The sequence below is a fragment of the Rhodamnia argentea genome, chromosome 5 (genome assembly GCF_020921035.1).
Source record: "Rhodamnia argentea isolate NSW1041297 chromosome 5, ASM2092103v1, whole genome shotgun sequence".
NCBI classification, from domain to species: domain Eukaryota; kingdom Viridiplantae; phylum Streptophyta; class Magnoliopsida; order Myrtales; family Myrtaceae; genus Rhodamnia; species Rhodamnia argentea.
Window position 1 is genome coordinate 37794 of NC_063154.1, and position 121896 is coordinate 159689.

The window sequence follows — 121896 nt, forward strand, 5'->3', positions numbered from 1 at the left end:
TCGGAAATCACCTATGTGAGTGTGAAGTGAGGGCCACTTCGGTGAGAATTGAAAATGCCAAATTCTCTATAACACTCATGAAACCAGGCGGTGTTCATGGCCAAAACGAACACAACAGTGAGAACTAACCTTGTTCGAGAGAGAGTTATGTGATTTCTATTGTCTAGGCTTACACGAAAGGTCGACAGTTCAAAGACATCAAGTCTGCTGATTGACCGAGTAAATCCGATAGGTCTCACTAGGGAAAGTTCAAAATCTCGGACTACTTATCATGATGTAACGATTTCTCATGGAATAATCGCACATGCATTTCATGCACATACGAAGAGTCATGATGTCCGAACATCTCATTCATGTGAGAGATTGTTGGGAATGTTATCCCTTAAGTCCTTTTAAGTGTGAATGAGAAGTGTGGGAGTCCCACATAGGATAAGAGATAGATGGGAGATGAGTTTATATATTGGAACTTTGCAAATGGGTTTGGGCCCCAAGGGGCACCCCGCTTTTGTGGACGGGAGAGGACCTACACAAAGCTAGGTTGGGCCGCGCGCGCACGCGCGCGCACGCCGCCCGCCTGCTCCGCTCTGCCCGGGTTTGGGCCTGGGCTTGGGCTTCTAATGTTCCATTTTCTTTATTTTATTTTTTGTCCATCGGTCTTTTATTTTTTGCTGAACAGACACATAGCTGAACAGTCTTGTTTGGAAATTTCTGGACATTCATCCGCGAAAGAATAGTTGCAATTGTTCGGAAAGGAAAAAAAAATTCGTTTAAAGAATAACGAACAAATGCAATTGTTCATAACCTTACCAAAAAAAAACAAATGCAATTGTTCATAAGGAGTTAGTCGGTTATGTAAACTACCGCCCGAATTCAAGCTTCGTGACTCTTCGTGGCTTTTTGTTTTTCCAAGATAAATAGTCCTCGAATAGTCCATTTCGGGACACGTTTTTTACTAAGCATACACTTTCGATTTCTTCCATAACTTGCATACATGTTTTTCCCTCATACATTACGTGCGATAATCCCGCAAAGTTACGTTCGTTGGAGTCCTTTGAAGAAGTACCGCTTCAGAAGAACGCGATTCGTTCTATCCTGGGAGACAATTGTCCAACGTCCTCGGGTACGAAATTGAGGGGACAAATTTGTCTTAAGGACACGGCGACATTCGTTGGGCTCGGATCAACTTTCTGCATACTCGATTTACATTGGCTAAAGGTTAGTCTTTCAATCTTATTTATGTTTAAACGAACTTAGCCAACAACAGACTTGGATTTGACTCCTTGTGTTCGTGAGATTGTTAAAGGCATCACTAGCTCTGTCTGCAAGGGCTCGGGATTGCACAGATGCGACAACATTGACAAACACATTATCCTTTGAGAAAAATATAACATGAGATTGTTACCTATTCAAGCATTTTCATATCAATTGGTAATGGCTGACAAGATAGCATATCACAAAACTCAAACTAGAAAAGGAAAGTGATGAATTCATCAACATTGTAATTATAAATTCGAATTATGAAAAATAAAAAATAATAATAATTTATTAGTGCCAAATATGATGCACGTGCTCGCAATCGTACAAATTACAAGTGTGCCTAATAATCGCACTAGAATCGTGCAATTATTTTGGAAATATTCATATTCGTAATTTAAAATAAAATCAAGAATTGACTAAGAAAAGAAGTCAAGTTTGATTCAAATTAATCACGCAATAAAAATTTTTCTTTATGTGGCAGTACAAATGTATGTTCGAACGTATGCAACGTTTCAAAAGTTGTACGAGCGCCTAATAACTATTAGGCAAAAACAAAACAAATTCAAAATTCATTAGTACAAAAAAATAACTATACATATGTTGTGAACAATGACACTGTTTTAATAGGACACCATAGTTATTTATAATTATAAAATGAATTATAATAAATAATAACCGTTGATTAGTGCCAAATCTAGTCCACTTCCGTGCAAGCATGCAAAGTACGCTTAGTAATCGCACCAAAACCCGCACAATTATTTGAGAAAATATTTTCGAACAGATGCAGCCTTTAAAAGATTGTAAGAGTGCCTAATAATTGTTATGCAAAATAATGACACTCGAAATTAATTGATAAAATTGTAACTATGTTGTGAGTAGTCTAGCTGTTTCAATAGAACATGATATTTATTTTATAATTACAAATGGGAATTCTAATAATTAAAAATAACAGTCGTTGGTTAATGCCAAATCTAGTCTCCACGTGCGCGCAGGAGTTCAAAGTGCTCAGTTTGCCTAACAATTGCACCAAAATCTTGTGAAGTTATTGAAAAACCCAAAAATTCAAAAAAGAGCATAAACCATGTATACTCCAACTTTATTGGAACGGTACTCAATCAATTTCTTATAACCTGCTTTGTCGAAATGAGAATGATAATAATTTTCTCTTATTATCAATCTGCACGAAACCAAGTTGAAACTATCCACCTTATCATTTGCATGCCATACGTTATATGTATAATACTCACATAAATAAAGTAATCAGAAGATAAAAAATTATTTAAATTTAATATGAAGTGGAATATCCTCGCACCTTTAAGATGAGTGTTAAGAGAAAAATGTTTTCTATAATCATAAAAAGATGGGACAATAAAGTGTTGTTTATTCTGTAAGACCTTCGCAACATAAAGTGTTAATAGATTGACGTATTGTTCCTATAAATTAAATTTATGTTCTTAGAGCTTACAATGTACATATTGATATGTTATAATGTTAATACGCAAAAGTCGTTATTTTTTCGTCACTACTCATTGTCCTATAGAATTTCACAATCAAATAAGCTTAAAATATAGGGTTAGTACAACGAAAAACCCAAACCTGGTACGCTCGTAACAAATTTATCCAAACTATTTTTTTACTACAAAAAATATCAAACTAGTACATATATGATATATCTCAAATTGGTACACTTATGACAAATTTACCTTATGTTATTTTTTAAAAAAATTTACTATCAAATTGTTGATTTGGATGACATGCGATAGTTGATGGGTATATCGGTTTGAGGTTTTTACCCTATGTTTATCATAGATGTATCAATTTTAGATTTTTCGTGATATTAACACGAATCAACAAAAACTAACGAATGGTAAATTAGTCAAATGTGTACTAGTTTTAGGGTTTTTTATGATAAAAAAAATTAGTTTGAGATAAATTTATCACATGTGTACCGGTTTGAGATTTTTTATAGTACAAAATTTAGTTTGAGATAAATTTGTCCAGGGTGTACCGGTTTGGAGATTTTTGTAGTCAAAAAATAGTTTTGGGTAAATTTATCATATGTGTATCGGTTTGGGGTTTATTATGGTCAACAAAATAGTTTAGGATAAATTGTTCAAAAGTATATCGATCCGGGATTTTTTGTGGTAAAAAAAAAAGTTTGGGATAAAATTATCACGGGTGTACCAATTTGGAATTTTTCGTGGTATTAACCCTAAAATATATGCATTTTAGATATGAATACTATATAATTGATAAAAAAAAAATTATCACCATTTTTCCACTCCTTTTTTGGCGACCACACTTTTTGAATTGGTGTTTTGACAACAATATCTCTTGTAGGTCCCACCTTTTAGCATATTATACTCATTTAACAGATCATTAAATTTTTGACAAAAAAACAGATTGTTAAATTCAAACATGGACCCCATTTTGTGTTTACATTTTTTTTCTTTTTCTTTTTCTTTTTCTTTTTTCCTTTTCATCCCTATCTCTGTATTCTCTCTCTTTGCTCCTCGCCGCCTTCTTCTCGTAGTCCTCCATTGCGCCCCCAACCCTAAGGCTCCATTGGCTGCATTGTTTGCTCACTTCTCCATCTTCAACTCTTCGTGTTTTCAACTTGCTGTCATCGAGACCTTCTTGACCATCGTTTACTCCACCACGAAGGGACATAAGATTGGCGAGGCGTAGCTTGACCCGACGATTCTCTTAGGCTGCATTTGGTAGACTGGATATAATTCCGGATAGGATAACTTATATCCTATCCAGTATTTGGCGGAACACGAAATCCAGATTTGTTCGTATATAATCCGAATATAGCCCGGATAAAAAAATCCCACCTAGAGGGTGGGATACATCTGCATAGAATAAAAATTAAAGAAAATATATAAAAAACAGAAAAGAAACTTGTGAGAAAAAATAGGAGGATAACCCATTTGGAGGAAAGACTGCTTGACCTCCATTGAAACACCACCGTAGAAGACTAACACACGAGCTCCACCGTCACTAGACATCGCAGCACCAGCTAGCCATCATCCCCTTTGTCTCATGCTCTTTCTCTATCTATCTAGACCTGTCAAGCCTATCAGATTGATGTCCGACACTCTAAACCTTGGATCTGAGGCTCGCGACCTCAGATCTGAGCTTGCCGGCCTCAGGGGACCCTAGATGTGAGGTCGCTTGAGATTTGTTTTTTTTTTTTTTGTTTGCCCTTTCCATCCGGTGTCAATTCTTCCAATTTTTGAAGAATCTAAATCCCCTTTCTATTCTCTTTTGAGCCTTATTTCGTCTTTGGTACGGTGAAGTTGAGCGAGGACTAGGGCTTGAAGATTGGATTGGCGAAACAATGAAGAAGACGAATAAGAGGGATGGTGAGATCTGGGTATCGCGGGAGATTGCGTTGAGCAAGTGAGATTTTCAAAAAATTTAACCCTATCATGAATTGCACCAAACACATTATTGGATGTTCTACAATCCGAAAGATATTTGGAGGATTTCTAATCCCACCTTCTCATATTCTTTCCTAATTCAAATTCGGATGATCAAACGCAGCCTTAAGGTAAAAACGTCGCCCCCTCATGGTAAAGTAGATGATAGTCGAGAAGGTCTCGATGACGACAGGTCGAGGCGGCAAGGTGGAGAAGTGAATGAATGGCATGGCCAATGGAGCCTTTGGGTTCGGAGGTGCAGTGGAGGGCGTACATGACAAACACCCAAAGAGAGAGAAGAGAGAGATAGGAAAGAAAAAGAAAAAAAGTGAACACAAATGGGATCCACGTTTGAATTTAATGATATGCTAAATGGATAATATGACATGCTAAAAGGTGGGACTTACAAGGGATATTGTTGTCAAAACGCTAATTCAAGGAGTGTGGTAGTAAAAAAAAAAGGAGTGGAAAAAGCGCGATCCTAAAAAAAAAATGATATTATGGAAATATGCATCAATCTCATGTGTCTCCTAAAAATTATTTCTCATACTCATAGATTATTGGGGCAACTGTCTATGCCAAATTGCAAATGAGTTGGATTGACGAGAAACTCACAGCTCTATATATCGGACACATATGAAAACAATAAAAAGTAACAAATCATTATGATTAACGAAACAATAATGAACAAAGTATAGTAAAAAAGTAATCGAGAGTTGAATCTACTCATGAATATGCAAATTCATGTATTAAATAGATATAGATCAGTTTTAAATATACTAAATTTCTCCATGTCAAGTTGATTGTTGGGAAATTTTTCCATTTAGATTTCAGGCAACTCAAGAGAATTCTTGGAATTATAATGGCGACAACAACAAATCCATATCAAGTTGATTGTTGGGACGTGTCTGTTACGTAAGGAGGTTACCCGTGTGAAGTGGCAATATCAATTCTTTTACTATAGCATAGCTGTTAATATTAACTGTAAAGACTTGCATAATCGTACGTCATGTATCGAGAGCATTGTCCATCCTACGTGGCACGGTCGGGCTAACATGAATTAAACGGTGTGGTTTTGCAATTTTTGTTTTGATTTCCGTTGTTTTTTTTTTCTGGTGCTTCTCTTTTTAGCGGTCATCTTCTTCCTCCACCGGTCATCGAAGCCTTTGTGAAGCCGAGGACAAGTGAGGGTCATGGCACTGCCGAGTAGAATAGGGAAAAAAAATGAAAGAAAATAAAATAAAAAAAATAAAAAAATTGTAAAACGACATCATTTCTTTTATGTGAGTCACTAGTCTTAGGATGATCGACGTTGATTAGACCGTTACATAATCTTTTTTCAGCCTAAATTGATTGGCTGTAAAAAGGTTTAGAGTTACTATGGCTAAATTAAAAAGGTTTATGGTCAAAATTGGCAGCCTACAATAAATTTAAGGATTTTTTTGCACGATTTTGCCATCCGCGGGTGAAGGAATCGATTGATACGCACTGGCGTGGAAAAGAAGAGCAAAGAGAAGCAAGCTGTCCAGTCCAGGGTGGGTCCGCGCGCACGCCCGGAAAAGGCGAACTTTAATTTTTTGGCCTTTTAGAAGAATAATAGTCAAAGGTGTAATTGGGGGTGGAGCATCTCTCTCGCTCGTAGTCGTAGGTGGCGAAGGAGGAGCAAACGGAGCAGAGAGATCGAGAAGGAAGGTGAAAAAAACGGAAAAAGGTCGGAGATTGCGGTTTGTCCTCTTTGACCAGGTTGGGGTCTGCTGCTGCTACTACTACACGAGCCTCCTCCTCTTCCTTCTTCTCTCCTTTGTCCGCGTGGATCCATCATCGCGTCGCCCTGTCTCCCCCGAGATTGTTCATTTGTTCTATCTCTCATTACTGGATTGGATTAGGGGCATTTGGCGATTCTAAGCGGCCGAGCTCTACGCCATGGTGTTCTTTCGAGCCTTGTCTGCTCTCTCCACACTGCGCTCTCGCTCTCGCTCTGTAAGTTCCATCCTCCTTGACTTCATCAACGATAGAAGGAAAGCCGCAGTCTGGTGATTCCTTGGATTCTCTCATCTTGCAGGCGCAGCAATCTAGTCTCGGAACTTCGGTCAGATGGCTGCAGATGGAGACCTCTTCCGATCTTGTACTCTCTCTCCCCCGATCTTCTGTTCGGATTCCTCTTTATTTTTTGGTGGCCTTTTGATCGTGTACGCTCTTTCGCACCACCTAATCTTATATAGTGAATTCTCAGTTGACTCTCCCTGATGTTGGTCCAAATCCCCGCAAACATTCCTCTTTCTTTCTCTAATATGTTAGGTCTAAGCAGAATTCCTGTTGGTGACAGCTTTTTTTTCAATAAGTAAGATTAGTTTGAGGTGGAATTTTGATCTACAGTTAGTTCTGTGGTTAAAGATCTGCAAGTTTCTTTGCTTCTGCTTGTTGTGCGCCATCTACATGTATTCCGAGCTCAAACTTTTGGGACAGTTTAGAAAGGAACTCATGATCATGGACTTACATGAGATTTCATTAGGAAGTTGTACAACTAATCTGAGTTTGCTTGGTTGAATGGACTAGAGAAACGAAGTTAACCAATGCAAACTCAGATTAGTAGAAGTGGGTACGGGCACTAGGTGGACGGTCTATCCGCCCTTAAGTGGTATTACCAGCCATTCTAGAGGAGCAGTTGATTCAGCAATTTCTAGTCTTCATCTATCTGGTGTTTCATCCATTTTAGGTTCTATCAATTTTATAACAACTCTCTCCAACTGGCATGACTATGCATAGATCACCCCTATTTGTGTGGTCCGTTTCAGTGACAGCATTCCCACTTTTATTATCACTTCCGGTACTGGCAGGGGCAATTACCATGTTATTAACCGATCGAAATTTTGCTATATTACCACTTGATTTGCTTACACAATATCTTCTTCCTTCAGGATCTTCACGGTCAGTTGAAGGAGATGATTCCTGAACAACAGGTTTTGTTCTACTTTTGACTTTTCTTTGATGCTCACCTATATTGTGATGTCAGATGCGGCGGTACCTTTAACATCATTTCTCTTTTCTTTCCATAGGGATTAATAAATAAATTTTGCAGTGATCCTAGTGTTGAAATTTGGAGTAATGGCAATCAGACTTAACAGTGTATTGGTTTGCATTAGAAATTGGTAAACACTTTAGGGCAGTCTCTGTTCAATTCCCATCATGGGCCTCTAGGAATTTTCAAGTCTCCTGACTGACTGCAACACGGCGACATCCTAAAACAAAGAAAATTGATGTTTGACACTTGGAAAATTTCAACAGGAGCGACTGAAGAAACTGAAAGCAGAACACGGAAAGGTTCAATTGGGGAATTTCACAACGGATATGGTACATATATTGATATGGTCATATCAGCTCTTGTTGCAAAAGTGCATGTGCATTTAGTTTTCTGATTTTATTTATGGAAGAACCCGTGTTCTTCCAAAAGGTGGTTTCTTTTTTCTTGATTCTTACTTGCATATCTTGTGTGAAAACTGCAAAGGTGCTTGGTGGCATGAGAGGAATGATTGGGTTACTGTGGGAGACCTCATTACTTGACCCAGATGAGGTATGTTGTCATTAAGTGTTGCTTATGCACTAGATTCTATTGATAAGATGATTTCTTGAGGTAGTTCTGGTCTGTAGTTTATGATTATAATGTCTGGCTTTCCTTTATTTGTTCTTTTCTGAATTTTGATGGTGGCTCTTGGATTTCCAGGGCATTCGCTTCAGGGGTCTTTCGATTCCTGAATGTCAAAAGGTGCTACCAGCTGCAAAACCTGGGGGAGAGCCGCTTCCAGAGGGCCTTCTCTGGCTCCTTTTGACTGGAAAGGTCGGTTATGTTTGTGTTTGAGATTTTAATCATCCTAAAATGTCGATGGCACAGTGGCTTATGATGTCTAGTGCTATAGCTATGCATGATAGTTTCGCAAGTTCAATTGGTTTGATGACAAGATACTCACGATCTAATTGTTCACTCGGCACATAAATTTGTGATTGAAGGTGCACCATGGGGCAATTGTTGAGTGTGTGTATGTGTTTTTTTTTTTTTTTTTTTTTGTGCGTGTGAGAGAGAGAGAGAGAGAGAGAAATGAAAAGTGTGGGTGGACCGAGGAACTACTAATCAGAACTATTTTTGTCTGATCTCTGGGATAAACTTCTAAGTAGCATTTCAATATGAACATATAGAGTTTTCCGTAAGAAGTAATGCATGGAAATTCATGGATAAAGTAAGGATTTGTAGACAGTGGATATTTCCAGTATGTGGAACAAACATAAGAATGAGGAAGAAGATATTTGTATACAGTTTTACATATGACAATGGCAAATACACAAAAGTGGTGGTCAAATAGAAAGGTTCAAATGGGCTCGGGACTAGCCTAGTGAAATCCTGCGCCCATATATTGTCTTGATGGGCTGGTTGGGAGATCAGGCCTAAAAGTCCATGCTCAAGTCCTTCCACAGTTTATAAATTTAACAATGTATTGGAAGTGCTGTGTAAGTCAGGCTGCTCCTCTTAGAGGAGCCAATGGTGCTATCTGATCTATGTCAAGAAATCTTGTGATTTGGCAAGGCCAATCCTGATAAGCCGAAAACTCTATGTCCAGGTCCACATGAGGCATGAGTGCGCGCGCGCACGTGCGTGTACGAGGAGGAGGGGGGGGGTTTTGTCCTTGTTGGCTTGTCAAGCCCATTTAGATGTCTTACCATTAATTCCAATATTGTGGATGCTAAGAGAGCTGTGTTCCATGCTTGTCGGTATCGAAGAAATATTTTTTTTTAAGTATGTCCCCTGAAGCTATATTTGAACCATTAAGAATGTTAGTTTTTGTTTTCTCAATTTGCTGGGGAATTATGAGAGAGGATGCATTTCCAAGTCTCATTATGAGATTGACAACCAATCGAGGGTGAACTTTGTAAACCGATAGTATACCTTTGTTTTTTGGGTGATTAGGAAGAAAGTATTTATTGGGTGCTTCCCGTCATTCAGCATCTGATTTGAAGGTGTTGAGGTGAGTACAGAACAGCAGCATTTAAGCTAAGAACTTTTTAACAGCTGTCTTTTGAAAAGTCCTGAAATTTCAATTCTTGAGAAGGAGTAAAATATCTTGTAGGCTTTTATGTAATGGAAAATTAAAAGGTGCTTGTTCTTTTTTTGTAAAACTTATAGCGCGTTTCTTCTCCTATTCTGGTTCAGGTTCCCAACAAGTCGCAGGTAGATGCTCTATCTGCCGAATTGCGAGACCGTGCTCAAGTTCCAGGTTTTGCTCTCTCTCTCTCTCTCTCTCTCTCTCTCCACACCAACAATACTATGCGTATGTTTATAGCATGTGCTTCTGCTGCAACTCTTTTAATTAAAAGAGAAAATGAATGTCAAAGCCATGAAGCCTTAGATGGAAAAGAGATTGAGGGAATGGACTCTAGTCGGGTGGTTTATGTGGATTCTCTTAGAGGATTGCTATCTTTCTGGTACTATTTGGTGATTTGTTGATGTCTTACACTAAATGGGTAATTTGAGTCTGACTTTTTAACTTAGTGTTTTGGGAGATTTTAAAGGTTTTTAAGCGTTAGGCTTAAGAACCTTTCAAGCTAGGGTTATTGGCTATTTATTCAGAATTCTAATGGCTGTAAAAAGACTAAATCTATCTGAATATTCAATGGCTGCACATAGTTCTCTGATGTCCATTTTAACATTATTGAAGTGGTCCGTCTTTGAGAAGATACGGTAATTATTTGGTGTCGATGCCATGGTCTATAGTGCTCGTGATGTTTTCCTTTTTATGTACTTATAACCCTAATATTTTGGCATTTGACAATCACTACCCCTTTCTAAAATTTGCTTGCAGAAAAGTTGTACAAGTTCATTGATGGTCTGGATGTAACAGCTCACCCAATGACCCAATTATCAGCTGGGGTTATGTACCTTCAGGTTCATAGATGGACTATTATATTTGTAAATTGTGCTTGTCTATTAGACAACTCTGGAGCTTTACACTCATTGCTGCAACTTTAGCCATCCAATAGTCTCTTGTTCTTATGAGGTTTCCTCATGTGGAAATTAAAGACTAGTTATCTCTTTTCAGTGCCATTGAATGTATTGAGTTCGCAACTTGAAATATATCTTAGTGTCGATTGATTGCTGTAAGGTCTTATTTTAGTGAAGTTCAAATTGGATTACTGGTTTGATGGATGGTTAATTAAGTGCTACTTTCTATGTGAATTGATGGGGTTGTAAATTGAAAACAATTGCCTTAGTGTGAGCTTTGCTGATTGCATGGAGTGACATAGAGAGGTGCCCATTAGCTTTTTATTTTCATAGGTGAACTTTCTTGACAATGTCAACTACAAAACCAGTGTGAACGAATCAGCTATTAAGTGGAAGAGGGACTTGCTGGAACAAAAGACACGAGATGAGTTCTAAATATGTCAATCCTAGAGGCTTCCCAGAGCACAAGGAAATGTTTGAAGGGTCATCATTGAGCAGAAAAGCACCACATGGCTTAAATGAATTCCACATGGAAAATAGTTTGTGTCCAGCTTTGAAATTTTAAGGGGGTTAACCGTCATTTCCACCTTGAAAGAATTTTTATAGCATAACCCCATGATAATTGCTGAGGCAGATGCTTTATCAATGTCTCTGAAGTTTGAAGTGTATCTTATAGTTTAACTTGTTGATATTCCTTTTCAGGTTCAAAGTGAATTTCAGAAGGCATACTCAGAAGGAATTCATAAATCAAAGTTAGTAAATTTTGAATGCTTGTGCTATAACACTGGCCTTCTATTGTTTAGTGATGCCACTTGCTAAAATGATTTTCAGATACTGGGAAACAACATATGAGGACTCTCTTAATTTGATTGCTCGTCTTCCAGCACTTGCTGCTTACATTTATCGGAGGTTAGTAGATTACATGATTGATTTTGCATACAAATTCTTGAATACAATCTACTGGAGCTCCAATTAGGTTGAATAGCTATGCAGTGATAAGATCTCTTGCATTTAAGGTAATACCAAGACTCTTTTTTGGCATATGTTTTAGAATTATATTGGAGTTAGCATAGAATTTATTACTATATCTACCTCTTTATATGTTTGGTTCTCTCGAGTCAAAACCTGACACAAGCCCTATTTCTTAAGGTTATACAAGGAAGGTCAGTTCATACCCATGCATGATTCTTTGGATTATGGAGGGAATTTTGCACACATGCTAGGATTTGATAATCCCAAAATGCAGGAGCTTATGAGGCTCTATCTCACAATTCACAGGTACATTGTATGGCAAGAATTCCATGTCCTTGATGTCGTGATCGTTATTTGTGTTAGCATGTGACAATTGAAAATCTCATATAACTTGTTTTTCATTTCATAACTTCACTGCAGTGATCATGAAGGTGGAAATGTCAGTGCTCACACTGCCCACCTTGTAAGTGCCATGCATCCTGGTCATGTTATCTGATGTTTCTCTTATAGGTTTCTAACTTCTGTAATTGAAAGAATGTGATGTAACCAATTATGGTCTAGTGGATCACATATTTGCATTGTAATCCCCATCCAGGGAGATCGTTTGTTAAATGTTGATGCTATTGACAAATTTTGATGGAAGTCTGTTTTACTCAGGTTGGCAGTGCACTTTCAGATCCGTATCTTTCATTTGCAGCTGCATTAAATGGTTTAGCTGGGCCACTCCATGGATTGGCTAATCAGGTTCTGTTACTCATAACTACATAAACTCATTAGTATCACTATTACTAATGCGATTGTTAAAGCAGTTTATGTCATAGCATACTTTAATTAATTGAATACTGCATGCAGCTGAAGATAAATGAGCATTGTATTTGGTCAGGATGGTGGAACCACTTTAGAAGCTTTAATTATGGGATAGAGATCTTGTTAATTGTTTAGGCACTTTTTACACACTCTCATGTGTTAGAATGACATCTAATCAAAGCGATGTTCATTATACCCAAAGGGGTGAAGCTGGATAGTGTAAATCAATTTAGGTGGGATGAAGAATAGGGTCACAAAGATTTCAGCACAGGATTGCCAATTCATTCAGTGCTCGTTAAGAATTTTGTTTGTATTTGTGGAAGTAATTGCTCTCTATTGGTTCTCCTTGAACCCAACCAAAAAAAGGAAGGGAAAGAAAAATAGGGAGGTGGTGATACATATATTTTTCACTTTCCTGCTGATACCAATCAACAGCCTCGCTAAGTGACTGTTTTTAATTACTTGTGCTTTCGGATGAAAACTTTTATCCTTGCTTGGATCTTCAAGCTGAATTTCATACAGAATCAGGCACAGTGGTGTAAAACTAATCATATAGGCCCCCCCACACAATTGGATGATTATTTTATTTTATTTCTTTTTGGTGTGTTGGGAAAGGATGAGGTTGCTGGTGGGGGGATATATTTTTCACTTTGAAGAAATAGGTTTTCATTTATGAAACAATCTAATGTTTTTAACGTATTCTTCATCATATTTTAGCAATAGTTATAATTAAATGGCTTGAAACTAAAGAAGGAATTTGCATTAATACGACAAAGCAATGACTGAAATTGATTTCTTGGTTCAGACCATCATCTGTTTTTGTCAATATTTCCCGCAGATGTGTCACTTGTCTAGCTAGGAACACACTTTATTTCTGTTGGTTGTTTATGGCTATATGGTTATTAATCACCTTTGGATAACATTCTATGAGATGTAGTTCATATCCTTGCATGTTAGTATTAATTGTTTTTCTTTTCATCTCTTTTTTCTTGTTTCGATATTTGAAATTTACTGGTCGCAGTTCTGGTGATCCTCATGCACTTCCATCTCTTACTGTCACTATATTCTGCTGCAGGAAGTTTTGCTTTGGATCAAGTCAGTTGTAGATGAGTGTGGAGAGAACGTCAGTACAGAACAGTTAAAAGAATATATCTGGAAGACTCTGAAGAGTGGCAAGGTGCATTCGTCTGTTTCATAAATAATGTTTTTGGTAAACATTACTGTTACTCACCATTTGGGAGACAGTCCTCAAGATTTAGTCTTGGTGATTCCCCGCAAGAAAAATACAGTCTGATGAAACTCTTTGTTTGAGTCTCGCATGTTATCAAGTTTTTTGCGTACCCTTTTGGCTTTGCCTTTATAAAGTGTTTGCATATCAAACCAAGCAGTGATAAACAAAATGCCAATCCGAGTATGGGGTAGGGGAGGCGTGAAAATAAAAGTACTACACAAAATTTCTGTCTATTGGACAAAATATACCGAGGCACCTTATGGCCAAGGAGACGATGGCCCTTGCGAGTCCCCTCAAGTGTGCTGCTGATCCTAAGAGCTCGAGCTTAAATTTAAATATGCACTACATCTTGTTTTTGTAAGTCTTGTATAGAGTACTTCTCTACTTTGAGACATCAGATTTACAAGCCAACGTGAGACATTTATTGGGACAACCTCAGTTAATTTCTGAACACTGTTGAAACTAGAGTGGCAGGCAATTTGTTGCCCCCTGTTTCTGTTTCTTGGATTACTGCCTTAGACTGGGTGGTTGTATTACGCCCCTTCAAGTAATATGTTGGTTCCATCATGGAATCATAGAGTGGCACTTACTATAATTGGTTTAGTTCGCACTCATCCATTTTTTGGACCTCTCTTCTTTACATTGCTATCTAATTGAGAGAAACTGTCAAAAGCTGGTCTATTGCAGCTTGTGTCTATTAGGATACATTGAGAAATCCATAAACTCTCGGTGATGCTAATAATTGAGTCGGTGGGATTTGATTTTCCATACATTAATGTCAATTTGGGAATGCTGATTCCCTCTTTGTTCAATGTTGTCATGATACTATGTTGCTTCTTATTGACATTTACTGGATTCTTGTCATGTGCTTCATTGGGAATAGATGTTGCTGTGAGGGAGAGGTCATTGAAGTGATATTATTATTGTTTTTTATGGCACTTCGTAAATTTTTCCGTGTCTCATTGTATCGTCCTTGAACTTGGAAGGCTCAAGCCCGACTAAAATTCTGAGAAGGATTTTGCTGATTGTTCGTCCATTATGTTCTGTTCTCCTTCTGATTATGCAGGTCGTTCCTGGGTATGGCCACGGAGTGCTCCGACAAACAGATCCCAGATATACATGTCAGAGGGAGTTTGCTCTGAAGCATTTACCTGATGATCCACTATTCCAACTGGTTGGTGTTTGAGCCCTCATTATGTACAAATTTTAGCTTGGTGTGAGTATTTAAGTTATGTAATCAACTTATCGTTGGCTGACCATCTACTTCAATTTGATCGACTAGGTTTCAAAGCTTTATGAAGTGGTACCTCCTATACTGACCGAGTTAGGAAAGGTATTGTGTTAATTTAAATACTCTTCACTATGACTGTTAGTGAATATCAAATCCATGATTTACCTTCATAGTATTATGCTTTTGCTGTATGCAATGTGGAATGCAATCATGTTTTTAGATAATACTTTGTTCTTTTTTTATCAGAATTCTGTGTTGTACATTCAGTATTTTGTCAAATTCGTCGTCAAAAAAGAAAATCATGAAATTTGTCAAGATTTGACAATTTAACTAACGCTAAAGCAGTGTGCTGTCTGATGGGCTCTTTTCTTGTGATTTCTCGTGATATTTGCTGGACAGTAATGACTGAATTTTTCCTCTCGGAGTGGTGGCCTTTTAGATTACAGTAGTTTTTTCGGCATCTTATTTGATTGTGTAAAACAAGAAAATTTGAAGATCAAACTCTAGAAGAGTACAGACTCACACAAAAATAGTAACTAGTCACAGTCCCCTTCGGTCTTGATGAAATTTATGGGCAAAAAGAAGAAAAGTAGTACATCTTGAATTAGATGAATTGTTTTTCGCCCTTACGTAGTCCTTTTTAGGTTTCTTTCTTTTCGGTCTTGGGATAACCTAGAACCAGGAGAAATAGAGTTGACAGAGATGATAACTAAGAACAGCAGGTACCTAATAAATTTACTGTGGTTTTCCTCCTCGTTTTTTCTACGACTTCCTTTCCTTCATCTTTTCGTTGGATTTTCTTATTTACTTAGACAAGGGCACTTTCTATCAATGTGATACGTTGTTCCGAAATTGTCACAATTATCTAAGTCAAGGTCAATTCCTAGAGGAGGGAAAACCATGAAAGAGAGAATGACCAGACTTGCATGATGATAAAACATTTCAATCTTTCAGTCTATTGGACTAAATTACTACGCACTGATAAAGTTTTGCATGAGAGAATGATTTAGCATACGTCTGAATTCTATCAAAGTAATGTAGGTTTTCCGAATCATCTAGTTGTTTATTCATTGGCCTATATAATTCCATAGAATCACCAGAAAAAGAAGGATGTATAGCTAGCGCACATGCATGCATGAACTAGGCCACACTTCCTGCAGCATTCTTCTAAGCTCTAGTGTTGTATCCCATGAAATTTTTACGATGCTGTATATGTGGGCGTGTGGTTGGGGATTCTTGTAGGTCAAAAACCCATGGCCTAATGTGGATGCTCACAGTGGAGTTTTGCTGAATCATTTTGGTTTGACGGAAGCAAGGTGATGTTTCTTATTGTTGCTTACAATCTGTTTTTGCTGTGTGGGCATGCTTTCTTTTCTTTATTTATTTATTTTTTGTGGGGGCGGGTGGGGTTTGTAGTGTGATGGGAGTTTAGACGATGGAGTCTAATTTCTTTTGAAACTATGCAACAGATACTATACCGTTCTTTTTGGCGTATCAAGGAGCATTGGAATATGCTCACAGGTACTCCTCTATTGTTCATCCACTGGTATTGATTTTTCAGTCTTAAGAGTTAATAGAGGGGTCTTTGCTCTTCTTCAGCTGATATGGGACAGGGCGCTTGGGTTGCCTCTAGAGAGGCCCAAAAGTGTTACCATGGAATGGCTTGAAAATTACTGCAGAAAAGCAGCCACCTCCTAAATGTCAACAGTGGAGCCGCTAATGTTTGTTCCGTGATATTTTCTTGGAAGTCCTGATTTTTCTACCGATAGGCCCCGGCAATCCTGAATTATGATGTTGTCTAGCTGTGAGAGGTTTAGAACTCTTCACCTGTTTCCTTTCTGAGGAAGTTTTGAATTCTACTTGTTTTATGGTGGCTCGTCAATTATTGACCTGGTAGCTGTGTGAGATACAAATAATGGGCTTCAATGGGAATAATGGTTAACTACCACTTACCCTAGCACTGAGCCTCATGCATTGTCCGGCATTTACTCCAGATGGCCTCAGGTTGCTCCTTCTCCACATCACATTTCACTTTCTGGGACCGTATGGAGAGTTGCTAATCTTGCCTCGCAAAAGATTACAACTACTAAGTGGAGCTATTGAAGGGGAAAAACAAGTAGTGGCTAGTGCTTTCTTCTTCTACAGTAAGTGGTGGTTTGTTCGTGATGCCAACAACTTTAATATTAGTTTGAGAGCAGAGTCAGAATAAGTATTCCTCGTAGGTTTCCCATTCCCATTTAACTTGAGTACCTTCCTTGGATGGGATCCTTCTCGGAATAACTATCCCACCCTAAATGGGAATAAGCTTGTACCCAAAATTTAGATCATGATGCCCAAATCCCAATTAATCACCAGTGGCTTCATGTTTGGTGATGATTGTCACTCGTCTGGTGAGCTCTCTGTCCTGCTGCGGTCATTGACAATAGTTTTTGGCAGTTGAGTGTTTGGTGAACTTGTGCCTTGCATATGCAAGGCGAATCCGAACGGTTCTCCATTTGCTTAAATGATTTAGCGAGAGCTTGGCTGGTGTATTGTTGGATGATGATGCGAGCGGTTAAAAAGTGGCCTCTTCAAAATTGACACCACGTGTTTAGTAGTAGTTTTGTGTTAGACACCTAAATTTTGATTTTTCTAAAATCATTCATTTCAAGCATAAAATGAGAACTGGTCATAGTTTTCACCAAAAATAAATTTCTCATGTATTGCATATTTACTTTTCGTCGATCGTGCGTATCATTGTATTCGGGCCGGAGAAAGTAATTGAGCTTAAATTGACAAGCAAACAGACTAGGCATCACATCAAAAATTTGGCTAAGCATGGGGAGATTGCCGAAAATTATAAGAGGGTTTGAACCTATTTTCATATTTAATTCAGCACATTTATGCTCATTTAAATGTTAAAGGATCTTAATTAATTATTCATTTAATTAATTAAAGCCCAATTTGAGCCCGAGAGTGCGATCAAGCCCGCAAGAGGATGAAATTCGGATAGCCCACGATAGTCCAGTTTGTGAGGAATTTTAATGGGATCGGACTCTCGAAGATCGGAAATTTAATCCTACGGTTATTAACGAGTCATATTAGTTTATAAATACCTCGTTATGGCTTAGGGTTAAAGGGAGGCCAATCAATTGTCACACACGGCCAAAGAGAGAAGTCTTCTCTTCGTTTTTAGGTTCAGAGAGCGCAACATCGAATTCACGGCCATTGAGGGTGCTCATATTCTGACCTCCACAAGACAGTTCACGACAAAAGAAGAGAGAGCTCTCTCGCTGCTTTTAATCCTCAATCCAAGAGTTGCAAGAAAAGAAGAGACGCCATAAAAGATAAAAGCACGAGGGGGGTCTTCACGTTCTGCACATCAAAAGAAGCCTGGAGGTTATCCAAAAGGAGGTGGGTTTCATTTTTATTCTTTTATCACATCCTACTGACTGAAGTTGCAGAGTGGAATTAGGGAAAGCCATGCCTACGTGATTTGTGGTCTTGAGCAATAAACTCCAAAGAAGGAAAAGACAACAGAAGGAAAGTGCAAATCCAAGACGTCGGTGGCCTCGAGCAACATCTATAAGTCAAAGAAATCCACAAGGAATTCGATATCACTTATTATGGTCGGTCTTCTTGCGTTCGATGAGCCTTGCATCGACAAGTCATGGAGTCGCTCTTTTCCTTGTTTATGCAGATTTTTTTTTTCCCTTTTTTTTTAAACCTTTGACGAGCAACCAATCGAAGTTTCACTGCAATATTCTGATCTTCACCACCAGTAACACGAATTCTAGTGTGCACCCAAGCATACTCACAGCTATATACACTGTCCAGCCATAAACCGCCTCTGTCCAGCCCCATAAGAAGGTCGATTGGTCACTGTTTTGCTATAATTTGATGATCTAATCTTGTCTTTATTTGTGCTAGATCGTTTGGGAGTTGTCTTTGGCGAATTGAGCTAAAAAAGGGACTACTTTTGGGTGAAATTTCTAGATTGTGCGTGTGCTGGAAATTGCTTTGAAAAGGTATGAATTTCTTGTCTCTTGGTTGCAATCCATGCTTTGTTAATTTGGTAACATGCCTATGTCCTTGCATCTCAATGAACATAAAGGATTTGCAATCAAAACTAGAAAATTTAAGCTTTTCCATCCAACTTTTTCTTGAGCTGAAAATTGGAGCTCTTGATGCAAATTCTGATTTGTTTAATAATCTACTTTGATTGATGAATTCAACCGAACCCTATGACTGCTCTTGAGAATTTATTGAATTGTACTTGGAAAATTAACTTTTCTCAAAGTCATGATTGTTCGTTTTTTTAATGATCAAATTGGATAGATTTGAAAAGGTAAGAACTTTGGATCAATTTTCAATATACACCTCTCTTGGCCGAAATTTGCATGTCATGGATTAGCGTTGTTTTGATTTTTATCTCAATTGGTTGAGTTGATGTTATCCCGTTGGTTGTTCAATCTTATCTCATGTGAATTGGATAACAATCATGTGCATAAGCTTTATCTAATCTATGGGAATTTTCGAATTGGATAACATTTAACTTGTGAATAATCTTTTGCTTCGGATAGTTATCTCACATTCATTCCATTGGTTATATTGCCTTATCTTTTATGGGTGCTCATGTCATGGATTCGTTTTGTGTTTAATTGGATGTTATTTGGTCGTTGTGGATAGACTTTTGATTCCAATGATTATCTTTAACATGTGAATCGGTTGGGATGATTATTTGACCTTATCTATGGTAAATTTTCTGAAAGCATTTGATTAGAGATAATATTTGCGTTCGACTGGATAATTATCCCATTTTTTGAGAATTATCTGAAATTAAATTTTCAAATCCCAAAGATAATTTCTCAAATTAAAAGTGGATCAATTTTTTTGGATGAGGGAATGTGGACTCCAATGCCATATTTTTGGCTACCCCTCTCATATTTTCAAAATATCCAAAATAAATTGACTCATTTTTATTTTATTTTTGTCGTGCTATCTATTTTTGATTTGTTATAAAATTTGCACATCTTTAAACAAACATGCCCATAATATATGCTCCCCTATGTGCCTAGACCCGTCGGAAAAATAAATCACACGCCTTGTCCATGATCTTATGGAATGGGATGGTGATTTAGTGTAGAAATTTGTATTTTGCCCTTCGGCAAAAAGGATGTTTTTCTATACACATATCCGCATACCGGTTCGAATCCTCGAGGATGTAGTGGATAAAATCTCGCTTTAACCCGGATCTTTGGGAATGAGAGGATTTCAGAAAAATCAGAAATCAAAAGTATATTATGGGCATTTTTGTTTAATTTTGTTCAGATTTTTTATCGCTTTTGAATGTTTTCTTTCATTACTGAAAATACCAAAAAAATCATCCTCCGGAGCATAATATATGGTCTCATATTACATTTTTTTTTCAAAAAAATCAAAATCATTCAAATCATATCAATCAATCAAAAAGGGATTTTTCATGAAATTGGTACCGAAAGGGTATTAATTTTTCCAATTAATGTAACCAAGTCCCCGAATCCATTTTTTTCTGGTGCGCAGAAATAAAATAGTTCTCCATCTATTTTATTAAGGTTTCTAATCAACCTTCCGTAAATAATTAGTGGCGGCTCCAATTGAATGTTTTTTTTTCATGAATAAACCTAAGTTGCGATTCGGTAGGACTTGAGAGGGTCCGAATGAGGTTAGTTGATTCAATTGACCCGATAATCCGTTAGCCTAAATTTTAGGTCGCGACATTCTGAAACAAATGCCAGCTTGTGTTGAGGCATGACTCGAAGATACGAGGGCCTCTTTATCTCATGTACCGCAATTTCTAGTTTCGGCATGTCGCTCTTCCTCAATTTAGAAGATTCGCGAGCAATTATTTTTACATGGCCTGATTCCGAAAGATCGCAGCTAGAGGAATCCAATTTGAGACTGTATGCTTCTTCAGGCTTTTACAAAACTCGCTTTGGGGGTCGTGATATTTTCGCATTCCATTGAAATGCACGGAAGAGAAGAATCTGTTCTTCTCTTCTGGTCAGGATTGTTTCTATATCAACAAGTTATATATTTTCCTATGCCTTGTTATTTAAAACCTTTATTGTAATTTCGCAAGCTCTTTCACTATTTAGTTAACATTAGGAGTATAATTTATCCGGCTTCTTTTGTATGATTTGTAAATAAAAAAAATTAAAAAGCTAAAATCACTCCAAATAGATAATAGAGTGATGTCATGTTTCTTATTTATGACCAAGAAAAACTTTACCGAAGCTTTTTCATCAAAATAAAGTTCATAAATCGCTGGCTTTTTCTAATTTTTATTACCTTTCCTTTCGCTCTATTAAGAAAATCCATGAAAAAGGAAATTACTAACCTCATGAAATCTATTCTTAGTTAATACACACAATTAGCATGAACTTCAGAATTTTAGTGTGATCGATTTAAACAATTACATCTGTTATTACCAATATATTTTGACAGAAGTTTTTCTTTTTTTCATGAAAAAGTTAATCATCTTCTAGCAAAGTGCTAGCGAGAGTAGTTGGCAAGTTAACTTGCTGCTTTGCCTGGGATGTTGATGCACGCACTTGAGTTCATGCATCATTTTACAAGTGGTTTAACCCTATTCTTCGTTCTTCATTATCTTGGCTGAAAGGTTAAAGCACCAATTACATTCCAAAAATTTGGACACATCTGCAGTCAACAATTAAAAATATAGGAGCATTAACTTCTACTCTGACATACAGAACTATAGGGTCCCTGTACTCCAACACCATGTATTTCTACATATTCTGAAGCACTGACTACAAAAGTCGTATCATAAAGCAGAACGTTTCCTTATTGATTACCGCCCCATAGTACACTCAATAACAAAATGGCCATCCGTGGATTAACTCTAATAAGTTTGGAAGTGAAGAAGGCGCGAGGTTTTGAAATGTCAAATTGGTTTCTGCAAGTCTGAGAACAAGTTTTTGGTCGTGCATACAACTATATTGAATTTTTTCCGGCTTCCAAATAGCCGACATGATTTTACAAGTACAAGAACTACATAGGAGCCTTCTCACTTTCTCTGGCATCACCTTCTCCCGTAGGCCCAGCAAAGTTACGTCTCTCATCAGCACTCGCTGTAATCACTGGCATCCATATATCAGCTGTACCACTCAAGAGCGATTGCACGTGCGGATCTGAAGCTATGGCTGAAGATATCATCTCATCCACATCATCCAACTTCGTTGACAGCTTGTCCAACTCTTTGGCTATTTCCAGCTAAATTGAACAGCAACATCGAAGAAAAATCCATCATATGAAGCAGTTATAGTAATCCAAGCATCAGATGAAATCTTGGGTGCTCAAAAGAACCTCTTAACGATTGAAACAAGATTGCTAGATAACCATGAAACAAGTACCTCATCCAGATGCCGCGTTGAGCTTGAAGGAACTTTTGTCACCTCTAATCCAAGTGCTTTTATCTTGGAACGCAATTCAACTTCCTCATCGTTGGTCAATGCTTCCACCTAATGGATAAAATCCTCAAGAAAGCATCAGCAGATAGCTGCCTAAGGAATCCAATTCCAGTACCCAATACATACACATCTCCAGCGTAAAATACCACCTTTCACCCTATGCTATAAAGGAGAGACATTCACACGAAAGATGTATGCACTCCATCATACATACAAAGCATGCATGTGAGCATAGACACATGCAGACACATGCAGTCACCAGACACAATCACATGGCACAGAAACACACTGCATGTTTCTTGCTAAACATGCCAGAGAAAATCAAAGAGACTCGTTATATGATTGTCCAGAGTCCATCCTCTTGGCACGTATAAGGAAAAAGGGCAGGCAATATGAGAAGCTGAGTCAACTTATCATCTATCTATGTTCTTTTTTGACAATTCTCATCGAAAACGCATGTACTAAGAATGTTAGAAAGTATTTTCAAACAAAACATGAGAAACAGATATGCCCAGGTTGATGACTAAGAACAGTAAAAGGAAAGATGCTTGCTGGGAAATGACGCAGGAGCGAGAATCATACAGCAACTCCTGATGCTCTAAAGACAGAAACCATTTTAATTACCTCCAGAGTTTCTTTCCTAAGATATAATAATTAATTAGTCAATTTTGACGGAGTGTCCATTACATGCCTTTTAAATTTGACAGACCCTAGAATCATATTCCCTTTTCCTCTTAAGATGGCACTCCTAGTCTTGGTCGGACCGAACAATAGATTCCTTTTGTCGATTCCAAGATGACGAACCGAACAGGGGATAGAGACAAAGAGGGAGATGAACATTCTTTCAAAGCGGTTAAAGCAAGAAGAAGAAGAAGAGAAGAAGAAGAAGCAGGAAAAACAGTATATAGGGGATGCATGGAATCCTTGAGGACACTGTGCCGATCAGACGCGCCAATTGCAATCGTCGCCTCCTCGACTTTGTGGTAAATAAATTGGAACTCAGAAACAGCAGAGTCCGAAACGTGCGAGCCCTAGGGTGCGGCCATGGCCTTGCAAGCTAAAAAAGGACGAGGGAAGTGTCGTCTTTTCAGCTCCAAGAAAGCAAATTTTGCACAATTTTCCTCAGAGAGACAACGGCTCAATACCATAATACCTTTGCGGGGGTCGCACAAGTCACAATAGCCAGCGGACAAGAAAGGGAATTCGATAGTTGGGAATGAAATCGTCAAGGCGAATTGGAGGATCGAATAGGAATAACCTGGTGAAGAAGGCAAGAGAGGAGCTGGAAAAGCTGAGCATCAGGCGCGGCGGTTTGCATTGGGTTGGGTTGAGGTGCCTGGCTTCCATTCCCGGATTTTGTCTCCTCCTCCTCCTTCATCATTCCGCCGTCCTCCCTCCGAACTGGTGAAAGTTGAGTTGGCGATGGCCTCAGAAACCCAAGTGGAGAGGAGAGTCCGGACGGATCCAACCTTTCGACCAACCCCGAGGGTGGGCCCTTGTCGCCACGTGTAGAGCCAGCCATTCAAGAAAAGTTTCAAAATTAGGACTTTGAACCGGCCCAAAATGATAGAAATGATTCCTCAAAGTTTGTTTTGATTCAATGTTATTGTCCACCCTCAATTTCTAAAAATATGATCCTTTTAACTGTTAGCAAATATTCAATCTAGTTCCTAAAATTATATAAAAATATTCAGTCTCATTTTTTTAATTAATTAATTCGACTTAACCGAATCTACTAATTGTGACTTCTGCTTCATTAAGACCATGTAAGATATTCACATGAGGTTAGATTAACGTCCTAATTTTTTTTTTTTTTTGGTGAACTCCAACTTAACTTATAATAATTCACTTCATTAAATAACATCTAATTTGTCGTTTGAGCAAACGAAAAGACTACATTGAACATTTACACATAGTTCGATAACCATACTGAACAAATTAAAAGTCCATGGACGGCATTACACATCAGGCCAAAATTTATGGACCGCTTATATTGTTTTCTTCAAAATGAACTTTCTCTCGGATAAAGGCTTGAATTGGCCAATTTAATCTCCATTAAAATCAGAGCTTGGCCAAATCTTCCTCGACATACTTATTCCGACAATTAAAATAAGGGCAGCTTTATCCAAAAGAAAAGAAAAGAAAAAGTTCTGCTTTGTCCCATCCCATGATCTTTGGACTTTTGAATTAAGTGGTTACATATGTCGAGCATTGCAGTGATTCAGATGAAAGCAGTGTCATTTGCAGTCATTCTGGCAATGGAAATCAAGGACGTAGTCATTGCATTTCGTATGTTTGGACAATGGTGAGAGCCTAGAGGGGTCAAGTTGACCTCGGTAACCGCGCAATTATGGAGGGAGTTGATAATATTTCTTTGCTTTATAAGATTGCACATCTATTCATTCATTAGAGACATGGCTTATGAAGTTGACTTTTGGAGAGGAGAAACTTTCGGTATTGTATTAGAATTGAGTAGCAGGAAAACTGAGGTGGTGCTAATTTTTCTTTATTCTCAAAAGGAAATAATGCTTATCATGCAGTGACTGATCCTCAATCATTTCATTTCATTTCATACAACTCATGCAGAACCAATCCCCATGTTCGCCGAATGCTGACCGGTCAATACCTGAAATTAGAATCGAGGGTTGACTTGACTTTGTTGCGGGGGGAGGCGTATTAGATGAAAGAAGACAACAACGAGAGAGAGGTGGATGAAAAAATAGGAGGAATGGCTCAACCAGAACCAGAAGCATGCATCGTCCATTTCAGCCACCTTCATCCTCTGACTCTCCACCATCGACCTCAACCCCAGCAATCCTGCTCAGGGTGCAAGCTCAAGGCTGTGGGATGGACGTACGGTTGCCCCTCACCCTGCAGCTACTTCCTCCACCTTTCATGCGCCAAAATGCCCCCTCAAATCCACCACCCCTTTGACCAACACAACCACATCCTCACCCTCCTTCCATCCCCGGTTTGCCCACCCGGCGTCTTCACATGCACTGCTTGTGCCAAGCAAGGCAGCGGCTTCTCTTACCACTGCTCCGCTGCTTCGTGCAACTTCCATCTCCATATCACCTGCGCATCCATGCCCTTGACTCGAACTCATCCCTCCCACCATCACCTCCTCCACCTCACTTTCTCCCCTCCTTACCCCAACCGGAGTTTCTCTTGCGATATCTGCGGGAATTTGGGCTCCAACCAGTGGCTCTACCGTTGCCACTCCTGTGAATTCGATGCTCACTTATCTTGCGCCCTGAAGAAGCCAGTTGCTCCAGTTTCAACTCCGCTTCAACAACCCCTGATGCAAAGTTACTCCACTTTGCCCGCTCAATCCCCTCAGGCTCAAAATTACCGGCCTCCTCCTCAACTTCCACAAGCTCGACCTTATTACCCAGATCAAACTCGCACAACGCGGCATTACCAAACAGATACAATGGCTTCTGCCACCACCCATTTTCAAGGGTTGCCCTGCATCTTCCAGAGTCCTACTCCTACCATCCCTTGCACCAATGGAGTCGGGCAGCCTGTGGGCATTCAAAGAAATGGGCAGGCCAACGCTCTGAACCTAGTTGTCCAGGGTCTCTTCGGTGGCAGACAGAATTTCGGTCAGACAGTCCTCCAAGGATTACTGGGTGGTGGTGGTGGTAATGCAGACGGTGGAGGTGGAGGAGGAAATGACTTTGGTGGCGGAACGGCCGACTTTGGAGGAGACAGTGGGACTGGATATGGAAACTTCTTCTCAGTGGGTAATGACAACTTTGATGGAATGGGCGGAAGTTTTGGCTATGAAAATATTGGAGCTGGTCTTGGAGATTTGGGTTAAGCTACATACGTACGTACCACACTTCTCTCAGATTAAATTTCACATCATCTTCCCCAAAAATCTCAAACTGGTCCTAAAATTTATCATGGGTATTACCGATTTTGAATTTTTTATACGATAAATATGGCATGAGTGTTTCAATTTGAGAGCCTAGGACGTGGCAATGTAAACTTTTGATATTACTGAATTGTTTTGCTGTATGTTTCGCTAACATTTCACTGGGATCCGCGCAAGCAGGCAAATCCTTAGGAATTTGGCCATGGGCCTGGAAGCCCGAAGAAGTATGCAAATGAGGTCCCAACCTCGCATTCCAACCGCTGTCATGTATTGTTCCTTTTATTTGGCTTACTAAGCAGAATGCGTTTTTAGACCGTCATACTAAAATGTTCCAAGAATTCAATTGTCGAAGACTGAACATACTCGCTTCATCTGATCTCCTATCTACCTTGATATTTTCATTTCCTCTGTCTTCCAACTTCTACCAAGGGTTGAGAAGCCACTCAATTTGGTTTTCTTGCGACCCTACAATCCCACGAGCGATAGATGTTTCGATTTCAGGTACTAGAAATACTCTAATCCCCCCTTAGCAGCGTCCCCGCTGTGCCCTCAGCGGCACCAGCGAGCGGCTGTTATCGAAAGCAAATACACCACCAATCGTCTAGGTCAACAAGCTTACAATCATTTTTCATTCCTATTGAGTACTGCCATATCAACATCTCAAAAAAATTGTTTCTGTAACTACTTGATGGTGGATGGTTTGAGATTAAGTGCCAGTGAACATTGAAGCGATAATTATGATTAGAAGACCTTAATACTACATCACCTCCAAACAACCCTTAAAAGAAGAAAATACAACCACTTCGAGTTGAGACATATCCAATAAATAACAGAAAATGCGAAGAAATGGGGAAAAAAAAAGGAGAGAGTATCTTATGTTGGCCAGATACTTCTTAAATAATAGTAATCGGTCTCACCTCACCTCAGCAACTCAACCCTCTCAGTCAAGGCCACAAACTCTGCTCGAGGCAGAAAGTGAGAGTGTAGGATGGCATGGAGGCGACATCTCATAACAAATACTCAAACCCTACCTATTAGAATCTACAAAAAGAACTATCATGCAAGTGTGTTCCAAGAATGCTAATCACAAAGACAAACCATCGACCACACATTTACTCAACCTCGACAAATGCTCGAATAGGAATAGAAACCGACTTAACAACAAATTCAGTTTGCTTCAACTACTTTTGCATGGACCCAACAGATTCCTCATTATGGAAGGTGCAGCTTGTCAAAGAGGGTCAAGTTTAAGCAACTGAATCACTTTTAAATTGCTCCACCTGAAGAGGCAGGAGAAGGGCGAGCCTACTTTTATACCTTGCAATCCGTTGCGATCGCTCTTCTCTTAATCTATACAAGAAAAGGAAAAAGCATGTCATTCATTTGACTCCGGAAAATATGTGATTTCACTTCTCATGGGCAAAAATTTCATCGAGGCTTATATTAACCAAGAGATGAGCACAATGGAAGTTCTATTGTAATCGGACTATATCTAACTAGATACACGAGCTAATTCTTTTTTTCTTTCTTGACAGAAACAACACCGGTCAACAAAAATCGTTATAAAGTAATATAAAAGTGCAGCCAACAGAAGCGAAATTAAATCTACCAACAATATCATCAAATAACCACTTCTTAAAACAGAAATCATTAAAAGATGAGAGATTACCTTGACCGAACCCTCTTAGCACGCTTGACATGTCTTTTCAGCAAATCACTAGTACTCAACTCCTCAGCATCCTTCTCGTCCTAAGAGAAGAAAAAGAAGTAAGCAACTGCTTGATCCAGACAAATCAAATATGAGAACTATCAATAGAAGAATTCCAGATCTAGCACGTATGAAATGCCAAATTGCAATCTTAACAAGCCACTGCTCTTTTGTTTCCTTTTGTCAGTAATTACATACTGTTGTAAAAAATATCGTGTTTTCTTCCATGATGTGTTCAAAATCGAAAGTGACAGAGTGAAGATTCTTTTCCTTGACCTGCTAAGTTCTTTTTTAGTTAAAATCTACTGAAGATGTTTACCGAGTATAAAATAGGAGAAGTTCAATAAAATTTCCATTAGAAGTTCTTGAAGTCCTTAAATCAAGATGTGCCTTCAAACTGCTATGAACCACCCGTACAGATGTATCGTCAAAATGAATTTTTAACAAGCAATTAACAGAAATATGTTCACTGGAAATGATTCATGCTTTGAGCATTTAGCTTAATTGCGAGAAAACAAGTCATCCAGTCATTTAAGCTGCAGGGAATAAATATGAGTTAAATACTATCAGTCATTATCATCCCTAATGCAAGAAACTAGCATCTGTACTTATCTAAGAATATATAACGTTTAAATGGACTTAAGAGACTCGCTCATGATAATTTCAACGTTATTAGAACAGTTTTTACAGGCATCCACCAAGCTTGTAGTTCAATAAACACAAGTCCGTGACCCATAACCATTCTACATAAAGGTAATTGTTTTCATGGTTATGCAGAAGTGCCATCCCAATAGACATGCAGAAGTGCCATCCCAATAGACATGACACAAACTGGAGCTTAAATTGCCTCATCGTGCAAATCCAAAAGAATTAGCATCACTATACTTCGAAACTATCGAGAGACACAGGAAAATGATGACGTTAGTTCTTGTCCTTTGGATTTTAAGAAGCACTTGTCTGCCTAAGTGACAGACAACGCACAGCCACTATATTGACAGGATGGAAATGTAGATATCTTATACATGTTCTTATCCTAACACTATACCATCAGTACCTTGTGAGTTGCAATTAAATTTTCTTTAACTTATCAAAAAGCCAAAAGGATGATAACAATTGCGAACCAAACCTCGTTGTCATCTTCAGCTTCTTTCTTTACTATCCTGTAACTCTCGACAGGAGGCAGGGGTCTTGGAAGGGATTTAACACCAACGCCATATTGGGGCTGAAAAAAATAAATGGTGAAATGGTAGAATTTCTTTAAGACAAATGATTGAATGAATGAAGAAAAGGATAGATCCTACAGTCAGGTCTTAGATGGATCTTGTACTTGTCAGGAAAACTGGCCCCTTTATTGACCCCAATTACTAGATCCAGAAAGTGAATTACATTTGAGACTAACCTATTACAAAATTAAAGCAGAAGGTAAAGATTGAAAGAGATAATAAAAAAAATATATAGTGCAAGAAACTTTAGGAGGTTTTTTTATCACAACTAATCAAATGCCTGATAATATATTTGACACCGCACAAGAAAAGACTGCATTAGAACATCAGAATTTAATGATCCACTTTGTATAGGACAGAAACAACATGACAACAAAAAGTTTTAGAGAAGTAATTCTCTAATTACCCCTCGGTGTGTGTACTCTCCTAGAGTTTACTAATAAGAAATAGCTTGCTGTGGTCACCTTTCATTAGTACCATAACATTTAAAAACCTAACTGTGATAGTAGTATAAAGACAAAATCTACAATCGAAGGCCACATTAATATTTGATATAAACAAGAGAAAAAAGCATAAAGTGGGACACTCTTGAAGAGGTAGCCGTGCCATCCAGTACTACTATTATACAGAAATTATCATCAAAACACACTTTCCTTCAAGTTCACCCATGGAGTACATGCACTGTCATCAGTATTTAGTGAAGAAAGAACTAAACTTCAAACCTGTGATTCTTCAGGGAAACCATTCCTTAACCATGATCTGCAAAGCGCATAAAGTGAATCCCCATCTGACAATCGGACCTACAGATACAGAATCATAATCAAGTAAGGACCATGGCTATAAGCACCAGGCCAACACTACGAGAACCAAAATTGAGCCATGGAAAACAAGGATTCTCATCTCAATGGAATTCAAGTTGGCAGCCGAGGAATTGACAGCAACAATACAGCCCCTAAATACCAACTTGTACTAAGGGATTGCTCATGAGTCAGCAAAAGTCATAGATTCCAGATCTTGTATTTCAAAGTAAGATCTTGATACCCTTATATGCACGCTCGATCTTTGGACTGCTTTATACGATTCTAAGAACCTCTGTCAACATCAATTTTAAATGAGTAAAGAAGACTCCAATACCAAGTACCGTATTGGAGAAACCCCCGGTGGCAGGGCTTATAATCTATGCTCTGACAATTAATGTTGACACATGAAACATAAACCAATTACTCATGATCGTCCAGCATCATCCCCTTGAAGGCATGCTCAAGAAAAGCCCAACATATAAATACGACAACATGATTACTTCCTCAGTAAATTAGACAGGAAATTAAGGAACATAATCACTACATTAAGTCAGTTTAGGACTTACGATGGGATAGTACAGGGTGTCACACAATTCAACAAACAAGATCGAAGTTGAAGTCATGCCTTGGTATCACAGGGCATCCTAATTGGTCTCCCACTAAAGTGAACTTCCATCGATGGACAGTAATGAAGGAAAAGGTAAAGACTTACTTTTCTGTCTCGAACGACAGTAGCTGCGTCCTCTCTGGCTCGATCCCTACAGAAACCATGCCCCCGCGAGAATGAAGAGAAGAGAAGAGAAGAGGAGGAGGGAATAGTTAGTAAGAGAGAGAGAGAGAGAGAGAGAGAGAGAGAGACTGAAGGAGGATGCAGGAATTTGAAAAAGAAAAAGGAAGAACCTGAGCTCTTTACAGCCATTGCAATCGGGAAGAGGAAGGGAAGGGGAAAAGCATTGTTTGGGATGAGAAGGGACCAAAACCCTAGCGGATACGGGGACGGGATGACGCACCGCCGCGGGGTCCAACTGATTTGGGGATTTAGGGATGAAACCGCGGCCGGAGGAGGCGACTGGGTATACGACTCCTTGCCTGACTAAAGTCGTCTGCGACGGGAATTGGCCTGACTTTTGTTGATTGGTTGGGATGGCCGGCGAAGAATTGGGGGTGGGGCGGGCGTCGGCTGGAGAATTCATGGTCGGTGGCGGGGGGATTGAGAACAATTCAAATACGGAAAACAAAGAGTCGCCGCGATCGATGTTAGTGGCGAACCGTAGAGAAAAAGCAAAGCCCAGGATCAGGCCCAGGTTCAGGCCCAGGCCCAACGAAGAAAAGGACGAAAGGGGTGGTGGAGACGAAACGATATCATTCGATCCGACCACCTAAATAGGAACGAAGTCCACTATTTCTCTCTCTCTCTCTCTCTAGACCTATATATATATTGCACAGCCCCATCAATCATCAAAGAGAGAGTATAAAGAGGGGGTTCCACTTCCAATTGGCGTTCCTTTTTGAAAAACCATAGGCACTCGAAAAAGGGAACAAATCGAAAACCCTAAGGACTGACCGACTGACTCTGCGAGAGAGAGAGAGAGAGAGAGAGAGAGAGAGGGAGCTGTTTCGGTCGTGTTTAATGGTGGTGAGGGTGTACGTAACACCGCACCCTATAAGTCGTCAGTCTTAGAGGAGGATTTTACATCGATTCAAAATACATCGCATATATTTGAAATGGAGGAAGAGAGGGAGTGAGGAAGGAGGAAGGATACAGATTACAGACACAACATACAATACACAACACCACAAGCAAGTTAGAAGAGAAGGAGAGATTTAGATCAGATATATATATACACACACAGACACAAGAGAAGAGAGATTATTAGATGTTGCGTCTCTGACTCCGCGCAAATCCCATTTCTCCATGGGCAGCGACGAAGAGGAGAGTCATACCAAAGAATCAGATCAATCCTGGGGGACGTGGGACGACCTCCTCCTCGCCTCCGCCGTTAAACGCCACGGCTTCCTCGCCTGGGACTCCGTTTCCCTGGAAGTCCAATCCCGGACCTCCCTTCCCCACCCCCTCACCACCCCCGACAACTGTCGTCTCAGGTACCTACACCTCAAACGCCGCTTCTCTCACCATCCTTCCCCCGACGCCGCCGCCGCCTCCGCCTCCGCCTCCGACGAAGCCGTCCATATCCCCTGGCTTGAAGAGCTCCGGAAGCTTCGCGTCGCCGAGCTCCAGCAGGAGGTCCAACGCTACGACGTATCCATCCTGTAAATCTCTTCTTTCCATCTCCCTCTCTACACTATTTCCTTTTCTCCATGAACCCCAAAAAGAACCCAAAGAGAAAACCAAAAAAAACAAAAAAATTAAAATTAAAATTAAAAATAGGGAAATGAAAACCCGAATCTGAGAAGAAAAAAGGTTCCTTCTTTTCGTTTATTTTCTTGTTTCGCTCAAAGGTCCTTGCAGTTGAAAGTGAAGAAATTGGAAGAAGAAAGGGAAGACAGCTTGAGAGAGAGGCATCAGAAACCAGATCTGGCCGAGGACTCCAAAGGCGACGGATCGGTTAAAGACAAAAGGGACGCCGATGGAGAACCCGAGCCCTCAGCCGCCGACAGAGTCGCCACGAAATCGGCCGCCGGGGAGGACTCGGACCGCGAGAACCGGTCCGTTAACGAATCCAACTCTACTGGAGTGAAGAGCGAGCGGGACAAGAACGGTGATGAGGTCGAGGAGGGGCGAGGGGGAGGTAGGCAGAGAGAGGGGGGAAACGAACCGGTCCGGGCGGGAACCGGGTCGGGGAGGACGGATCGGGCATCGGAGGGGACGAAACCGGAGGGGGTCGACTCGTACAACGGGAGCTCGGAGCCGAACCGGGAGCGGAGGGGAGAGGAGGGGGAAGGGGAAGGGGAAGGGGAAGGGGAGGAGGAGGAGGAGGAGGAGGAGCGGCCGGAGTCGGTGGCGCAGTCGAAGGAGAACAGCAGCGACGTGCAGAGCTCGGCCAGCTTGACTCAGAAGAGCAAGAGCAAGAGGAAGAGGAAGGGGCGGCGGCTGGTGGAGATATCCGGCGGAGAGGAACAACAGGGGACGGAGGACGCATCCCCGGCCGTGGATTTGGGTGGGAAGAAGGAATCGCAGCCGTTGGTGGATATGCTGAAGATGATCCGGGCACACAAGCACGCCTCCGTGTTCGAGCGACGGCTTCCCCTTCAGGTAATTTTTTTTTTTTATTTCTCTTTTTTTTCGGGTATTTTACAATTTTTTTTTTCGACTAATTTGAGGATAGAGATAAAAATAATTAATGGTAATAAAATTATCAATTCGCATTCGAATTCGAATTGGGAGGAGGAGGTCGTTTTGTTTTTGTTTTTTGTTATTTAAGGTAAAGGGGGAGACGAGGTTTGGGGGTGTGTGTTAGGTGCATAAGAAATGTCTCATTGGGCTTCTTCGTTACCACCTACACGTAACGTTGAAGGAGTGGGGTTTGATTAAGAATGAGCTGGCTCTCTCTCTCTCTCTCTCTCTCTCTCTCTCTCTCTCTCTCTGAAATTTAGTGCAATGGGAAATGTTTTGCCACTTCATTTTTCTCAGAATGATTTCTTTTTTAGCGAGAGCGAGAGCGAGAGAGAGAGAGAGAAAATCATTCAAACAGAGAGTTAAATTTGTTGCCGGTTGTTGTTTTAACTGTTGAGAGTGGACATTCGATAGGAGGATGTACAGAATATATTGAGCGAGGGCTTGCAAATTTGATTTTCAAAATTGAATTTATTCTAATTTCGTCCGTCCGTCTGTCCGTCCATCAATCACAGGCGACGCATCAAAATTCTTTTCCTGGGTTTTTCTGCGTTAGGAATAGGATTAAGATCGCAAATTTGTTTTTGCCGTAATGGTGGTTGTGATGAACTTGAGGAATGATTTTGATTCTTGGCATGGGATGGGCAGGAGAGCGAGAAATACAGGGGGATGGTGAGGCAGCACATGGACCTGGATGGGATAGAGTCGAGGTTGGAGAGAGGCTTCTACTCTTCCTCCCCCTCCTCCCTACTTTTCTACCGAGACCTCCTCCTCCTCTTCAACAACGCCCTCGTCTTCTACCCAAAGTCCTCCATTGAGTCCCTCGCCGCCCTCGATCTCCTACGCCTCGTCTCCTCCCACTTCCGGAAAAACCCCCCCCCCGCCTCCCATTCCCTTTCCCACTCTCAGATATCTTCCTCCACTCCCGATGCCCCCGAGAGGTCCGATCCCTTGCTCCCCAAGCACAAGTCCTCCTCTGCCACCGCTGCTGCTGCTGCTGCTGCTCCCATCATCGTCTGCCGCAAGCGCAGCTCCATGTCCACCCAGCAGCAGCCCGTCAACAGCGATAAGAAGCCCGCCCTTGACTCCTCCAAGCCCTCGCACGAACAGGGCTTGGTCAAGATGAACGCCACCAAAGAGAGGTCCGTGACGGGGACGAGGAGCTTGAGGAGGAGCAGCAACAAGATCATCAAGAACAGTTCCCCCACTCCCAACCCAACCAAGAAGCAAGCCCCCACCTCCACCTCGATTGAAAAGGCTGAGAATTCCAACTCCAAAGCCGAAGGCATGATGGCGGCCTCCACCAAAAAGAGAAGTGCTGCCGATTTCTTGAAGAGGATAAAGCGGAATTCTCCCGCGGGAGGGAAGTCCAAGAATTCCGGGAGTGAATCTTCCAATAACAACAACGCCGCTAGTAATAACAAGAAGGCAAACAGCAAGAATAACAAGAATTCTAAGAAGAGTGAGAAAGGTGGCGAGGAGAGGAAGGAAGAGGGCAGCCCGTCCAAGCCAAGGACCGTCGGGAGGCCTCCAAAGAAGGGAGGAACCCCTGAATATTCCAATGTGAAGCGAGGCAGAGAAGTTGGAGGCAAGGACTCTGCATCCGCATCCGCATCCACACTGAAGCGGCCAAGAAAGCGAGCTAGGAGGTAGATAGAACAGGCAAAGCACATCCGCTCTTTTTTTTCTTTTTCCAGATGGGAGTGGGAGGGCGATTGAATGTGATTTTGTATAACGACGGTCAGGGATTTGGCTTTCTTTCATTTCTCCTTTTTTTTGGGTCGTTGGGTAGTTTGTGGCTTTTGTGTCTTATTTGTTGTTAACTGCTGTTGTTGACTTTTTGACAGTTGACCCCCTTGATCCGTGTACTGTAACAATACAACTTCAGGACTTTGGCATTTCGCTTTTGCTCCTGTGTTAATTCACCTGCCAATACCATCACAGCACCTTCTACTTTCGCTTCTAAACTCAAGCAGCTCCTCTTGTGACCCAAGGAAGGAGTTTCACTTCTCTAGTCCAACGTAATAGAGCCATTGAAGCCTTTGCTATTTTCTCATCAAGTCTTTAATCTCAAATTTGTGCTAGACTGCTGTGAAAAACATTAACATCCATGGACAGTGCTGGATTAAAATGACAGGCATTTCAAGTGCACACTCAGGAGCCAAAAAGTCCCTAAAACCCAATAACGGCTACTGAAGACTGTCGTATCACTCTTATTTTCGTGGAGCATTCTTTAAAACTATCTATTGACCATGACAAGAGCAAGAATAATAGTCATCATTCCGGTTGAGCCCCAGTATAGTCCAAGCAATTCATTTACATTTTCACATAATGCTCTTCAACTTCCTTCCACCCATTCACTTTCATGGAAATCCTACCCGAATAAAAAAACCAAAAAGCACAAAAAGAAAAGAAGAGGGAGTAGAAACATTTCTCCTCCCCCCCTCCCCCAACCAAAACAAAAAAATTTCTCTTGCCCCAAAGACAAACCCAAGACAGCATCGTTTAACCAAATTTGGGCGACACAATACCACACTGCCTCAGTTCACTTACTGATTGAGTTAAACTAACCTCTTGCTTTCTAAGTTACAACTCTTGCTCTAAACAAAGTTAACATTCATCACTATAATCATCCTACGACTTGTCCAATCTTACAAGATTACGCTCTCTTTATATTCTGTAAGTATGAGCAGAGTATGGCAGCATTGCACCTGCAATCTTCCTTCAACAGCCACTAGCTGGTTTCACCATCTACAATGTTGCCATCATCTCCCCAAGTCATTTTATCACCAACTTCTTCAAGCAACAAGTAAACCTTTGTGAACCATCGGACCCGACAGTTATCTATCCACTGGACGTCCACGCAGAAACTGATCCCCTTGCTTATCTGGTTTTAACGAAACAGTAAATTGTAAAAATAAAATCTATTCACTGAAATGATGTAACAAGATGAAATAAGTAACCGATACAAATAAAAGCTTCATGACCAACTGATGGTGTTTCTAGCATGTAAAACGGAGGCGAAATAAGTACTGCATATTCATACCTCGTTCACCATCTGAGATATCTGCTAGTCTAGCAATTGCATCCACAAGTGCTCGTTCATGCTCCTGCAATTGACAGGGGACAACTAATTGAGAGCACTGAAGAATTGAACATCAAGAAACCACTCACAGATTTTCGCTTCTTTTTTCAATCAAGTGATTTGGCTCAATAATGCCCTTATTTGCCACCATGTCTCGTGCAAGATCCGCAAGCTACTCCTTAGTCTTACCCTTAATACTTTCTTTGCTTCTTCCATCTCAAGAGGATCAGGACGACCAGCGCTGAAGACCCTCTCCACCTGTCCATATTGACAGAAAAAGAATCAAAGTAAAATTCATGTGCTTACTATTACAAGCAACAGATAGCAGCCTGCTTTCACCAACCTCCTTTAGTAGGGTTCCCGTGTTACGTATGTGTATGTCTGGCCCTTTCTTTCCTAACCCATTTTGAATTGGGCGATGCTCCTTTTTGGATTGATTCTTTACGGCCCCTCTCCCTTTTCCTCCACCTGAAACATTATCTCGATTGATAGGTCTATTCATCCCAGAACCTGAAACGGCATGATTCCCCCGATGAGAGACTCCAGGGTCCTCGCCCATCCATTGTATGTCCTCGTGGGAGATCTGCGCTATCATAAACTTGTCAGTGTTCTGAAAAGTACCATCTGACAATCAGGGCAAAAAGTCTGTTTAGAAAGACGCATCAACATGTCCTTGGTCAGCGATAATAGAATGCATCTACTTTCATGTTAAGAAACTGCCCTTAACCACTCCAAAGCCCCATTCATGTTTGCACAAGTACAGCCACATGTTCATTCAAAGGGGTTAAATAAAGCATTATATGGTCACAAGCAAAGTGATGCGTGATAAGTGGAGATACTTCCTTCATGAGCAGGATCAACTACAGCTTATAATACGTGACAAACATTTACTGGCAATAATCAGAGTCTGCAATGGCACTATTGATGTTAGTACAAATAGCATCATTGCCAACCACAACAACCCATCGATATCAGGATGAAATGGAGCAAGTAGAAGCAAATAAAAGGGGGAAAAGCGACATTTGAGAAGAGAGAGTGAAAAGGAGATCTGCATCAGATAACAGACTTGATACAAGAACAGCAATACATGGTCCCAGAGAAGTGCTCCCAAGCCTCTGACAAGTCAAGAGCCTGGTTTGACATGGCATTGATTAGAGGATCCAGTACTTAAACTATCTGTTGAATTAGGAGAACTTTATACATGACCTTTCCCATCCCTTTTTCCTCCCGCAGTTTCTGACAATCGGTGCAGTGATCTGATGCAAAAACATCATGAATAGTTGTCTTTCACCCATTTATTGGTCCAACACACAAGCAACAGTTTTGGTTTTTCTTTGTACGAGTGAACAAATGACGCAGTTATCTGGACATCTATATCTGTTGTCATCAACTCCCTTATGAACTGCTAGACAATCATCTGTCACCCCCAAAACCAACTTTCTATGCTTTCTGCACATGCTGCATGACCTAGAGTTCTCAACTTATCTGCTGTCAAATATTTGACAATTTTTAACACATAAAGAACACTCAACATTTTACTTGACCCTTGAAAAGTTCACAGAGAACACGTAATTAGAAAAAACTAAATGTGGATCGATTTTTGTCTACAAGACTAAGAACATGGAATATTAAAACAAATTCCATAACTAGGATAGAATCTTCACTTTTGGTTACTTTGATGGTTGCTTGCTTTGACTGCAAGATCACCTTAAGTCATATTCCTAATTTTGCTTCTGACAGATTATACAGCAGGCAGCAACAGTTATGCCAAATTTATCTGCACATTGAATGCATCAAGCAAAAACCTGGTCCACGACTACCTCCAATCATTTTTTTATACAAATGTGACTGTGCTAGGACCAAAATGCCTATCCTCAAAATACAAAATGATTGCTCCATACTTTATACTCTACATTTTGTAGAACTAGAAGTGACTTAAACATGTAACCAAAGAAAGAGTCACTTGATCATATTCGTACAGTTGAATGAGGGCCGTGACTCCATATGTGACTTCTAGAGTTTTTCTTCCCCAAAAGAATGGACTTTTTCCGCATCCAATTGATCATGTAGACAAACAAATTAAATTGCACAATCTTCTGTCTGTGTGTATATCTCTCTTTAAGTGCAAGTTTTACCCAGCAATTTAATTTTCACGATCACTTTTCTAAACTCCAATCCTAACAAATTTCTAATTTTTATGCATATTTAGGTGATAAATCTCTAATCAATGTACAAGAAATAGTAGACTGATGCATATTCTGGCAATAAAATCCTCAATAATAACTCATTAAGCGATGTACAGGAATAATAGAGTTATGAATATTTTGGTGACAAACATTTAAAAATAATCTTGTATATATAAATTCTAAGATGACAAATAAAATTCTATTTTGTGTCCAAATCTCCTTTTTCCGAATTCCAGTCACATTACAAGAAAATTCTCATCGCTTAAGTGAGAACAAAGTGCTACGTAGAGGTTTTACTACACAATAATTCTTATCACTATTGATAAGGCTCATCGTATAGTACTGCAATTAATTACGAAAAAAATCTATATGAATGAAGTTGCATTGCTTATTGCTGTTGAATAAGGACTAAGATAAGTTTTCACCCAACAATTTGTCACAATTACAAAAAGTTCATAAAAGATAAAAGTACAAGTTAATATACTTCCTTATTGCAGATATCTCAAAACAAATGTTAAAAATATAATCTTTACAGCGATTGAATTTGGGAATATGATAAATTCTTAAGTGAGAAATTTTAATCCTTCCAAAATGCTAATCAAAGAAAATATAAATGTCTAGACCGTGCATATTTAGAAAATACTAGTTCAAAAGTAATTTTCTATAGGTATTAATTTTAGGATTATGATAAGTCCTTCAGTGAGAATTTTAATCATTTCAAATATTGCATAAAAGAAAAAAGCAGGTTTATAAATTTGTATTACCTGAACGCACATATTTCAAAAATAAATCTTCAAGCATAATTGTTTATGCAATCAGTTGTAATATATTTAGTAAATTTTTCTGTAATGATTTGACTTTCAAATTTAAAATCCAAAGTTTCTAAATATGTTCGATGATGCATTGACAGTAAAAGTTTCAAATTTAATGTCGCAAAACATGTCATTGTAAATATGATATCACTTTGTGAGGGTACAGTCGTAAAATATAGATACTTAAAATGTCAAACATAAGATTTGGTTCATAGGTTTGATCTACAAGAAAATATAACTAAATGCTAATTAGAGATAATTCTCATCAAGTTTGCTAAATGGTAGCAAAAATATTTAGCATAAAAGTTTTAAAATTTTGAATTTTGATGGAGTAACTGAATTTTTGAAAGATGAATATTCCAATTGAATGTTGGAAAGACATTGACTCTATAGTAAAATTTTGATAATCATCAACATTGGTGAAGTCATCACAACATTAACATAATTTACCCAATCAAAAAAAAAAAAGAAAAAACTTACGCACTTGCATTACAAGAAAAGGAATTTTGCTCACAAATCATAAGAACAAACGTGCAAACATGAGGAGATTTTTGGTACCCCCTCAATGATCAAAGCACATTCCATAATGAAAAAAATTGCTATTAAACAATTATTAATTTTTGGAACTCTTCGTTTAGTTATTGATTTCTGTAAAGCAGTACACTGCAGCAATTATAGCTTTTTGCTTGTGGTCCAGAATATTTCGGGTAGGTTAATTGGCAAAGGACTAAAAGAGATTGTACGTCCATGTAAGAATCAATCTGTGTTCTCTGTATAATTCAAAAGCACAATCATATGCTATATCAGAGAAGTAAACAGGTAAACTAACAAGAAATCATCAAATTCTCAAATCTGATGAAAATGTATTATAAACCAAGTTAATTCCTCCTTTTCCCCTACTAGGATCATAAAGCAAGTTCATTCTCCTTAGATGAAAATGTCCTCATTCTTTGGCAGGAACCATACATATTTGCATATGTACACGCCACCGCAACTACACAGGACCCTACTAACATCACACATTCTGTTAGAAAGTTCAATCCAAAACCTTAAGCTAATAGATGAAGGGAGACCACGTAAATGTAAAAAGCATTTAGAACCCGTTGTCAAGCAATGTGAGACATACTTCAACACTCCCACTCACATGCAAGCTGGATTACGAGCGGCACATAACATTTTGGAAGATTGGCACATTCACATGGATTTTTTGAGGAATTTTTTACCGCGCACATTCGCAAAAGGGATAACATTGGCTACGATACCATGTTAAGAGAAAAAAACTGAATTGAATGCTTGGTTAGGTCAATGTGTCCCTAAGCTATCTATTTATAATAAAGCCAAAAGGCCAAAAATTGGATAGAAGTCCTCTGGTAGTAGGCTGAAGTTGTCCTCCAAAAAACAGCCAAATCAGATCAAGGGAAGGCAAAAGTCGATTTTTCCAGGGTTTTGAAAACCTCAAAAAAATCCGATAATTCTGATTTTTCCCAAAGAATCTGAAAAAATAAATATGGAGGTCCACGAACTGCAGTACTTTGGTCTTCACACACACAAGAGGATAGGCCAGCAGCAAGGCAGAAACAATCTCAAACAAGAAGATCCAAAAAATCGCAGAAGGGATTGAACCACTTATTGCAAACTGCAAAGAAGCTTTAATTTATCTCATAGAGGTGAGGTTTAGGGCAGATACTAAATTCAAAGAATCATCTCATTAGTGCTGCCCTATGCTATAAAAGAGAGCAAAGAAGAAGGCGAGAAGGAACTGCGATGGGGAGAGGAGAGAGAGAGAGAGAGAAAAGAACGATTGCGCATAGAAGAAACTAGGGTTAGGGTTTCAGTTCAGCCCTTGCTCTAATACCATATTAGAAAGTCTAACCCAAAAACTTAAGCTAATAGGTAGAGGGAGACAAAATGAATGTAAAGAGCATTTAAAACCCATTGTCATGCAATGTGGGAGATACTTCAACACAATCCAATCTTAGTTGCTGAAGCAAAGTTTTTAAAAGAATGATTGTGGTAAGGCAGACAATTCAAAATCTTGAAGACAGAACCTCCACCTACTAATCTTGTCCAAAATGCAATTCACACGATATTCATTGGAAAAATCAGAGCAAGGAGGCATAAGAAGTGACTCACCTCTGAAAGATTTACCCATTCCCATGTCTCATTTGGAGTGCCTTTATCATACACTAGAGCATGCAGCCCCTAAAAGAGATAAGCAACCAAGTTAACCAACCAATTGATTGCAAGCTAAAGCAGCTTTTTAGATTGCAGTATCATGGTAAAAAAACCCTTGTCATTGTCCTTCTCAATTACATTCTGCAGCTGGATAAAACTAAGAAACTCCTACTTCGAAGAAAATAAAGTTGCCAACAAACCAGTGATACAAGACATGTAAGAATAAACAATGAATCGACCTTTCTAATCATTTGTTTCTATATGCTAAGGGCTACTTTTAGCAAATGCATAAGGCCAGTCACCATTCCCATCAATGCTAGCAAAATAAACCCTTGTTACTGTACAACCCACAACCCTAGCCATGCTCATGGGTGGTGATGATCAACCTCACAATTAGCTCCCAACTTCGATTTTTCATGCAGCTTTTTGCATAATACTGGCACCTTCCCTAGACCTGACAATTATGATCGACATAACCTGAGAATATCCATAAACAGGCTGCTTATCATGACAGAGAGAACAATAATTCCTTGATACATGATAACTTCGCATCTCCTATAGATAATGTGGTCTCTAGGATGAATAGAAACAAAAGCATATTGCGCGGAAACCCAAATTTACCTCAGCTGGGTTGTAATCATATATGACAGCTTCATAGAAGTTATTGTCATCAGGCCATCGAGTTCGCACTTTCTGTCCAATCAATCGATCAACATTTGCTGTTTCAGCAGGTTCACTCAGATGGGCACCGGAGGACGTCCTGCTAACTGGTCCCCTACCACTTGCACCTGAGGCAGGATAAGGTGCGGACTTGGTGGAAGAAGAAACAGGCAACGCTTGACCCTATGTGATAAGATACACAAAGTTTTGAAAGGAAAAGGAAAAATGAAACTTCTTGGGAATGTATAGAGCGATTCTTCACTCACAACATTATGTTTCCGGCTCTTGGTGCCTCCAATAGGCCCTCGCTTTGCAGCCGATGAAGATGGCTGATGGGGTGCAGGCTTGGGTTGTGGGGGATAGGATGAAGGTGGCCCAGCAAGGGGCTGAGATGAACCCGATGGAAGCGGCTGCGTAATCTTCTGCTTCTTACGGGATACTGAGACAGAAGGACTAGGCATTGGATCATGATGGCCTTGACCAGTACTGGGATTGCCTTGTTGAGGTTTGGCAGCCTTTCGCCACTCCCTAATTGCATTAGCTAACACGACTCATCACTACTCAAATAGAGACAGAGAAACAAGATCGGCAACAAAGTCTCAAGCTTGAGGCAATAAATTTCTTGAAATATCAGACCTGATTCTCCTTAGGACATCATCTGCATTAACCTGGCTTAAAAGCTCCCTATGTTCCTCGTTGGATAACCTCAGTTCTTTCCGAAGTTCAGTGATCAAACTTTCCTTCTCCTGAAGAAGACAATATTCATGTAGCAGTCATTAAACCTGAACAAACACAGTCAATGGACGTAAGTTTCATACAATTAATCGCGCAACATACCCAAGTAATGGCATCAGACTGAGCTTTAAAGGCTCTCAGGACTGCGCTGTATGCTTCTCTCTCAAGTTGGTGAATTTGAGTTTCCATATCTGTCTCAGCATACATTCTCTGATAAGATAGAGATCCTCCAAACCCAGCTCTCCCATTCCCAGAAAGACGACCTCTGGGAATTCTATTTTGATGTGACGGAGGAAGATCGTCATCAGTCCCTGCACTCCTTTTCAAAGGAAGTAAATATGGATGGCATTCTGATACTAAGGAAGCAACTAGGAATTACACTGCAGGGACCATTATCGACTAGAATGGTTGCTTACATGTGCAGTTGCTACAGAGCTACCATAAATGTACCCTTTCAAATCCAGTGAGCCTATAGACTATGGTAGATTAGAGATGATGCATTCAAAAGTATTTATTTGGCTAAGAAGGAAATATTTCATTGTATCTGTACAAAAAAGCAGTCCCCCAATGGTGGAATTAATGATTGGAGACGAAAATTGCCTTCATCAAAGATTGGCAGGCATGGAAAGGGGAGTCTACCTTGCTATGAAACCCAACTAGTGGAGGGAAACAGGAGTGCTCACATACTCCCACAGATTCGTAAATTGATAGATTATTTTGGGGAACATACAATTAAGTATATCCCATCTATCAAAATTAACAGCCAAGAAGCTCAGAGAATAGGATCTTCACTCACTTCCACACGGACCAATTGAGAGTTCACAATATATCAGCAATAGCTAGACCCATGTCTTAAGCAGAAATTATCTAATTCAAATTGCAATCTAACATTTGTCAGATTCTTCAGTCATGGAACTTTGAGTGTGAAGGCACAAAGTTTTTTCATTATTCTACATTTACAAGATGCCATTAAATAAGAAACAGAAGTAACTTACAAGTTAATTGCCAGTATAAACAGTTCCCAATTACTTTAGAAATTTGAAAGATTAACTAGATGAAATGATGCTCACAATTTTTGCACATCAGACAACTTCTCTCTTCTAGAATCTCTAGGTCAGCCATTTCTATACTCCAGTTTTTTTCTATTTCATATTGCCGGCAATTAAGTCTGGAAATAAACATGGGGGGAGGGATTCTGTTATCTAAGGTTCAATACGTCTATGCACAAGTTGTATTGTGTTCCATATAGCGTAATGTGCTCTTGAGAACATAAAGGGCAGTTTTTATCTCTTGTGATTTGTTCAGTGAGCTTGTCACATTGGTAAAAATCAGCTCTTCAGAATCCAACCAAGGGCCTTATAACTATAAGGGATGGCATGTGTTGGCAGCTTTGAGAAAGAAAGTTGGAAGCTTTAGAAAGACAACTGCACTGGATGCTACCTTGAGTGGCATAGAATCCACATTGAGCTGACTAGCAGCTCCAGTCACTAGATGGAAGCCATCAATATATACCTATAACAACCGGCAAAGAAAAGAATTTCACAGGCAAAACAAAGTCTACGAGTAACTGAGGGCTAAAGAATGAATCACAAGATGAAATCGGAAAAAGCAATCCCGGTAGTGAATTGATCTTCCTTCTAAAATGAACAAATTACTAGTGAAAGTAGTACCAGGAGGACAATCAAACGATGGCCCGTGGCCGCCCACCAAACAAACTGCACACCATTCATGCAGAACAAAGAAAGGCTCAAACAAAATGCAGAATGCACATACAAAGCGGAACAAGTAACACTAGAACCCTGACGTCAGAAAGACCGAGAGAATCAACGACTCAAGCAATAAATCCGACAGGAGGCACTTAAAGATCAGTTCAGGAAACCTAAAATAGCAAGGGAAGGGAGGCTCGTTTCTTCTTCCTTTTTTGTAAGAAAAAGAAAAGAACTCACCGCTGCTGTCGTATGGCTCGTAGTCCATAGCCACTTCTGAAACAAGCAGAGAAATTGCAAAATTTGAAGAAAAAGAAGAAGTGCCGGAGACCCACCAAGGGGCTTGCAGTGCACAGTCAAACTCGAGTTAAAGCAAGCGAGGACCTGATCTGCCCCAGTCCCGGATGCACTTAATCCGTGTTCTCCTCCTCTTCTTCTTCTTCTTCTTCCTCTTGGAAGACGTGCATTCATCGATTTCGATTATTTCCAATCAAAGACCATAACTTTATTGCATTCATCTGCTGGTCTGCAGGTTTTGCTCCTCACTTCTGTCTCAGAGAATTCGCTTGCAGGGGAGTCAATGAGTAAGATCGGTTTGCACATTTCTGATTTCACACCCAAATTAAAACCGCAGACCGGATGAAGATGGACCGGACCGGATCGGATGTTTCAATCACCGTTTCCAACCGGATGCGTTGCTTTGCGCGTGTCTACTGTCTACTATCTGGTCCAGCTTTTCTGGATTTCTTACTGTTAACAGTCTCTTCACATGTGTTTTATAACTCCCTAGGATCATTACAAGGCACATCCATTCTCAAATGTAATTTTTTTTCTTCAAAAAATAATCCATTTCCCACTGTACATATTTTATCCACGGTGGAGCATAAAAATTTCAACACTAATGTACCGTGAAATTACATTTGTTTTCTAAAATTAGATCCCATATACGTGGAAATTGGCCAATATGGTCAATGCCTAACAGCAAAGTGCACTTAAAAAAAGTGTAACAGGGTTTGGTTCATCAAGAGATTTTTCTCGAGATTATTTTTTAGGCTTTAGCGAGTAATTCATGAAGTATTAAGATATGAGGGCTATTAGGGAAAATTTCAAAAAAAAAGGCTTGAAGTCTTTTCATTTTCTCAAATAAAGGTCACAAGTCAACTTTACTTCAAATAAAAGGCTAAAGTGCTCTCATTTTTTCAAATAAGGATTTGCAGTGAACGTTGTTTCAAATAAGGGCCGAAGCGGCCATGAAATATCAAAAAAGGATATGATTTCAAGGACATTTTAGTCTTTTTTATATTTGATTTTTTTCTTTTTTATTAAATTTTTCTTTTTTTTTTGTTTCTTTAAAATTTAACAAAAAATTATTTTAAAAAAAAACATAGTGAGCCGAGAGGTCGCCTCCTACCTTTGGCCACTACCCCCACCGTCGAGGGGCCGAGGGGCGGCGAAGGTTGGCTCCTCGGCGAGGGCCCGCAACCTCATAGACCGGAGGTGAGGGCCGGCTAGCCCTCACCAAAACAGGGAGAAGGTCGGGCCCTCTCCCGGATTTGGGCGAGGGGTCATCGACCCCTACCCCCGACCGGGAGAGGGGCAACAACCCCTCCCAGTCCCGAGCGGGGGCCATCAATCCTCTCCTAGATTAGAGAGAGAGCCAAAGGCCCTCGCCTCGGGTCGGTAGGGTCATCGGCCTTTACGGAGGCATTGGCGACCCCGACGGCCTTTGCCTCCCTCGCGGACGCCCCCACTAGTGGTGGGCAAACTGCCATAGGGGGAGGGGTAGCCCTCCCCTTGTGTGGCTTTTTTTTCATTTTTTAAAATTTTTTTTCATTTTTAAAAATAAAAAAAAGAGAAAAAATAAACAAAAAAATCAAAATGACAAATGACAAAAATGCCTTTTAAGCCATGTCCTTTTTTGAAATTTTATGGCCACTTTATAACTTTATTTGAAATAAAATTCACTTAGGGCTCTTATTTGAGAAAATGAGGAGAGTTCGAACTTTTTTTGGAATTTTAACCGATTATTATGAAGAAAAAATCTTAAATGTTATTTTACAAATTTTTTTCCCTCTCTTTTCTGCCGTGAAACGGGGAAGAAAAGACAACAAAATTCGATATCGTGGGTCAGAGCTGCCACTTCATTAGGGGAGACCCGGCGCCACAACGGGGGATTTGGAGAAGGTCCAATTTTGACAGCTGACCCGCTGACTGGTCGTTGTCGTCCGGGAGGGCGTGCTCGAAAAAGTCGATGTATACAGGAAATCAGGTTGTTGGAGATTAGAGAAGACGCAACAATGGAGGAGGAGGAGGAGGAGGAGGAGGAGGGGGTGAACTTGGAATGGTCACTGCCGGTGCCGAGCGTGCAAGAGCTGGTGAGACAAGGAAAGCCGGATGCTTTGCCCCCCAGGTACGTCCGGGATGACTTGGCACCCGCCGATCATCGGCCAGAGCCATCCCTGGGCTTGCCGTGCATCGACCTGGGGAAGCTGATGGACCCTTCTTCCCGATCCCCCGAGCTCCACAGCCTTCGCTCTGCCTGCCACCAATGGGGTCTCTTCCTGGTCGGTTTCTACTCCATCATTACCTTCATTACCTACCGTTCCGATACCCACTCCTTTTACTGCATATTCGTAAGCTCAATCTACATGCAAATAACTGAACGGTGTTACCTACACTGTTCAAAAGCTTTTAGGGTACTCTCGTCTATGTTTGATTATTCTATCCAATCCTGCGCTTGAATACCCACCTGTGTTTTCTGTTATGCTCCTAAACGAGTCGGTCAAGTTGGTGAGTCATTTCATGTAGATGAAATGGTTAACAAGTTCGAATCCGTTGAAATGTTCTCTTGGAAACATTATTGGCATCATTTCATTGATCAGCATTATCTTCGCATATGAATTAGGCTATGAACCATTGTCTCCTAAAATAAAAAGAATCATTATAGTATCTTCATGGGAATGGGAATGGGAATGGGAATGGGAATGGGTTGAATTTGGAAAAGCAGAGGATTGTGAAGTTGCAAATGAATGTGCAGTTAGTGAACCATGGAGTGTCGGATGAAGGGATGAGGATGATGAAAGAAAACGTGCACGGGTTCTTCAAACTGCCTTACCATGAGAAGCAAAAGTCGGCACAGAGACTAGGAAGCCTCGAAGGTTACGGGCAGGCTTTCGTCACCTCTCACGACCAGAAGCTGGAGTGGAACGACATGATCTTCCTCAAATGCCTTCCTTCTCATGCAAGAAATCTCGATCTGTGGCCACAAAATCCCCCGGAGTTCAGGCAATTTGTTTCCATCTTTTTGGTTTCTATTATGTTTGTGCATTTCTAGTAAGCTAAATTAAGCAAATGATGGTGACTACGAATACCTAATCTATCAGGGTAGCACTAGAGAAATACAGCGAAGATTTGAGGAAAGTAGCGGTGGCGGTAGTGAAGTATATTGGAATGGCGTTGGGAATTCATGAAGGTGAACTGGAGTTGCTGATGAAAAGTTTCAGAGAAGGGAGGTACGAGGTCAGGATGAATTACTACCCGCCATGCCCAGAACCCGAGAGAGCAATGGGCCTATCGCCACATGCCGACAACTCAGGGATCACCATGTTGACGGAGTGCGGCAACATGCCTGGCCTTCAGGTCCTCAGCAGGGATGGCAGCTGGGTCATGGTTCAACCCGTTCCTGACAGCATTGTCGTGAATTTAGGTCAAATCATGGAGGTTTACAGCAACGGGACATACAGAGCACCAGATCATAGAGCGGTGGTGAACAAAGAGAAGGAGAGGTTGTCCATAGTGACCTTCTGCTATCCCAGCCCGTCTCTCCCGGTTGGACCTTCTCCACAGCTCCTCGCCACAACTGGACTCCCCCCGCTATACCAAACCCTTTCGCATTCTGAATACTTGCAACGATTCTCCAACCGCAAGCTTGATGATGCGGTTCCTTTCATCAGCACCCTCAAGCTGTAGACCCTGCCCTGATGCATTCATTCATTTTATCTTCTCCTTGTATTTTGTGTCACGAGTATGATTACAGGTTGCTCCGCCTATTTTCACATTTGGTTTACTCCATGGAGGACTAGCAAATTGTAATGACAGCAGATCAAACAACTGATCCAAGTCATTTCATGATTTAATCCAAACTAGCATTTTACTTGTAGGGTCGATAGTTCCAGTGCTATAGCAACTATTTTACATGTCAATTGCCTGGTTCACGTGGTGTGACAAGCGAATCACGATTCTCACGCAATATGAATCTCAATCAACTTCATGTTGTCATTGATTGGCTTGATGCTCCACTTGTGGATGCCACGTGGCACAATCAATGTTCTGGAGTTGAATGCTTCCTCCAATTGTGCATCCAGACGGCACATATCTGACTCTAAGGGCACTGGGGTTGGCAAAGGAAGACATTCGCTTAGACTTCAAATAAGACATTAGAAGTTGTGGATTGCAGGAGGATCTGATTGGGGTGCTGAATTTTTGTTGTAAAGACTCTGCTCTAAGAAGCGTTTTAACTGCCTTCCCTGTTCTTCAATCTTCATCTGTAAACTTCTTTGCATCTGTATGTTTAATTCAAGGAGGATGACATGAAATCTTACTTCCATATCAATGTATTTATGTGTAGACTTCAGAAAGTTTACATGTGCATGTATTGTGAATGTGATAGATCGTAACATATTCAGAATAGCTACCTCCAACTGTTGAAGTAGTCGCTTTTGTACATTCAGCTGCATCTGCAAGGTTCTGCGATAAGCTTCTGAAATCCGCTTGCCTCTGTTGCCAACAAATATTCACTGCACTTATTTTACTCATATCGTGACGTCCTACTCCAAGACAGACATTCGACACTTGAAACTTTCACTCCTCTCATAGCTAGTGCTTGTTTTGTGCTCTTCTTAAGTTTTTATACCAGAGTTTATAAACAACAAGCAAGTCGTAGCTTACGTATTGAGGTCATGCTCTGGCATTGTGTCAAAATTGTTCTCTGATTTTCCTGCATGTACAATATGATTCACGCACATAAAAGAAATTACTGCATTGCCAAGCAAAAACCAAAGATTAGTTACGCATCGATCCGTCTTCAATAATAATAGAGCTCCTGTCAATTGCAAGGTATGTTCGTTCCTGCTCATTGTAGTGGAGGCAGAGAATTACCTTCTCTAGATTCTGCAATGTACTTGGTGATGCGACATTTCTGTGATGTAATAGGCAAATAAAGTTTTGGTTTTATCCCGGAAAAAAATGTTAGGAAAGGGCATTGATTTTCGGCTAGTAGACAGAAAGTCATTATGTTGCAGTACCTGCAAGTGACTCTTAATGTGAAAGATTGTCAACCCTTTGACGTCCATTAGCTTCAGAATCAACTTTGGTTTCGCTCCTGTGTACATCCAATAAATCATGACTTGGATGTCAGTCGAAGTATATAAAGATATTGACTCGAAAGTGACATTTTCTGTCCATTTACTTACTTTCAGCTCCTCCCAGACGATTAACGCATTCAAGAAATCGGTTGTGAAGATGTGGAGTCCATTTAATTCGTCTTTTATTAGAAATAGCAGCAGTTGATGAAGTGGAGTTTCCACAAGGATTGGCATCAAATGCAGCTTCATTTCTAGAAACCGAGGACCCCTTCTCTAACTGACACACAAATTTGCATGAAGGTGATAGACCCCTCTTTCGAAGAAAGTGTACATAAATTTGAGATGTCCATGTTATATTACATACCTTGGATTTGAGATATTTCTTACTATGCTGATGTCCGCTGCTTAAAACGGCAGGTTTAGTGCAGTTCTGTGGCAGGGGCAATTGATAACTTTGGTCATTCCGTTTGTTGTAAATGTGAAAGTTCACTAGGTATTGAAGATCATCAGGGGACTGAAGAGCAAGGCATTGTTGGTTTTCTGAATGATCATAAACCAATGATTCGCAATTTCTTGATCTTGACTGCTGGAAATTACATGAAAATAGGTTACAAGCATCTAAATCAACTTGCGGACGGCTGATAGAACATGTAACTGCAGTAGGAACAGAAGAAGAAGATGTGTTATTGCTGGACTTGTTGTCCGCAGTATAGAAACAACTTCTGCCCAGATTCGAGAAACAACAGCTTTGGCTGCATCCTAATTGGGACACTGGTGATTGATCACGCTGAAACCGATTAAAGGAAAGCTCCAAGGATCTGCAGAGGGTCTGTTCTTGATCGTTACTTTTTGCGGTGCTCATATTAGAGCTATTGCTGCCAGAGGTTGCCATCTTCATCGCCATGTGCTGCGAAAAGTAAGGTTCTTGAGAGACTCCTCGGCGGTGGTTTGGTAGATGGGAGGCACAGTGAATTAGAAAGCTCTATATGAGCGCCGGAATAAAGAGAAAGTCCTGCGTTGAACTTTACGTGGAGGATGTCATGGCCAAGGTCTCCAAACAATGACTGATCAGCCTGGATACCCGAAAACAGGGCATGAACGCTGAGTGATTTGAATGTGGACACTCTTTCCACAATGAACCATGATGAGCACATAATGACCCAAATATGTCATTCCGATAGCCCAGGTGTCAACCTTTCTCTCCCTCTCTCTCCGCACACATCACGCCATTCTACATTGACGTGCTGACAATGACGAGTCGTCGCTTCCCATGTACTGCCAGCTTATCTCAGTTTTTTTAACTGCTTGAAAAGCCTTTGAATGTTGAATGTGGCTAAACGAGTGCGTAAGCGTGGGGCAGGCATATGAACAAAGGAGGCAAGACTGTCAGAACACCTCTAAGACCCTTTGGTTTTATTTGAAACATTAAACAGATGAGAGCGGACTACTCCTTATTCTTGACAGGAACCGACAGCTGTTCCCCAAGATGGTAACCCAAAGAATACTTAAAAAAAGAAAAACAAAGCAGGATTATTTATTTGCTATTATGGCCTCTGGATGGTCCAAAGCGTACCTGGTCAGATTTATAATAGCAAAGGGCTGTGCTTGTGAAGTAGATTTGCTTCACATCACCGCTTGAAACTGAAGTAAATAACGAGGAGAGAGACTTTTAATTGCACTCATTTTTGCTGAGTTCTTGAGATTGTCTCTAAGCAAGAAAACAAAGCTTATTGCTATACATTTGCCTTTCTGGCCAATTTGTTGATACCTTTACATTGGCAGGATCTTCCGAGCCTCTCAACTTCTCATCCATCAACCTCAACCTAGTCATCACCAGCTAACCAGAACAAGTTTGTTAGATGGATTTTGGCTGATTTCCTTACTGATGGTGCTAGTGGACTAGGGGCAGGCAGTTAAAATAAAGACGTAACTGTGCTTTCGGCAGATTTGGGAATGACAATGTCAATGTTGGACTTGACTGGAGAAGACAACCTGAGAAGCAAAACAGACTGTTGGTTCTTAAGATGGATCGAGGTTGGATTGGCTACATCAGAAACAGCAAGTCATATGTTTCTTTCTGCATTATAGACCCATTCTGGAGATATCTCGGTTAGCTAGATCAGTGTGTATTTAAAGGCTTGTTAGTCGGGTTGCCTTTGTGTAAATGGCCTGATTAAGTGTGCGGTAGAGGCAAAAGGTGTAATCTCAGCCTTCGCAGATTAGAAGGCATTTTATCCAAATGGCAGTACTCTTTCATTGCATTTCACCTCCACCATCTCTGGTCAATTTCATTTCTTAACACAGCACAAGATGGAAGATGCAAATTTTCAAAAGTGACCATGCAAATCGACATGAGGTGTGAAAGTGAGGACGTTAATTGATATTTTCGCCCAAAAGAAAAAGGAAAAAAAATCAAGATTAATGTGGAGAGTTGGGATGAGAGAGCCACCCCATATATGAAAACGCTGACTTGTGAGCGGACGCTCTTGCAAATTTGGGATAACCAGAGTCGCCAACTGGATAATACTCAATTCAGAAGAGGATGCGGATCTGAAGGCAGCTTCATGAGCTCTCGATTCTCTATTTGGATGGTGAAGAGTGTCTCAAATCTCAATCGTCCTATAATGTGGTTTTTTTTTTTTTTTTCTCTTCTGGGAAAGCTGATCTATACCATAGTTGTTTTCAAAGGAGATGTATGAATGGCTAAAACCAGTATAGTAATGAATGATGGTCGTCTCGTCTCCGAGCCGTCAACCTCAGCTGCTTATCTGATAACCATGCAACGTCTGTGGATGGTGAAGAAGGGGTGGAAAAGATACTTGGACTTGTTGTGGTACTGTTTGAGTTTCAATATAATGTTCATCCTCAACTAACTGATCCCGCTACTAATGAGGCGGGGACCAAATCCTACACTTGCGACTGGCAATATTTACTTGTTGAAGGAGCTTTTGCTCAACTGATTAATTAATCAATTGCTTCGCCTTCGAAAGAATGTCGAAAAGGGTTTTCATTTAATCTTTTTATTCAACATATCACAATATCTTGATAGGTTTATTGGTATTCCATATGTCCCAGTATCATGTGATATCAAAGCTATAATTTGCATTCGGCTATCCACATGAACAGTTATCAATCGGTTTTCTAAATGATGGGTTAGATTGCTAGTTTGCTTTTAAACAACTGGGTCACCCTCGACGGTTAATAACGGTTCAACACGTTTTTGAGTAAACCAATATTTTAGAACAATTTCAATAAGCCTTTGGAAGAATGACGCCGCGCAAGCACGTAGTTGTGGACAATTCTGATTCCTCGTAGTTGCAAATTAGAAGTTGGGCGTCGTATATTCTTCTCTTCTTTTTTTGGAATTTATCTTTAAATGAAGGTGGAGAGAATGGGGGAATTTAAAGGGGGAGGAGGATGAGGGAGATCCACCCCTCCAACTGTTCATCTGCAAAGACTACACCAAACCCCGACTTTTAGTTGAGAACCCAAAAAATGCACGTCCAACTACTCCCCAACACTACCAACTCATCAGTTTTTATTGTCGAAAGTCCCCCTACGTCGCGACATCTTTTGGATGAAGCATACTGATTGAGAATGAAGCCGAAGCAGCAGCATCCACACGGTTATCTATATGCTATCACTCCCACCGCCACCGCCACCGCCTCCGCCTCCGCCTCCTGGTGCATCAGCTTGTTGATGATCACGGCCACTTTCTTGGGTTGCAGCTGCCGGGGCCGCGGGTATCCTAGTGTGGCTGATGGGGAGGATAACGAGATCATCAACCGGGCGAGCTTCCCATCGAATTTCGCATTTGGAGTGGGATCGAGCGCCTACCAGGTAAAACTCCGCGCGAGGATATTCTTCACGAGGCATGCGACGTTCATGCATTGGGACTGTACGTGTACGTGCACTCACTAGATGAAAGAAATGCCTTGTGTTTTTTTTTTAACTGGCTTGGTTTGTGCGTAACGAAGTCTGAAGGAGCAGCGGACCAACAGGGAAGAGGGCTGAGCATTTGGGACACCTTCACCAAACTTTATCCAGGTTTGCATATAGAACTTAGAACTAGAGATAGATAGATAGATGCACTTCCTTTTTGGTTTCCACTCTTAAACACACATGTGAGAATAGATACATGGTTTCCCCCCTCCTCCCCAGAAAAGATCAGCGACCACTCTTCCGGTTTGATAGCTGATGAATTCTACTACCGCTTCCAGGTAACTTTCTGCTATATTAATATTAACCGAGTCATTTCGAGTTACGCTATTGCAATCCGGGACCGACCACATTTGTGGTTATCGTCTTTGTAGACAGCGACAGAGGCTTTACTAACATTTTCCAATTACTTCACTCCTTCCTTAACGCACGTGAGACAAGCCATTGAATCCTTTTCGCAGCGACTGGTAGCTGCAAACCATGCTGGACACCAAAAGTAATTTTATAGAATTAAACTGTCGAGTCGTGTACTGTTGTTTAATTAGGCACACGTGGTTACAGTATATCACCAAGTTATAGTCATCTTGTTGGACGGGCAGTGAGTCGATTTTCTCTCTTTCATGCGTGTTCTTCAACGGTCATGAATGTACATACAGTATGTTTCCTGAGATGTGTGGATGTATGCGAATGAATAGGAGGACATAAAGTTGTTGAAAGCAATGGGATGGGACTTCTTCAGATTCTCCATCTCGTGGCCTCGTATTGCACCTCGTAAGCTCATCACCATGCACCCTCCGTTTCTCTCTTATTCCAACATTATTAGGCTTCTCCTCTTCCTAACATGACAACATATCCGATGCTTCGTAAACCATGAAGACCCACATAGTCAATGATTCCATGTATATCCTTATTATGTGCCTTCCCTGACCATTGTCCCCACAACGAATTACAATTAGATTCTCTTTGGTCTCCCTACATTTTCAATTAGCCGTGCTGAAACAAATAGGAACTGCGTGCACTACCACCATATAATTAAATTCCTTAAGATGATGATAATTTTTTGTATGCTAGATGGGAAGATAAGCAAGGGAGTAAATGAACAAGGCGTCGCCTTCTACAACAATCTCATCGACAACCTCCTCGCTGAGGGTAACCTCTAGTGTCACGTCATTCGCTCATCAAATTAAATTGCCCTTGCAAGAGTGTACTAAAATTTTAGCAGGCATCCAACCTTTTGTGACATTGTTCCATTGGGATGTTCCCCAAGCACTTGAAGATGAGTACGGCGGGTTCCTGAGTCTTAATATCGTGTAAGCCATAAAAAATTCTTGACTTGGAGCTCTAAGTGCATGCACCACTCGAACTAGTCGCCGATCTTAATCAATTAATACGAGGATTGTTGTTGGATATATATATATATATTTTTTAGGGAGGATTACATTGGCTATGTAAACTTTTGCTTTCGAGAATATGGTGATAGAGTGAAGCATTGGACGACAATCAACGAGCCCAATTACTTTACTATATTTGGGTACGCGACCGGCTCCTATGCACCTGGTCGATGTTCTATTTACATTAATAACTGCACAACCGGAAACTCGGCAACAGAACCTTACATCGTTGGGCACCATTTGCTTCTTTCGCACGCTGCAGCGGTGCAACTGTATAGGAACAAGTATCAGGTATATATACTCCTGTCTCCGTGGCAAAACATGCACGCTTGAACTTGACTTATTCTCTTGTGTATTGATGCACAATCAGGCTGCTCAAAATGGGAAAATAGGCATGGTAATTGCAAGTATCTGGATGACCCCAAAGTATTCGACCAACATCAGTAGGAAGGCTGCCTCTAGAGCTCTTGACTTTCAGTTTGGATGGTAAGTATTCAGTTTATCAGAAACTAGGTACAATTTTATTCCCCCTAGTACTCACGAGATGCTAGATATGCATTTCTCACAGAAAAGCAATTTTACCTCCACGAAAGAGTCATTTTTTCCCCCTTCCTCAGAAATTTTATATGCCGTGCATTGTGTGCCGATGATGTAAGGTTCGCTCATCCTATCACCTATGGTGACTACCCGCAGTCGATGAGGAGATATGTGGGTAAACGGTTACCCAAATTCACAAAAGCACAGTCGGAGGCGCTAAAAGGTTCTCATGACTACATTGGGGTAAATTACTACACAGCGAGATACGTAGATGAATCCACATCCCCTTTCACCACTCTCAACCTAAGTTACACCACCGATTGCCATTGTAATTTGACAGGTAAGCATGCACTACCACTGCCCGATCAATCCATCCAATAATGAGTGTTCCTTCTTCAATTTGATTGGCTAATTAACTTTGTTTGTGATCTGGGATGCTACCAGCTGAGAAAGATGGCATTCCAATCGGCCAACCGGTAAAGTGTCTACCACAAGCACCTTATAGAATCGATACATAATCAATAATAGTTCGCACGTTAATGCTGATATAGGAGTCAACTAAACAAAATTACAGACTGCTGCAGAGTGGCTGTATATATACCCAAAGGGTATCAGAGAGTTGATGCGCTACGTGAAGAAAAAGTACCAGGATCCGACCATTTATGTGACCGAGAATGGTAATACATGACATGTAACTTTGCTTGGGTAGATGGGTCTTCAAGTGACTTTTTCTTCGATACATGTTTTGTGCAACCACAGGAATGGCAGATGCAAATAACAAATCGTTGCCGCTTGAAGATGCACTGACAGATAGATTGAGAATAAGTTACTTTCAGCAGCATCTCTCAAATCTCTCCAAGGCTATCGAGTAAGTAGTTCGATAACGATAATGGATATGCATTGAGGGATAACAATGATGGTATTTGATAAAAGGCAATTTATACACGAATTCGTCGTTGACAGGGAAGGAGTGAACGTAAAAGGATACTTTGTGTGGAGTTTCCTAGACGACTTCGAGTGGGCGGAGGGTTATACGACCCGATACGGCCTCATATTCGTGGATTACAGCAATGGACTGAAGCGATACCTGAAGCACTCAGCGTATTGGTTCAAAAGTTTCCTACAAAAGGATAATGCAACCCTTGACTACTCCTCGCGGAGCGATGGCCAGCATATTTTCTTCTCGCATGAGGTCGTCTTCATCAATATAAATGAGTAGAGAGAGTATGCATTGGCATTCGGAATTATTTTTTTCAAGTGAAACAGATTTGGCTTTCTATTGTAAAATTAATGCGGAAATTGATAGGATCTTGCAATTAAATCGATGCGACAGGATCATCATCCTGACGAGTATGTTGAGGTGTTACACTGGTTCATCTGCACTAGGTCTCCAAGCTGTCAAAACTCATTCAGGGATATTTGTCAGAAACAAGGTTTGATATCCATTGAGAAAACCTATTTCTTCAAAGTGAAAAATATATTCCCCACCGGCAGCCCCATCCTTCCCCACCGCACGACACCAATAAAAAAATCCCATTGTGTGGGGGCCTACATGATTAGATAGATTCTGTATGAAATACAGCTTGGCTTTAAAACAAAGAAGATCCAAGCAATGATTCAGTTTTTCATCCAAAAGCGCAAGTAAATAAAAACAGCCACTTAGCGAGGCTGTTGATGGCATCACCCACAAAGTGAAAGATATATGCATCACCGCTTTTTTTTAGAGCAGTTGCTTCCACAAATAGTATTGGATCAGATTCGATTGAATTAGATTCGCTTCAGATTCGGATTCGATTCAAGATTAGATTGGATTCGATTAGAAATTGGATTAGATTCGATTCGGTTCGATTCAACCACCAAAAATCTTGTGAGATACTCAAATGGCTTTTATTTTACTGAAAGTTCACATTAAACCAACAATTGCATGCTTTCTGTAGGATCTAGCAGAAATACATAGAAAATGGGTAACTGCCTCTGCTGTATTCAAGTTCAAGAGTCCACAGCAGCTATAACAGAGCATTTTGGCAGTAGCTATAACGGAGCATCTTGGCCAGTATAAATAAACTCTACAACCTGGGTGCCGTTGTCTTCCTTGGATTTGCAGATATCGGCTCGCTGGGAAGCTCTCAACCCGATTGCAACAATTGGAAGTGAAATGCTATACGAAGACCAATCACGTGAATTTGCCTTGCAGAGTTTATGACACCTCTCATTCTTACTACTTCTTTTTCTATCTCACGTGATATTTTTCTCACAGGACCATGAGTTTGTCAACATGCTTGCATTTGTGCACTACCAAGTCTATCTAGACAAAGCATCCGATGCCTTTCACACACTCGGCAACCGATGAGTCGAATCCAGGAGTGCGCAATCTATGGTGTGTGTCAAATTAATACCATCACATTAATACAAATATAGTACTGGAGCAAATTTGTACAATTTACATGTGCAAGAAACATTCTTCAGTCTTCCAATTAACACTTCTAGGAAGCAACTGTTTTGGTTGTTTCAATCATTCCAGGGATCAGAACTAGGGTTGCAATTAGAAACTTGAATGAAGTTTTTCAGGTAAAGAATAAAATTTCCCAAGAAGTTGAAGAACAAATCCGACAGGTTGTCTACTCTAGACTTCTTAATATTATCACGAGAGATAAACTGAATTGGAGAGTCCTGATCCTTTACATTAAACTGGACGAGTGTGCTACGCAAGCTATCAACGAGACCAATGTAGGTAACCTTAAATTTTCAATTGTCAATTGGTTCTAGATAATTGCTCAACATGGTAAAGTTCACTGTAAGTTTTGTTTTTGTTTTGGATTGTGGGTCGCAGTAAAGAGGAAGGCTGTAGGCGAAGCTGAATGCCATAAAAGATGGGGTGCTGGAGAATGGGGTCCCAAGAGTAACATGATTCTGGAGACTCAATATATTGATGCCATGAAAGAAATCGGCGCAAAATCAAGATCTTCTGTACCTGGTGCCATTTTTCAAGTGGGCACTCAGATCCGTAATGGAGCGTACGCAAGCTAGTGATGGTGCTGGTGTAAGTCTTTTATGACTCAGTTTGTGTTTGCAGTTATTTCTATGCTATGATTGTCCTCCTGCTCCCGCATCGTTGTAACCTCCTCCGTTCATTAAATGCATTTGCTTTCTTAAATTTCCTTTCTTCGATTGGATCGGATCGGATTCGATTACATTAGGTTAGGTTAGATTAGATTAGAGAGTAGATTCGATTAGATTAAAGATTAGGTTCGATTAGAGATACGATTCGATTCAACCACGAAAAATCTTGTGACATGCCAAATGGCTTTTATTTTACTGAAAGTTCACCTTAAACCAACAATTACATGCTTTCTGCAGCATACATAGAAAATGGGTAACTGTCTTTGCTGTATTCAAGTTCAAGAGTCCACAGTAGCTATAAAGGAGCATCTTGGCCATTATTAATCTTACTCTACATCCTGGGTGCCATTGTCTTCTTTGGATTTGTGAATATGCTCACTAGGAAGCTCTCAATCCGATTGCAACAATTGGAAGTGAAATACGACACAAAGAACCAGGTTTGTTGAATCACATGAATTTGCCTTGCAAAGTTTATAACACCTTTCACTCTTACTACTTCTTTTTCTATCTCACGGGATGTTTTTCTCACAGGACGATGAGTTTGTCAACGTGCTTGCATCTGGGACTACTGAGTCCGTCCAGATAGAGCACCCGATGCCCTTTACACACTCAGCAACCCGAAGAGTCTGATCCAGGAGTACACGATCTATGGTATGTGCCAAATTAATTGCATCACATTAGTACAAATATAGTACTAGAGCAAATTTGTACAATTTACATGTGCAAGTAACATTCTTTAGTCTTCCAATTAACACTTATAGGAAGCAACTCTTTTGGTTGTTTCAATCATTCCAGGGATCAGAACTAGGATTGCAATTAGAGACTTGACTGAAGTTTTTCAGCAAAAGAATAAAATTTCCCAAGAAGTTGAAGAACAACTCCAACACGTTGTCTCTGAATTTTGCAGGCTATAGAGATGAGATTGAGAAAGTCCTGATCCTTTATATTAAACTGGACGAGCGTGCTACGCAAGCTATCAACGAGACCAATGTCGGTAACCTTGAAATTTCAATCCAGTTGATTCTAGATAATTGTTCAACATGGTAAAGTTTACAGTAATTATTGTTTTTGTTTTGGATTGTAGGTGTAAAAGGCCCGATGCCTTTCCTCCTTTCCTTGATCAAAGCTCCGACATCCCAAAATGTCGTTCACCACTAATTACGAGCTATGCTTTAATATGTCGTAGAGGGAGCTATGCTTTAATATGTCGTAGAGGGCGCATGCAGAAGCTAGATAACTAAAAATAGACAGTGGCCATACAATTACAAGTGCATGCGAAAAGAGAAAATGACAGGCAGGCCTAACAGGGTATGACTTTTGTAGAGTTCACTATTTGTATAGCATTCAATGTATAGCACATGTCAATAATACAAGACAAAAACATCTGATTATAAATAAATATAGATACCGGTTAGTTAGAGTATCTTCTTTAAACAAACCAAGCGAATATACTGGGAGGATTTAAGAGGGAAAACTACTCTGAGTACTATCCGCCGTCTCCATCGACTTGTTCTAAGATCATTACTTTCATATGCGGCCGGAAGAATCTAGCTGTCTGAAAAAGGGTTAAACAACAAGGGCTGCGTGAATACCCAGCAAGTAAAGTATCTAGTCTATCGACTAAACCACCTATTTATCACCCGACTAAGTAGGACTCGGCTCCCACAACAAACAACCAACCACATGCATGAATGAGACTCCATAGAGACTCCATAGAGACTCCACACATTATGCAATACGACCCTCACACGCATGAGCATGCATATGATCCATTTAGTTTTCCATTTTCTCTTCAGGATTTATCCATAAAACACAAGCCATGGTTATATGAGGGGCACGGGCCTCATTTTATCTCCAAGGGACACATGACTTGATTTTGAGGATAAACATCTCGGTTTTTCGTCCATGAGACACCAACCATGGGAATCATGAGGGACACAGGCCTCAATTTCTCCCCAACTCTCGAGGGACATAGGCCTCGGGCATTCCAATTCCAACAGTACATAGGCCGTGGACATTCCAATTTTCACTCAGGCTCCCACGGGGTATTATCCGGATATAGGCGAATATTATATCGTCCTCGTCGGGATATAGGCCAACGGGACCTCGGTTCTTTAGTCAAATTCAAGTACAACCCAACCATCAATCCATCAAGCTCACACACGCCATCCGACTCGGAATTCATCAGACAAGGTACTCCACCACGCGCGCATGTTTCAGTACTTAACATGCAATGCAACTGACACCACCACTTGACCAACTAACGACACGAAACACACATTCTCGGCCAATTCATGCAAGCAAAAACTAATGAGGCACTCGTAGCACATTGCCGCAAGGCCGACTCCTCACATGCTAGATGACCCCAAATTCGCACCACCACAACAACAATCAAGGCAATCAGCGCATACTACTCGACTCCCCAAAGCCACACAAGTATAGCTCGGCAAGCAAAAACCCACTCACAAAGCAAGTGTCCTAACCATACAATCCGAACATCCATTCGACACACCCAAGTACGAACGACGTCGTCGCGCCCAATCAAGCAATGAATAGCTAGCCTAGTAGGAAGGATAAAGACTCCACTTGCCTTAAGGTCCTTTGCTTGAGAAAATGGAGCTCGAATCACCGTCCAAACACCCGAAGCTATGGTTCTTCCTTCCTTGTACGATCGAACTACCCCCACAAGCGGTCCAATCTTCAAGTTCCCTCAAATCAATGAAAATTAAAATGATCAGGCCTTTGATTTAGCTTGCGCAAGACCTAAGGACACTAGATCAAGTGACGAATCGTCCATACAAAGTCCTTTTTCCCTCCATGCAATCCAATCATCTTCTCAAGATATCCATTTCCAAATTCGATGATCCGCGCTAAAACGAGCACGATTGGGCAGAATAGGGATGGGGATAGATAGACATTTGCCTTGAGGCCACTGATGAAGAAAACGGGAGTTGAATAGGCATAAGAACAGGCTCGAACTTCTTCCTCCTCCTTTGGGTGTCGCGCGGCCGAGAAAGAGAGAGAACGCACGCGAGCGACTAGCGAATGAGGTCTAAGCTGGGGTCGTCCTTGGGGGCTCGGGTACGACGTCGACGAAGTTGAGCTGCTAGTCGACGTTGTCGATGAAGATGAGGGCACGGTGAGTGAGTTGCCGAGAAAGAAAAGAAGTGAGAAGAGGGGAAGTTGTTCCCAAAGAAACGAAGGGAGAAAAATGAGGAGAGAGAAGATGGTGGGGGGTTTTATAGGAGGGGTAGGTCGGTGGTGGCGTGGGGAAGTCGATGGGCTTTGCGGAACCAAATTTCGCACGAACCGACTCTACGCGATCCCAAAACTAGTGATGGTGCTGGTGTAAGTCTTTTATGATTCATTTTGTATTTGTAATTATTTTCTATGTTATGATTATGCTACCGCTTCCGCAGTGTTGTAACCTCCTCTATTCATTAGATGCATTTGCTTTTAAAGTTCCTTTCATCGATTCAATTCGGTTTGATTGGATTAGATTTAATCAGATTCGATTCGATTCGTTTTGATTCGATTTAATTCGATTGGAAATTAGATTAGATTAGATTCGATTAGGTTAGGTTAGATTGGACTAGATTAGATTAGAGAGTAGATTCAATTCGATTAAAGATTAGATCGATTCGATTCAACCGCCAAAAAACCTTAGTGACATACCAAATGGCTTTTATTTTACTGAAAGTTCACATTAAACCACTCTGCAGCATCTAGTTGAAATACATAAAAGATGTGTAACTGCCTCTGTTGTGTTCAAGTTCAAGAGTCCATAGTTGCTATAACGGAGCATCTTGGCGGTAGCTCTAATGGAGCATCTTGGCCCCGTATAAATCTAACTCTACAACTTGGATGCCATTGTCATCCTTGGATTTACTAATATCAGCTCTCTGGAAAGCTCTCAATCCGATTGCAACAATTGAAAGTGAAATGCGACACAAAGACCCAGGTTTGTTGAATCACGTGAATTTACCTTGCAAAGTTTATAACACCTCTCATTCTTACTACTTTTTTTTCTATCTCGCGTGATATTTTTCTCGTAGGACAATGAGTTTGTCAACGTGCTTGCATCTAGGACTAGCGAGTCCGTCCAGACAGAGCACCCGATGCCTTTTACACACTCAGCAACCGGAAGAGTGGAATCCAGGAGTATGCGATCTATGGTATGAGCCAAATTAATTTCATCACATTAGTAAAAATATAGTACTGGAGCAAATTTGTACAATTTACATGTGCATGTAACATTCACTAGTCTTCCAATTAACACTTCTAGTAAGCAACTGTTTTGGTTGTTTCAATCATTCCAGGAATCAGAACTAGGGTTGCAATTAGAAACCTGAATGAAGTTTTTCAGTGGAAGAATAAAATTTTCCAAAAGCTGAAGAACAAATACGTACGACAAGTTGTCTCTGACTTTTGCAGGCTATGGAGGACTATGGATATGAGATTGAGAAAGTCCTGATCCTTCACATTAAATTGGACGAGGGTGCTACGCAAGCTATCAATGAGACCAGTGCAAGTTCAATTGCCAATCGGTTCTAGATAATTGTTCAACATGGTAAAGTTTGCTGCACAAAGCAACATACTTGCTAGGCCGAATGCCATAAGAGATAGGGTGCTGGAGAATGAGGTCCCAAGAGTAACTGCAATAGATTTTTTTAACATGGTTTTGAAGACTCAATATATTGATGCCATGAAAGAAATCGACGCAAAATCAAGATCTTCCGTGGTGTTCATTCCCCATGGACCTGGTGCCATCCCTCGAGAGGGCACTCAAATACGTAATGGAGCGTCTGCAAGCCATGGTGCTGGTGTAAGTCTTTTATGACTCAGGTTGTATTTGTAGTAATTGTCTATGCTATGATTGTGCTACCGCTCCCGCATTGTTGTAACATCCTCCGTTCACTAAGTGCTTAAAGTTCCTTTCTTCAATTGGATTCGATTCGATTCGATTCGATTAGATTACCTTTTTATCTATGTCAACTTTGCTCGGGTTGAGGGGTCTCCTTGCGAATATTTCTTCTCTACATGTTTTGTGCGACGGCAGGAACGGCAGATGCAAATAACAAATTTGTTGCCGTTTGAAGATGTACCGACAGATAGATTGAGAATAAGTTACTTTCAGCAGCGTCTCTCCAAAGGCTATCGAGTAAGGAGTTGGATATCAATAACGAATATGCATTGAGGGGTAACACTGATGATATTTTGATAAAAAGCAAAATGCACATTACCCAAATTCGTCGTTGACGGGGAAGGAGTGAATGTAAAAGGACACTCTGCGTGGAGTTTCATAGACGGCTTTGAGTGGGCGGATGGTTATACGACCCGATACGGCCTCATATTCGTGGATTACGGCGATGGACCGAAGCAATACCTGAAGCACTCGGCGTATAGGTTCAAAAGTTGACCTACCAAAGGATAATGCAACCGTTGACTACTCCTTGCGGAGCGATGCCTAGCGATTTGAATCAAATTCAGAATGAATTATTGGAGTACCATGATCTTATTGTCAAATGATACAATTACTACCACTAATATTGTCTTTTTAATCAAACTTTCGTTACTGCAATGCATCTAGAGGGGGTCGTTGCATAATTTTCATTTGCCATAGCCCCATCGACGCCAATAATGTTTCGTATTGTTTGCATCAAAAAGTTACCAAGTCGTCGACATGGATGAGCACATAACTAGGTGTAGTATTATTGAGCACGTGATCCGCCGTCGACAACCATATGGGTCGTTACCAATGTCAGCGTAGATCGGTGACCATTACAGATTATTTGTAGAAATACAACGACAAATGACTAACGATTATCGATAAGGATGGTGAGGGCAAGAGATTGCCAGTTAAGGCATCGAGAGGAAATCAAGGAACATTTATAGATTTGAAGCCACGGAAGAGTCAAGGAATGGAGCTCAGGGAGCAATCAACGTACGACTTTAAAGGAATAACCGCTTGGGAACGAGATCATGGCATCATGAGAGTATGGGTACGAAATTTTCAGAGATAAAAGAACATGCCTACAACCATTGGAGAACTGCTCAAAAACGATTATGGTACGACCACTATAAATATCGCCATTCATCTACCGGAGAGCCCCATGGACAAACAAAGAAAATGCAAACTTTCAGTTATCGTTATTAAATTCTTGCATGTTTCTTAGCTATAATTTTCAAGCCCACGACGTCAATTAAATCATGGCGTGTATCCATATCCTGAGTGTTGTGTGATCGATTAAATTTCGGTGTAGCGTTTCCACATTCTCAAACTTTGTTCTCAATTAAATCCCGGCATGGTGAGTTTTTGCGCTCTGTTTTTGTTTTTGGGCCGAACCACATTGCCCGTGCCACCAAAATAAAACTTCCGGACACGCACTGAGGCTGGCAGTGCTGTGGACTAGGATCAGATAATTTGTCAAGTATTAAAATTGAATTTAAGGGTGAGAAATTGTAGAGCCCTCTAAAAAGGAAATTATTGTTGAGATTAAATTTGACAAGCACCCACATTTTAGAAGAAAATCTCCCAGTAGATGGCAACTTCTTGTCACTTCTGACTGGACCCTGTAATGTGGTGAGAAAAAGGAACTCCCATGCACAGCTTCCAAATCATTCGACTAGATAATAGGTCAAGCAAATTATCATTAAATGACTATCTTTTCTCCTCTTGGTACCTTTCTAGTCATCAACTCATTCAGCTACTTAAATGAATCTTTGAGTATATAAAAGTGCTGCACTGATCCATCTCAACACATCGCTGCATTAGGTCTCAAAGCTTTCAAAACTCATAGAGAGAGAGAGAGAGAGGGCCTAAGAACAGATTAGGTGTGAATAGCCATGGAGGTAACAGCATCCAAGAGAAAGGGTGGATGATGTTCGAGGCGTTTCTGATAATGTGGTCGTCCATTAGTGCCGACATGGACAAATATGTGGCGTGTGTGTTGAATGGTGCCTTCGACCCCTTCCAATTTGTATGCAATGCGGATAGCATCAAGCATTGCCTTTTTAAAAGAAAAAAAAAATTCAAACTTTAGGTGCAATGAATGGGTCTTCTTGCAATCTTGAGAGCATGAATTCGCACAAACTCCAACTTTCTTGGTGTCTGCCTAGGTTCAAATATGAATCGAAGTGTCCACGCTCGAAAAAGGACAAAAGGATAAGTGACCTTATAGGTAGAGATCCATAATCAACACGACACGATTCAAGTGTTCATAGTTGCTAACGGTCGACCTTTAGAACTGCACAAACCACTCGGCCCGTGCATTTATTCTATGAATACGTGACTTTAGTCAGTAGAAGGCTCACTCGCAATAACAGGGATTAATTTTCCTTTGATAAATGAGGTAAAACGAGATGATTACGAAAGTTAGAGTGGATTAGAATCTTATAAGAGTCCACATGCCGGCCGACTTCTCGATCTCACATTGGTTTGGCTTTATAGAATTTATATGTCTACTTCCATTTGGCGAATATGTATCCATCATCAAAGCTAGTTTCTTCCTGCGCCATCTCATTGAAATGGGTAAAATTTTACCTACTAAAGAGTGAAAATTGGTTACTATCCGTGTTTACTTGGAGCAATTGGAGTTTTAATCTATATAGACTTGAAAAGATACTCACATTCATAGAAATGTAAAAGTTGTTATAAAACCTGGAATATATATATATATACACACACACTTTTTATTTATCTTGTTGAGCTGCTCAAGAGTTTTTTTTTTTTTTTAAAGATATCTTGGTCACCCCCATTCAAATCGACACCTTAATCTTCAGAAAAATTTCAAGTAAAAGTGAGTATTAACTAAGTTAAGAATAATATGATACTGATCTGAAGGGAAAATTGTCAAAAAAACAAAAGTCATAAGCCTATTATATGACGACCAATTCATTCCTAAACCTTTCAATTGTGCCAATTTAATTTTAAATATTTTGATGATTTATCAATTTAGTCATTTGCTGATATGGACACCAACCGTCCTACGTGACGTAGGCCAACACTAACGTGGATAATTTTTGCAATTTCTAAAAAAATTCTTTGTTCCCCTTTCCTTTTTCTTTTTATTTTCTTTTTATTTTGTTTGCTTTCTTTTCCTGTTTAACTATGGCCGGCAGCCGAGGGTCAGCCTTTGCTCAAACAAGGGTGGCCGTGCCACCAACCATGGTTAAAAAGGAAAAGAAAGGGAAAAAAAAAGGAAAGAGAAGAAAAGAAAAGAAAAAGAAGAAAAAATTTCAAAAATTAAAGAAAAATGCATAAATTGTTCATGTCAGTGTGGGCGACGACACGTAGGGCAGCCGGCGGCCCGCCATCATCTATGTCAATGATTTCCAGATAAAATTAGATATAATGACAATATTGGCAACTAAATTGGCACAACTTAAATGTTTAAGACTGAATTTTCATTGTACAATAGATTCATGATTTTTTTGACAAGTACCCCATGATCTGGACACATGAGAACCTCATTATATGAGGACCATGCACACTTGCATTCTCAAGTTGCTCGTAGGGAACCTTAAGGAAGAGCTACGCCCCCGAGAGCAAATATTAATAACGCTTACCTCATCTTACGAACTTCTATTACTGAAGGAAAAGAATGGGTCGCATTTTTTAGTTGTTAAAGCCAAAGTCAATATTTTGTAGTAATAAAGGAGGGGTAGATATATGAGTCTGAATCAAATGGTGAAGTTGTGGAGCAAGGTGTTGAAGTAATGGTAACCTAACTTAATACTATCACATCATTAGTTATAAGGTTTAATAGATAAAAAAACAAGTTGCTGAAAGTGATTATTTGATACCGACACCAACTCGGACAAGAGAAGTCAGTATCGTTCGTTACATTATTGGAGGCCGAGTTACACTCTTAGTAAAGAATAATACGATTTAGTAACGTGTTTATTAGTGACAGAAACACATGGTAATACTTCACCTATATATGCTTAGAAGTGGTGCCGCTTCTTATGAAAGTTGAGATTACTTTCTAGATAGTTCATGAAACAAGAGCAAGCACAAGGTCATAATATTGCTAACTAATTATAAATTTCTCACTGAAACAAGAGATTAATATATGTGCGATATATCCGATTCTATTATTTAGAGTAACAAGTTTAAAGCTACGGCTACTTGTAATTTTGATAGAGTTTTGAGATACTTGCACTAAATAAATGTTTAACTCAAAAGAGACCTTTATGTACGTATATTAATCTCATGAAAATGCTGGTTGCTTTTTTTTAGAATTTTTTTTTTGTAATTTTCTTTTTTTACAAACAAAGTGGGGGATTGTTGAAGTTTGTTTGTAACACAAACATAAGTGCCTTTTCTTTTGTCCCACATAGGAGATATGGGAGAGTGCAAGCCACTTTATAAGTTATACGGTTATTTTAGTATTCTAAATAGAGAAATGGATGAGCATGCTAGACCCAGTATACCCACATGCAAGTACGTGGGTAATAATCAACACTAATCAATAATCATTTCATTATTATTTCATTTTTGAAATTAAAATAATAATTTAATTGTAATTTTTTAACAGTGCGATTATTCACTTAGGAGTTGTGGTTATTTTTTAATATTAATTTTAAATTTTAATTGATTAATTATGTCCAATGGTTGCAATTCTTCATGTCTTGACATTTTTGGACAATGAAAATGTACGATCTAATAAACTGTTTTTTGGACAATGAAAAGATGTGATCGGATAAATTGTTTTCGGACATCAAGAGTTTTATGAGAATTAACTATTTTTCGAAAAACGAAAATGTGTGTTCTTTTCTCATTATATATTTAACTATTATGTTCATTTTCAGGACTTACTTTTTCAATTTCAGATTTTCATTTCTTTCCAAAAGAGATACAACCTTTTTTTCTGATTGTTTTCCTAGAGAGTTCTTGGAGAAATATTAGAATTGTTATTTAATATTCTCGCTTGAGACTATATTGTATCCCGAAAAGTCTTTGTCAGTAACCATTAGCAATGTTATGGGCAAATAATTCCTTAAAAAGAATATTATCACGCTTGAGAGTCTGATTCCATTATTCATGTCATTCGCTAAATTTCCCGACGTAAGTCACATGAGCATTACCAAACAATTATTTGATGGGGTGCCACTGTCAGGTGATCACTATGACATGGTTGAAAAAGTGGAGGAGGACACCCACATAAACAGAAGAGAGACAGGGGAAGCAAACAAGAGAGGAGAGGGAGGACAGATAATAAGTGAGGTTTGTATTTCAAGGTTGGACTCGACACCCTCAAGCATGAAGCCCATTTCCATGTGGAGTGCCACAATAATGGTGGGAGAGAGAGAGAGAGAGAGAGAGGACCCAGCTTTCATGGGCACAAAGATTAAATCATGTGGGTGTTTAAAGGAATGCACATGGGAGGAGACAATGGGCACATGTAAGAAACAGAGTGCCTTTTTCTATCCCTTTGCTCCCTCCTTCTGAAGCAATCTCTCTCTGTCTCGCTCTTATCTCATCCCTTTATTCCCTCCCCCCACCATCTTCCTTCCCTTCTTCCTTGTAAACAGCAACAACCGCAGTATGAGAATGCAACACGACCAATGACAACAGAAGAGATGACTCTCTCTCTCTCTCTCTCTCTCTACACATGCAAGAATAAATAGCATGAAGCACACTCACGTGATTAGGGTTGATGCCAATTAGTACTTTGGACAATATTAGACCTAATCAAGAGCTGGTGGACCTACTAATAAAACACCGAGTGAAACAACCAAAGTTGCAAGTTCCCGTCCCACCCAACGGTACCATGATCATATGGCCATAATCACACTTATAATTGTAGTTGTTAAAGGGAAGCATTGTGTCCTGCAATTGTTATCGTACGATGATTACTTAAATGTCATGTTGCATGAGGTACGTATCCCTTATCGACTTATGTGATAATCGCCGGTGTGATGTTGGGAAAGAGAGAGAGAGAGAGAGAGAGAGAGCTGCATTATGGTCGAGGGTGTTCATCTTCACGTGCCTCGGCAAGGAATTCACTTAGAAATCTAGTGTGTTAATTTTCAAGGAAAGAAGATTCAGGTGAAGGGCAATGCCAAGGTAAAAGCAGATTGATAAATGGGGGCACTGCTTAGAAGGCCGGGATGATGCTCCAAGAGTATTAAGCTGTGCCAGAGTTGCATTGATAACCATAATAAATAAATAAATAATAGTGGCACTTGATGACGTAGCAGGAACGCCCGGTAGCGAGCAATACGGGATATCTAGTTGACCTAAGGTTTATGCTCCTAGCCATGCATATTCCTTTGATAAGTTAAGTTATAGTCGACCCATTCACGATGAAGATTGAATCGGAGATATGAAGACGTGGTTGGGAATGGGAAGCACTCGACCCCTTTTTTTTTTCTTTTTGATCGGCGAGGGCGAGTGATATCGGACATCAATTCAACGACGAAGTAGCAATTGAATTATGGCTGCGGCTGGGGGAAGGAGATTAAATTAATAAGGAGAGGGATACCGTGTGATGTGGCACACTAGAAATGGTTGCAAAAGGCGACAGGCGTGGCAGGAAATGCCAGCTGGGAGTGGGGTGCTGTCGTCTTTCTTTCCTTTTCTTTCCTTGGTTTTGGTGCCTAGGAATTGAATTGTAGGTGGAATGGCGGCTCTCTCCTCTCGTATCAGTTATGAAAAGAAATCAAAGAGAAAGGGCAGGGGGGGCTGGAGGAAGGGAGGACAGAAGTGGTGGAGCTGGCTGGCCGTATACAAGACGACACGCTTCGTTCTCGAGAAGTAAGATAGCGCCGCGCCACGGCCCAACCGCCCACATGTTCCAATATCCTGCAATGGTAATTGTACCCAGTCAAAAGAGATGGCACTCCCCACGTGAAATTTTAATCCTTTCTCACCCAAATATGTTGTTGTGGTTTCTTTATTGTTTTGTTTCTCTTGGGTGGTTGTGGGGGGTAATAGTTGAGGATAAGGCACTTTTCGTTTCTTTCTTTCTTTTATCTTATTGCATGTTTTTATGGCCATTTAACTAGTTGGGACATAATTCCCTAATCACTCAAGAAAGCAAGCAATGCTCCCCTTCGGAATCAACTCAGCTAACGATGATTACATTCCTGCTTGGCAACTTTAAAGAAGTGGTAAGCTTTTCGAGATTAGGTTGGTGGGAAACAGAATGGGCAAAATTAAGAAACAATAGGGGACGATGAGGAGCTACTTAATGTGAAAACGAGGGGAGGGCGGGAGTGCAAATTAAAATTGCATTTGCGTGTTCTACTTTACTGCTGCAATGATGGCAGCGAAAGATGGAGCTAAGCTTAGCTGGACTCTTTGATGTAAATTTTTAGTTTTGGTACGTCAGCATGTGATTGGTCAATATTTGAAAGCTGGGGCCATTCGATGCAGGTCGTTTGGCCCCACTTTGAAACACAGCAGAGTTATAATCAACTCTTCCCTCTCCCTTCCTCAATACCGCGTCTTCCCTTCCCTTCCCCTGTTTTTCTGTTCCCAAAGACTTGGCCTCTCTCTCTCTCTCTCTCTGCCTCCTTCCCCTTCTTCTCTGAGACAGACCGACCCGTTAAAACAAGGCAGACCAGACCATCTGCATTTGCTTGTGTAGTACCGCCTCTTCAATCCAACACTCGGGCAAGCAAAGCCAGGCGCTCTGTTCTTTTCTTGGTGATGGCCAGACCCAAGAAGAAGCTCTCCTACATCTCTGTCCCCTCCCAGATCATCACCTCTCTTTCCTCCTCCTCCCTCCAGTCTCTCCTCATCTCCCCCACCAAGTCCTCTTCCAAGCCTTTCTCCTCCTCCTTTCCCTTTCCTTCCCCTTCCTACAAAAGCCCCCGACTCTGGTTCTTAGCTCTCTTCCTCGTCGGCCTTCTTGGCATGCTCAAGCTGGGCTTCGACCTCGATCCTCTCACCCCTTTCTCTCCATACCCCTGTCCCACCTCCGATGGGTTCTCAAGATCACGGCTTGGCATCGCTACCACTGTCCGCGACCCCAACGCTCAGACCAACCAGATTTTGAACAGCATTGAGGAACAACGGCCCTCCATCTCCACAAAATCCAGCGAACATAGTGAGTTCTGGAAGCAGCCGGACGGTCTGGGGTACCGCCCCTGCTTGGAGTTCAGTCGGGAGTACAGAAGAGCTAGCGAAGGAATAGTGAAGAACCGAAGGAAGTATCTGATGGTGGTGGTCTCTGGGGGTATGAATCAGCAAAGGAATCAGATTGTGGATGCTGTGGTCATCGCTAGGATTCTTGGAGCTTCTCTCGTCGTCCCAATCCTGCAGGTCAACGTCATCTGGGGAGACGAAAGGTTTCTTTGCCTAAGCCTCTGCTCCGCATCTCACATTTCTCTCCCTGCCTCATTGATGTTCATTTTGTGGACAATGCATCTTGATCTCGTACCATTTGGTTCAGTTGATCTGTTTGAGGTTCAGTCCAGTTGTACTTGGGCTCGGCTTTTCCTACTTCATAGAAGCTCATCGGACATTAGTTGCACCCCGTGTTTCTAATGTTTCCTTTCTCGTTTAATTCTTGCAGTGAGTTCTCTGATATATTTGATTTGGATCACTTTAAGAGGGTTCTCGCCGATGACGTCCATATAGTTTCATCGCTGCCATCCACTCATATAATGACACGGCCGGTGGAGGAGAAGCGTACTCCTCTTCATGTCTCCCCCGATTGGATTCGTTCGCGGTACCTCAAAAGGGTAAGAATCAGCACTCTGGATTTGAGCGTTATGAGTAGGCACTTCAACCCACATTTTCATGTGAAAGATTATAAGTATTGCAAAGCAGGGTGGACCTTGTAGCACTGGCTGTGTGTGAATCTACAACTGTTGCGCCATGGCAGATGCAGTAGCATAATGGTTTACCAAATGGGAACGTGGTCCACAAAGTTGTCATAATCTATTCAAGTTAGGAAGCTACATCTCATAGAGAAAATCAAGCTTTTTCTGTTGAGTTCTTAGGAAAACATGCTTGGGCAAATGGGCCAACTAAGACAGCCCTATTATTGTTACATGTCTTGTGGGATGATATCTTGTGTATCGGACATGTATTGGACACCACGTGTCCCCCTGTGGCGTTGGCATATTTTCCAGTTCCAACATATAGTCGATTTTCCTTTTGTTCCACATGGCCCCTTTTTTTCTGAAAATTGATTGGCATGCTTTACTTACACATTGGCAATACATTCAATGCATGAGATACTTTCTCATGAAATTAACTCCTTCAGAATGGATGTTGCCTGGAATATTTGCTTGGGTACCACATGGTAGACAAATTGAAGAATTTGTTTAGTTCACCATTTTGACGCCTTCGTTAAAGATTACACACAGAAAATATTCACTGTGAGGTTGAAAAGTCTAGGTTGTAGGGACTATACGAATACGGATCCTAGTTTCTTCCTCATGCAACGCTTCCGTTGCTTCTGCAGCTCAACAGGGAGGGCGTTTTGCTCCTACGAGGTTTAGACTCTAGGCTATCTAAGGATCTTCCTTCAGATCTCCAGAAGCTGCGATGCAAGGTACTTTATGTTCTACACTACATTTTAAATTTTTGTTCAGATATTTGCTGTTGCTGTTGTTGGTGTTGTAGTGGTAGTTACCAAAGGAAGATTCTTGAAGTCTAGGCTAGAGATGCTGCAGGTTGTGGCATCCACTGTACATTTGTGTACGAGCTCAGTATGCTCCCCCAAGCATCAAGAGAGTCTTACGCAATAAAATTATTCGGAAGGCCTGATAGTCTATCTATGGTTATCTCGAATTTAGTTAAGTTCAACAAAGTCAGATACACTATAGAAGCTGATTTCTTAATTATTTGCAACAGGTGGCCTTTAATGCATTGAAGTTTGCTTCGCCACTTCTGGAACTTGGTAGCAAGATTGCAGAGAGGATGAGCAGCAAAGGGCCTTACCTAGCTTTACATCTAAGAATGGAGAAGGATGTGTGGGTGAGGACTGGTTGTCTTCCTGGTTTGAGCCAGGAGTATGATGAAATAGTAAGCAATGAGAGGAAGCGGCGGCCAGAGCTTCTCACTGGAAGATCAAACATGAGCTACCATGACCGAAAGTTGGCTGGTCTCTGCCCATTGAATGAATTGGAGGTCACCAGGTGAGTGCTGAAATTTGATAAAAGAATTACCTTAAGAGTGCCAGTGGCTTTTTGCGCATCTTTGTTGACAATATTTGATGAAATTTGATGTGCATCTGTTAGGCTGCTTAAAGCACTAGGAGCCCCAAAAAGTACACGGATCTACTGGGCTGGAGGGCAACCACTGGGTGGTAAAGAAGCTCTGAGATCATTGATTGAAGAATTCCCTCATTTATACAACAAGGAAGATCTTGCTTTACCTGGAGAACTAGAGCCATTTGCCAAGAGAGCCTCTTCCATGGCTGCCATAGACTACATAGTCTCTGAAAGGAGTGATGTCTTCATGCCGTCCCACGGTGGAAATATGGGGCACGCCATCCAGGTTTGCATTTTGATAATAACTCCACTCTTTTCTTATTTATTGGACTGGGTCCCTTTAACTTTCATGCTTTAGTCTTTTGACCAAAGTACACTCGACAGTCACGAAACTTGGCATTACTTAGTGCCTTGGCTGGGTTTTTGAGTCTCCACTATCTTTGTAGCATTCGACACATTTACTGATCCCATTCGCCTTCCATGGACTACTGCAGCTGCAAGAATTACATAGCCTTTACTTTTTTGAGAAACTTAAGAGGTGTTGGTAAAGCACCCGATGAAAGCAAACACACAAACTGTTTACCCTTGGAAATCCACGTCAAAAACTGCCTTTAAAACTTGCATTGTAGAAAGAGGAAATTCTTCAAACCTCTCCAGTCTGAAAATCTCACCGACTAGGACTAAATCTGAACATGGAAAGGTTTCATGAGTTTTAATTGGTAGTGTTTCTATCTGAACAGGGACACAGGGCTTATTTGGGGCACAAGAAGTATATAACGCCAAACAAAAGGCAGATGCTTCCTTTCTTTATGAACTCCTCTATTCCTGAAGAAGATTTTAACAGAATCATCAAAGAATTGCATCGGGATTCATTAGGGCACCCTGAACTCAGAACAAGCAAAAGTGGAAGAGATGTTACTAAGTACCCTGTCCCTGAGTGTATGTGCAACAGTTCAAGCAAGACTTGATCGTCTACGTGACAAATGAGATTTTCCAAGAAGGTAGGTTTTGATGCTCGATCGAATATTCCATATATTTGAGCAGATTCATGTGGGTTAGAGCCCCTGGAGAACCTGGAAGGGCAATGAAGATCCTTTGAACTTCCGGCAGAGACGTACAATTTTGGTGGACCCGAGATTCTTGCTACAGCAGTAACTATGCATAGACGAATGAATCTGCTTATCCACGAGATATGAGAAAAGATCTCTTTACGGCATTATTTTTTCATTCTTTACTTGAGAATAGGTATTGTTGTTTTTAGATCATTCTTTGTAGCATTCTAATCAGCCTCATGCGACATCTCTAAATGTAAATGTATATATGTAATACTTTGTGGAGAACACGATTATAATTAAGAAGTTGTTGTACCACGGTCGACAGATTTACTTGATGTTACAGCTTTAGTATCGTGGTTTCAGATAGACACCATTCAGTCTACAGGACGCTGCTATTGGTGGTTGTTAGAATGGTGCTTGTTGGGAACACAGAACCTGTGGTTAGTAAACTAGGTCGGATGGAATAAGAGAGATGGCATAATCGACAGCAGAACGAGATAAGCGTGGTGCAGTGCCTTGTCCATTGCGCGATATTGTGTAGAAAGGTCATTTATATATATTGGTCTAGCCTGTCATTGAGACCGAGTGTCATGGGACTGGAGTTAAGTCCATGGTGCGATTCACCAGAACTCTTCCAAGAGGCCTTAAGACCAGTGCTCACTGGCTGTCGCCATCAGAAAAAAACATGTAAAGGCTTTCCACCGGAGCAGCTTCATATTTGTTCGGTAAAGACCATTTATAACTTACCCGAATGCATTCGATCTTGTTAAACGTCCAAATGCTTGAAAACCTGCAGTAGCTAAAATAAATTTCGTTAGGAAATAAAACATCCAGGGTCAAACCCTTCAGGTGTTGGTTGTCACCTGTAAAAATGAACGAGTCCCAGGAACTAGACGTGGCCGATTTCGTGGAACCGCCGGTTCTGGTTCCGGGTTTGGAATTGCCGGTTCCTAGGCCCAACGACTCTTTTTCCCCGGGCCTCCCCCCTTTTTTTTTTTTTTTTTTAAAAAACGAGTTGGAACCAACCTGGAACTAGCGGTTTCGGGCCGGTTCCAACAATTTAGAAACCGGAACCGGCCCTTGAGAGCCGGTTCCCGGTTGGAACCGTGGGCCCGGTCAACGGGCAAGTTCCGGGCCCACGGTTCCATTTGGCCATGTCTACCTGTAACAGACTTGAACACATTTTTCCGCCTTTCTAGGGAGCTAGTTGCTCCTTTTTTTTCTTTTTTTTTTTTTTTTCTATTAACTTCAAGTGCTTCGCCTTGGGCTGCAAGAAGTCATTGATTTTGACTAATTTGTCTTAGACAACTCATTTGTTCCGACACATCACATGGATGTAATTTGACTGACCAAGTCGGACGCTCTTGCATCATGTTAATCAAGCACATCTGACCATTCTTATAACATTTTAGTGCTTCGGTCTCATGTCTTTTTCCTTCTGTAAGACTTTTAATTGGTGACCTTGCAGAAATCTGTTAATGTTCAAATATTAATGAGGACTCGAGGAGTCCTCAAAATAGATAAAGGGGCGGCGAAGCTTACATGGTACGCACTCAAGTGAGGCTTGGTTGTTGGCGGTTCGCGCTCTTGACCACGCATCTGATTTTTAAACACAAGAGATTGTGCTAATATTATTAATTCTTGTACGATTTTCTTGGCCACGGCAGATCAATTGGTCAATGAAAATACCCAATTCCCTTTGAATGAAGTAGATGGAACAGAGTAGTCGCAAGCAACACAATTAGCGTTGTGCTAATATATTAACTTTCTTCGATTTCTTAGGCACTGCAAATCTCGTTAGTCAACTGAGATACCCACTTCACTTTGAATAGAGTAAGATAGAACAGAGCAGTCGCAGGCGTTCTGTTGGGTTCTGTGGTAAAAAAAATTGAAGAGAGCATAAGTCAGAGTTGCAACTAGGTACCCTCCAGGTACTAGTATTCCCATGTTCATGTCCTTTTGCATAGGGCTGCCCATCTGATGGTCTTCATCCTGTTTCCTCATGACGTAGCTAGGTGCTTATGTGGTCGTCCCGAAGAAAGGATTCTCAAATAACAATGAACGACTTATAAATACGATGTGGAGTTTTACTTAAAAGTTGCAGTTTGGGTACAATCCAACTGTGGCAATTCCGATTTCCAAACAGACTGGAAGATGAACAGTAGAAAGAAAAACAGTCGACCCTGGGAACAAACACCGGTTGAAGCTGCACCTGCAGGGGTTGTCATCCGGAGAGCTTGGTGGGAAAGAAGGAAAGAAGAGAATGAGGGGAAGATGGTTGTGGTCAGCTACAACCGGGAGAGAGATGAGTTAACGGGGAAGTAGGACACGACAATCGGAGCTGCCGCGGCCTTCGATTTGCTATTGACTTTGGATGGGGGCGGGAGTTTGTCGGAGGCACGGTCATTCACCCTGGCTGAGGAGGAGGAGGAAGAAGGCATGAACTTGAAGCAACTGAAAAAAGCACGAAACGAAGGCATTTGGGAAGGCACGAGCCTCTACTTTGACGGGTAAGTGAAGCGAGGAAGATAGATTTGGGTTTTGCACTTTGTTGAGTCAATTCACATCAGAGAAAGGGTGTTATTTATAAGTGAGAGACGAAGCAGAGTACGAATGATCCCCCACTGAAGCTTGCCGAGCACGGCTAAGAATACCGCTTGTATTATTCAAAACCGTTCCCTTTTGCCAATTCTTCCCACCATTTTCTTTTTCGACTCCTCTTCTTCTTCTTTCTTAAAAAAAAGGGCACGTGATTGGATTCCTGTGCTAATGTTGGGCCGTAACTTTACAGGCCAATGGGGAAGGCCCATGAGCAGGCCACATGTATTGGGGGAAAATACGTCCGAAAAATGGTTCCTTTTATCCTAATTTATCCTCACCTTGCCTGTATGTTCCCCCCGCCCCTGAAACTGAACCGCGAAACCCTCTCAGTCCTCTCTCTCGCTCTCTCCTTCGAAGAAGGAAGAAGAAGAAGAAGAAGATGCCGCTGAAGGTGTTGGATGCGACGGTGTCGAGCTTCGACACGGTGTTTGACAAGTTCAGATCGGAAGCCCCCACCCACAGCACCAACCTCATCCTCTTCTTGGCTGACACGGACCCTTCCACTTCTCTCAGCTGGTGCCCTGGTTGCCTCTCCCTCTCTCATGCTTATCATTGTCGCATCTCTGATTCCTCCCCGATTCACCTGCTACTTTCTCTCTCAGTCTCTTCCTAGGATTATAATTTAGTTTAAAGATGAGACCCATGGGATATTCCCGCAAATGCTGATGTAGTTGCAAGAGGCTCGATCAATCACATAGTAAAGTGTCTATGTTCCGTGGGTTATATTGTTCATGGACTCTGGTACCGATACCACCTTACCTTGTGTTGTATGTTTCAAGTTCATCGCGCGATTCAGATTTCAAAAGCTCCATAAGTTTTTCCGTTGATGCTTGTCCTTGTGGGTAGATATTGTGTTGCTTTTTGTTGTGAGAATAGCCTTCTTTTGCCACGCATCTGCGGCTGCATTTGCGTCACTGCAATTACTTGATACTTCAACCCTGCTTCACTACTGTCCCACTTCTCTTGCTCGTTTAGTTAGTGGCTAATCCAGGATCAAACCTCATTCCTACTTTTCACTTGTCCACCTGCCGTGTCACTAAGCCTGCTGGCCGGGGGCAGCCGTGTAGCTGATTTAGTTATTTTGTTATTGAGGAATTCATCAAAAGGTCCCCACTTCTAATGTCTTCAAATTAGGCCTACCACCTATGTAATAGCTGGTCGAGATAAGTCCACCGCCTTTTTGGCACGTTTAAAGAGAGGGTAACAGTTTGTCGTGAAGGAGATCTACTTTGTGAAGTTTCTACGGTATTATCCAGTATCCTTAAGGCCATCTTCAACTACACTCAGATGTTCCAAGAAACTAACCGCTAGTTCTGAAGTGCAAAGCAGCAGTTTAGATGCCCAGTCCCCGGTTTTTTGGTGGACTCTTTCTGTGTTGTAATATGGTGCTTTGATAAGTCTGATGGATTGAGCGAACTCGTTCTGGGACATCCTTACCCTGGCTCATAGTCGGTCTCCTTAGTGAATCCAATGTGTAGACTAGGATGTCAAAACTTCCTAGGGATATACAGTAAAGCCAACATTAGCTCTGTAGGATGCCTGTCCCTGGTATTGAACGAACCAGGGATAGGGGTGTAACCTACCAAAATGTAAACAACAGGGATAGGCATACTATTTTGACCACCAAATTGAAAGGGTCTGCGTCTTTGTGGCATATTTGTCATCTTCCCCATTCTCACTCCTTTTGTGTTTTCAGATTGTGTGAGAGCTGAACCTGTGATCTTCAAAAAACTGGAAGGACCATCGGATAATGTAGCACTTCTGCGAGCTTATGTTGGAGACAGACCTACTTGGAGGAATCCCCTACACCCGTGGAGGGTAGACCCCAGGTTCAAGCTTACTGGAGTTCCGACGCTGATGCTGTGGGAGGATGATGTGGTCAAAGGTCGACTTGAAGACCACGAAGCTCACGTCGAGCGCAAAATAGATGGCCTTGTTGCTGGGAAATGAGCTTTCATGCTTTAATATTTACTGAATAGGTTTCGTACCTATCAAAAGCATTTCTTTCAATAATTGGTGCTTAATGCTGCATCATTGTGTTGCTATTGAGTTGTCCCTAGCATGATGCTCCTTGATGGGTTTCACTTGAAAGTCTGTCTGAAGTAACTGAATGAATTGCGCCAAACTTACTCCCTGTAATTCTCTGCTATTATTGAGCAGGCACCTAGTCTTACTCGAATAGATCCGTGACGTCCGACTGATGTGTATGGGGTATCTGATCAGTGCTGCAAATTACTAGGGGCAACGAAGCAGATTTGTGGTTGTTAAGGCTTCGGTAGATTGTGATTGGGGATATGTGCTAAGTGATGAAAGGATTTTCAGAAATTTTGGGCCCATATGGATTTCAGAATGTTCGTTTCTTGGGATGGAGAGCATGTTTTTGATGTTGAACTTGTATGAGAAGAACTCAGTTGTTCAATCGAATCCTTCGGTTTTAGCTTTCATCAAAGGTGGGCAGGGGGCGCGCTTTAAGATCCGTTTCGGTGGGCTGACCACGATTATCTAATCGTTACATTTTCTATGCAAAATCGATGGACTCTGGGCGGGCCAAGATTCTAGGGGGGACCTAAAAGGTCCATGCTCCAAGCCTCCAAGCCAGGCCCGAATGGTCGAGATTTATGACCTGGGCTAAAATTCTTTTAGTCATGTTTGTCGTATTTATGTAGCATTTTATATCCATAAAAGTGATGAAAATTTTCAAATAAAAGCCCACGGTATCGCCATTTTCTCGAATGAGAACCTACAATGGATGTTATGCTAAATAAATGCCTTGAGTGGTCATATCAGTTTCAAAAAAGGATATGGCCTCATCGGCCAAAAAATATTCTCGTTCTTTACTTTTTTGAATTATTTCCTTTTTTTTTTTTTTTTCCTTTTCCCTCTTCCCTCCATCGGCCTCAAGCGATGGCCGCCCTAGGTTGGTGAGACCAAGTAAGGGCGAGGGCGACCCTTGCTCGATGTTGATGTGGGCGGTTCTCGCTTGCCCGGGAGAGGGTGGCCCTCACTTGAGGCCGGACGATGGCGAGGGGAGGGAAAAAGAAAAAAGAAAAAAGGAAATTAAAAAGTGAATATATATATATACTTAGAAAATTTTTACTAAAATACCCCTTCTTTGACGACCGGAATAGTCGTATGCTCATTGGCGTGCTAAAAGTCTTTTTATTTGAGATGATTTGGCCACTTTAAGTTATTGTTTAAAACTATGTTCATTTTAGAGGTCTTGTTTGAGAAAATGACGACGCTTGGGGTCATTATTTTAAATTTTCCCTAAAAAGAATAGATATTCTAAAATGATTTACTTTGAGTTGACAAAAAGTTAATTTTTTGGCCGAGACTTAGCTCATCATGTTATTATATCCAGGTCTGTTTGATAATAATTCTATTTTTGGGAACCATTTTTGAGAAAAAAATGATTTTTTCTAATGCCTTTAAAAGCCTGAGGTTCCATATTTCTTTCGGTGTTAGTGGTTTTTTTTTTAGTCCAAGGTGTTAGTGTTAGTGGTTTTAAGGGGTGAAGCTGAAGATTAAAAAAAAAATGAACGGCTGAGATTAAGATGGACATAATCCAACGGTGGAAAAGTTGGTAGAGCAGCAGAACGGAGCTAGGGTTTTGAGTATTGCCTGGCCATACTTAAGCGAAGCGAACCCTCATTTATTCCCTTGTTGCAGCCTCAGCGAGCGAAAGAGAGAGACTGCGGGGGGAGAGATCAGAAATGGCGCCGAAGCAGAAGCAGAAGCAGAGCAGGAATCCGGAGCTGATCCGGGGAATTGGCAAGTTCTCAAGATCGAAGATGTACCACAAGAGGGGTCTGTGGGCCATCAAGGCCAAGAACGGCGGCGTCTTCCCCCGCCACAATCCCATCGCTAAACCATCTCCTCCCGCCGCCAAACACCCCAAGTTCTACCCTGCCGATGACGTTAAGAAACCTCTCCTGAACAAGCGCAACCCCAGACCTACCAAGCTGAGGTTCGCACACGACTCGACCCTCTGCTTGTTTCCTTTATCTTGGCAAGTATACTTGTGGATTTTGTTTGTTGCGTACAATCATTCGTAGATGATATCTTGCGAGTATGTCTGGCTATGAGGAGGGACGTTTGTACATAGATTTTGCGAGTCAAATTGACTTTATTAGTGCCCTTTTCAATGGTCATAAATAGACACCTTGCTTACAGCTAGCTGCTGCTGACATAGTAGGTGAAGTTGGATCTCGTTTTCTTTTTCCGGGTTGTCCTTTTTGACGACATTGGCATCAGTGTTCACTTATTGTCACATTGGTCACTGTTTGGTTCTGATTGAGCAATGACTTAAGCTCTAGTCAGGTGCTTTTGCCTGCTGTTTAAGCATTTCCGTTGGTTCTATTTGTAGGGCAAGCATCACCCCCGGAACTGTACTGATTATACTTGCCGGGAGATTCAAGGGAAAGAGGGTTGTGTTTCTGAATCAGCTCTCCTCTGGATTGCTCTTGATTACTGGTTAGCACTATATCCTACCCTGCGGTCGATTGTTACTTGCGTTGCTGCTTTTGTCATTGATGCATTAGGGATCCTGCTATTAGTGACATGGGCTATCCGCTCTATCACCTTGCTTGTATGCTTCCTGAATTTTGACGTTATACTACAGGGCCATTCAAGATCAATGGCGTGCCCCTAAGACGAGTGAATCAGTCTTATGTCATTGCAACCTCCACAAAGGTTGATGTGTCTGGAGTTAATGTTGAGAAATTTGATGACAAATACTTTGCAAAGAAAGTTGAGAAGAAGAAAAATAAAGGGGAAGGCGAGTTCTTCGAGGCAGATAAAGAGGTCATTTTTCTCAACTCAATCTTTTTCCCGCCTGTATTTGGATGTAATATTTGTATTGGTTCTTACCAGTTCTGATTCTCACATTTAGGAGAAGAATGTCCTTCCGCAAGAGAAGAAAGATGATCAGAAATCGGTGGACACGGCATTGATAAAATCAATTGAGGGTGTGCCGGATTTGAAGACATATTTAGCTGCGAGGTTCTCCTTGAAGGCGGGCATGCAGCCGCACGAGCTGGTTTTCTAGACATTGTTAACTGTTTTTGGTTTCCTGACTTTCTATATTTACCTCTCCAAATTTTGAGTTGGATCGGAAGATGTGACTGCTTTAAGATTACCGATTGCAGTAGGCATCTCAATGTTATGTAGTTAAAATTTGGTTGGATGGATTCTTGCTTTCCGTCTTTTCCTCCAAATGCAGAAATTTTGATGGGCTATGCGGTGCTCATTTTCATGCCTAACTGCAGAGATTCGATGAAAACCGGGCATTTCATTCTTGGATTTGGGGACTTGAGTGTGGAGTCCAGACTCCGGTGTTGTTTGCTTGCCTTAGCACTTGAGGACTTGTGACTATCTACAGTCACTTTGATTAAATTGGGGTAATATCAGGATTTGTTTGTTGCTGAGATAGCAAAATGCCTATCCTTGGTTGTTGTTTCGAAGGATGGCCAAACAAAGGAGGGGAGCTTCTTTTGTCTATTGCGATGCAATCTTCCATCACCAAACATGTTCCGCTTTGCTTTTTTCTATATGTTGAAATCGCCATGTGCTAGAAGACATTGCCCCGTATACATCCATGTGTCGATTTTCATTGTTTTGACAACCGAAGGAAAGTAAAAGTACGTTGCCCTGTTCCGGTTCAATTTTAAGGCAGGTTAGCATCCGAAATGCATTCAATAATCTACTCTTCTTTTCAAGAATGAAGATGGACAATCATAAGATTTTCTTCTTCTTTTTTCTTTCCTTTCTTCACTAATTTTCGACTTCGAAAGAATGATATTTTAATTATTTTATGAATCTCACCCTCATTAGAATGAAAGTGAAAATGCACAAAATTGCCCGGATCGTAAATGCCAATTTAAAGCAAAAACGATTTCTGGACATTAAAGCACACTTCTTCAGCATTATTTGTATCGATATATGTCAGCAAACTTAGTTTTGTACAAATAAAAGGACTTAATTGAATAAATTAACATGGTAGAGAATTGATTGGAATAAGCGTACGAGGTTTATTACCAAAAAGTAGGGTTTTTCCCTAAATACTAAACAAGGGCTTCTCTTTCGAACCCCAAAAAAAAAAAAAAAAAACAAAGGGCTTCTTGAAAATTCTGTCGCCGCGAACCCAGAGAAGCCCCTCCCTCTCCAGTCGTCTCTCTCTCATATAAAACCCATTCGTCAATTTCTCTGTCTCTCCCTCTCCGTGCGTGCGCTTGAGGCGGGAGGACTAGAACCTTCCAGTCCCCCGTGGGTTAATTTAGGGTTTTTGCGGGGTTTTAGCATCAGGCGCTCCCTGTTGTGTTGTGTTGGGCACCACCCAAAGTTCCTTCCTTGCGAGCTTCCGGCGTCCCCGGGAAACTCCAGCACGCTCCCCAAATAATGGTTCGCTCTAATGGTGCCAAGCTCGTCCATTTGTTCGCTCGCCGTTCCCTCTCCTCAACCCTCTTCAATGACTTCCCTCCCTCCGTACGCTCTCTCCTTCCCACTCCCGCGCGCTCTATCCTTCCTGTTCGAATTCAGCGTGCATATTCTCTTGTTTGTCCCTGCCGTTTGCAGATATTCAATTCGGTGTTCCGAGGTGATCCTAGGAGATTCGGAACTCGATCTTGGGTGGCCAATAGGATCTTTAGCGGTCATACGTCTCCCTCTAAAAATGGTACCTTTTTCTTCCCACATTTTGGCTTGTCCCTATTTTAGTCGCTCCTTTGTTTCCCTTTGTCATCTCTTTGGCGTTTTTGGTGATCCAGGCAATTTGAGGAGCTGTCTTCTATTGGGTGCTTCCAATCCCAATTGGGGTTCTACAAGATCAATTCATGGCACCGGTAGCTGATTCTCATTTCCGAGTCTTTCCCTCATTACCTTGCTATCTTATTCGTGAATTGATGTGACGTTATGAAACTTTAATTTTTCATGAACAAGAGTCGTTATAATGTCATCCTTATAATCCTCCTTGAGCTTCTTTGCTTTATAGTGTCACCATCCTATGTGCTTGGTTCTGTCTCCGTTATCTATCTCTGTTTAAGATCGTTTTTTTTTCCCTTTTGTCTGCTGAACCAGCAATTAGGTATGCCCCGGATTATTATGAAATACTTGGTGTAAACAAGGATGCAAGTCCTTCTGAAGTCAAGAAAGCATACTATGGGGTATTTTCATGTCCTTTTCTGTCTACCTTCTCATATCAATTTCTTCACCTCTTTGGTCTTTCTGGGGATATGGTTCGGTCTTTTTTTTCAAATGTATATTTTTTTCATGGATTCTTCTTTTGATATTTTCTACCGTTTTCTCCACTTTTCAATTAAGTAATTGTATCCTGTTTACTATTCGGCAGCTAGCAAAAAAGCTCCATCCAGATACTAACAAAAGTGACCCTGAGGCTGAAAAGAAATTTCAAGAAGTTTCAAAAGCTTATGAGGTAAGTCTTTAAAATTTATCGACTGGCTGACAATGGATTATATTCATTCTTGCGAGGGGAATGATAAAATTTATCTTGTTTGCAGGTTTTAAAAGATGAAGAGAAGCGACGGATCTATGACCAGGTGCTGGATATTGGAATGCTTTTAAGTTTGCTCGATAATATCTTGTTTGCTCCTCTTGTGTTAGAGAATTCGAACCCAAGTATTGACTTGTGGCCATTAATCTTCATCTCTCCCATTGTCATGTCCTTGCGTTCGGTTACTCTTTCATCTGTGGTTACAAAATAGTATCTGATTGAGATTTAAGCCGAAATTTGTAGCACGCTTGTGGAGTTGGAGAAATGGAAGCTGCTTCCATCATCATCCCTTTCTTTTAATTGGAATAGTGTGATAGTCATGTCTGAAAAATATCGTAATGGGTTTTTTTACGCTTATCTAAGAATGATAGAAAATGTTGTAAGTATTATTTTCATTCAATACCATAGATGTGACTGACATCCTAGAGTGATAGAATTTGACCTCCTTTAGTTCATTTTCATGCATGCTCGTGGGCCTTCTGAAGACAAAAGTTGCTTTACTTAAATAGGTGTCTTGCTCATTTTGGATCCCTTGACCTTCTATGATGGAGTTCTTTATAGTCAGATAGGATTGAAACTGTCTCTGAAATGATTTGCTTCTCAAATTCTAAGTATGGCTGGTTGCATCTCCTTTTACAATTATAGCACCATATATTTGTGAACATCTGCATGAACAAAGAATTACCGTCTTACAGAAGGTCTCCTGTGACTGTAAGTTTGATCATCTACCTGTTTTCTTGATATACGCTAGATAGCATGCGTGAGTCCCGACCACATGCCTTTGAAATGAAAGTTGTTTATTCTCGTGGTTGCCTCCTGCTGAATTTTTTATTTGATCCCGTTTATTGGAGTTTCAAGGAAAAGATTCCATATTAATTGGAAAACTCATACTATTGTGAGCTTATTCTTGCTTAGTTGATCGTTGCATGTGCAAGGCTTATCTTCAACTTTAGCTTCTAGTTATGCTCTCTTCCTTATCTCCTTTGTGGCATCTGTTATACAGAATGAGTATGCATGATGGTGTGTTATAAATTTTCAGGTTGGCCATGAAGCTTTTGAACAGCAAGGGAATCCAGACTTTGATTCTGCATTTCGTGGATTTAATAATCCATTCGAGAGTATTTTCAATGAAGATGTAATAAATCTTCTTCTTAGTTGGCTGCATTTACATTTTTTTTTTCTTCTGAAATTTTACAAGAGCTGATAGAGATGTCTTACTTGTTCTTTTGCGTGCTGAGCTGCCATTCTTCTAGCTTGGACATATACTGCTGAATTCAATTTTGCTGTCAACAAATTAGCAGCCTCGTAGTGGAACTGGTGGAGGTTATTATGATTGTCAGTTAACTTCATGTACAAAGACGAATTGCATAAATGATGTACCTGGGGGATTCAGCCTATAATATTAATTGGATAAGGCATGTTTAAGTAGCTTACACCTGGCTATCACTCACTTTTGCCTCAAGGGTATCCAATTACTTTATGCATCTTCATTGTATAGAAGAACTTTATTTTTTGTTAGGTGATACTTGGTTAGTGTACTCTTTGTCTTGTACATTGATTATAAATACTTCCAGTTGCTGAACTTTTTTTTTTTTTTTTTTTGAGATCTGGTTCTGCTCTGGACTGTCGAATTCTCTCTGTTGTGTAGACATTTTGCCTTCATTTTAACATTTATTTTTCAAGATATTTTTCTTTCCTGGAATTTAATGAATTCTTTTGCACATCTTTGGCGATCACTGGATGGAGAGCAGATATTCAGTATGTTTAAGCAAAGATTTGGTGGCCAGGATGTGAAGGTATGTTAAGTTTTATCTGTTACTGGTGCTCATCATGTGTGTTCATGTGTGAGAGTTTAACTTTGCATATAATTACGATTACATGTTTGCCCATAGGTTTCTGTTGAGCTGTCTTTCATGGAAGCTGTCCAGGGATGCACTAAAACAATTACATTTCAAGCCCCTTTAAATTGTCAAGCCTGTGGTACATGTTTCCTCTCAATTTGTCTGATGCTCTTATCCGCTTACTTAGACATTTTTTTTTTTGGCCCCAATAGAAATACTGTGTACAAATTACTAATCCCTGCTTTTACCTTCTGTGTTTTGGCAGGCGGAACAGGTGTACCTCCTGGGACAAAACCAGAAAATTGTAAACGCTGTGGAGGTGCAGGGGAGGTGCTTTCTTATGACAATATGATTGTCTAATTTAGATAGCAAAAAAATCTGATCAGCTAATGTATTCTTTTGCTTAATTGCAGACATACATGCAAAGGGGCATGTTTAGTATCCGTCAAACTTGTAGTCAGTGCGGAGGATCTGGAAAAACTGTATCGGTATGTGAATCTTCCTTATTCATGTACACATACTAAATCTTTTCGTAAATAGCCAAACTGCTGCTTCGCGCTACTAGAATTTGCTCGAAAGTATGTTTGAATTAGTTGCATGAATTGTATATTTACAGTATACTCTGGTGTTGTGGAGGAACTATTGGAAGACTACTGGCCAGTGTTAAATATTGTGGCTTGCTGTTTTTATTTTAATCACCGACTTCTCTATATGTAATTATTGCGTTAAGAAACATATTAGACTAGTCCTCTTGCTTCCCTGGCAATTTTGTTCTAGGTTCAGTTATTCGTTTCAGAGTGGCTGTGCTTCACGCCTGCCAGCTCAACTTCCAGAATTTGACCTTATAGGTCTTTCTAGACAACAGTTTATGTATGCTTCATCACTTTCTTTTCCCTGTTTTTATACCCTTGAGGGTGCAACATTTAGAGATTGGAAGTGTCGTAGTTATACTACATGTATGAAGCATAGGGTCACATAGAAGAGGTGAACTGGGGAATGTGCATCGTGTATATTAAATGTCGTCCTGAACAGGACTGATTTATAATGCAGAGTTGTGTTTGAGATAGGTAGATCTTGAAATAAGCTGTAAACGATGACTGCTTTATGTGGATTATGAACTTTAGAGTGATCTTTGGTTGTTTGATGTCTGTCTCTTATTGATTAGTCAAATACTCCTTAACTGATTAGAGAGGAAAGCGCCGGAATAGCTTTAACTGATGATTTCTTTTATGTGGTATCTGAACTCCAGAGGAATGTATATCTTTGGTTGCTTGGTGTCTCTTTTCTACTAAGAAAAATAATTTTTAATTGGTTATGGAGGAAGATCTAGAATAGTGAGGAAAGACTGCAAATTGTGAGGCCTTGTATGTGTTTGTATGTGTGTGTGTGTGCGCGCCCCCAAAAAAGGCAGGAAAGACCTAAAGACTCTGGTATGTCATAGTGACAACATTAGGCGTGCTGCTTACCGGGGAAAATGCTTTTTACTTTTCTTGTTCATTTGGAGTTTACAAGAACAAAATTGTGGATATGTTATATAAATTGATAAACGGATGTTCCATTGCCTTGGTGTATGGCCACGACTACATGGTTGTCCTTTTTTCTGCCAAATATGTTGTGTTAAGACTTTCTTCTAATACTTGCAAGTAAAATTTGCAAATCAATTGTGTTGATATTCTCTTTTTGTTTTTGAATTAACTTCTGCATATCTTTAGTGCCTGAGTTGTACTAGCTTATTTTGCTTCTTAATTTGAATATTCATGTTACCTTGTATCAGAGCTTTTGCAAGACATGCAAGGGTCAAAGGGTTGTAATGGGATCAAAATCAGTCAAATTGGATATCATGCCAGGTACTTTTTACTGGATAGACTTAATTTGCTAGGAGCATGGTTTTTATGCTTCCCTTGTCAGATATGTTAATGTTCAGATCTAGATCAGCCAAAAACCATTCAGGTTGTGGGTTGGCAGTTGAAGCAGTGGTAGTGTTTTCATGTTTACATGGAGCACGTCTGTCTGGGTGATAGAGTGGCGCACATCTGACACTAGGGTTCAAGGTTCTAGTCCCTTTGGAGCAGCTTTTCAATATATCTTGTTGCAAGTTGCCAATGGGTCATACAATTTAAGAAATCCCAATTCCAGCCCATGTGGAGTCAAGCGTAGAGATATTGTCATCTAAACCAATGCGCACACTAGAAAACCAAATCAATAACCGATAGGCCAAGGCCCTAAAGTAGGGTTGGTCCTGTTTTGGAAAAGATGACCGGGTCACTTGTGCAGTGGTTGATTCAGTCAAACCCAGTTCTGGGTTTTGATGATAGCTGGTTCAGCTAAATAACGGGACAAAGACTACCAGCTGTTACTCAGTTCAATCTGTCGAACTGGCCATCCATTCCATGTTTGGAAACTACTGCCTGACCAATGCCCAGGAGGCGAAGACCCCAAAATAGGGTTGATTTAGTTTGAAGACATGGACTGGTTCACCATGGCAGAGTTGAATCGGTGGTCCACCCCCTGTTGGTCTGTGTTCTGACAATTACTAGTTCACCCAAATACCTGGACCAGACTATCAGCTGGTTGTCAGTTTAACCAATTGATCTGGCCACCCATTCCAGGTTTAATGTCTGGTACATAATAGAAGCTTCTTTGCCTATATTTGTTGGATCTTCTTTTCTTCACAACTAGCCTCTTCTAAAACTTCTTGTAACAGGGACATATCACTTGGGGTTTTAAGCTGAATTGGAAGTGAGTAGAATTTCTTTTGGGTGCCTAGAGCTGATGAATGAAAGCAGTGTGTTGTGTGTGGGAACTCTGAATGACTAGACAAGTTTTTTTGTTATCTTCTTTATTGCTGTTTGTTGCAGTCGTCAGAATTGTAAACTGGGCATGGATCGAAAATGATGATTACATGGAGAGTTGAATCTCACGAGTTTGTTTTAAGATGCTTTATATCTCTCTCCCATCATTTACTTGCCATGATGAGTACCCTTCCCTTTGGGAGTTGCTTGCCTTGTGTTTTACTGGGTAATCCTTAAATAAGCTTTCTATTGATCATAATTATTACTAGTTGACACTGTGTAACAGAAACTCTTTCTGTTGAGTATGGGCATGTTGCATGACCTGAGATTATGTTGGCCTTTACTTGTAAGTGCAAACTTTTTATATGTCTGGAGGATGGATGCAGTGGATGTTATTTCATGTAGGTTGAATTTTCTCTTCTGTTGCACATTCGTGTAGATTAATGAGTTGGGAGGAGGAGGAGAGAACAGATCCTTTTGCTGTTATTAATGTGATACCCCTTAATATACCTGTTAGCTGTACTGCTGATGTAGATGGTTGGCTCATGACAATACCCCGCTATTTCAGGGGTAGATGACGATGATACCATGAAAGTGAATAGAAGTGGTGGAGCGGATCCTGATGGAAACCAACCTGGAGATCTTTACGTGACCATTAAGGTACTTGCGGTACTCCTTAAATGCGTGTTGTGTTCTGCTACTTTTGAAACGTTATCTGCTGGTCTAGACCATCTGGTTCCTGGAGTTGCATAATTATCCTGCAATTGCACTTCTTACAGGTCCGCGAAGATCCTGTTTTCCGGCGAGAAGGTGCCGACATCCATGTCGATACTGTTTTGGGAGTCACACAGGTGCACCTGCTTTACTATATTAACAGCAATTGTGGACATTATAGTAATGGATACTTTGAACTGTGAATTATTGGTAAAATGAAAAACTTAAACTTCTTTCTTTGTCTGACTCGTGATTTATTAGACTAGCAGTAACCAGAAAACCATAATTTTGAGATCCTTTTTCTTCTACCTAATGGTCTGTCCTTGCATGTGTTATTGATGCTTGTTCACGCTAATGGATGACTACTGGTTCTCTGCAGGCAATTTTGGGAGGAACCATCCAAGTTCCTACTCTGACAGGAGATGTAGTCCTCAAGGTCGGTCTGAATTTCAGTGGAACTTTGCTGATAGGCGTTGGCTTGATTGTTGTCCTGTTACATTATCATGGCTGAACTAGTTTTGGAATTTGACTTGCAGGTCCGTCCTGGTACCCAGCCTGGTCAGAAGGTTGTTTTGAAGAAAAAAGGTAGGAATTTTCTTGATTTCCAACAAACAAGTATTTTTCACGTTGATAGGTTTGCTTTTACATGTATGTTTTTGTAATTGCTAATTATTTGGGAGCTTTACAATCTAATTTTTATTCGGGAGAAAGTATGCGGAAACTGTAATGTTCTCCTATGTTGAATCTACTTGTAGTGCCAATGAAGCCTCTCCCTTTGCCATATCTGCAAAATCTTTTCACATCATCTGTGCTTTCTGCTACGTTTGCAAATAAGCAGATAGTAATTTTATTATACCAAAGTATAAACCTCCATGTGTCAGACCGGGGTGCAACATGCAAACAGTAAATCTGTTCTTTTGTCCTATGTAGAACTTTACTACACTTACCCGTGATACTCTAATCTTTGTGCATTTTTGACAGGAATTAAAACTCGGGGCTCTTTCTCATACGGCGACCAGTATGTGCATTTCAACATCAGCATTCCAACGTATGTTCGCTGTGTTTTGCTTGTGGTTTGATGACTCATCTAGTAGTACTTCTGGAAGTTTTGGATAGGGGAAGATACGAGTAAGTTGACATGCATTATGCAACTTGTTGCAGGAATTTAACCCAGAGACAAAGGGAGTTAATTGAAGAGTTCGCAAAGGAAGAGCAAGGCGAAGGTTACAAACGTACAGCAGCAGGTGCGTCTGGCTAGGAGAAATTTCTACTCTCTTCCCTTTCACTTAAGACTGCCTCCGCAATGGAGATTGAAAAGGAGTTGTTGGTCTCTGCAATTTTGTAGGATGAAGTATTTTTCTGCTTTTGATTACATTGTCAACTAATGTATTTTGCTCAAAATTACCAGCACTTAATAGTTGAGGCTGAATAATCTCCCTTCACATCGAAGGTAATGTTAGTGTAAATATATAAACTGATTATTGTGTTTGATAAGTAGGAACATGTAAGTTCATTGAATGACTAAAATTCCTCGAGGGTGCCACTGAGTTATGTGGATTTATGCCTATGCAAGTTGAGGTACTTTTGGGTGGACATTGAACTCCATTTTGTTACAAGGGCATGAAGATCATATGTCCTCCTTCCTGTAAAAGCTATTACCATTAGTTCATGTCAGCTGACCAGACGGGCTCCGCTTGTTTTGCCAAAAATGAGATGTTTCTAGAAAATGTTTTTTAGGAAGTTGTTTTCAATATTTTTCGTTGTTCGGTTGAAACCTTAAAGTGAACGGAAAAATATTTTATGTCGTTCGTTATGGAAAGTCGAATTTGATTTTCTTTGTGCACTCTTTTTAATAATTTTTATTTTATATATTAGTATTATTTTTCTTATTTAAAAAATTGAATTTTTATTTTTCTCTTTTATTTTTTAATTATTTTTTTTTTCTTTTCCCCTTTTTTGGTTGGCCACCTGTAACAAGCGAGCTAGAGCTCGCCGGTGATTGCCGTGGCTGGCGCTTGGCATATGAAGAAGGGAAAAAAATGAAAAAAAAATGTAAAAATTAATTAAAAAGACTTGGGGAAAAAGTTATGAAAAATTATTTAAAAATTTGAAATTTTTTTAAATAATTAAAAAATAAAAGGAAGGTAGAAGAATGGAGGGAGGGGTGACGGGGGAGGAAATCATTTTCTTCACTTGTAAATGTGTTTTTTTCATTGATGAAAAATGTTTCCACCGATTAGTTTCTTTTTCTTGAAAAAATGAAAAAAAAAAATATTTTTTTTTAAGTTATTTTTTGGCAAAACGAATGGACCTTAGATTCAAATTTTGAGGATATGCCATGGAGTAAACGTTTTCGTTTCAGACAAATTCTGAAACAGCCGAAGATCATGTAAATAAAGTGAGAATGGTTCTTGGCTTTTCGGCCTTAACCAAAGTTTGCAAAAGACGTTAATAAAGGTTTTATCATTCAAATTGCAGCATACCGTGCATCCTTTCAGATTAATGATACGAATATGCAAATCCACTATGCCGGTCATAACACACCATAGGAATGACGGATATACTACGAGGTAAGAATACTTGTCCCTGACTGGCTGGGGCTGTGCGGCTCTGCTTGGAAGACTCCCGCTCCGCTTTGGTGTTATTTAAGATCTCGCATATTGAATTTGAACCTTATCCAATTCTAAGCTCAATGCACATCAAGTTTAAGCGCACCAACTGACTGCTTGAGGAAGAAAGTTGAAGACGTAAAACTGGCCAACCTTTTTTTTCCGGAGGGTCTGGTCCTATTCTCATATTGTCAATCTACTTGAAGTAAAACTCCACTGGCGACGGGACGACAGATGCACATTAATCTATGAAATCGTCCAGTTCAAAGTCCACCTACATATTCAAGGGCCCCTCCTATTCTGTACGCTTGCCACCAGCTGGAACTCACCATCGACAAGCTCAAAACATCTTCATTATCTCATCGATTCTCGATCAATCCAGCATCCAATCCCTCAATTGTAGCACAGAAAAGAGGCTTATAGATTTTGCTTGCTAGCTGCTTGAACCATCAATTTGTAGCACAGAAAAGAGGCATATAGATCGTACTTTGTCCTTGAATTGGAACAGATGCATGTGCTGGATTAAGAAATGGACGCAGGAGCCAAACGCTCCCATACTCCCCTCATGCTCATACCCTACGTAGGGGATTGTCAATTGTAGTCTGTTTAAAGCCACAATCCAACACGCAATGCAGATGGGTGTGGAGACACAAACCATTCTGCTATTTTCCACAAACTACAACAAAAACCTTTTTTTTCTCAATATCTTCGCTAAGAATTAACCTCTTCAAAACAGGCACACCCCAACGACCATCAAAAGGTCCACCTAACAGGAAAATGGAAAGAAATTTCTTTCTGCTTGCAAAACACTTGCAAGAATGATATCCGTTCTCAAATTTATGTGGAAATTTATATACGTCATACAGGTATAAAAGATCTATGTGACAAAACACTACCAATCTTCAGGGGCATGAGGTCGAGGGCACATGCTCTTACGAAGACGAGCAACAACCGTAAGTCTTTCCTTGAGGCTCTGGCTCCTGCCCAGGAACAACTATCTTCGTACCCTGCAAAAGTGAGCTCCCTCCAGACTCGGACTCTTCGTTTGCAACCAGGGCTTTCTTGCTGATAATTCGATAAATCTCTGTCAAGACTGTGAGGAATGCAGTTTCGACATTTGTGGCCTCAAGGGCAGATGTCTCCATGAAGAAAAGGTTTTCTCTCTGCGCAAACTCTTTGGCATCCTCAGTGGGTACAGCTCGAAGAGTTCCCAGGTCTGATTTGTTGCCAACAAGCATAACAACAATATTTTTGTCTGCATGTCCACGCAATTCCTCTAACCATCTGGCTACATGATCAAACGACTGACGTTTGGTGATGTCATAAACCAACATTGCTCCGACCGCACCTCTATAATACGCACTAGTGACAGCCCGGTACCTAAAAGAGTGGTCACAGACATGTGAATATGGAAATAAAGAGCAGAAATTTGGCAGGGGTAAATGAAAATCATACATGGATGCTTAAACAAACATCTTCCTCTTTTGACAGTCACATACGAAGATCAGGTAGGTACTCAACCGTACCACTCTACAATTTTCGAAAGTTAGGACAATTAAATCGCCAAACTCCAAAGATACACTCAATAAGTATCCATGTTGCAGCCAACATGTGTCTTGGTTGCTTTCCACCAGCATCATTAGGCGAGAAATCTCATCTAAATCTGTCAGTTCAAGAGAATGCCAGATTGATTTTGGAACTGGATCCTCCTGAACAGCTAGTGAGACATATATTTTTCTCTGTGGCGAACAATGATAAGGTCACTGAATTTTGCTGCACTGACTACTTGACTCCATGCTGTGTCGTGACACTGCAGGAACTTTGATTCTACAAAAACCCTCAGCTGCTTGATTCAATGACAGAAAACCATTTTCAGAACAAACATGCCTTGAACCTTTCCCACTCAAATAAGATCAGACCAACTTAATAGAACCAGTTTCATGTCATGCCTTGCTTACATGATCATTGGATCACAGTTCCATCCTTCCAGTCGAGTCAGAATCTCGCAAGTACATTCTACTTGATTGGAACTTTAAGCACCAAAACACACAACACTTAAATACGACAAAAGCCAGATGCATCAGGGGAATTCGACAACTGCAGAGAAGCATAGTGATTTCAGAGCTTTAGTGATTTAGTTCGCGTAGGGCAGCTCAACATACCTCTCTTGACCGGCGGTATCCCAAATCTGAGCTTTGATGGTCTTGTGATCGATCAAGAGCGTCTTGGTCTGGAACTCGACTCCTATAGTCGCTTTGGAATCCAAACTGAACTCGTTCCGGGCAAACCGAGCTAAAAGCTGGGATTTGCCGACGGCGGAGTCGCCGATCAGGACGACCTTGAAAACGTAATCTATGTTCTGATTGAAGTTGGAGTGCAGATTAGACATATTAGCGATGGGTACAATGAGGAAATGGCCGATGAATGAAAACCCTAATGAGAAGTCAAGTCGTCCGAAACCGAAGCGCACAAAACAAAGGAAGACGACGAGGAAACAAGAATTCGAGGGTGAAGCTATGTATGGCGACTGCGAATCGTTCGTTGAAAGTGGGAGTCGAGAGTCGGACGAGTCTCTGCTTCGGACATGGCACAGAGAGAGAGAGGAGAGAGAGAGAGAGAGAGAGTGGGAGGCAACGAACGGCCCTTTGTGCGGGCTTTTTCTTCTTTAAACGTACTCCTCTGTCCTCTCTCCTCTTCTCTCTCTGGTTTTGGTTGACTGCTTCAATCAAGAAAGACCTTTTGCTTTTCCTTCCTCTTCCTTTCAAGATTGAATGGCAGGAATTGCGATCGACCCTTCAAGATCTACAAGCACGTATATTACATACCCAACAACACCAAGTGTCATACCTCAGCTCATTTGTAGGAGTACTGACCAACAAGTTTCTCAAAATATTGAAACTTGTCGAATGAAGCAGCCTCTAAAAAACGTCTTCATAGTATTGTGTCATGCTCCTATTGTGTACTTTCTCCCTCATCAGTGTATTGACAGCTTATTCCATGTCCCAACGACAACCCCAAATGGTCTAGCCAAGCGTTTGCTCATCTTTTCCCTGACGACTTCTCCTTCGAATCGAGGCAAGTCAGGATGATCAAACTCAAGTTAAACAGTCCATGGCTCCTTAGAAACCCATGTGCGATTCGATGTTGGGGGTCTCTTGCTTGTTCTATCGCACCTTAAGATCAATTACGACATTGAAAGTCGAGTACTTGTGCTTATTGTATTCAAAAGCTAACTGGCATGGCTTATACGCTGCTAGATGATAAATGTGGGAGGTCATCGTATCGCAGTGAGATAAGAACTGAAGTTGTTAGACAGTGAGCATTGTCACTCCTACCAACTGATTTTAATGGAATAACTCCTAAATTTCATTGCGCCATACAACTTTTCTTGTGAAAGCAATCACTTTCCATCCGTTGTCAATTATGATACAAGGCAAAGCGCTCTCGAGAAAAGCGTACATTTTGAAAACTTTCAACTGTAGTTCACCTAGCCAACCTTGTCTTCCTGCCTGCTCCCACGTCTAGCACAATCTTTGAAACATGCCTCTTCAATTGGAGGAACTTCAGCTCTAGTAGATTCATGTTAATACGCAAATTGATCAAGTCTGCCACTTTCACAAAGTGAATTTGGGGAATGTGGAGCCGAGAGGAATAGGTTTCCCATTTGGTAATTTGTAGGAGCAGAGAGCAGAAAAGTACCAGAAGAGCGTTCTTAGTATTATTTACTTGAACACATGCACTTCGCCTTACTGTCATTGAGCAGCTGCACAAGAAAGGAAAAGTTTGGAACGGAAGGTAATAGTTGGTTGGAATTTCATGCTTCAAGTGTTTTCAGAATGAATGGTGTCTTTTAATCAGTACCTTGACCTGTTCCTGAAGGTCCTTAATGTACACAACTGCCATATCCAGCATATCTGCTGTGCTCGTTTGCTGCCAGGAAGAACCAATAGAAAATTGTTAGTTCTCTCGGATTCCAACCATTCTGAAGCCATTCACATACACAGAACTGGTCTCAACTACCTTGTCGAAGTTTGGGAAAAGATCTTGCAATTTTCTCATTCTTTCACTGATGCGCCCTCTTCTCACCTGAAAATCATAAAACCCAGTTAGATTTGGAAGAGCAGAGATGAGCATTTGGTTCGGCAAAGTTATCTGCAACTGGGCTACGACTACTTTGGGATCTAGGTAGCCATAGCCAATCCTACAAGCAACTCGAGCTTCTGGTGACATTGCTACTTTGAGAATTCAAAGGAATTAACATAGCTCTAGGTAATTACTCTCTCAGCTATGCTTCTTGGGTGGGTGGCACAACCTCGTTTTGCACGAATTTTACATGGAACGGAATCTTGAAATTGCAAAATATTTCCCACAGTATCCATTTCAGTAGACGTCTTGCTCAAGCTCAAATGGCGCGTCAACCCATACGTCCTGTTTTGGGTCATGTTGTCCTGGTCAAACAGACTATCAGCAACTCAGAAAGCATAACATATTGAGCAATATCTGAAAAAAGTGCACCTGATACCTGATTCTCCACAGTGTGTATGCTGTAAGACAAGTTTGCATCCTCCTCTCTCTCTCTCTTCAGGCCATTGAATGTGGTATTTTTCCAAGATTTTCTGACACAATCTAGTTTGTTCTCATTCTCCATTTCAGCAATCTGAGACATATGCCTTGAGGCTGAAATTGATGTCGACCTCAAATCTGTTTGACCATTTGATTTGGATTTACTACAAAAAGAACCATCTCCTTTACGCGTTTCAAGATCCTGAGAATCTCTTCTAGCATCAAAGCCTATAAGGAATAAATTCTGATTAGACGAGAATAATTTGTAGATGGACAAAACTTTCAGAAATCATGATTTATCGCAAATGACATTACCAATTTCAACAGCAGCGTCTGAAAGGAAACCAGCTGGGGAGCTACTCTGCCGGAGAAGATTGGAGTGATTTCCGCTACCCAATTCTGCAGGGGCATTACTCTGCAAAACCATGGAATAGGCTTCATCAAAGAAGCTCACAAATCCAATGGAGTTCGATGAAATTTCATGATCCAGATGGCGTTGCACTGGCGTAGGACCATCCATGGCCTGAGATATGGTATTCCTGAAAACAACTTCCAACTCTTGCTCTACGTATCTCTGGTCATCCTCTTGCATATCATTAGATTCAAAACTATCAATCAACATGAGTTTGACTATGGCAGCATCCATTTCAGGGTTCAAAGGACGAAGATAGCTGGAATCCTCACATCCGATGTCACAACCATTGCCATTGACCAAACAGTCGAAGAAAGAGCTTGGAGCAGACTGATATCGCATTAACGAGGAATTCAGCTGCTGCAAATGCGGTGGGTTATGCATAAGCATGACCGAGTCCATGAATTCTGGATCCTTTTTCAGCTCTCCCTCTAAACATTCCGCTCTCGGACTGAACAAGAGACTCATCGCATTTATGAAGATGCCTTAACAGCTCTGCCTAGCTGCAAGTTATGAGTAACGATCGATCTCCTGGAGAACTTGCCGCTTGTTTAAAATCAAAGTTCGAACTTTTTATTCCTGTCAGCAAACGTAGAGGAGTTAACCTTTCTTCAAGGTGTAATAATTTACCTATTGGCTTCGCAAATTTTTTTAATGACAAAAATGAAAGAAATCACATAACTTATGACGAACCCAAATCAAATGCACGCGCCCATAATCTCGCAACTCACAATTCAACGCTCAAGTTGGCCGCTTTAGACAAATCTAGTGCTAACGGTAGAAAATGAAGCACAGAAGACGAGTCAGAAGCTGTACCAGCAATGAAAATCAACTCATTATCTTTCTGGGTTTCTGCCTTCTGGTTCTGCTTCTTCCAAGTGGCTTCAAAACAGGGGGAGTCGAAAACAGTCTCAAATCAAACCAACTCGATACACAACGAGTCGTTTTTGGGTAACTGTATGGAGTAGAGCGAAGTCTCAGACACAATGGAAAGAAGAAGAGCTGAGAGGGTCACATATAAATGGAAGAAGCAACGGGAGCAGCAAATGAAATTTGTTTCTCCGTACAATGAGTTTCTTTTTATTTTCACTCAACTTAATCATCCATTCTTATCCACGGTAGTGTGATGCGATCCAATGACACGTCACAATACAGATTGACTAAATTACCCTGAGAACAAGACAAAACCACGCTACGAAATGGTTCCTCGGTTTCATGGGACAGGCTTAACAACAATATAATAACTCGATAAAGACAGACAGAGAGAGCCGAAGATAAGGGCAATGGAAGTCGCCTGTGCTCAAAAGCAGATGGGACTTGTGATTTGCTTACGGGTCAAGCGACTCTAATCTCCAATGGGGGAGGTGAGAAAAAAAGAATGCAGAGATGACGTGGTGAATGGGTGCTGGTGGTGGTGATCTTTGGTTCAGAGGAAGAGCCACATGGTGCTGTCCATCAAGTTGGAATCTTGATTTACTACATTAAAAGATCCCAGGTTGACTGAACTTACCGCTTAATTAAGCCATGAAAGATGTATTTTCTAGTTTGACTGGTAAAATTCATCTGTGTAGGAATTACAGTAAGTAAGACGTGTTTTCTAGTTTGAAGCCTAGAAAGGTCCATTCCTGAAGGTGGCTGGCAACCTACTCCTCTTAACTGGCCTCATTGCGTCCCATTAATGAGTGGGTCAACTCGATAAGCGTTGACTCCTACATGCCCTCCTCATCGGAGGGTCCATCTTTTCTTGACGTCAACTCCAACGTTTTGCAGATCCTTCTGACTTCCATTGTCCTCACAGCCTTTGAATAGGAATTCCTTCGTCTAGAAACTGTCTGGGCACCATTTTCTTCGGTCTTTCCACACATTAAGACTTGAATGCACAACTAACTTTGTGGATCCAACGCTCCAAAAGGAAAATGTCAACTTTGGCAGTCTGCAAGCCTGAAGAATGAGGGCGAAAAAAGAGCAGAAGAAGGGAGAAAAGATAATAAAGAGAAGCAAATTAGTGTGATCTGATTTCTAGACCCAGCAAAACCGGAAGCAGCATTGAGATTGACTCACAAAAGTCGACTTCCCTACTTCCTAATAACGCCACGAAAGTTCACTAATGGCATTGGCGCTTCTGTATGTAATCGGTTTGTCTAATTCCATCCCCTAGACTTGCTTGTCCAGTAATTATGGCGCAACTCCAAAGTCAACTCTTGAGCTTCTCCCTCTTCCAAATAGTCGTCCTGTTGACCATCAGGGCTTACACTTGCTCATAAATACTACAACCGCCGGTGTGGCAGGCATTTATTTAGAATTGTCATACACAGGTTTTGCACATAAAAATATTCCAGCAAAACGCATCCTGATAAACAGACACATCGTGAAAACTACCCTGGTTTCACTAATCGGTTTATCGAAACAAAGGCCGAGCCCTGAGTTCATTAAGTGGTGACCGGATTAATTTTTGCATGTGCTTGGTGGGTCTACGCCAAGCTTCCCCTTCAGACAAACTCACGGCGCTGCTATTCAAACTTGACCATCTTTTCCTAATCCAAATTGCATCATCGCTTTCAGACTTACCTCACGAGTCAAACTTGGATGCCCTCGCTCGGAAACCCCTTCCTGTAAACAGGGGGGCACCATGGAAAACAATACCATCAATCGATAAACGGTATTGGACCAAAGTCGAAGGGCCACAAGGGTTTCATGAAATGCGGCAACATCACTGTCATCCCAGGCGAGGCCAGGACAGAAGTCAACCCTCCTTCATGGATTGAACTTGAAGTTTGAAGGTTCCTGATTTTCCAATTTCCCTCGAGCTCAAATCAGCTTTGAGGGAATTCTGTTCTCCCGTGGCCTTGAATACTAATTCTCCATATTTAGATATTTCTCCACATTAATTGTATCTACCTGTACTAGAAACATAAAGCTTGAACGTATCAGTAACTTCTGAGTTCCACATGTAGATAGTAATTTCTCATTTTGAAGGTAACTTCACTCATGCAACCCATGAGTATATATGTGAAAACATACACCCGTAACTACCAACGTTCATACTCAGTAATTTTTTGAGATGAAGTAAGTTTTAACGAATCAATAGCTAGTAAGTATAATTCCCCCAATTTCATCAGAAAGTAGAACATATATTGTAAGGAAGCAACGAAAACCAGGGTCTCCACAAATTCGCTTCCCAGCGATAAAACTAAATTTAACCGTGTGTCATGAGTCTGTTAGAAAACGAGATGTCAATCTGACATGTTTCGACCATATGGAGCTTCAGGGTTTTGCCTCGTATATGGCAGTAACGTAGCAATACTTAATCAGAACTATCTCAACTACTGGCCTTTCCGACGAGAGAAATGATTGCATTCGCTATATAACATGATCTTGGGTGATAGGCAATTTAACATGTAGGAGGTTCTTCAACATGAAAAAAATTTGTCCAGCCAAATCACATACACAGCCCAAACTCGCCATCTTCATACAACTACCAGAAAATTACTTTTCCATCCCTTTCCTGCAGCAGAGAGACACCTTGCATCCCAAAGTTCTTCAATAGTATGCTTTTCGAGGATTGTTCTGTGAAATAGAGAATAAACAGTGAAGTCAATTTCCACACCGAACATATCCACAAGACTTACTAGGGCACCTGAATGTGACCTTAAACAAATAAGTGAAAAGGTTACAAGGAAAATCACCAGAGGGTTTGGCCTGTATCGATATCCAAGCATCATCCGCTTCTTATACTGCTCATATATATCATCATCCGGCGTCACCTCTCCCGGTTGATGTGCACCAACCCCCAAGTTGTTTGTCTTCACATCACCTGCCATAATTGGGTTGGAAATCCCACTTCTGGAGCTCCCCAGACCCTCCCCTGTTTTACAAGCCATAGCTTACAATCAGAGTGAATCCTCCATAGGAGATAGGGTTTTAGATATAACTGAGCAACCTATTGACCACATGATTCAGAAAGGCATTCAGTAGACTCAAACCTATCGACATTCAAAATGTGAGTTCAGCGCCAGAATTTACGACTGACCAACAAATTATTGAAACCACGGTAAACAAAAAGCTGACTGTTTAGCAAAACCACAAAAGGATACATCAGTAAAACTACGTCTACAGTAAGTAGACTTGCCATGAGCTACAGCGAGCCTCCAACCAGATATGCTGAATGATTTCAGAAAAAGTCTATGGCATTAAAAATAACTCTGACACTCATAGAGAGAGAGAGAGAGAGAGAGAGAGAGAGAGAGAGAGAGAGAACCTTCTTTCCATCCCATCTTAGACAGAAGTTTGTGGCCAACATTGTCGGCCTGAATTTTAGCCTTCTCAGCAGCCTCTCTAGTTGCTTTCTGTGCAGCCACATCATCACAGCTTGACAGAAACTTTTCGAGCTCTTCTAGAGGAATGTAATCACCCATGTGATGACCCCTTTTTCCAGGACCTATAATGGAAAACGTAACATGAGCTGAAGATTAATAATACCGCGCAGAACATAAACTTGAAAGAAAATTACCCAGAGTTAGAAAACAGAAGTTTATAAGAGACAATACCAACCTTGGAGGGAAGCAGGTGGAGGCATTTCATCTTTTGACTGTTTAGGTTTCCTCCTCCTTTCCTCTTGAGCAGCCTTTTTCATGTAAAATTCCATCATTGCGATGGGATCTGCACCTGCCACACACAGGCAAGGATCCAATTATCATAAATGACCGTCTGGCTAAGCAAAGTAAGAGAACAAACCGGCATAAGCAATTACCACAGGTGGATGACTCTATAAAGCTTGAAAAGAAGCAGAAAAAATTTCATCAATGCAAGGCTTACACTTCCTCAATGACAACATGACAAACCAAACAAGATAAACTATATTTTGCACGATTTCACCTTCTATTTCTGCAATAAGGAGAAGCATGGTAATAACACAAAATATAACCCGGTAACGGTAACACCTCAAAAAACAAAACAGAGAGTATTTTTCAACAATAAACCAAAATCAATTTTGTTTCAGTCTTAATCAAAGTTCTAAGACACATTTCCAAAGTGGCACTGCATACTTATATGCTTGAAAGGACCAACATCTTCCCAGCTAGAATAGAACTAAATATAACTACCACTTTTCTCGGCTGATGCTGAATCGACAGACGCTCTTGGGTCATCCACCTCTTCATACAAAGCAGAGGTTGGGATCTGATAATTTGAGGCATGCTTATGTGACCTTTCAGAAGCAGGAGCAGACCTAGACGCTGGAATGCTAGAACCACCTGTGTCCAATAAGAAATTAAAGGAGCCACATAAGAAAACAACATAGACTTTCGAGGGGATCCTGGGATGCAGATGGAGAAATAGAGAGCTCAACATCAACTATTAAGTGCAAGGTCTTGTTTGTTCAGAATTAAGTTTTAAGTAAAAAGTACTTATTTTGCTTTCCCACCATAACTTCAAATAATATCTTAATTTACAAAGATTATGAAAAGAACATATGTTAATCTACGTATCAACATTGGTCTATTGCAAAAGTTTCAAGTGCTTACAACCAAAAATAAAAGTCAAAGTGCGTGTGTTGCGATATTTTGACTAAGGAAAAAGCAAAAAGTAAAATTATATTCAAACACGCCCTAAAGCAAGAACAACTCGTAGACCCTTAGACTTATACTTCGCATCTGTCCCTGGACCCAAAAGAGTAAATATTCCAAGTCTAGCACAGAAATCACACATAAACATGCACAATGTGAAAAGCATCCGAATTTCTATATTTATACAAGATATGTCATCTTGTGATAAACGACCCATTGGAAGAAAAATCTTTTAGCCATATGGCATAGAAAATATTGATCCACAAGAAAATAAAATAGCTGATCACTGTAAGCTTACTACAAGTTTGAATGAAAGTTGTTACTTCCACACTGAAAGTGCTAAAAGGTTACAGCTAGATAATTAGATCACATTGGCCATACAACAAATTTGCCGCAGGCTCCTATATAGGATGTGTAATTTGCAACTATTTTATATGCGTGCTTTCCATATATCGTGCAAATTTCTGTTCTTGCCTCAACTCTAAAACTCGCTGCTCTCCTAGTTGAATACATGATTTGGTATTGCAGTGACCTCAGTTTGTTTAATAAACTAATAGATTGATCTCCAGGAATAAGCAAACTTTAGCTCACGGACAGATGAAGGTATTATTCTCTTTGACATCAGTACTCACACCCAGAGTCACTATTCTAGTCCACTACCCAGCCAAAGATATAGTTCAATCACCAACCACTTTGGGATTTTTGGGAGTCCCCAGACTGTTGTAGGGCTTTCTCCTCCTCAGAAAGCCTGTATTCATAATACCGGTAGTCTGCACAGGCCTCATCATATAAAAATCTGTGCAACAGAAAGAACATCAGGTCGATCTAAGTTAGTGACAGAATAACAGGGCACCCATGCAAGTAAGATCAAAATGCCAGCATCAATCAGGATAAGAATAAATGTAAGGTGAAAATACAAACGATCATAAACAGGAAACCACACGAGAAAGACAATGTTTGCGTGTAGGTGCATAAAACATACTTGAAAGGCGTATCTCCAGGGTTCTTTTGACGAGTAACGTGCTCAAGTTGCCTTCCATGTTTGGCCACAAAATTTGCTAGTCTATCCGCGACATTCTTTACTGTAGGATCACTTGGAGAAGGGGGTGCTGCATATCACTTATAAAACTGATTAATAGCGAGAGCATGCACAAGGGAATGCAAAGTACTCTTGCAGCGGCTTGACACAAGTTCCATTGAACATCATTTGCCACCCAAGCTCATAGGTACTTAAGCAAAAAGCTGCATTCACGAGACAAGAAACATTCAAGAATTCTTTTTTTTCCTTGTCAACGACCAGCTTAAGAGTAGAAATATATTTCCTCAAAGACCGTACTTGAAAGAGGAAGTAAATCGAAACCATGCAATGACATCATAAATAAAATGATGCGGATAAAGTTGATATCAATATAATGCAAGGTATCTGTCTCAAACATCAGGACCCAGATGACTCCAGCAATCAAAATTTCAAGGCACTAAGTGCGAGCCATCTCCAAAATCTTTAACCCGGTAAATCTATGTTTCTGTAATCTCTGAATTTTCAGAGAAGTAAAGTAGATGAAGGAATCAGATAGAAGTATCAGCATAAAGGACAGTAAACCAATACTTCAACTGTACGCAACACATTCATCTAGACGTATAATTATTGTGCAATTCAACAATTATATCTAGAAGGATATGGATATAGGATTGGAGTGGGAGAGGCTGGTGGCAATAATTTAACTCCCTGTCCCTTGAATCAAATAGGCAACCAACCCCCAAGCCCAAAAAAATAAGTAAATAAACAAAAATAAAAAGGACCCTAAGCTGGGCCAGTTCCAGAAAAAAGAGGTGATAGATGCAGCAGACAACCCATATGCCGACAAGTATCATTACCGATATCAAATTGCCTTGATGAATGCTCGGAGATATCTGATTGACCTAATCTCTGACGTTTCATTGGCGTACTGCCGATATCAATCCTAAAATTTGTTTCTTCTTCCTCCTCATCTCCGCCTAACTTAGCCGGACGTGCTACCAGCTTTGACTTCTGTTTCAAACTGAATGCAAGTTTTCCACTCGAAGCAGCCTGAAGGGGCTTGTTTATATCATTAGTTTTAATGTCTACGTGAGTTTTACCACCAGTAGTGCTGGGGGCCTTAGTTGTTGATACAACTTTAACTGGTTTAGAGCTTTCCAGCAATGCACCCATTTCCTTCTTCCCTTCATTCTCCTTCTCTTGTTGAAGCTGTTTGAACCTCAGCAGGAATGAACCATCATTCACAAAAAGATTGGGATTGTCCATGGGCAGAATTCCAACTTGCTTAGATAAAGTCCCTGAGCCGAACAGATGCTTCTCAATAATTTAAACAGAAAACTGAAAAAAGCTCTTTCTATTTGCAATCACAATAACCTAGCAGAACATATTCAGAACAGATAACCTAGCAGCAAGAATGCACGAGTTCTTTCACGAAGTATGCATCGAAGGCGTTCTCCTCGTTTCTTAATTTCATTCACACGATTAAGTTCGATCCAAAAGACCAATTCGAAGTATACATAATGACAAGGAAACTGCTACCGAAAGAATCGAAAAACGAAAACCAGCAATCGAGAAACGAAAAAAAAAATCAGCACTTGGCAGATGCAAACAAGCGAGGTTATCCGCCATGAAGCATCAAGCATCACCTCAAACTCCCGAAGATGATGAGATTGGAAGTTCGACAGTTGGTTGGGCGTTAGGTCGAATTCATCCGATGGTCGATCGCGAGAAGACCACGGCCGGAAAACGGGATCTGATCTGAAATGGTAAGGGAAGAGACGGTGTCCTTGCAATCTGTTTTATATCTTTGTTGTGCCGAAACTACTTTTTTGCTTCAGGACCCCAATATTCTTTCAATTTTAGACTTGTAGCACGTGTGAATTTTTAGTTTTCAGCTAATTATTGGGCATTCCTAATGTGTGCCTCATAGCTTGGGTTTTATTAAGTGAACCCCGTAGTTTCACAATTTTGGCTAAAGCACCCTCCTTCGCTATTATGTTTGCATATACAATACCCTCAACTTTGTTATGACCCGGGATTGACATCAAAAAATTCAATTTGAAACACTAAAAATATGGCGTTTAATAAATCGTTTTTAATTTAGCTATTACGATCGTACTGAAACATCAAATTGAATTTTCTTATCATAAAAAACCTCCTAAAAAATAAATACAAAAGGGTTTTTCGATGAATTAAAAATGTGGAGGGTCATCGCACAAAAACTTTGAAGCGCTCGGGGGATTTACCCGATTTATCTTTGTTGAGGTTGGTCATTGCAATTTGCAACTGCAAATGGGGAAGAAGTTGAAATCTCAGACGGTTGAGGGACTAAAATGCAAAGGTGTATGAAAGGAGAAGGCAATGGTATGGGAAGATCGCTGGGGGCTCTTGGCGCTTCGCTCCTCATCCGCTGGAGCAGAGAGCAGAGGCGGAGGCCATTCCTCCACATCCCCGAGCAGATGATAGTCATCGCGGAGGCCCAACAGCAACAATGGACACAAGAAGTTGTTGTAGCATGAAAACCCTAAGCGGGATTACTCCTTTCCACTTATGCTTCCGCTCCAGACCTCCTCTTCTTCGTCCTCCTGCCTTTGCTCTCCTCAACTTCAAGTTTTGCCCTCCTCTCCGTTCCTCTCCAAGCCTCTCTGTCTCTCCCCTTTCTTCTCTCTGTAAGTCCCTCCTTCTCTAGCTCGGGTCTGTGTTTCGCTAGGGTCGATTGATGCAAAAGTGTTGAGCTTTATAGTCATATAAATATATGGCACCTGTTCAGTTGACCTTCTTCCGCGGGTGCACCTGCAGCTGCAGCTGCAAAGGAACATGGAGCCAATGGAGGGGATTCGCTGCTGCTTGTGAACGGGAAGTCGTTGCAGGGTCCTTCGCCAAATAAGTTTCTTCAGGTCGTTTTAGTGTCTCCTCAGGTAATATTACAAAACTTGCATTTGCTTGCTCAACTGTTTATCTTTCCTGCCTCTGTTATTCCAATGATAAGTCTCATTAAATGATGGAGGTTGCATTTCTTATTCCTTTGCTCAAGTTTCTTCCTGCACTGCTTGGGCTAGTTCGATTAAGGAAAATTGCATTTGGGGTATGGGTGTGCAACCGGACCGGGTTTACCCTGTACCTGGATTGGCCCATCCGAAAAACAGGGTCGAGAGTCAGTTCCTGTTCAAACCGGTCTCGGAACCGGTTCCAATTTTTGGGAACCGGTTGAAACTGGTCCGGTTTCCGATTCTAGGTGAAGACTCACCCGGACCGGTTTTAGAACCGATTTGTAGCTTCTGTTTTGAAAAAAAAAACCCCTATCTCGCTTACCTTACCTCACCTCCTCTGTTTCGTGTTTCCCAAGGCCATCATGTCAAGCTCTCTTCTCGTTGTCGCCACAGTCGGCTCTTTCTCTCGTTGTCTCCACAATCGGATCATTTCATCGATACTCATATTATTTCAATGGAAAAAATGAAATAAAAAATAGAAACAAAAGGAAAACAGGTTCTCGGGTAGACCCTAGAAGGCTAGAACTGGACAAATAGGGTAGGTTCTTGGTTCCAAAAACTGGGAACCAGTTCTAACAGGGTCGGTTTTAGGGTCTAGGTCTGGACCCTACCCACCCGGCCCATGCTCACCCCTAATTTGGGGTATAGATTGATAGATGGCACTATTGATTAGTAATTCGGACAGTAGCTAGTTTACTTGTATCTACTACCTTTTGTGGATTTACGAAATCCGGTGAACTCTGCAGAATGTTGAGGATCGTGTTATTTTGCAAGCTAACACATTGAAGCCTTGTTTTCTTGCATAACTGACTTCCTCAGTTTCTCACTTCTGCATTTTGTTGTCCTTGGCAGATTCCTGGAAATACTGGTTGCATTGCAAGGACATGTGCTGCCTCGGCCATCGGCTTGCATCTTGTTGGGGTGCTTAGTTTGTCCAACCACTTGAGCATTTCTTTAGTGTACTTTGAAGGCATTCCTCGGTGAAACATATGTCGACGAGTCAGTGATTATTTGTGATCTTTGCATCACATCCAGTTTCTTTTGATGCCTTTTAAAGTAGCGCGCCATGTTTTAGGAATATATTGTTACTGAATTCTTAATCATACCAGATAAAAGTACCATGTTAGTACTTGAATTCTAGTCTTACCAAAATAGAGATGTAACTATCCAAACTTTGTGTGGAGTACTGTCAGGCCACAGGCTATCTTGGATAACTGCTGGCATTCGATTTATTCTCTATTGATATATATAAATCACTGCCATAAGCTACTTGAATGGGCTGCAGTTTTGTTTACTTGCTGCGTGCTTAGAGATGTTTGGTCATCTTAAAAACTAAGATCCATGGAAGTTTTGTTAACAAGGTCTCTCTTTTGTATTTCTTTTTTTGTTCTCTGTCGATTCAGCCACTAGGTTTTCAGGTGGATGACTCAAAACTCAAGCGTGCAGGATTGGATTACTGGCCGTATCCTCCTCAATGCAGTATTTCCATTTTGTGTAATGTTTTTCTGAAAAATAGAACAGATTTTTATGGCCTTTAGAGTGATGTCTATTTCTCTGATTTTTTTTTCATGTTCAAATCACTGTGGACACTTTTCAAGGATATCCTGCTTATATGTTGTAGAATTCAGCAACATGCCAAACTTTGTGCAGTTGCTTTAATGTGATTTTTTACCCTGCTTCATCCTGTGATTATCTATTTGGATCCTGTTGTATGGCTTTGATTTACGGTATATATAGATATGTGGTTGTCAAAGTTCATAATTCGTGGGCTGAGTTTCGAGACTACTTCAGGAAGCAGGTATTTCCATTTCTAATAGATGATTTGGAAAAACACCTTTCATGTGTGCTGTATCCCATCTTCTTTTCCTTGCTTTCTGTTGTAGGATGGTGAGAAAAGATTGCTGGCATTCACCAAAAGGGGGACAGATATACATTCTGTGAGTTAACCATCCTTATGTACTTAGGACCTATGTCTGTTAACCCTATCTTACAAGGAGATGTAACTTGAATCTGTGCATCTCTTCCAAAAGATCACTGTCCCTCAGCTAGTACACACATATAAATAGAGGATTAGCCAGCAAGTTAATTGAACCGAAAACTGGTTTGGCCGATAAATCCACGTAGAATAGCTACAATGGTGGTCTTACAAGCTATATGTTTCGGTTTCCACAGAACTATTAAAGATTCCCATCGAAGTTCATCAAACTATCTAATTCATGCTATGTCGTTTTCGTACTTAGATAATACTGAACTATGTTTAGTATCCCAGTTTTCATAGATATACTGATTGCAATAGTGCTTCTCCCTAGACGGAAGTTTTGTTGGAATGTAAAATCGTTCACATTTGAGTGAACGCATGATGTTTTTCTTGGGCAAAAGGACAGACACGAGACAGAATGATTTGAATAAATTTTATAGATAATCTGCCATAGTTGCAAAGAAAACGCATGTAACTTTCTAGTAGAGGAGCCGAAGAAGCACATACACTCAATTTTATGGCATCTCAGTATCTCCCACTGTAAGGTGCTTGACAGGTAGCTCTTCCTCATTAACCTGAGCAGACACTGCCATGTGCTTTTGGAGGATCTTGTGTTGCTCTGGGTCTCTTGTGTAAAACAAACTAACTAGTGCGGTGAAACTGGAAAGATGTAATGATCCAATCTGTTCGTGCTGCAGGAGTTTTCCTACAGAAAGGGCGATTGGCTTGTGTTTGGTTCTGAAACTTCTGGACTGTCGAATGAAGTCCTGCTTGATTGCAGGAATGAGACGTATGGTGGTGGCACCATTCGGATACCGATGATTGAAACTTATGTTAGATGTCTTAATCTTTCTGTGAGCGTGGGAATTGCTTTGTATGAGGCGTGCAGACAGTTGAACTATGCCCAGCTACAATCTTCATCAAGCACTTCTAACAACAGTGAGCAAGCGTTCATTACAGAAGATATTTTTGCCTGAAACATTGTGGTAGGGGCCGTTGAAACTTTTTATTCTCATGGGGACACATCAGACAGAAGTGAGCCATTCAGATTGCAGCTTGACTATGGTTTGTGCCAGGAAGACATCCATTGAATTTGGATCAAAGAAGATGCTATTTGGATGCATAGTGGATCCTACTCTGACTTCATCCCGGCACTTTCCAAATTTCCAAAGCATTGTAGAAGAGAACACGATATTTCTCTCATGGATTATTGGGTGTAGTTCTTGAAGAATGCTGGATGTCCTGCTGATGGGGCCTTTACAGCTTCACAAAGCTGATCCAAGTTGCTGGTGAAATGTCCATTTAGTTACCCTGTTTGTGGTAGTCAGTCTGAAAGGTTCGTAATCTTTGTTTGATTAGCTTTTCTTGGATTAGGAAATAATTATTGAGAGTGAGAGTTATTGGGTGGGCTAGTCCATAACCATTTACTGTTACTGGGAATACAAAATATATCCGTGACCTGATTGTATGCGTGAGTCTCGTGCACTTTTTTCGAGTGAATTACTTCTCCTGTGCTCGAAGCTCAACATTGATCTACGTACCTGGGGGGATCACCATTTCTGAGGTTGTAAGAAATATGCATGTAAGATTTCTCCTTGGCAAACGATCGCGTGACTTTGAAATAATGGCATAGGAATAAGGAGGTTTGGCGACTGGGAGACTGAGTGGGTAAGTTCACGAGGTTCAGTAATTGTGCAAACATGACATTATCAGATCATAACTGGACTTCAAATTCCTTCATAGAATGGAGATATTATGGTGTTCTTGGACTAGTGTTGGCGATGACAGACGAGGTCTTCTTCTTTGTTGTAGAGTAATATGACATGTATTGGGAGATTGATTACTCAGGATTGATATGTTGTCAGACTGGAAGTGGAAGTGAGCATTTCTTGATTGTGTAGACGGTTGAAGAAGGAGAAGTGATGGTTTACTATTAGAGAATTCCAGCCTTTGCAGGGATGTATAATGGTTGGATCGGATCGGGTCAGGTCGGGTCGGGTCTCGTCGGGAGAACATTGAATGCGGTATTTGGGTAAATCTAAGTTGGTTGATTGAAGAGACCAACCAAATTCCCGTGGCTTTGGCTTTGGTGGAAGGCGAGGGAGATGCATCAGAGGGATTCATTCATGTGAGGGCTTGGAATGATGTTCCAGATCACGACAACGCAATCCCATGTTCTCTCTCCCCCACTTCTTCCCTGTGTGTGTCGGATGACAGGCCCCGTCTTCTACTCCCCTCCGAGATCCCGCCACGTGGCTCGCTCTCTTCCCTTGATGTCATGCTCGAGTTACGTTTCCCATATTCAACTATAGTAATCTGCATGATACACCCGCACCGCATTATATAATTGAGTCACAATAAAGATATAAGCTCGGGCGTTTGACCAAGTGTAGACCCCCTGGTGCTTCAGTAACCGGTGGCACACATACTATTTAGTGTATAACATATTCGATCGACCATCCCGCATTGTCTGCCTCATGGTTGCTGACTCGCAATCTATGTTACACGGACACGGGACACGACACGACACGACACGCCGACACGTGAATTCTCAAAAAATAGAAAATTCCGACATATTGGGACACGTTTTATATTATATGTATATTTTTATATATACACGATAAATTATTATTTTTATAATTTCAACAATAATACATCATGATGTCGAAACTATTATTAATCTCCTCCTCAGAAAGGTCTCACAAAATATATCATGTGTAGGCAAAGCAAAACCATACCTTGCAATCAAAAAATATATCATGTGAAGAATTCAACTACATTTCATTTCAATAATCCATAAAACTTGGAGGGGAAAAAAAAAGCAATCCACAGAAGACAAAGACACCAGTTGAACATACAATATGGTTTTGAGATCTCTAAGAGTTGTATGTCATATTATCGAGTGATATGTCCAAGCCGATTATGATCGCCTTATTCAGTCAATAAAGAAAAACGCTAAAAGTGGGAACAAGACCGTAGCTGGGAGCAAAATTAAGTGGGGGAGAGAGATGGGCGTACGCGATTCGCAAGCCAAGATGAAAGGCGGGTGAAATTGAGGAGATCCAAAACCCCTGTCTTGAGCAGCAGCGCGAACGGAGGAGATCCAAAACCCCCGTCTCGAGCGGAGGCGTGAGCAGAGGAGGGGGAGCAGAGGAGTGATACCTTGAGGCGGCGCGGCAAGAGCAGGCACGGCAAGAGCAGAGGTGCGAGCCGAAGGCGCGATTTAGGCGGCGAGCTGAAGCTAGTTGACGATCGCGAGAGAGAGAGGCCGGCGCGAGTAGAAGCCGGCGATGGGAGCCGGCGATGGCGGCGAGTCGCGAGAGGCCGATCGACAATCGCGAGAGGGAGAGGGAGAGGGAGAGGGAGAGGGAGAGGTGAGACTGGCGACCGAGAGGGATGAGTGAGAAATTAGGTCAAAATTGGGCGTTTTGCCTATTTTAATGTCGGACACGCGAGTCCCTCGCGTGTCCGTGGAGTTGACCGCGAGTCGAGACTCGGACACACGTTGACCGCGTGTCCGAGAAGAGTCCGGCGGTGTCCGAGCGTGTCGGACACGTGTCCGACACGGAAAAAATTTGCAAAATAGCGAGTCCGTGTAACATAGCTCGCAATACCCTATTGGCCATAACCCACCGAACAATAGAGTTCGGTGCCTCGAAGCTCGTTAGACTCTTGCTGTGTAACCGCAATTGATTGTTTCCATCATCGACGTCGATCGTTTCAATAGGTGCGTCCCATTTCCAAGAACATAAGAAAGAAAGAAAGAAAGAAAGAAATTTTGTAACTTGACTTGACAGTATATTTCTCGCGTAACACTTATTTTTGATAATAATCCATTGGTGAGATGATTGCTTTCGGAGAAATTGCGCTCGAATGATCAGGTCGCAGAGAAGGTGCATTTTAAGGTGAGATGATGGACCAAAATGTTGTACCAGACCAATACACTCTCCCTCACATGGGGCTCGTGGATTTGTTTGTATAATTCTGCCCTCTTCCTCTGCCTCTCCAATTTTCATCGTCACATGGGCATTGGGCATGACAATTGGCAACCTAAATGCAACTAGCATCCAAGTGGGATTCCCTCTCTATTGTATCCTTATCACTTTTTTGGGTTAAAATGTACACTTTTTTTACGTACCTTGCAAAAAAAAAAAATAGCACCACACTTTACCTGTAGTTTCTATCTTTTCCCCGCGTATTGATGTCAAACATTGCAAGCCTGTGGAGTGGATGATCCTGGTCCAGCTCAGCTATGTTCGTGTGGGCCCACCTACAATAAACGGATTAGGAACGCCACACCCGCGAAATGAACTGGGGCAAATCCGATTTCGATATCATATGAGAAAGTCTAATTTAAAAACTTAAACTGATAGCCAAAGGGTGACCAGATGCATATAAAAAGCATATGAATCTCGTAGATAAATCAATCATTTAATGTCTGACTTGAAGAGCAGACAAGCCACGTGCAAACGGGTCATTGGCTAAAATATGAAGCTCTGCATAGAACAAAGAAGGAGACTACTACTATTAATTGATAAGTAGATAGTAATTCCCTACGAAGCAGTGGCTCCACATACAGGGAGGAAAGCTTTGGCTATGGATGCAATGGCTTTCGACTATGCCTGCGTTGTTTGCAAAAATTAGCACGCTTGTAGTTTGATGCCTAAAGCTCTCTCTAGAAGCGTTCCTAGCTAGATTAACGGTTTCACCAACTATACCTACATCTTTCTTGAGGTTCACGTTGGACTTTTGTACTAGCTTTCTAGTTAACCGAGTATCAAAGCTTTATCACCCGTTCAGATCCTCCTAGGCCTCTCGCCCAAAAGGTTTGAAAAACATGAAAACGAGGAGGAGGAAGGAAGGTGCGGGAATCTCGAAAGAAAACATCATCGGACGTCGTGGCATGAAGCAGAGCACATGATCTTATCTCACCATGTCCGAATCTTTCAGTCAAATTCTTCACGTGCCCTGCCCATTTCCCCTTCCAACACACGTTGTTTTTCTCATATTACAACCTTAGGATTTCCATTAAACAATAATATTACACACGTTAAGATCGTCGACACAGGTCCTGAAACGACGACGACGACGACACCATGTAAAAGAAGAGAGATGGGATTAACAAGTCCTCAAGGGATTCCCGCACAAACAGTCGTTGTTGGCAAAAGACGACGCTTCCAGGTGCTCGAACGGCTCGCCAATGGGGATGGCCCCGCACAGGTGATTGTGACTCAAATCCAAGTGACCGATGTACTTGGCCGACGACAGCGATCCCGGTATCTTCCCTTTCAGATTGTTGTGGGACAAATCCAGCGCCATGAAGTACGAGTTCGACCCGAACACGTCCGGAATCTCCCCCTCCATCCCGTTCCGGCTCAGGTTCAGTATGCCCACACCCGTGTTGCTCAGCAGGCTCGCCGGCAACTTCCCCGACAGCCAGTTACTGTCCAGGTTCAGCGTCGACAGCACCGGCATTTTCCCCAGCTGCTCCGGGACCCAACCGCTGATCCGGTTCATCGACAGGTCCAGGTCCGCCAGCCTGTGTATGGTGGCTATCGAGGTCGGGATCGTCCCCGTCAGCTGGTTCCGGCCCAGCAGCGCCCGGCTCAGCATCGTCAGCTTCCCGAAGTCGGCAGGGATCCCGCCCGAGATCCTGTTGTTCCTGAGGTCGAGGTGCATGAGGCTCGACATCTGAACGATCGACGCCGGGATCTCCCCGGAGACCTCGTTGTCCGCCAGGTTGAGGACCGTGAGGCGCCGGAGGTTTCCGATCGCCGGGGGGATGCGGCCGGAGATCTTGTTGCCGACGAGGTCGAGGACGCGGAGGGAAGAGAGGGAGGTGATGCAGGGGGGGATCTTGCCGGAGATGCCCTTCCAGTCGGCGAGGATGAAGTTGGTGAGGCGGTCGAGGCGGCAGATGGAGGGGTTGATGGTCCCGGTCATGTAGCCGGAGCGGCGGGCCTTCTCGAAGATGGGGTCCTCTGACTCGCCGCGGAGGTTGACGTCGGCGACGCGGGCGTCGGTGGGGTCGCAGCTGACGCCGTACCAGTTGCGGCAGCAGTCGGTGCCGGTCCACGTGTTGAAGATGCCAAGGTAGGGCTCGTTCAGCGACGCCTTGAAGGCCAAGAGTGCTTCCCTGTCCGACGCCGGACAACCGCTGGCAGCGGAAGCAAGGAGCACTAGCAGTAATGCAGCACCGAACAACAGCCTCATCTCGCTGTGTCTGTGCATGTGAAAGCTTCTCGCGAGAGAGACGGTGGAAGAAGGTTGGGGGTTGGGTTGGAGTAGCCTCTCCGAGCTTTGGATTTAATGAGGTCCTTTGGACCAAAAAGCCCCTACTATAGTATCGTTATTGCGAGCAGACCGGGGATGGGCTACAACGGCACATGCAGGATGCAAAAGATAGTGTCACCTGTCCTTTTTTTACTTCTGTTTTTTTATTTTGTAAGTTATTGTTGATGAGGATGATGGCGTTGCGTGATTGAACTTTGTTCCTCTTTTCCATATTAATATCATCGAATTACTTATTTCACATTTCATCAAATCCAATTAATTATCGAATATTGAAAATGAGCTAAAAGAATGTTTATTTCTCGTTGCGTAATATTATTAGATACATAATTGAAAATGTCAAGAGAACATCAAACGAGAATACTAATGTGTTACGAGAAAGAATCTAAGGAATTGTAATTATATTTAGTCTCGTCTCATCTCGTCTCGTTCTCCCATGCTTCTGTTTTGTGGGAGAAATGATAGTTACCCCCCCAGAAACGACAATTACACAAAAATATTCTGCCATCTTCAATTTGATAACAAAATAAAAGAGCAATCTGTGCAGAAAAAGAAAAAGAAAAAGAAAAAGAAAAGCATACGGTCATAAACAACATCACATGCGGCGGTGCGGTGGTGAGAATTGGGTCCAGTGGGATGCGGAGGTGAAACCCGTGCCTCCAGAAATCTAAAGCAAGGATCAGAGTTGCAATAATTTTCGGATCCGGTTCCATAATTTTCGAGGATCCAATGATTGAAGGCACGTTCAATTTGATCATATACCCTTTCACCTTTTTCACCAAATGACAAAAAATTTGACCCTGTCCACTTTCAAGGGGAGAGAAAGATACGAAAAAGATAGGAAATCTGCTTTGGGAACATGGCTTCCCCCCCGGATCAATCACTACCCCAATTCCGAATCTTGCGCATGTGTATTGCAACTCGAATCCCCCATAGGTTTCATGAGAAGAAAAAGGAGCTGCGATCAGAATAGAGATTGGGTCCAACGTTTCAGAAATTGATCGGGCCAAATTACAAGGAAGGAGCAAAAAGCGAAACTAATAACGACCATCATTAAACGAGCACTTTAGGAACCAGAAGGACGGCAAATTATTTTCAAAAGGCAATCGATTGAGAAACAACCCAATCCCAAGACGACAGCGTTAATAGCAACAATCCTCAATTCATCCTCTTCACGGTGATGGGCCAGTGTTGGGAATGGGAATAGACCGGACCACAGCCCCAACATTAAATACGAATCGCCACAGTATTCCCCCTGCTATTCGTATTCAATGCATGTCGCCATCTCCAGAGCACAAGATGGGTAACTAACTTATGAGAGAGCTATGTGACCTGAACCTTCATTGAAGCCACCATGGAAAATGCTCTCCTAAAAGGTAATTCGAGATGAGATGCGGGGGGAAATGTTCGAGTTTCGACGAGTAAAGCTTGCAGTTAATTACATCCACCATAGGCAAAAAGCTAAAATGGGCTGGAGGATTCGCAGAAGCTGCGTGTTGTCCAAAATGCCAGATCGTCGGGTCTTCAAGTGGAGGCCACTGCCAAGTGCCAAGGCCCCATTTTAAATGTTGGATTTGGTCAGAGGTTCAATTGTGAGCTGGACTTCCGGACCAGCCCAAGGATGGCCCAGGCAAACCGGTGTCATCGTCATCGTCATCGTCATCGTCCTGATTATAAGAATTTCATCCTGACGAAGCTGACAATTTCCGGCACATCGATGTTGCTATGAAGAAGAAGAAGAACGGACACAATCATCAATGAAGTAAATGCCAGGGATCTTAGACGCCACTAATGATAGAGGTCCAGAAGTAGTAGTGGAACAAGGGACTTCAAAAGTAACTGATGTAATCAAGCCTATGGGCGATGTCGTATCAAGGCCAAGATCTTCTAACTTATTCCAACTACATATTTATACAATGATGAAGTAGTCGACCAGTTGATCGCCCAATTTAAAAAAGCTAGGAGCCGATCCCGACAATACCGTCGAGAGAAAGATATCACCAATCTGGCCTTTAATGGTTTTGAAATCCAACAATGGAGAACGATTTGAAGCGTCTCAAACATAAATGGATAAAAAGCCTCGCCTCATAAGGAGTTCAAGCAAAATATGGCTCTAGTCAACAACTATGAGTCAGCAACTAAATCCAACTCATATGAAAACATCGAAGTAGTCCCTGCAAATTTCGGGCTTGACAAACCCTACGTCTATCTAGCACTGTGTGGCCCGCAAGATTACAAGAAACGATTATGATGGTTGGATAAAGACGCTCAGGGTTATTCCTTCGACATCAATAAGTTAGACAAAATTTTGATCTGCTCTTTAACAAAATTTTGATCTGCTCCTTAAAGATGGCATCATCCAATTAACTGAAGATCAGGTCAATCCGAGCAAGGCAGAATAAGCAAACAAAAGGTACCTTAAATGGCACTGTTCATGAAACCATAGTACGGTTAACTATGTTGTTTCCAGGAAAAGCATTCAAGAGTGATGTGTTGAAAATAATGAGTCCTCATCCTGTCCCTTTGAGGACAACATATCGACTCAATTTATCATGACATATTGTTCGTACATGTATCACAAAAACTTGTATAGTTTTCAATGGGTAAAAGGACATCAAAAGTGTCAAAATTTATTCACTTTAGTGCCAAAGTGTTTTTTTTTTTTTTTTGGCTCTCCGATGTGCCCACTTTTTTTAAAAACGATTCCTTGAGTGCTAACTCTAATCTACTTGGCCGAAAATCCTACATGGCATTTTTTTTATTAATAAGTTAACACTACGTAGCTTGCCCAAGGATTTAGTCAGCAATAAAAAAAAAGCTAAAAAAAATCAAAGAAAATATATATTAAAAAAATGAGAAAATAAGCTAAAAACTAAAAAGAAAAAAGAAAGGAAAGGAAAGGGGTTCGCAACGACGAGGGTGGGTGATGGCCGGCGATGCCCGATGACCACAGGTAAGGGCTCGCACCATTGCCTGCAATGGTGAGGCGGCGACGGGGGCTCTCAACCCTCACCATTGCAAGCCCTAATATTTTTTTTTTCAATTTTTTATTAGTTTTTTAGCTTATTTTTTAAATTAAATTAAAAAATTTCAAAAAAATTAGCTTATTTTTAAGTTTATAAGTTCTTGTGGATTGAATTTTTAAAAGAAAATTGCTACATTGACTATTTTTTTTTTAAAATCTGGCACATAATATTAAAAATTTTAAAATGAATTTCGTGTAATTAGTTTGGTAGGAATTTATCTGAATTTGCACTTAGGTAATGTTTTTTTCCTCCAATTTGGCATTTAAGTGAACCAAAGAAAAACTTTGACGTTTAGATGAGCGCCGTACAAAAATTTTAACGCTTCTAACGTCCTTTTGCCATTTTCAATATGATGTGTCACGATCCCAAGAATCTAAATTGAGTAATTTAAGATCCCAATTCATACCCCTTCATTCACTAATTTATTTTTCTTGTGGTCACCTTGTTGGAAAACAGTCTTCTATGTATTGGAAAGAATTTAGGTTACATTTGGTCGTCTGGATTTCTAGTTGGATTAAGACTAAATAGGATGTCTCATCTACTATTTGGTGAACTGTAGATTTGAAGTCGATTAGCGAGAGGCAAGATGTAGTAGAGATCGACTCTATTTTGTCGAAACATCACGATGCTTTAGAAACTATTCAGCAATGAATATCTAATGGGTGAGTTATTGTTGAGTAGATGTTTGTGTTATCTGAATTTGAGCAAAACATTGACGGAGCAGACCTGTAAAATCAAGAGGTCATGATTTGAAGTCTAATCCTTTAATAATGACCCGTTGACCTAACTCGTTGTCCGATCGAGTGAGTAAACAAGTGCTGAACAATCTAACTATTCAGCCTCTTCTTACAAATTGAAGATGCCCTCATGCATGTTGTTCAAGAGAGCTATCTTAAAAATCGATAATCAACTAAGAGTTTTTCATAACATGTTGACATCCTTTTTGAATGTTGAAAAGTTTCAAGCGGTTAAAGAAAGAGAATAATCTCATATAGCGGCACCCAATCGATTAAAGAACAAGGTCGTAGAGATACCCGGCTTTGGGCTCAAAGACCCTAGCCGGGCTCCGCCGGAGAGGCGGCCACACTTGACAATCACCACCGCCGGAGAGGCCGCCCCCCACCCCTCTCTCAAGAGGCAGCCCAACGCAGCGGGGAGGCGACCTAATGCGAAGAAAAGGCGGTGATTGTACAAAAAATTTGATTCTTCTCGTGTCCGCTCTCTTACGAAATCTTATCCCGATCTATCTCACCCCCTCTCTTGAGATTTTTTTATCCTGGCTATATCCCATTTATCCTATTTCGGATAGCTACCAAACATAGAATAGGATAAAATATATTCATTCCCGATCGATATCCTAACGATCAAATGCAGTCTTAGTTTATTCTCGGGATTAGATTTTGTTGGAAAGGATGATATAAAAAGCACAAATTATTCTTGACCCACATATAGAAAATGAATGCCTATTGGAGTTGGCAAATACTTCGGGGACCATTGTTTCTCACATCGGACACGCCTACGTGAGCTTAGAGAAACCGAAGTATGATTCGACTACATGTGATCCCTACGCATGGAATGCGGGAGTTCAGAGGCGGCGCCCACGACATGGGTATCTCGTTGCCCGGTCAACGGGCGGGGTTCCACTCCTTGGTGAGCAGACATTTGCCCCGCTTGCTAGTGAGTAGGCGGAGGTTCGGGCGCGCTGCCCTCGAAACAACAACGGTTTCGGACTTTTGTCTGAGTTGATCTATTTGTTGAGGGATTAAAGAGGTTTCGGATAAGTTTAGGTTTTGGGCCCGTTTATGGCATATATATTTACTCTTTTTTTGGCTGATTATTGTAACGAGTTATACGGTTGTAAACCTAAATCATAGTGAAATCATTTTGCGGGACGTAGCCCTATTCTAGGGTGAACTTAAATAAATCGTGCGTCGTCTAATTTTCTTTTATTATCTGTATGATCGTTCTGAATCAATTTGAGATACATCCCTTCGATGCCAACGGAGGAAGTACGGACAGAAAATTGCAAAAGGAAATTCGTTTCCTTGAGCATACTATTGCTACACTATCTCGCCATCTTGTCCGGTCGGAAAGCAAGCGGGTCGCATTCATGCACACAGTTTTTCCTCTTTTCAAATGCATGCATTATTAAATTTAAACATGGATTATGTCCATTTTAACCGGCAATATCATAGATATTAAGTGTTGGTAAAATACTGGCAAATTTGTAGTTTATAAATGAGAAAGGAACATTGTTGCAAGCGTGTCAAGTATGACTAATAATTGCCCACTCGCACGGGGTATAGTAGGATTTAACTCACTTGCCCATTTCTTTATTTTAAAATATTATAATAACCTTCTAATTAATAAAGTGTTTCCCATTTCCCTTCATCCTATGTGGGATGTGTAACAAAAATTCAATATGGCGATAATATAAATGTCGTGAACAGTATACTGATTGATAAACGTAGTAAAATTGAAATTAGAATAGTACAATCACGTAACCGATCACAAATGGAATTGCAACAATAATATTGAAAAAAAAAAAAGGTGCCGATACAAATAATACCGAGGCCTGTGTTTGACACAGTTTCCTTAAAACAGATTCGTCCCCTCTATGACGTGCTCGAGGTTTCGTGAACGTCTGTCTCCCAGGATATAACGGTTGGCGGCGAAGAAGCAAGCACACACCTCAAGGCTTTCGGCGAACCCGAATAAAGCGGAACCGAACACTATCGAAAACAATGCAAATGCTGAGAGTAGAAAGAGAGAGGATTTTCGGACGA

The 121896-nt window shown here is 41.0% G+C and overlaps 17 protein-coding genes and 1 pseudogene across 38 annotated transcripts; 10 read left to right on the plus strand and 8 right to left on the minus strand.

The window, feature by feature from the left end:
- Positions 1–6330: 6330 nt before the first annotated feature.
- On the plus strand, positions 6331–16869 carry LOC115753050 (citrate synthase, mitochondrial). 3 transcript variants are annotated; one of them, XM_030691533.2, is made up of 20 exons: positions 6331–6426; positions 6568–6656; positions 6745–6807; positions 7601–7642; positions 7968–8033; positions 8188–8253; positions 8404–8517; positions 9883–9946; positions 10532–10614; positions 11374–11423; positions 11503–11580; positions 11821–11949; positions 12064–12106; positions 12301–12387; positions 13526–13627; positions 14748–14855; positions 14964–15014; positions 16155–16228; positions 16382–16433; positions 16512–16869. In XM_030691533.2, the coding sequence occupies exons 2-20, from the start codon at positions 6606–6608 to the stop codon at positions 16608–16610; spliced, it is 1422 nt and encodes a 473-aa protein (XP_030547393.1). In that variant the 5' UTR covers positions 6331–6426; positions 6568–6605; the 3' UTR covers positions 16611–16869. The 3 variants fall into 3 exon arrangements, with proteins under 3 accessions (XP_030547393.1, XP_030547391.1, XP_030547392.1); XM_030691531.2 differs by having other exon boundaries at positions 6333–6425; positions 6569–6662; XM_030691532.2 differs by lacking the exon at positions 6331–6426 and having other exon boundaries at positions 6485–6656.
- A 4960-nt stretch (positions 16870–21829) lies between these two features.
- Positions 21830–23897, minus strand: LOC115753051. Its single transcript, XM_030691535.2, has 3 exons — positions 23619–23897; positions 22304–22411; positions 21830–22163 (listed from the first exon to the last, which is right to left on the minus strand). Exons 1-3 carry the CDS (start codon positions 23880–23882, stop codon positions 21942–21944), a joined length of 594 nt encoding a protein of 197 aa, XP_030547395.2. The 5' UTR covers positions 23883–23897; the 3' UTR covers positions 21830–21941.
- A 1191-nt stretch (positions 23898–25088) lies between these two features.
- On the plus strand, positions 25089–26183 carry LOC115753075. Its single transcript, XM_030691567.1, has one exon. It carries the CDS (start codon positions 25089–25091, stop codon positions 26181–26183), a length of 1095 nt encoding a protein of 364 aa, XP_030547427.1.
- Positions 26184–27080: 897 nt separating this feature from the next.
- LOC115753042 lies at positions 27081–31391 on the minus strand. Of its 2 annotated transcripts, none has more exons than XM_048278962.1 (6): positions 30872–31391; positions 30684–30744; positions 29894–29971; positions 29075–29170; positions 27910–27989; positions 27081–27590 (listed from the first exon to the last, which is right to left on the minus strand). In XM_048278962.1, the coding sequence occupies exons 1-6, from the start codon at positions 31162–31164 to the stop codon at positions 27488–27490; spliced, it is 711 nt and encodes a 236-aa protein (XP_048134919.1). In that variant the 5' UTR covers positions 31165–31391; the 3' UTR covers positions 27081–27487. The 2 variants fall into 2 exon arrangements, with proteins under 2 accessions (XP_048134919.1, XP_030547378.1); XM_030691518.2 differs by having other exon boundaries at positions 30684–30729; positions 30872–31388.
- Positions 31392–31845: 454 nt separating this feature from the next.
- LOC115753032 (uncharacterized protein DDB_G0283697) lies at positions 31846–35189 on the plus strand. Its single transcript, XM_030691503.2, has 3 exons — positions 31846–32242; positions 32432–33185; positions 33915–35189. The coding sequence occupies exons 1-3, from the start codon at positions 31887–31889 to the stop codon at positions 34917–34919; spliced, it is 2115 nt and encodes a 704-aa protein (XP_030547363.2). The 5' UTR covers positions 31846–31886; the 3' UTR covers positions 34920–35189.
- A 534-nt stretch (positions 35190–35723) lies between these two features.
- Positions 35724–45216, minus strand: LOC115753038 (protein EMSY-LIKE 3-like). Its single transcript, XM_030691512.2, has 10 exons — positions 44866–45216; positions 43022–43230; positions 42821–42930; positions 42451–42712; positions 42146–42367; positions 41483–41551; positions 36695–36934; positions 36541–36609; positions 36313–36376; positions 35724–36153 (listed from the first exon to the last, which is right to left on the minus strand). Exons 1-10 carry the CDS (start codon positions 44891–44893, stop codon positions 36107–36109), a joined length of 1320 nt encoding a protein of 439 aa, XP_030547372.1. The 5' UTR covers positions 44894–45216; the 3' UTR covers positions 35724–36106.
- Positions 45217–46880: 1664 nt separating this feature from the next.
- Positions 46881–48523, plus strand: LOC115753040 (annotated as a pseudogene).
- A 522-nt stretch (positions 48524–49045) lies between these two features.
- LOC115753037 (myb family transcription factor PHL5-like) lies at positions 49046–70478 on the minus strand. 13 transcript variants are annotated; one of them, XR_007198430.1, is made up of 9 exons: positions 65364–65375; positions 64416–64421; positions 51720–52065; positions 51562–51629; positions 50097–50895; positions 49783–50005; positions 49573–49621; positions 49320–49371; positions 49046–49187 (listed from the first exon to the last, which is right to left on the minus strand). XR_007198430.1 is itself a non-coding variant. In XM_048278960.1 (8 exons), exons 3-7 carry the CDS (start codon positions 51817–51819, stop codon positions 49352–49354), a joined length of 780 nt encoding a protein of 259 aa, XP_048134917.1. In that variant the 5' UTR covers positions 51820–52065; positions 64416–64421; positions 65364–65375; the 3' UTR covers positions 49046–49187; positions 49320–49351. The 13 variants fall into 13 exon arrangements, 3 of the variants coding, with proteins under 3 accessions (XP_048134917.1, XP_048134916.1, XP_048134918.1); XR_007198429.1 differs by having other exon boundaries at positions 49320–49401; XR_007198431.1 differs by having other exon boundaries at positions 49320–50005; positions 50097–50265; positions 50353–50895.
- LOC115753033 (beta-glucosidase 17-like) lies at positions 53547–59605 on the plus strand. Its single transcript, XM_048278948.1, has 18 exons — positions 53547–53828; positions 53966–54035; positions 54150–54208; positions 54623–54698; positions 54999–55076; positions 55150–55237; positions 55357–55609; positions 55689–55804; positions 55975–56195; positions 56300–56331; positions 56430–56532; positions 56615–56723; positions 56819–57047; positions 57162–57288; positions 58377–58586; positions 58686–58869; positions 59358–59412; positions 59507–59605. Exons 1-18 carry the CDS (start codon positions 53586–53588, stop codon positions 59603–59605), a joined length of 2352 nt encoding a protein of 783 aa, XP_048134905.1. The 5' UTR covers positions 53547–53585.
- Positions 70479–71416: 938 nt separating the features above from the next.
- On the plus strand, positions 71417–75539 carry LOC115753035 (O-fucosyltransferase 20-like). 2 transcript variants are annotated; one of them, XM_030691508.2, is made up of 6 exons: positions 71417–72274; positions 72502–72670; positions 73399–73488; positions 73791–74074; positions 74177–74435; positions 74890–75539. In XM_030691508.2, exons 1-6 carry the CDS (start codon positions 71634–71636, stop codon positions 75115–75117), a joined length of 1671 nt encoding a protein of 556 aa, XP_030547368.1. In that variant the 5' UTR covers positions 71417–71633; the 3' UTR covers positions 75118–75539. The 2 variants fall into 2 exon arrangements, with proteins under 2 accessions (XP_030547368.1, XP_030547367.1); XM_030691507.2 differs by lacking the exon at positions 74890–75539 and adding an exon at positions 74569–74883 and having other exon boundaries at positions 71498–72274; positions 74177–74504.
- Positions 75540–78094: 2555 nt separating this feature from the next.
- Positions 78095–79954, plus strand: LOC115753044 (thioredoxin-like protein Clot). Its single transcript, XM_030691520.2, has 2 exons — positions 78095–78329; positions 79502–79954. Exons 1-2 carry the CDS (start codon positions 78185–78187, stop codon positions 79753–79755), a joined length of 399 nt encoding a protein of 132 aa, XP_030547380.1. The 5' UTR covers positions 78095–78184; the 3' UTR covers positions 79756–79954.
- A 1497-nt stretch (positions 79955–81451) lies between these two features.
- Positions 81452–83106, plus strand: LOC115753041 (60S ribosomal protein L6-like). The gene is made up of 4 exons (XM_030691516.2): positions 81452–81772; positions 82172–82278; positions 82427–82608; positions 82697–83106. The coding sequence occupies exons 1-4, from the start codon at positions 81519–81521 to the stop codon at positions 82850–82852; spliced, it is 699 nt and encodes a 232-aa protein (XP_030547376.1). The 5' UTR covers positions 81452–81518; the 3' UTR covers positions 82853–83106.
- An 827-nt stretch (positions 83107–83933) lies between these two features.
- On the plus strand, positions 83934–92194 carry LOC115753036 (chaperone protein dnaJ GFA2, mitochondrial). The gene is made up of 18 exons (XM_030691510.2): positions 83934–84288; positions 84379–84478; positions 84570–84644; positions 84880–84965; positions 85151–85234; positions 85320–85358; positions 86352–86447; positions 87064–87108; positions 87205–87292; positions 87419–87483; positions 87567–87641; positions 88928–89000; positions 90514–90605; positions 90725–90796; positions 91039–91095; positions 91196–91244; positions 91641–91707; positions 91821–92194. Exons 1-18 carry the CDS (start codon positions 84202–84204, stop codon positions 91915–91917), a joined length of 1347 nt encoding a protein of 448 aa, XP_030547370.1. The 5' UTR covers positions 83934–84201; the 3' UTR covers positions 91918–92194.
- A 1884-nt stretch (positions 92195–94078) lies between these two features.
- Positions 94079–102475, minus strand: LOC115753043 (ras-related protein RABA4c). Of its 2 annotated transcripts, XM_048279029.1 has the most exons (3): positions 102457–102475; positions 95431–95871; positions 94079–94648 (listed from the first exon to the last, which is right to left on the minus strand). In XM_048279029.1, exons 2-3 carry the CDS (start codon positions 95655–95657, stop codon positions 94201–94203), a joined length of 675 nt encoding a protein of 224 aa, XP_048134986.1. In that variant the 5' UTR covers positions 95658–95871; positions 102457–102475; the 3' UTR covers positions 94079–94200. The 2 variants fall into 2 exon arrangements, with proteins under 2 accessions (XP_048134986.1, XP_030547379.1); XM_030691519.2 differs by lacking the exon at positions 102457–102475 and having other exon boundaries at positions 95431–95977.
- On the minus strand, positions 96618–99302 carry LOC115753039 (transcription factor bHLH130-like). Of its 4 annotated transcripts, none has more exons than XM_048279028.1 (8): positions 99060–99302; positions 98147–98822; positions 97791–98059; positions 97546–97716; positions 97289–97354; positions 97130–97195; positions 96957–97031; positions 96618–96917 (listed from the first exon to the last, which is right to left on the minus strand). In XM_048279028.1, the coding sequence occupies exons 2-7, from the start codon at positions 98709–98711 to the stop codon at positions 96987–96989; spliced, it is 1182 nt and encodes a 393-aa protein (XP_048134985.1). In that variant the 5' UTR covers positions 98712–98822; positions 99060–99302; the 3' UTR covers positions 96618–96917; positions 96957–96986. The 4 variants fall into 4 exon arrangements, with proteins under 4 accessions (XP_048134985.1, XP_030547374.1, XP_048134983.1 ...); XM_030691514.2 differs by having other exon boundaries at positions 96618–96837; positions 96968–97031; positions 97130–97198; XM_048279026.1 differs by having other exon boundaries at positions 97130–97198.
- Positions 101460–106635, minus strand: LOC115753052 (SURP and G-patch domain-containing protein 1-like protein). 2 transcript variants are annotated; one of them, XM_048279025.1, is made up of 9 exons: positions 106472–106635; positions 105683–106123; positions 104790–104916; positions 104497–104603; positions 103346–103495; positions 102795–102902; positions 102502–102681; positions 101930–102108; positions 101460–101810 (listed from the first exon to the last, which is right to left on the minus strand). In XM_048279025.1, the coding sequence occupies exons 2-9, from the start codon at positions 106089–106091 to the stop codon at positions 101784–101786; spliced, it is 1287 nt and encodes a 428-aa protein (XP_048134982.1). In that variant the 5' UTR covers positions 106092–106123; positions 106472–106635; the 3' UTR covers positions 101460–101783. The 2 variants fall into 2 exon arrangements, with proteins under 2 accessions (XP_048134982.1, XP_030547397.1); XM_030691537.2 differs by having other exon boundaries at positions 102795–102908; positions 106472–106633.
- Positions 106636–107159: 524 nt separating this feature from the next.
- Positions 107160–111317, plus strand: LOC115753088 (putative tRNA (cytidine(34)-2'-O)-methyltransferase). The gene is made up of 7 exons (XM_030691586.2): positions 107160–107494; positions 107625–107743; positions 108668–108736; positions 109219–109277; positions 109553–109613; positions 109699–109752; positions 110492–111317. Exons 1-7 carry the CDS (start codon positions 107317–107319, stop codon positions 110768–110770), a joined length of 819 nt encoding a protein of 272 aa, XP_030547446.1. The 5' UTR covers positions 107160–107316; the 3' UTR covers positions 110771–111317.
- Positions 111318–114666: 3349 nt separating this feature from the next.
- Positions 114667–116027, minus strand: LOC115753061 (DNA damage-repair/toleration protein DRT100-like). The gene has a single exon (XM_030691553.2). It carries the CDS (start codon positions 116022–116024, stop codon positions 114912–114914), a length of 1113 nt encoding a protein of 370 aa, XP_030547413.1. The 5' UTR covers positions 116025–116027; the 3' UTR covers positions 114667–114911.
- Positions 116028–121896: the final 5869 nt, after the last annotated feature.

Bases quoted from the DNA above. Each gene is read 5' to 3' on its own strand.
- LOC115753075 (XM_030691567.1), top strand. From the start codon at position 25,089: ATGGCTCAACCAGAACCAGAAGCATGCATCGTCCATTTCAGCCACCTT.
- LOC115753052 (XM_030691537.2), bottom strand. From the start codon at position 106,091: ATGGACAATCCCAATCTTTTTGTGAATGATGGTTCATTCCTGCTGAGG. The intron at 104,604-104,789 runs GTATGTTTTATG...TCTGTTGCACAG, and splicing joins CCTGGAGATACGCCTTTCAA to ATTTTTATATGATGAGGCCT. The intron at 102,682-102,794 runs GTTGGTATTGTC...TTTCCATTATAG, and splicing joins TCCACCTGCTTCCCTCCAAG to GTCCTGGAAAAAGGGGTCAT.
- LOC115753036 (XM_030691510.2), top strand. From the start codon at position 84,202: ATGGTTCGCTCTAATGGTGCCAAGCTCGTCCATTTGTTCGCTCGCCGT. The intron at 84,289-84,378 runs GTACGCTCTCTC...TGCCGTTTGCAG, and splicing joins TCAATGACTTCCCTCCCTCC to ATATTCAATTCGGTGTTCCG. The intron at 84,966-85,150 runs GTATTTTCATGT...ACTATTCGGCAG, and splicing joins TCAAGAAAGCATACTATGGG to CTAGCAAAAAAGCTCCATCC.
- LOC115753032 (XM_030691503.2), top strand. From the start codon at position 31,887: ATGGGCAGCGACGAAGAGGAGAGTCATACCAAAGAATCAGATCAATCC. The intron at 32,243-32,431 runs GTAAATCTCTTC...TTTCGCTCAAAG, and splicing joins CGCTACGACGTATCCATCCT to GTCCTTGCAGTTGAAAGTGA. The intron at 33,186-33,914 runs GTAATTTTTTTT...TGGGATGGGCAG, and splicing joins AGCGACGGCTTCCCCTTCAG to GAGAGCGAGAAATACAGGGG.
- LOC115753041 (XM_030691516.2), top strand. From the start codon at position 81,519: ATGGCGCCGAAGCAGAAGCAGAAGCAGAGCAGGAATCCGGAGCTGATC. The intron at 81,773-82,171 runs GTTCGCACACGA...TTCTATTTGTAG, and splicing joins CCCAGACCTACCAAGCTGAG to GGCAAGCATCACCCCCGGAA. The intron at 82,609-82,696 runs GTCATTTTTCTC...TCTCACATTTAG, and splicing joins TCTTCGAGGCAGATAAAGAG to GAGAAGAATGTCCTTCCGCA.
- LOC115753061 (XM_030691553.2), bottom strand. From the start codon at position 116,024: ATGCACAGACACAGCGAGATGAGGCTGTTGTTCGGTGCTGCATTACTG.
- LOC115753038 (XM_030691512.2), bottom strand. From the start codon at position 44,893: ATGGACTACGAGCCATACGACAGCAGCG. The intron at 43,231-44,865 runs GTGAGTTCTTTT...AAAGGAGTGCAG, and splicing joins CGAGCCATACGACAGCAGCG to GGACTGATGACGATCTTCCT. The intron at 42,713-42,820 runs GTCTGATATTTC...TAATGCAATTAG, and splicing joins GATGTCCTAAGGAGAATCAG to GGAGTGGCGAAAGGCTGCCA.
- LOC115753044 (XM_030691520.2), top strand. From the start codon at position 78,185: ATGCCGCTGAAGGTGTTGGATGCGACGGTGTCGAGCTTCGACACGGTG. The intron at 78,330-79,501 runs GTTGCCTCTCCC...TTGTGTTTTCAG, and splicing joins TTCTCTCAGCTGGTGCCCTG to ATTGTGTGAGAGCTGAACCT.
- LOC115753050 (XM_030691531.2), top strand. From the start codon at position 6,606: ATGGTGTTCTTTCGAGCCTTGTCTGCTCTCTCCACACTGCGCTCTCGC. The intron at 13,628-14,747 runs GTGCATTCGTCT...CTGATTATGCAG, and splicing joins AGACTCTGAAGAGTGGCAAG to GTCGTTCCTGGGTATGGCCA. The intron at 14,856-14,963 runs GTTGGTGTTTGA...TTGATCGACTAG, and splicing joins ATGATCCACTATTCCAACTG to GTTTCAAAGCTTTATGAAGT.
- LOC115753088 (XM_030691586.2), top strand. From the start codon at position 107,317: ATGGACACAAGAAGTTGTTGTAGCATGAAAACCCTAAGCGGGATTACT. The intron at 107,744-108,667 runs GTAATATTACAA...TGTCCTTGGCAG, and splicing joins TCGTTTTAGTGTCTCCTCAG to ATTCCTGGAAATACTGGTTG. The intron at 108,737-109,218 runs GTGCTTAGTTTG...CTGTCGATTCAG, and splicing joins TCGGCTTGCATCTTGTTGGG to CCACTAGGTTTTCAGGTGGA.
- LOC115753051 (XM_030691535.2), bottom strand. From the start codon at position 23,882: ATGGCTGGCTCTACACGTGGCGACAAGGGCCCACCCTCGGGGTTGGTC. The intron at 22,412-23,618 runs GTTATTCCTATT...TTTATCCATTAG, and splicing joins TCTCTTGCCTTCTTCACCAG to GTGGAAGCATTGACCAACGA. The intron at 22,164-22,303 runs GTACTTGTTTCA...TGTTCAATTTAG, and splicing joins CAACGCGGCATCTGGATGAG to CTGGAAATAGCCAAAGAGTT.
- LOC115753035 (XM_030691508.2), top strand. From the start codon at position 71,634: ATGGCCAGACCCAAGAAGAAGCTCTCCTACATCTCTGTCCCCTCCCAG. The intron at 74,075-74,176 runs GTGAGTGCTGAA...TGCATCTGTTAG, and splicing joins AATGAATTGGAGGTCACCAG to GCTGCTTAAAGCACTAGGAG. The intron at 74,436-74,889 runs GTTTGCATTTTG...CTATCTGAACAG, and splicing joins ATATGGGGCACGCCATCCAG to GGACACAGGGCTTATTTGGG.
- LOC115753037 (XM_048278959.1), bottom strand. From the start codon at position 51,819: ATGACTAGGTTGAGGTTGATGGATGAGAAGTTGAGAGGCTCGGAAGAT. The intron at 50,896-51,561 runs GTACGCTTTGGA...TACTTTTCGCAG, and splicing joins GCTATTATAAATCTGACCAG to CACATGGCGATGAAGATGGC. The intron at 49,622-50,352 runs GTATGTAATATA...TTGTACATGCAG, and splicing joins AGAAATATCTCAAATCCAAG to GAAAATCAGAGAACAATTTT.
- LOC115753033 (XM_048278948.1), top strand. From the start codon at position 53,586: ATGAAGCCGAAGCAGCAGCATCCACACGGTTATCTATATGCTATCACT. The intron at 56,724-56,818 runs GTAAGTAGTTCG...CGTCGTTGACAG, and splicing joins AATCTCTCCAAGGCTATCGA to GGAAGGAGTGAACGTAAAAG. The intron at 57,048-57,161 runs GTCGTCTTCATC...GGAAATTGATAG, and splicing joins ATATTTTCTTCTCGCATGAG to GATCTTGCAATTAAATCGAT.
- LOC115753042 (XM_048278962.1), bottom strand. From the start codon at position 31,164: ATGAATTCTCCAGCCGACGCCCGCCCCACCCCCAATTCTTCGCCGGCC. The intron at 30,745-30,871 runs GTTCTTCCTTTT...ATTCTCGCGGGG, and splicing joins AATGGCTGTAAAGAGCTCAG to GCATGGTTTCTGTAGGGATC. The intron at 29,171-29,893 runs GTTTGAAGTTTA...TATTTTTTTCAG, and splicing joins GTTTCCCTGAAGAATCACAG to CCCCAATATGGCGTTGGTGT.
- LOC115753043 (XM_048279029.1), bottom strand. From the start codon at position 95,657: ATGTCTAATCTGCACTCCAACTTCAATCAGAACATAGATTACGTTTTC. The intron at 94,649-95,430 runs GTATGTTGAGCT...CCACTCTTTTAG, and splicing joins GATACCGCCGGTCAAGAGAG to GTACCGGGCTGTCACTAGTG.
- LOC115753039 (XM_030691514.2), bottom strand. From the start codon at position 98,711: ATGAGTCTCTTGTTCAGTCCGAGAGCGGAATGTTTAGAGGGAGAGCTG. The intron at 97,717-97,790 runs GTATCAGGTGCA...CTGTTTGACCAG, and splicing joins TACACACTGTGGAGAATCAG to GACAACATGACCCAAAACAG. The intron at 97,199-97,288 runs GTAGTTGAGACC...TCTTCCTGGCAG, and splicing joins TTTTCCCAAACTTCGACAAG to CAAACGAGCACAGCAGATAT.